General features: G+C 54.5%; 1 protein-coding gene and 1 long non-coding RNA gene across 11 annotated transcripts; one reads left to right on the forward strand and one right to left on the reverse strand.

Annotated features, from left to right (window-relative positions):
• Window positions 1–7741: 7741 nt before the first annotated feature.
• ARHGAP23 (Rho GTPase activating protein 23) lies at window positions 7742–102482 on the forward strand. Of its 8 annotated transcripts, XM_054546506.2 has the most exons (25): window positions 16895–16988; window positions 47667–47828; window positions 50462–50489; window positions 52393–52488; window positions 52665–52743; window positions 52875–52929; window positions 55710–56874; window positions 58690–58845; window positions 59070–59181; window positions 59393–59450; window positions 61332–61475; window positions 67147–67464; window positions 69019–69080; window positions 69336–69466; window positions 71595–71716; window positions 72096–72251; window positions 75633–75711; window positions 79685–79758; window positions 80045–80134; window positions 80991–81116; window positions 87597–87638; window positions 88226–88322; window positions 88744–88766; window positions 90395–90426; window positions 100045–100080. In XM_054546506.2, exons 1-23 carry the CDS (start codon window positions 16926–16928, stop codon window positions 88761–88763), a joined length of 3435 nt encoding a protein of 1144 aa, XP_054402481.1. In that variant the 5' UTR covers window positions 16895–16925; the 3' UTR covers window positions 88764–88766; window positions 90395–90426; window positions 100045–100080. The 8 variants fall into 8 exon arrangements, with proteins under 8 accessions (XP_054402475.1, XP_054402481.1, XP_024090616.1 ...); XM_054546500.2 differs by lacking the exons at window positions 16895–16988; window positions 88744–88766 and adding an exon at window positions 7742–7885 and having other exon boundaries at window positions 100045–102482; XM_024234848.3 differs by lacking the exon at window positions 88744–88766 and having other exon boundaries at window positions 100045–102482.
• LOC112129627 (uncharacterized) lies at window positions 39973–41789 on the reverse strand. Of its 3 annotated transcripts, none has more exons than XR_002911971.3 (3): window positions 41245–41789; window positions 40925–41012; window positions 39973–40338 (listed from the first exon to the last, which is right to left on the reverse strand). It is a non-coding gene; the product is annotated as an uncharacterized LOC112129627 (long non-coding RNA). The 3 variants fall into 3 exon arrangements; XR_002911973.3 differs by having other exon boundaries at window positions 41231–41757; XR_010137986.1 differs by lacking the exon at window positions 40925–41012 and having other exon boundaries at window positions 41245–41773.
• Window positions 102483–110246: the final 7764 nt, after the last annotated feature.

Below are 110246 nucleotides of genomic sequence, written 5' to 3' on the forward strand. Positions count from 1 at the left end.
CTGCTTCCTCTTGGCATCATAGAGGATGACAGAGCTGTCGCTGCTCTTGGATGGAAGATGCTACTGATCTAGGGTCAGCTGGCTTGGTCCAGTGGCCAGAGATTGCACTGAGCCACCTGCTACTCCCTGCTGAGTTATCACTTAACAGAAACCCTGCATTTAAAGAGAGCTCAACCCAGGCCCCCTTCTCACATCCTAGGCTTACATCCCGGGTTTCTCATCTCATCAGGGTCAGGGTGGAGGGTGGGTGTCAAGGCCTGGCTTCCTGGCCCCTGCACTGCTGAGAAACTTGATTTTGTCTCTGGGCCCTTATTCTGCAGATCCACGGATGATGGGAGAACGGGAGAGACTAGCTAGGTTTATACTGGGAGAGAAAAGTAAGAGAGAATGGTAATAGCTGAGCTTGGGGGACATTGAGAAGGTTTGGAAATCGGTAGGAAGGTCTTTGGCAACAGCTGTCCTGTGTGTGAGACCGATAAAGTCAAGATGTTTCCCTATGCAGTGGGTGTCATCTCTCGGTGCCTCTTCTCCCCCACGCCCTGATATTGAAAAACCTGATATATGGGCCCGGTGCAGTAGCCCATGCCTATAATCCCGGCACTTTAAGAGTCAGGAGTATGGGGAAGGCATGGTGGCTCATGCCTGTAATCCCAGCTCTTTGGGAGGCAGAGGCAGGTGGATCACCTGAGGTCAGGAGTTTGAGACCAGCCTGGCCAACATGGTGAAACCCCATCTCTACAAAAATATAAAAATTAGCTGGGCGTGGTGGTGGGCACCTGTAATCCCAGCTAATCAGGAGGCTGAGACAGAAGAATCACTTGAATCTGGGAGGCGGAGGTTGCAGTGAGCCGAGATCGTGCCACTGCACTCCAGCCTGGGTGACAGAGGGAGACTCGGTCTCAAAAAAAAAAAAAAAAAAGAAAACAGAGAGTCAGGAGCATTGCTTGAGCCCAGAAGCTCAAGACCAAACTAGGCAATATGGCAAGACCGCATCTCTTTTTTTTTTTTTTTGAGACGGAGTCTCACTCTGTCATCCAGGCTGGAGTGCAGTGGCGTGATGTCGGCTCACTGCAAGCTCCGCCTCCTGGGTTCATGCCATTCTCCTGCCTCAGCCTCCTGAGTAGCTGGGACTACAGATGCCCGCAACCACGCCCGGCTAATTTTTTGTATTTTTTTAGTACAGACGGGGTTTCACCATGTTAGCCAGGATGGTCTCGATCTCCTGACCTCATGATCCACCCGCCTCGGCCTCCCAAAGTGCTGGGATTACAGGCGTGAGCCACTGCGCCTGGCCAGCAAGACCCCATGTCTAAGAAAAAAAAAAAAATTAGCTGGGCATGGTGACGTGTGCCTGTAGTCCCAACCAATTTAAGAGACTGAGGCAGGAGGATTGATTGAGCCCAGGTGATCAAGGCTGCAGGGAGCTGTGATTGAGCCACTGCACTCCAGCCTGGGTGACAGAGCGAAACTCTGTCTCAAAACAAACAAACAAAAACCTGTCGGGATACGGGACAGATATTTCTTTGACTGGGATCCCATGTGGCTCTGGACATGTTAAATGCCGACTGCATGTGGAGAGTGGGCTCTGTGTCTTGCTCATCTTCCGGGATGACCCTCACCCCCCAGCCAAGCACATGAAGGGATACCTGTGAATGTTTGCCAAAAACCATGGAGCACGTCAGAGGCAGAGCCAGGCCAGGAGGGAGGTGGCAGTGGGGAAAGGTCTTCTGGGCTGGAATCACCTTTGGGCCTGGATTGGGGAGCTCCCATGTTGGAATGGGAGTTTATGTGGGAACTGTTTTCAGCAATGCTGGTGGGGGAGACTGCAGAATGCACTGTGGAGTCTGGAGGAGAGGCTTCGAGGATGGTGCTGTGGTTCTCAGCCAGGGCAGAGGCTTTGTGAGCTTGAATCTCTTAGACAACCTCTTCACATCTCACTCCCAAGACTAAGACACCCTCCTAGAATCTCAAGGGGTTGTGGGGGAGAGGGGTGGTGAGGATAGCAGATGAGACATCTCAGGGGCATCCACAGGCTCTTTGCCTCCTCCCATGCTCCTGCCTGCCTGTTAAGACTTCTGGGGAGGGCCTGGCCCAGGATTTGCTGACCCAAGTTTGAGTCCCAGCTCTACTACCTGCTGGTTGTGTGATCTTGGGCAATTTATGCTTTTTTGGTCTGTTTCCTCCTGAGTTTTATTTCCTAGCTCACGTGTGAGTAAATGAGACATGTGTAAAATGCCTGGTACATCTTGAGCACTCAATAAATACCCACAAAAGCCTGCGCGACATAGCAAGACCCTGTCTCCATAAACAGTAAAAAATTAACTGGGCATGGTGGCGTGCGCCTGTAGTTTCAGCTACTCAGGAGGCTGAGGTGAGAGGATCGCTTGAGCCTGGAAGGTCCAGGCTACAGTGAGTGGTGATGGTGACATTGCACTCCAGCCTGGGCAACAGAGCAAGACTCTGTCTCAAATGTGTGTCATCTCCCTCTCTCTCTCTCTCTGGGCACTGATTATGATCATTATTATTATTATTATTATTATTATTACTATTGAGATGGGGTGTCTGTCTGTCACCCAGGCTGGATTGCAGTGGCAAGATCTCAGCTCACTGCAACCTCTGCCTCCTGGGTTCAAGCAATTCTCCTGCCTCAGTCTCCTGAGTAGCTGGGATTATAGGCATCTGCCACCACGCCTGGCTAATTTTTGTATTTTTAGTAGAGACTAGGTTTCACCATGTTGGCCAGGCTGGTCTCGAACTCCTGACCTCAGGTGATCCACCCGCCTCAGCCTCCCAAAGTGCTGGGATTACAGGCATGAGCCACCGTTCCTGGCCCCATGATCATTATTATTAGCGGGCTTTTTTTTTTTTTTTTGCGGAGAGAGGGAAAGAGTCTCGCCCGTCACCCAGGCTGGAGAGCAACAATGCTATTTGTAGCTCACTACAACCTCAAACTTCTGGGCTCAAGCCATCCTCCCACCTCAGCCTCTCAAAGTGCTGGGATTACAGGCGTGAGCCACTGCGCCCGGCCCTATTAGCAGTATTTTGAAAACTAGGATTGAGATTCTTTTTGCCAAAGGCAGAGGAAGAATGAAAAGCTCCTCTGACCGGAGGCTGCAGAGGGGTGGGCTGTAGGGAAAAAGGAGGGAGCTTCCAGGTGGGGAAGGGCTCGGAGGCTGCTGGTGGCTGTGGGCAGAGCTGAGTGAGTCATTGGGCTTCTCCTGCCACCTAGTGGCTCCTCAGGGCTAAGCCACCCTGCTGTTCCCTCAGGTCCCCTCGGTGGTGGTGGGGTGAGGCCGGACTTAAATATTCCTAAACATGGTGTCTCCAGTCCTCTTCTGTTAACCCATTAAACGCCCTGCCCTTTCAGGGACCCTGGCCCATGAGGCATCCCTCACCTGGCCCTGGTGTGTGGGACACGACCCCCTCCTCCAGGTGGAGGGAGAGCGAGAAGCCTTTGTTCTCCTAGCTCTGGGGCAGAGTTGGGGGGCCGAGGCGGACACCTGGGGACGGTGGATGCCACGTTCATGCACTCTGCCCCCGCTGGCTTGATGGCTGCTGATGGGAGATACTGGGGCCCAGGACCATGTCCGTGTCTGCTGCGGGTTCTAGTTAATTCTATAAATAGACACTATTTTGTGCAGGCTCCGGGTTAGGGCTCTCCTGAACCTTCCCATCTCACCTTCTCGGAGGACTTTGCCCTTTTGTCTCCAGTATGGAGAGGGTGCGGGCAGAGACCGGCCGCCCGAGGCCTGAGAGCCGGATGGGGCCTCGGAGACACCATCGTCTGGGCCTCTCCTCATGCCCCTCCCTCCGAGGAGACTGCCTGGAGTGATGGCCTGGTTGCATCATGCCCGACTCCTGCCTGTTAGGTGGCTGTGACTACTGGGGAGGGGTCTGGCCCTGGGTGAGGGGCTTCAGGAGGAGGCTGAGGGGCCTCATGAAGGGACCACACATTGGCTGTGAATCAAGGTCAGTCGTCCTGCCCTGCTGCCCACTGCCCTCCCCACCCCTGACACCCACTTCTCTCTCGGGGCCCTGCAGCCTCAGCTGCACCAGGCCAGGATTGCATCATTCTTGGCTTTGTTCTCAGAGCAGCAGGTGCAGGAGTGGGGCCCGCCACCCGCCGCCCCCCCCTTCCCTCTCATCTCCTTCCACTCCCTCCTGGGTAATCCCCCTCCTTCCTCCCTTCCTAGGCCCATGGCACCCCGGGAGTTGTCTGCCTTACCCATGGCTCTTAGCTCCGTTTCCACCTTCTCCCTGTTCCCCAGGGAGCCCTGGAGGCTACCGAGGTGGAAGGAAGTAGGCTGGGGGGCAGGGATGAGCACCGGGCTGGAAACTGCCATTCTTCATCTCTAGCCCCCACCTGGCTGAAAGCAGGTGCCACCCGCAAAGGGAACACCTGGTTGTAGCCAGGGTATAGCCTTCTAGAATTTGGGGACAAGGTCAGAAATCGTCACCTGCTGAGCTAAAACTAATAATAATCAACATAAGATGAATTAATTCAGTCCTTTGTAGAAGGCACTTAACTTTTTTTTTTTTTTTTTTTTTTGAGATGGAGTCTCACTCTGTCACCCAGGCTGGACTGCAGTGGCACAATCTCGGCTCACAGCAACCTCCGCCTCCCAGGTTCAAGAATTTCTCCTGCCTTAGCCTCCCTAGTAGCTGGGATTATAGGCATGCACCATCATGCCCAGCTAATTTTTTGTAATTTTGGTGGAGACGGGGTTTCACCTTGTTGGCCAGGCTAGTCTCGAACTCCTGGCCTCAGGTGATCCGCTAGCCTTGGCCTCCCAAAGTGCTGGGATTACAGGCGTGAGCCACCACACCCTGCCGGTGCTTAACTTTTATTGATCACTTCTGTGCCCACCAGTAGACCAAGCATTTTAGACTCACATTCTCATGTCATCTTTCAACAGCTCTGTGAGGTGATGCAGTTAGCATGTTTGGTTTACAGATAAGGGAGCTGCAGGTCAGAGAGGTCAGAACACTTGCCCAAAACTATGTGAATATTAAATGGCAGGTCTGGGAGGTGAATCCTGGTCTGCCTCCCTCTTGAAGCCTCTGGAAGAGATGGTTGGAAAATTCGACGCTGACCCACCCAGAACATTTTTTTTTAAACCCCTAAAAGATTGTTTTTGGCCGAGACACTCATCAAGAGATAAGTATCCTATTTTAACTTTATCAAAGAGATAGAATAAATAATAAATATCCATGGAAGCCTGGGCTACACACTGAGAGCCGTCTCTAAAAAAATAAAAAATTAGCCAGGCATGGTGGCATGCACTTGTAGTCCCTGCTACTCAGGCTGAGGTGGGAGGATCATTTGAGCCTGGGAGGTCGAGGCAGCAGTGAGTGGTGATTGCACCACTGCACTCCAGCCTGGGCTCATATCAAATGAGCCCTGCCCCTCTCCACACTGCTGTACCTCTGAGGCAACATTGTTGCTGAAGGTTCTGGTCCCTCTGGGATGTAGAAGAAGAGAAGCACTAGGGTATCCAGCCTTCCAGGGAGGAGGGAGAATTGGGGGTGCTGCACTTGTGGACCCTGCAGGCTGGCACAGAGACTGTGGGTGGTACTATCCCTTCTCTATTTAGGGGCTCTGCTTGTGAAGCTTACTGCAGTGTTCAGGGTGTGTTGATAAGATAGCATTGGGTTTAGCAATCTAGCCACCATGACTTTGGCTAGTAGGCATTTACTCCTGAGAGCCAGATTAGCATCTCTGAGGACATGCAGTCCCTGATCTTGCAAAGCCCAACACCAGACCCTAGGCCTGGCCAAGCAACAACTGTTTCAGAGGCCCAGCATGGGTGGCTACCGCTGCCACCACCTTCTTGTTTTCACTTCCTCAGCACTGAAAGAGAACCTGAGGGAAACCAACTGGAGAGAATGGAGCCTGGCTTCCACAGCCAGGGCCCCGCTACACCACAGGCCGGGAGAGTGCGGCTCAGGGAGAGGGGCAGGCTTGCTGGCTGACACTCTTCTCTGTCTCCAGTCTCTTTAGCTCAAGACAGGCTCCGTCTGAAGGGACAAAGGGCCCCATTGACCTCATAGCCTTGTGACCCCACCCAAGTCTGTCCCTCCCTCCCCAGGCAGCCAGCGGGGTCCTTGAGTAGCAGACAAGAGCCACAAGGCCACTGGGAGGGCACTGGTGGGGAAGCCAAGAGAGGCGGCAGCCAGCTGGTCAGGGAAAACTGGGAATGCGTGGGCAGTGCCCACCAGATTGCCACCAGGGGAGGCCAGGGATGAGGGCTCCGGGTACTCCTGGCTGTAGTCCCAGGAGCAAAGCAGCAAATACCCTGCAGGGCCACAGCATGGGAGGCTGGGGGAGTCCAACTTCAGCCCCAAAATCGGCTGCCCGGAGCTCAGGGCCTCCCTGGCCCACATTCCTGTCTCCTGCTCCCAACATGCCCCCCACACCCAGCCTATAAAGCCCCCTTTGTCTGAGCCACTGAGGATCTTAACTCTCCCCATCTCAGCTTCCCACCCCCTCTCCCTCATCCTCTGGTGCCTAACAAAAAGGCCAGGGCTCAGTGAGAAGTGGTGAAGCCACCTTCATGCCAGCCTGGGTATTGGCCCGGGGGTGTGGGCAGCCAGTCCGTGTAAACCAATGCCTCCGCCCCACTGCCCACCTCGGGGCAGGTTCATTTCCACCCCTGTCCACTGGGGACTGCGTACCCCTGCCCGGGGCAGCGTGCCCACCTCAGGGCAGTTTAATTTCCACCCCTGTCCACTGGGGACTGCGTACCCCTGCCTGGGGCAGCGTGCCCACCTCAGGGCAGTTTAATTTCCACCCCTGTCCACTGGGGACTGCATACCCCTGCCTGGGGCAGCGTGCCCACCTCTCACATGACCATTTATGTGATGCCCCTCTCAGTTTGCCCTGCCCTGTCAGAGGCAGAACAGAGGGCAGTGGGTGGTCAGGAGCCACCCCTGATGGAGGGTGTCGGAGAGCGAAGGTGTCTTTTTGCCATCTCCTTGGTCTTCACCAGAGTGGGTGGCCCCGCTGCCCACACGTTAGGTTCTCCAGTAGTGTCTGGGGGTTCAGATCCCCCTTCTCTGGGAGTGGATAAACAGATCAACCCTCTCCTCCTGCTTGGCAAGTGCCAGGAACATGGCTTACTGGGTGGGCAACAGGAATCCCGATCTCTTTTTCCCACACCCAGCCAAGGGCCTCAGAACACCTTCGACTATAGGCTGGACGTTGGCGACAGCTCCCTGTTCCCACAGCGTTCTCGAGGTGGGGGTGGCACAGTGTCTCCCTGAGTCCCAGTGCTCTGGGTGTCTCTGGCCTGCTGTCAGTCACCCCCTGCAGCGAGTCGTCAGCTTGAGAGGCAGTTGGTCTGGGATCAACTGGGATCAGCTCTGTTGCCAAGGTGCGGCGAGACCTCTGGCAAGCCCCTCTCTGGCCCCTGTAGCATGAGAGTGGGGTCCTTCCGACTCCGATGAGCCTCAGGAATGAGGAAAGGGGCTTCGCTTGCCGGGGTCTCCTTTCCCCTAGCAGCGCCCCCAGGACGGGCAGAACAGGGGGTGCCGGAGCGGGCGAGCTCGGGATGTGCGAGGGTCGGGTGCGCGTTGTGTGTGTGTTCGAGTGTGTGTGCCCCCACGTGCGTGCGTGCGATTGTGCGGTTGCGTGTGAGCGCGTGTGCTCGCCGGTGCGCGGTGCTGCCACGGGCCGGGCGGGGTGAGGAGGGGAGGGGGCGGGCGGAGGGGCGGGGCCGGCGGGGCGGGGCGGGGAGGGGGCTCGGGCGCTGACACCAGCCGCTCCTTGCGCTTGGCGGTCGCCGGGTGCAGCTGCCCGGACAGGGCGCATGGAGGGGCCGCCTCCCCCTGCGCCCCCCGGGGCCGGCGCGGCGAGGACGGCATAGCAGGGCCCAGCATGGAGCAGGTGAGCGGGCGCCGGGCGTGGGTGCGCGGCCGAGAGCGGAGAGAGAGCTGCGGGCGTTGTGACCCGGCGAGGTGGGCGCGCCGAGCGCCGAGGGCCGCCACCGAGGGAGGGGTTGGGGCATTGGAGCTCCGGGCGGAGCGGGGGCTCTGGGGGAGGGATGGGACTGATGTGACACAGAGCTCACACACACACACACACACACACACGAGTACTCCCCTATCACTGACACCCAGGGAGGCGTGTGCAGAGGGCACCTCTCTCCCCACCCCCTTTCCAGAAAGAGATCACCCACACGGAGAAACCTCCATCCCCTCTTGGTAAGAGTACAGCCCCTGCTCCCTGAACCCAGGCCCAAGAAGGCTACAGGCTCTGCAGAATGAAGGAGTGGGTGGGCTGTGTGCCATATGACTACCGGTTCGTTGACCCCCAGTCCCTCCTGGTGGGACCTCAAGATATGCCAGTCCCCTCCCCCTACACATCAAGGGGTTTCTTCCAGCCCGGCTCCCCTCCTTTCCCAGTCACAGCAGCTGCAGCAGCTGCTGCCACCATTTCATGTCAGTGAAAAGATGGGGTGGGCTAGGAGGCTTTCTCCAAATGCACCCCAAAGGCAGAGCTGCAGCCCCAGCCAGGTTTTGGGAGGGGTATGCCGCCTTCCTTTCACACAGGCTCCATCAGAATACACTGATTGTGGGCTGGGCTCAGTGGGCGGGGATGAAGACCCCCTCTGGTCAGAGTTCTCATTCCCTGCACGGAGCTCAGCAAATCCCAGACAAGCCGGACCAGTCCCCTTCAGTGAGCAAGGGGCTGTATCCTCACTTGCAGCACCCTGATCTAAGAAAGGCCAGCAACCTGATGGGGGGCAGAGCGAGGGGGCTGCTCCAAGGGTTGCCTTGCTCCCTTCCCAACCCCCACTTGGGGTGAGGTCTCAGGTGGGGTCTGGAGAGGCGGGATAGATTTTCTATTTGGGACACACTTTTCAGTGCTCAGCCGCCCTAACTCCCTTCTTTTCCTGGCCCAAGCTCTTTGGGACTATTCTGCCTAAAGCAGTGGCTGGGGGCCCTAGCTCTGAGACCCTCCCCTCCAGGCTGAGCACAGGCCCCCTGTCACTCTGGCAGAGGGCTTGTGGGTGGCCTGTGATGGTGGTGAGGAGAGGCGTGAGGAGGAGTGGAGGGTGAGGAGTCAGGGGGAGGTGGAGTCTGCGGAAGGGGTGACCCTAAGTTCTGGGGGGTTGGAGAGGGGCACTGGGAGGCATAAAGTGCTCTAGGCATCCTCCCTGGGCTGGGTGTGAGTCTGGGGCGGGGCTGTGGCTGGTCCAGTTTCCAGGCCTGTTTGGCATCTTGGGCATTAATTCAAATGGCCAATGGCAGCTCCCCAGAGCACCAGGCCTGGCTGCTATTGTCATTACTGACTGAACACAAAAATAGTGGTAGGGCGGGGAGGGAGGGAAGAGTAGTAAATGCCACTGAATTGCTCACTGTAAAATGGCTAATTTTACGTTACGTGAATTTCACCTGGATTTTTTTTTAAAAGAGGGGCAGGGCTAGGGGCCCCTACTACTTCCTGTCTAGAGAATCCTAAATGCATCTCACCGGACCTGCAGCTCAGCCTGAGTTGTTCCTCCAAGTAGCCCATCTGCCCATCATTGGCCATCATCAGCCTTCCGTAACTGTTCTGGGGATCAGCCGCTTCCCCTTTCCCAGAGGACAGACCACAGCCTGCTCCCCTGTCCCCTCCCCTGGGAGGAGAAACCTCAAGGGGAGTCAGGACTTTGGGCTTCTGCCCTTGGCTCCATTACAGAATCATTGGGAAGCCTTGGACATTCATCCTCTCTGGGCTGCTGTGAAATCTCTGCCAGCTATGCCAAGTGGTGGCTTCTTGGTCCTTTCTAGATGTCCTAGGACACCTCTGCCAAGCACAGCAGCTCAGCCTGTCCCCTGGACTGTGAGGTCCCTCCCCACAGACATGGACTCTGATGATCGGCACACTCTCCGAGGTGCCTAGGCTGATGTGGTTAACGCCCAGCTTTCTGGATGCACCGGAAGCATGGTGTGTATGGAGTGTGTCTGAAATCAGAGCTTCTTTCATTGCACCAGGAGAAGCTCCTATTTTAAGTTTCCCATGTGCTGAGCCCTCTTGTAAAGCAAAGAATCCTTTTATAGTGCGTGAGCCGCTGATGTGTCTGTTTGGTATGTGTGGATTTTGGCATGGAGGGCTTCCTTAAAGGGGAGCATGCCTGGAATCCCTCACGGGGGCTGGAACTGATGGGTGGGGTGCGTGCCAGGACTGAGGGGCTTGCCCCACTGTGGTCAGTCCCGCCCCTCTTTTCTCCTCATCTGACTCCCAACACTCCCACCCAGGGCTGGCTCAGGGCCAGACAGAGGAGAGGGGAGCAGCTGCAGGGGGATTTCCAGAGTTTCGACGGGGAGGTGGGAGTCTCCTCTCTAATCCCTTCCCCTTTGCTTCCTCTCTCTTCCCTTCCTCTATGTTCCCCTTCTTTCCTCTTTGCTCCTCTCCTTCCTCCCTTCCAGAAAGGCAAAATGGAGACAGGGAGGAGGGTGGGTCCCATGTGCAGTGATGTGTAGGGACCAGGTGGGGCTGAGCAGGGGCTGGGAGCCTGGAACAGAAGCAGGAAGAATTGAAAAGCCCTATGTAGAACCGTAGAATTTAGCATCCTGAGCTGGAATGAACTCCCTGGCCTGACCCCTCCCAGAGGGATCATTCGATAGAAAGAGCAACATCAGACTTCGGCTAGAATCCTGAATCCTAGCTGGGAGATCTTGGACAAGCTACTTAGCCTCTCTGGGTCTGTTTCCTCATTTACATAGCGGGGCTAATAATACCCACCTTACAGTGTTGTCATGGGGACTAAATGAAATAATGTTTATAAAGAGCTTGGCACATAGTGGGTGCTCAACATATTTTAATTCCTTTCCTCTCCGTCTTGGTGTTTGCAAGCCCCTGCTGAGTGACGGCATGGTTTTTGTAAGGCATCTTTGAGCCTTGCGCACACTCACTCATACACACGGTCCGTGCCACCGGCCTTCCCTGACAGGGTGTCACACAGTGAAAAGCCTGCTGGGCTGGGTTTCCCAAACATAGTTTCCCTAAAGATGGCCAGTTCAGAGTGGCAGGGGTGGATTTTCTGTCGGCCACCTCCTGCCCTGACATGGGGCCTCGCTGGGTGTGGCTTGCTTACCCTGCTGCCAGCTTACCCTGCTGCCGGCTCAGAGAAGATGCAGCCTCTTGCTCCCGCCGTAGCCAGCTGTCCAGCGGTTTCCTGCGTAGGCCCCAGCTGCTTGGCAGATTAGCAGAGCTCTTTGGCCCCAGCCTGGCCATGGGTCTTCAGCCTCCCTCCCCAAGGGGTGTTCAGGTGGGATTCTTCTCACAGGATTCCTGGGGGACCTGACACCAGGGATGAGTGGGAACTGGCATCATCTTGAGTGGACCATTGCCCCACCCTCCATCATTAAAGATGCTCAGTGAGGTTCACTCTATGGGATGTCTGCGGCTGTGGCCAGCGCCTGCGCCCCACCCTCTCCCTCCTTTCTCTGACGTTTGCTAGTAGAGGGCTTTGAGGTCTAGGACAAACCCTGCCTGCCTCCCAAGACCCCTTCTTCCTCCCCTAGTCACTGGAGGCCCCTTCTTGTTTTGCTCAACATTGTGCTTGCATCACAATCTCAGCACCATCCCAGGCACCCTTTGCTGTGTTTTTGCCCTCCGTGGAATATGGGGACGGTTCCCTCCCTACCACCCAACACAGCAGTTCGCATGTACTAGGTGCTCAATAATTTTTTTTTTTTTTGAGACGATGTTCTGCTCTGTCACCCAGGCTGGAGTGCCACGGCACGATCTCGGCTCACTGCAGCCTCTGCCTCCTGGGTTCAAGCAGTTCTCCTGCTTCAGCCTCCCAAGTAGCTGAGACTACAGGCACGTGCCACCATGCCTGGCTAATTTTTTGTTTTGCTTTTTGTTTTTTTTGAAACAGAGTCTCACTCTATCGCCCAGTCTAGAGTGCAGTGGCATGATCGCAGCTCACTGTAACCTCCATCTCCCCAGATCAAGCGATTCTCCTGCCTCAGCCTCCTGAGTAGCTGGGATTACAGGAACACACCACCACGCCTGGCTAAGTTTTTGTATTTTTGGTAGAGATGGGATTTCACCATGTCGGTCAGGCTGGTCTCGAACTCCTGACCTCAAGTGATCTGCCCTCCTCGGCCTCCCAAAGTGCTGGGATTACAGATGTGAGCCACCGCAACTGGCCAATAAATGTCTTTTGACTTGATTAAATGGGGCCCCTCTCGCTTTGGAGATACAAACTGTGGTGGGGGTGTTGCCTGTGGGGGACAAGTAGAGGACCTGGGGGCTGAAGCTATGAAAGTGCAAGAACCGCTGTCCCCTTTAGTCCTGCCCTGCCGTCCTTCTCCACCAGGGGATGCTCTTTCTCTTTTGGTGGAAGGGCCTGAGCTGGGGCCAGGTGTAGGTGCCCGTGCCCCATAACACACCTTTCATACATTATGCTTTTTCCTTTTCAGCTCACAGAGTTTTTCAGATTCTTTGTCAAATGTGAGCCTCAAATCAGAGGCAGGCCGAGAAGGCCTTATCGTTTTCATTTTACAGAGGGTGAAACTGAGGTTCTGAGAATGTACTTGTTCTCAAAAGTCATACAGCTACTGGGGGCTTGGGGGTGGGGAGGGTGCAGCACGAATTTGAACCCAGGTCTTCAGATTCTTGATTCAGCACTCCTTTGAGGACATCATAAACCCGGGTTCCTCCTCTGGAGCCCCGCCCTCCAGATACTTTTTCCTCCAGTCCGCTCATCATGCCCTCCTTGCGTCCCCTCTGGCTGTCTCTCCTTGGCACCTGCTCCTCAACCCAATAGCCTGCTGAAGTCTTCCCCACCCGAACAGATACCTGCCTTGTCCACACCCACCTGTGCTGCCCGCCTGTCCCTTCCTGTTAATGCTCAGTGGGCAGATTCGACTCCCTCCTCCCTGGGGCCCCTCCTCCCTGCACAGTCCGACCCCCACACCCACTGGCCCCCGAGGCTGTTGTCTCTGCCCCCGCACAGTGCCACCTTCTCTGGCTGCCTGCTTCCTCCCAGTCCTTGTTGCCTCCTCCTTCTCTGCCTACCCCCAAGCCAGGGTTCCTCTCACTCTTCACTCTCCCTGGAGAATCTGAACCACACCCCTGGTCTCAGGGACTACCAGTCTCTAGCTCAAGCCTCTCTTTCAGAAGATGGACCCAGGGTTTAAGCAGCCTGTCACCATTCCACCAGCCTCACAGCCTGCGGGTTAAGTGTGTAGGCCCTGGAGCCCAAATGCCTGGGTTCAAATCCTGTATGGCCTTGGATAAGATACTTGAGTTCTCTGGGCCTCATTTTCCTTATCCGTAGAATGAGGATTGAGATCTATTTCACAGGCCTTTGTGAGGCTTAACTGGGATCTCATATACAAAGGACTTCGTGCCTGGCTTGTCCCCTCTCTCTGTGAACACCCTAGACAACCTGATATTCCAAGCCTGGGCCTTGCCCTGCACTCTTCCATTTCCTTCTTCCTGCTCACCAAGTCCCAGAGCCTCTGTTGTTTGTTGCCCCTGCCCCTTGCTTTGGTACCTTTCTCCCAGAATCCCTTTGCTTGCCGCCCTCCATTCCTGTTCCCCTTATGTGCCACAGTGGCCATGGCACATCGCTGCTTCAGCTCCCTGCCCCAAACCAGGCTAGCACGGAAGCGCCTCTGGGCAGCCCCTCCAGCATCACACCCCCGTCTGTGTTTCCTTCCTCATCCCTCCATGCTTCCTGCCCATAGGCACCCTCCACTTGGCTCCAGCCACGATGCCGATGCTGGAGCCTGCTCTCTCTCCTGCCTCCCTGGTTTGCCCTGAGCATCCCTCTCCCTGGAGTGCCTTTTTCCCTACTCCCACCCTCCCCTGCCCCATCCACGAAGCCCAAGAAGCTCAAGGCACCTCCTGGGGAAGCCTCCTCTGCTTCTCCAGCTGAATGTGCTCCTGTGCTGGGAGTTCTCTATGGAGTCACAATTGGAGAAGACCCAGGCCCCTCAAGGGAAGGATCTAGGCCTCATCTCTGTATTCCCAGGGCCAACCTACCCCACCCCCTCCTCTCCTCCACCCCCTCACATAGTAGACCTTGTGAATGAAGGATGGTGATTGGGCTGGGGAAGGAGTTTGGAAAGAGGGGGAGTATGAGGAGGGTCCTCAACCAGGGAGACTCTCCCTATGTTGGGCTCTATGGCTCCAAACCCCAAAAAAGACGGTATAGGAATACAATGGGTGCTGGGGCGGATGGCAGGATGCATGGAGTGAGACCCAGAGTGTCGAGAGAGGAAGGGGAGCCCGGATGGAGAGGAAGGTGAGGAGGAAGAGCAGCTAGAGAAGATAGATGAGGTGGGCTGGGACAGGGTGGGGGTGCAGGTCAAGGTGCAGGAAGAGGTGGGAAGGGCGGCAGGGTGGGGAGAGAGCCGCACTTTCTGGGAAGTGGGAGCGGGTGGGGGAGGCTGTGCAGCGCATTGTGGAGGGAGGAATTCGCCTGCCGGTCAGTGTGAGCTCATTTCCTCTCACCCCCTCCTGCGGGGTCTGAGGGCATTGGGCTCTGGAAAAAGTGAGCCAGGGGCACCCCACGGCCACCACCCTCCCTCCTCCCCGATGGCCTCAGTTCAGTCTGATTTCAGATGCCAACCCTTCCCCTCACAGAGACAAGCCTTTATCCTGGGAGGAAAGGACCTCCCAGCCAAGGTGGCAATAAGCATTGGACCATTGGAGCTACAGGGCAGAAAGAGGCAGGAACAGGGACCTGGTTGAAAGTTAAGCAAGAAAATCCAAGCAGTAGGCCGGGCGCGGTGGCTCATGCCTGTAATCCCAGCGCTTTGGGAGGCCGAGGAGGGTGGATTACGAGGTCAAGAGATCAAGACCATCCTGGCCAACATGGTGAAACCTCGTCTCTACTAAAAATACAAAAAATTAGCCGGGTGTGGTGGTAGGCGCCTGTAATCCCAGCTACTTGGGAGGCTGAGGCAGAAGAATAGCTTGAATCTGGGAGGCAGAGGTTGCAGTGAGCCAAGATGGCACCATTGCACTCCAGCCTGGGCAAAAAGAGTGAAACTCTGTCTCAAGAAAAAAAAAAAAAAAAAAAAGTCCAGGCAGTATGACAGATTACAGTTGGACAGCAGGAAGGACTTTCCAGAAGTGGAGGCTAATTCTGGCTGCACATGACCTTGATAAAAAGGGATGAGGAAGGGAGAGGAGTCATTTAACTGCTCCTCCATTATTATGAAACAGAATCCCTTTCTCTTGACCGCCAGGGGATTTAAAATACATTAAATGAAGCATATGATCTAAACCCCAGTCAGTATCTCATTCCTCAGGTTCACAGGAGTAGGGATGGCCTAATTGTTGTCTGGGGCATCCCAACCCCTCTAAGGGTAAAGGGGTGGGGGTCTTGGGGTTGCTTGGCTCTCAGGGGTCTCCTTGCCCAAGGAAGGTGGTGACTCCAGCAGGCAGAGCTGGCCTTCCCGCTTTCACTGCCTCCTCTCTCTGAGTCCTATTTTATCCTCCGCCTTCTTTTCTACATAATCTGGGAAAAGGAATATGGAAGCCCCTTAAACTGCAAAAGTCACAGGAAAGAGGTAAGCATAAGCTGGAGGAAGTAAGAAGCAGGAAGAATGGGAGTTAGATAGTAGAAAGAATTTTCTAGCTATTTTCTAATAATGAAGGACAAGGCCAGGTGTGGTGGCTCACGCCTATAATCCCAGCACTTTGGGAGGCTGAGGCAGGCGAATATCACTTGAGGTCAGGAGTTCGAGACCAGCCTGGCCATCCTGGTGAAACCCCCATCTCTACCAAAATACAAAAGTTAGGTGGGCAGTGTTGTGTGGGCCTGTAGTCCCAGCTACTCGGGGAGGCTGAGGCGGGAGGATCACTTGTACCTGGGAACAGAGGTTTCAGTGAGCCTAGATTGTGCCACTGTACTCCAGCACGGGTGACAGAGTGAGACCCTGCCAAAAAAAAAAAAAAAAAAAAAAAAGGAAAAGAAAGACTGAAGGACTGTCCCTCCCTGGACTGTCAGGGGATGGGCTGGAGGGGGTCCTTCTGGGGGACAAGGAAAGAAGCTGGCTCAGGACCAGGGCATCTCTTTAGGCCCAGCTCAGAGTGAAGCCAGGAAGGGTGGCTGTGGGGTGCTGGTGACTGGGAGCCTCTGCTGTCACTGCTGTTCACTGCAGAGCAGGACTGTGGGCTGGCCCCATGACCTGAGCTCCAGGACGGGCTGGGTGGGGGTCCGAATGGCTGGGGCACCTGCCAGCCTCTCTTCTATCCTCGACTCCCCTGCCTCTCTGGGATCCTGGGCTGAGGCTCTGGCTGGGAGGGGCTTACCCTGAGGGGCACCCCGTCTCCCCACCCCCTGCACTAAATCTGCCCTTGTGTCTCAATGTCTAGGGGTCTCTAAAAGGAAGGAAGCCTCTAAGCCTTTTTCTGTCTTCCCCCCTTTCTGATCCTGGGTCTCATCTTTGTTTCTGACTTTCTCTGCCTCTCTCTGCACTGTCTCTATCTTGTCTCTGCCTTTCTCATGCATTCTGGGTCTCTGGATCTCTGTTTCTGACCATCTCTGGCTGGCTGTTTCTCTTTGCTTCCCTCTCCCTCCCTCCCTGTCCCCGTGCTAGTTCTGGGTTCGGTGCCCTTGTCCTCCCTCTTTCCTGGGCCTGGATGGCCCTCTATCTGGGCCGGTCCCTTAGAGGCCAGGCAAGCGTCTCCTGGAGACCGCCTCTCTTCCCCAGGCTGGGCTCTGACATCCAACTCTCAGGCAGCGCTCGCCTCTGCCTCAGCCCGGTTGCAGGTCTGTGGCCCTTGAGCGAGGCCGCCGGGGCACCCCGAAGGGAGCGCGGGGTGGGTGGTGGAAAGGGGGAGGGGCGAGGGGGCGGACCCCGGGGGGGGGCCCCACACCGCGCTCGGCCCCGCCCCCGGCCCCGCCCCTCCCGGGTCCCTGCCTGCGCCCCCAGCCGTGCCCCGGCCGCAGAGCCGCCGCTGCCACCCGATGAATGGAGTCGCCTTCTGCCTGGTCGGGATCCCGCCCCGCCCGGAGCCCCGGCCCCCCCAGGTGAGGGCGCTGGGCCAGGGAAGTGGGCGGGGCCGGTAGCTGCTGGGAAGCCGGCTGCCAGGCCAGGGTCGCTGCGACCCCGCTCGCCCTGCACAGCCTGGGGCGCACGGTGGGCGCGGGCACCGCGGGCACCGCTGCGGGGAGCTTCAGCTGGTGGCAGGCCCGGGAGGGGGCCCGAGCAAGAGCTGTCCGGGGTAGAGGGGTGGGAAGGACGGAGGCAGGCAAGGGGTCGGGACGGGCACGGGGCTGCCAGGGCAGGGGGCACAGACCCAGGTGGCGGTGCCAGGCCCCCAGCGGCTGGGCAGCGGGGGCGGGAGGCCCGCGGCTTTTGTTCGGGTTTTTCAGGCGGGGCGCCTGCCGCCGTTTCCTCTGCCCGAGTTTTCGTTTTCCGTTGGCGAGGCCCCGGCACAGCTGGAGGGAGAGGGGGTGGGGGAGGGGGTTCCCGGAGCGGGACGTCCTCCACCAAGGCGTCCGGACACCCACTTCCCGCGCCACACTCGCCCCCTGCCGGGTCGGACTGCGGGACGGGTTGCCAGGCGCGGTTCCGCCGCCCTTCTGGATCCTGGGGAAGTTGTAGACACAGGCCCAGGACCCCCGGCTCTGCCGGCGAGGCTGCCCTCCCCTCTGCCCTCTCCGACCGGCTGTGGGTGGGTCAGAGCGCGGGGTGCCAGTGGCATTACTCAGCGCTGGGCTGCTCTGCCTGGGTTCTTTCATCTGCCAGCTGCTGAGGCTGGGGAGGGGCCAGCAGGGGCCTCCCGGTCCCATCCCCCCATCAGGGCCATTCCCTTACCTCTGAGCCTGGCTGCCCCCCCTGCAGGAGCACCCCAGCAGGCCTCCCTGCTCCTAAGTTGAAGGGTTGAACACTGTCAGGCCAACAGTTTCCCTGAGCTCGGAAAAGAAATTCCCCGGGGTCCAGGTTGAGGTCAAGGCCTGGGCTGAGGCCTGTTCCTCTTTAGACAGGGCTGAAAGACTTGGGGACCCTCCTCCCCAGCTTTCCCGGCAGTGTCGAAGGTGGGATCTGGTGCTTGCAACTCTTTCCGAGACTGGTGTGTTCCTTGGTTGCTGGATGTGTGTTCAGTTCTCCCTCAATCTGCATCTCTCCCCGACTCCCTTCAGCCAAAGTGTGTTTCCTAATTACGAACTTGAAATTCAGGATGGACGGGGGGTGGGGGTGGAGGTCATTAAGCATGAGTCCCTTGGATTCAATCCCCCACCAACAACACATACTTCATCTCTATCCCCCGCACCCCTCTCTGTCTCCACCCCAACCCTGCGGCCTAGCTGGGGGTGAGTGGCTTTTGATCCCATGTGGTTCTCCCCTCTGCCAGGGCAACAGACCCCATTCCCCAAAGTGGCTCTCACTGCCGTGTGCTCATTGGCATGCGATTTGAATCCGGATTATATAACCAGTCATTTCGCCTCCAAAGGCAGCCCAAAGTCCCCCGGCCCCAGCGGCTTCTTCCACTTGCCCACGGTGTGGTTGGGTCCACCCCAAGGTGGCTGGGAGTTCCAAGATCCTGCATCTGAGGCCCTGACCTCTTCCTGGGAACCATGGGAGCAGTCAATCCTCTGCATTCGATGCTGGATTCAAAGGCCTCAATAATAATAAACAGGAAGAATGGGAGTGGGCAGGGTAGGTGTTGGTGTCCCATTTCACAGAGAGGGTCTGAGTCTACGTAGTGACAGTGCCCAGGCAAGAACCCAGGACACTTGAGGGTAGTCAGGGCACAAGATGAAGCTTGGGGAGGAAAGCTATTAGGAAGGTGTCTGACTACGGGAATAGGTCAGGCTTGTGTGGATCCCAGCCCAAGCAGAGAAGGACTGGGTGGGGGGAAGAGGCCCTGTGCTTGTGTCCCTCTCCTCGGGCTGACCCTGGCTCATGGGGAAGAAGTGCAGCATTCTTGGCATGGATGGGAGTGGGGGTGAGGGAGGGTGTTGGTTCTGAGCAGAGCAGTGCAGGAGTGGGTAGTGGATTGCTTCATCCTACATTGCAGGGATACTCGGACTTCTTGATGTGTAAGGTTAAAAGAGAGACTACAAAGCAGCAGCGTGGAAGAAGTTACAATGTGAGGGACTGCAGTTAGATACTCAGGAGAACTTCTAGGGAGGGGCTTGTGACCCGCAGCGTCCCAGGCTAGCCATGCAGGGAAGTTTCCTCCAGTATAGTGGGTCAGGTGGATTCTTGTGAAGTTGGATTCCGATGTAGAAATCTGGAGATGGTCATTGGAGATATCAAATATTCCAGCAAATATATTCAAATAAGCATTGGTGCCTGGAAACAAAAAATGTGTTTTTAAGGAAGGGGAGTTGCTTTCACAGTCTAGCTCATAGTTAATACACAGACAGCAAAAACTCCTGGCCAGTATTTATAAAAACTATCTCATTTGATCCTCGCAATACCACTAAGAGGTAGATACCATTATTATCCCCATTTTACAGTTGAGGACACTGAGGCACAGACAGCCAATATTGCAGCCCGAATCACACCCCAGGGTAGCAATGTGGCAGTCTGGCTCTAGAGTCTGGCTCTCACCCTCACTATCTGGCTTCTCAGGACCTGCTATGTCCCGCTGTCACTCCCATCCCAAATCTGTGTCCATTTTGTACACAGCCCAAGATCAAGGTCAGCTTCTGGCTGGATTGCAGCTTAGTCGCTTGTCTTTTGTTCTACTTCTTTACTCCTCCAATCTTTCCCACCCTGCCCCATGCTGGCCCATAGCACTGGGCCAGGGCTCGGTTCACTGGTGTTTTCCTTCCAAAGGGGCATGAAGCCCTGCTCTGTTGGCTGCAGGGGTTCAAAGGTGAGATATTGGCTTGGTCAGGGATTTGGACAAAGCCCGGTTTTAATGATCCTACTCTCACCGTCTCGGGAGAGAGACATGAATAGGGCCTGTGGGAGCTGGTGCTGCCTTTCCCCTAGCACCCCCCACCCCCTTCAAACAACCCGCCTTTAGATCCAGGCCCCCCTGTTTCTTGTGAAATTGTGCCAGTTTGTCAGCAGGTCAGTACCAGTCTGCGCCAGGCGGGCGTCTCCTCCCTCACTGCCTCAGTGGGACATCAGGCTGAGATGGCCTTGGGGCTGGACTTTGGGGAGATTTTAAAGCCCTTTTGGGTTGGGGTGTATTTACCACCTGTCAGAGTGGGTGAGGACCAAAGGGGTGATCGTGTCCAACTCTCTTACGCTACAGTGGGGAAACAGACTGGGGAGTGCCCAAGGTCCCTCAGCCTCGGCAGACAAGGACCATCTTCTGACTCCCATCTCCCAGGCCATGCCTTTCCTTCTGTGGTTGGTTCTGTCCTTCGTGGCCCCCCTCAGTGCAGGGTTCATGGACTGGGCTCCAAGAGGGAGAGGGGAGGGCAGGGAGGAGCAGGGATGAGTGGACAATGTATCTTGTTCATCTCTGTGTCCCCAGTGGCCAGCATAGAGCCTGGCACAGAGCAGTTCTCCATAAATGTTTGTGAAGTACAAACCAGGGAACAGCCCCGCCTGTGGCCTCCCAGGGCGCCCCATGCCCAGCTCTACCCCTGACACTGTGATGGTCCATTTCATATCCGTCTACCCCACCAGACAGGGGTTATTTGAGGCCGAGAAAAATGATAATAGCAACTTCTTCCATAGTGCTTCCCACTATATTGGTATATTACCATCACCCCACTTGGCAGATTAAGAAACCGACACAGGCCGGGTGCAGTGGCTCACGCCTGTAATCCCAGCACTTTGGGAGGCCGAGGCGGGCAGATCACCTGAGGTCAGGAGTTCGAGATCAGCCTGGCCAACTTGGAGAAACCCCGTCTCTACTAAAAACACAAAAAATTAGCTGGGCGTGGTGATGTGCGCCTGTACTTCCAGCTACGTGGGAGGCTGAGACAGGAGAATTGCCTGAACTGGGGAGGCAGAGGTTGCAGTGAGCCGAGATCATGCCATTGTACTCCAGCCTGGGTGACAAGAGTGAAACCCCGTCTCAAAAAAAAAAAAAAAAAAAAAAAAAAAAGAGAAGAAAAGAAAAGAAAAAGAAACGGACACAAAGAGATACCATGGCTTCCTAAGGCCATACAGCAAGTAAGTGGCAGAGCTGAAGAGTTGGCCATGTTCTTAACCCCGTTCCAAGGGGCCCCAGAGGTGTCATGTTTGTCTCGGTGTCCACAGGGCCTGCCACACAGCAAGTCCTCAGAGAATGTTTGTAGACCAAATGACTGAATTCACGAATAGATGCTATTACCTTGGCCATAAAGTTAAAAGATTAAAAAAAAAAAAAGAATTAATTCATGACTAATGGGACAGTTGTATGGAAAAACCACAGACTCCTGTAGCCTAACCCTTTGGAAGTGGGGTGCTGGGGCCTTGGGAAGGCGGCTTGGCGGTGTATCACGCCTTGTTTTCTCACAACAGTGCCTGAGCCAAACCTAGAGAGGAAGGGAAGGTCCACTCGCCCACATTGAAGCATGGCAGGGGCCACTGGGGGCTTCCCCAGTGTTCGGCTTCTCTTTGGCTCTCCCTCCGTCTCTTGTTCCCTCAGAGTTCTGAGGGGTCGGTGCTAAGGAAAGAGCATGTGGGAAAAAAACTAAAGGTTGGAATCAAGAGACCTGTTTATTTTGCATCTCTCTGGCCCTGAGATGTTCAGCTCAATGCATCACTTTGTGGTGGAAGATTCTGTCTTTTTGAAGTTAGAGGGTTAGACAGAGCCTGGTGTGGGGCAGGGCCTGTGCCAACTATCAGTTCTCCACCTCTCACAGAAACAGTGTTGGTGCCGGGCACAGAGGCTCACACCTGTAGTCCCAGCACTTTGAGAGGCCAAGGTAGGAGGATCGCTTGGACTCAGGAGTTTGAGACCAGCCTGGGCGACACAAGGAGACCCAATACCTACAGAAAATTTTTAAAAATTAGCTGGGGCCAGGAGCAGTGGCTGACACCTGTAATCCCAGCTTTGGGAGGCCAAGGCGGGTGGATCACCTGAGGTCAGGAGTTTGAGACCAGCCTGGCCAACATGGTGAAACACTGTCTCTACTAAAATTACAAAATTAGCTGGGTGAAGTGGCACACACCTGTAGTCCCAGCTACTTGGGAGCCTGAGGCAGGAGAATCGCTTGAACCTGGGAGAGGGAGATTGCAGTGGACCAAGATCACGCTATTGCATTCTAGCCTGAGTGACAAGAGCAAAATGTAGTCTAAAAAAAAAAAATTAGCTGGGCATATAGTCCCAGCTACTCGGGTGGTGGAAGTGGGAAAATCACTTGAGCTGGGGGGTTCGAGTCTGCAGTGAGCCGTGATTGCACCACTGCACTCCAGCCTGGGCAACATAATGAGACCCTGTCTCAAAAAACAAAACCAAACCAAACAAAAAAGCTCTGCCTGCCTTCAGCCTGCTGAGGTCCAAATTTTAGATGTACTCCTTGTTCACTGTGTGCCCTTGGACAAGTTACTTCATTGTTTTAGCCTTGGTTTTCTTTTATTCTTTTGAGGCAGGGTCTTGTTCTGTTGTTCAGGCTGGAGTGCAGTGGTGTGAGCTTGGTACACTGCAGCCTTGAACTCCTGGGATCAAGTGAGCCTCCCTCCTCAGCCTCCTGAGTAGTTGAGACTATAGGTGCGTGCCACCATGCCCAGCTAATTTTTCCATTTTTGTATTTTTTATAGAGACAGGTTTTTGCCATGTTGCCCAGACTGGTCTCAAATTCCTAGACTCAAGCGATCCTCCCACTTTGGCCTCCCAAAGTGTGGGGATTACAGGTGTGAGCCACCACACCTGGCTGGTTTTCTTATCCCTGAAATAATCCCTCAAAATTATGGAGAGGGCTAAATGAGGTAGTATTGGTAAAGTGGCTGAGATTTAGTAATCTCAATTATTGGTAGCAACTATTATTAAAAAAAATCAGTGGACAGAAATGAGAACAGTGCACTTTTGGCTCAGTAAAAAGTACTGACCTTTATGGTCAGAGTAATCTAAAGAGAAAGTGACCTGCCTCTGGAGGTAATGAGGCCCCCATCACTGGAGGTGCATTGAGGTCCAGGCAAGTACAGGCTGGAGAATGATGTGCACTAGAGAGAATTCAGCAAAGGCTTGGCACAGGAAACTTTAAGGGCCCTGCCTTGGGATCAGCACTATATTATAGGAAATTAGAGGAGCAGGTGAATCCTACTTCCTACTGTAGGGCATTGAGGAGAGCAGGCAGAGATGTCCCCAGCCTCTGGGAACATCAGGGTTGGCTGCTATGGTTTGGACTGTGAGGCTCCCCAGAGGATAGGTATTCCTGAGAGGCTGCCTGGAGGAGACCTGCAAGTGTGGGTATGGTTCTGATAGGTGGGAAAAGGTGGGAGTGTATTCTAGGCCCAGGAAGGGCTTGGTGGCTGAGGGACAGAGAGGAGCCTGGGCCACTGGTCCTGAGGTTGGCCCTAGGGTTGCGTCATCATCCTCGTGCCTCAGTCTCCTGGGCTGCTGGGATTACAGGTGTGCCACTACACCTGGCTAATTTTTTTTATTTTTTTAGAGACAAGGTTTCAGCATGTTGGCTGGCATGTTGGCCAGGCTGGTCTCGAACTCCTGACCTCAGGTGATCCACTTGCCTTGGCCTCCCGAAGTGCTGGGATTACAAGCGTGAGCCACCGTGCCTGGCTGGATTTTGTCATCATCCTGGGTGCCCAAGGGGTTTGGGTGTATGGTGGTGGCAGTGGGGAAACTAGTAATTCCCTGTCCCGCCAACCTCCCAGCTTCTCCCGGAGGAGGAGCCAGGGCTACTCCCGGTGGCAAGGAGCCCGGGCCCGTAAGGAGCGGAACTGGGGAAAGAAAGACTTCTTATGCCCAGTGCATTTGGGGGCGTCCGGGGGTCGGGGAACAGTGGGGCCTTTGTCCCCAACCGCCGGGAATCTGGCCGAGGAGCTGGCCCTGGGTCTGGCTAGGCCCTTGGAAGGCAGGTCCTCTTTGAAGTGACCCTTTCAAAGCTCGGCCTGAATCCCTGGGAGGAGAGACAGCGTGGGGCGGGGCATGGGGATGACTGAGACCCACAGGCTGAGGCCTGAGGGATAGAAACAGACCCGGCCTTGGCCTCTTGGGGTGTGAAGGCTGGCGGGAGATGTGTGGGCTGGAGGAATGTGGTGGGCTGGGGGACCGCGTGGGAGCTATGTGGGAGGACAACCACGCAAGGGGCCTTAGCCCCAAGTGGGGGTCCACCTAGGCAGGGGCCGAATTCATTCTGGCCCGAGAGTGTTTCTGTCTCCAATCTGACTTCTGTCTGGCTCTGTGCTCCTGTATCAACAGCTGCTTCTTCCTTTTCAATTTCCCCAAAAGTGCGAGAGCTTGGAAAGAATCGGGTGTGGATGCCAGACTCAGAGCTCTTGGGAGGAGGGAGAGGTGGGGACCTGGGCAATCCAGAGCTTTTCCTACTCCTGAGAGCCCCCGAAGGCTGGAGGGAGAGGCTGGAGGGGACACCCCCACCTCCCCCATAGAGTCTCCCTTATGCTCAAGGTGGAGGAACTCTGTATTGTTCCTGAAAAGGGACAGAAGGAGGAGGAAAGCTACCCAGAGAGGGGACATCTTCCTTTGCTTCAGTTGGAGGAATATCAGAGGCCACCCTCCTTCCCTGTCTCTCCATTTGCCTCATGGGGAAACTGAGGCCTAGAGAAGGGACAGGCCAAGGGGATAGAGCAGAGAGGAAGGGACCAGCAAGAGTGGAAGGAAGACAGCCCTGTGCAGTTGGGACTGTAGGGGCTATGGTGGCTCACGCCTGTAGTCTCAGCTACTCGGGAGGCTGAGACAGGACGATTGCTCGAGAGGATGGATGCCAGGCGGTAGGAGGAAGGGGCCTCGGGTTGCTGAGTTGTCGTAAGAGGGTTGTAGAGAAGTGCCCAGAGTCCCTTCAGCTCTGACCTGCGGTGATTCCATGAAAAGAGGGAGAGGAAGGAGTGGTTCCTGCTGGTGAGTTCCCAAGGTCCAAGTAGAAAGGGGGACCCCAGGCTTTTGGACTGAGCAATACACAGGGAGCCTTTGGCAGCCCAAGGGAGAACCTTGCCCTGGAATCTGATGCTGTTTCTACTTCTTGCCCTGGAACCCGATCTCTCCTTTGCCTCACGGCAGTCTCTGTACTGGGGAAAATTTTTGTTGTCGTTGTTTTTGAGACAGACTCTCGCTCTGTCACCCAGGCTGGAGTGCAATGGCGCGATCTCGGCTCACTGCAACCTCTCCCGGGTTCAAGCGATTCTCCTGCCTCTGCCTCCCGAGTAGTTGGGATTACAGGCGCCCACTACCATGCCCGGCTAATTTTTTTGTATTTTTAGTAGAGATGGGCGTTCACCATGTTGGTCAGGCTGGTCTCGAACTCCTGACCTCAGGTGATCCGCCCGCCTCAGCCTTCCAAAGTGTTGGGATTACAGGCGTGAGCCACCGTGCCTGGCCTGGAAAGATTCTTTTTTTTTTTTTTTTTGAGACGGAGTCTCGCTGTTTCACCCAGGTTGGAGTGCAGTGGCGCGATCTCGGCTCACTGCAGGCTCCGCCCCCTCGGGGTTCACGCCATTCTCCTGCCTCAGCTTCCTGCGTAGCTGGGACTACAGGCGCCCGCCACCTCGCCCGGCTATTTTTTTTTGTATTTTTAGTAGAGACGGGGTTTCACCGTATTAGCCAGGATGGTCTCCATCTCCTGACCTCATGATCCGCCGCCTCGGCCTCCCAAAGTGCTGGGATTACAGGCGTGAGCCACGGCGCCTGGCCAGGAAGATTCTTATAAATCTCCCTTTCCTCTTCTGGTGGTGTGGCCCTGGGCTCCTCCCCAAGAGAGGCGGAGGAGGGGGCGGAGGCCCCAGGCTGCAATGGAGGCTGTCTGCGCACTGTATCTTGTACTGGCATCGTAGAGCTGAGCTTCATTAGCTCTAATGAAGCCTTGGCACTGTGCCCCTCCCACACAGCACCTAGATGTTTCAAGGAAGGCGAGGGGGACAGCTGAGGTTGGGTCCAGAGCCCAGGAGATGGTTGGGGGGATGTTTGCAAGAGGGGAGGGTAGGAGGCAGAAAATGGGGACCACACAACCAGGCTGGGGTTGCCAGCGTGAGGGAGAAACAGCCCCTCGTCCTTCCCCACTGGAACCTTTTTCTTCTCCAGTGGCCCAGAGGCCTAGGTACCCCCAGTGCTAGGGAAAGCCTTATCTGAGAGACGGGGCATGGTCTGGGGATGCTGAGGATATTCCCAGGCCTGGCTTGCAGAGAGTGCCCCTCCTGCCCTCTCCGTAATTTCAGCCTGGGGCAGGAGAAGGCCCTGACCCCAGCATGGGAGGCCCAGGGCTTGGGAAAGTCCAGCAGTGGGCCGGAGCCGAATCGAACCCACTGTCGGTGGTGATCGCTGGTTGCTCACGCTCTGCATTCCAGGCTCTCTCTTGGGACCTGGATGAATGAGAAACAACCCCACCCTCAAGGGCCTCCTTGTCTGCTTTTCCTACCGCCCCAAAGCGAGACAAAAAGTCTCCACAAAGATTGTAGAACCATGAGTTCTAAGATTTGCATCCAGCCCATCGATCAGTCCAGAACACCCCTCAGGGGCCCCCTGCCAAAAATATTAATGTAAAAATGGCCCAGTCTGACTGGGGTGACGGACCTGCAGCCCACACAAGCCAATGTCTTCACCGTGGTAATCGTTGGAAGTGAGTGTGGTCGCAAAGGCATTAACAGGAGTTTAAAGCTGGAAGCTGGAAGCTGGGTAGAATTGCCATAGGGATTGGTCAAAAACCAGTTGGTGATATGACTAATCTCCTTTCTCTTATCTCCTGTTTCCAAATCTATCATTAACCTGAGGATTCTATAGTGAAATCCTTTTCGATCGATTTTCAAGTGCCGTCATAAGGGGGGTGTATAATTACAGATGCAACAACTGAGACCCGGAGTGGGCAAATAACTTCACTCAGGGTCACCAAGCACCAAATTTCAAGCTGGGCCAGGCATGGTGGATCACACCTGTAATCCCAGAGACTTGGGAAGCTTCAACAGGAGGACTGCTTGACGCCAGGATTTTTTTTTTTTTTTTTTTTTGAGAGAGGGTTTTGCTCTGTCACCCAGCCTGGAGTGCTGTGGCACAATCAGGCACACGCCACCATGCTTGGCTAATTTTTTTGTAGCAATGGGGGTTTCCCTATATTGCCTAGGCTGGTCTTGAACTCCTGAGCTCAAGTGATCCTCCTGCCTTGGTCTCCCAAAGTATTGGGATTACAGGCATGAGCCAAAGATCACTTTGAGACCAACATGGGCAACATAGCAAGACCCTGTCTCTAAAAAATTAGCCAGGTGTGGTGGTGCACACCTGTAGTCCCAGCTACTCGGGAGGCTGAGCTGGGAAGATTGCTTGAACTCAGGAGTTTGAGGCTACAGTGAGCTATGATTGCACCACTGCACTCCAGCCTGGGCAACAGAGCAAGACCCTATCCACCCCTACCCCCCCAAAAAAAATTAAAGCTGGGTCTTTCAGAATCCTAGGCCTGTCGTTGTGGTGACTGCTGTATTCTCTGACAACAAAGAGCCTGGGAGGACACCCCTCACCCAGGGAAGGTAGACCCTCTTTTCCACAGCTGAGCCCTGAAATCCAAGCAAAGGTTGGCATAACGAAGGGGTGGGGAGGGCAGATGTAATGGGTGGTGGGTGCAGAGAGATGTAGATTAAGTTCTGCTTCTCTGTGTCTTCTGTGATTCAGTGTGGAGTCTGGGTTTACTCGTGAGTGGCGTGGGGGACCTCAGGGTTCTGTCAATGAACATGGCTGAGCCCTTGCCTCCTCCAAAGATGCTCCAGCTCTCGGGGGAAGAAGGGTTCACTGTGGGGAGATGAGGCTTGCCAAAGCTTGAAAGATGTTTGCTGGGGCCAGGCACGGTGGCTCACGCCTGTAATCCCAGCACTTTTGGGGGCCAAGGCAGGCAAATCACGAGGTCAAGAGATCGAGACCGTCCTGGCCAACATTGTGAAACCCCATCTCTACTAAAAATACAAAAATTAGCTGGGCGTGGTGGCGTGTGCCTTTAGTCCCAGCTACTCGAGGGGCTGAGGCAGAAGAATCACTTGAACCCGGGAGGTGGAAGTTGCAGTGAGCCAAGATCATGCCACTGCACTCCAGCCTGGTGACAGAGTGAGACTCCGTCTCAAAAAAAAAGATGTTTGCTGGTATAAGAAAAGAATGGAGGAGAAGGGAGAGAAGGGCATGCCAGGCAGAGGGACCCAGCATTAGCACAGGCAAGGAGGCATGAACCAGCCTGGCCTCTTAAGGGATTGATGAATACAAGGCCCAGAGTAGAGGGAGGAGGTCAGGTCGGCAAGGCCAATGAGACCAGATCCCGCCCCTTCCCTCCCCCATCAGGTCGCATCTGTCATGCCATACTGAGGAACTTGCTCCCATAGCTACTTTGGAGCCACACAAGGGTCTCGGGCAGTGGAGGCAGCAGACCAGGTGAAAGAAGATGGGAGCTGAAACTATAGGTACAATTGGAAGGGCAGGATAAGAGTGGAGAATGTTGGCTGGGCGTGGTGGCTCACACCTGTAATGCCAGCACTTTGGGAGGCTGAGGTGGGCGGATCATCTGAGGTCGGGAGTTCGAGACAAGCCTGACCAACATGGAGAAACTCCGTCTCTACTAAAAATACAAAATTAGCCAGGAGTGGTGGCACATGCCTGTAATCCCAGCTACTCAGGAAGGCTGAGGCAGGAGAATCGCTTGAACCTAGGAGGCAGAGGTTGCACTCCAGCCTGGGCAACGAGAGCGAAACTCCATTTCAAAATAAATAAATAGATACATACATACATACATACAAATACAAAAATTAGCTGGGCGTAGTGGCGGGCACCTGTAAATCCCAGCTACTTGGGAGGCTGAGGCAGGAGAATCTCTTGAACCCGGGAGGCGGAGGTTGCAGTGAGCCGAGATCGCACCATAGCACTCCAGCCTGGGTGACAAGAATGAGACTCTGTCTAAAAAAAAAAAAAAGAGTGGGAGTATGTCACCCTCTTCCCCTTTCCAGAAACCTGCTGTACCGTTTCTTTCCCTTGTCTAGAAGGGCCTTCTCTGCCTTTTCCATTTCTCCAACTCCTATTCCTCTTTCAATGCCCAGCTCAAATATGTTCTGCAAAGCCTCCCTCCACCACTCAAATATATGGCGACTTCCTCCTCTGTGCGCTAGACCTTGTGCCCCGTGAGGGTAGGGACTTTGTCTTGTTCACTGCTCTATATCCAGCTTCTAGGCCAGGCCCTGTTGAGTGAACGCTGCTGACTGATGAATTGAGTGTTCCCATAGCACTTGACACTGCATTGCCCACCAATAATAATAACAATGGGAGTATTGGTTATAGCAAGCATGTATTGCAGCCCTCAGGGCCAGACACTGCTTTGCTGAGCACTTTACACACACCGTCTCTTTAATCTGCACAACAATCCCATAGGCGATGGATTATCTCTATTTAATAACTGTGGAAACAGAAGCTTAGGGAGGTTAGTAACTTGTCCAGTGACATACAGCTAGGAAGTGGGCCTGAGTCAGGATTCAAACCAGCTTCCTCTGAATCCTGCTTAGGAACTTTTTTTTTTTTGAGACCAAGTCTTGCTCTGTCACCCAGACTGGCGTGCGGTGGCGCGATCTCGGCTCACTTCAACCTCCACCTTCCAGGTTCAAGCGATTCTCCTGCCCGGCTAATTTTTGTATTTTTAGTAGAGATGGGGTTTCACCGTGTTGACCAGGCTGGTCTAACTCCTGACCTTAGGTGATCAGCCCGCCTCGGCCTCCTAGAGTGCTGGGATTACCGGCTTGAGCTACCGAGCCCAGTCGGAACTTTTTTTTTTAGACAGTTTTGCTCTGTCACCCAGGCTGGAGTGCAATGGCGCGATCTCTGCTCACTGCAACCTCCTCCTCCCGGGTTCAAGCGATTCTCCTGCCTCAGCCTCTCGAGTAGCTGGGACTATAGGCACGGACCACTGCATCTGGCTAATTTTTGTATTTTTGGTAGCGACAAGGTTTCACCATGTTGGCCAAGCTGGTCTCTAACTCCTGGCTTCAAGTGATCCTCCGACCTCGGCCTCCCAAAGTGCTGGGATTACAGGCATGAGGCACTATGCCCAGGCTCTGCTTAGGAACTTTTAAACACTATGCCCTACAGCACCTTTATTTGTTGCATGTCTGTGTCTTTGGTTTTATAAAACCAGGGACTGCTTTTGTTAGTTTTTGAAAATCCTCAGACTACGGGACTGATTTGTTGAGCAACTTCTACATGCCAGGCACTCAACGCTGAGTCCTCTCCAGGACCCAGTTTACAGCTGAGGAGACTGAGGCTTGGAGAGGGAAAGGACTTGACCAAGGTCATGCAGTTGGGACCAGAAACCTGGCCTCTGACTCGTCTTCCCTTGTGTCACTGGCCCCCCTAGCCCAGTGCCAGGCCCTTGGTGGCACCCAGTGAACAGTCTTAGAATGAAAGAAAGAGGAACCAGCTCTGAAGGTGACCGCTTTCTTTGGGGGCACACAAGGGGCCAGACGGGGGCCATAGACTGGGCCTCCAGCCTCTAAGCGCAGTGTGTGTCCCACCGGGATCACTGATGAGGAGAGGGATCTAGAGGCCGGGACTGGGGATGTCGTAATTTCCAGATGCCCAGCTGTCTGTCAGACCTGTGAGCTCCAAGGAGAGGCTCACCTGGTGCTGGGGTGGTCAGGGATGGTGTCCGGGGCAGGCAGAGCCTTACCACGACCTTTAGAGGCCTCCAGAGGCTGCACAGCGTCAGTGGGATTTTGGCCACGGGTGACCAGAAGGAACCTCCAAGCCTGGGAAATGCAGCTGCGGGGGCCGCAGCGCGGGTGGGCAGAGGCCCTGGGTTGTGCTGCAGGCTGGGCACTGCCTTTTGCTGAGTGACCATTCGGCCTATGCTCCCAGCCCCACAGGGATCCACCAATCAGACCTGCCTGCTGCTGTGTATTTGCATCTCATTTGCATGACAACACCCCTTGCTCTGGCCCCAAGTGTGCCTCCCCAGCCCATGCCCCATTACCCACTTCAGGCCCCCTGTGCAGAGCTCCTGTGGGAGGGGCAGAAAGGCCCACCTGGGCTGCCAGCCTGGCGCACTATTCATAGCTCAGGGCTGGCGTACTTCACATACTTGGCGTTTCTCATGTCTGGCTGGCCCAAGGCAGCCGCCCCTCTGTTGTCCTCTCCTCCCTCCTCTCTTCTCTCTTTCCCCCTTCCCCTCCTCCCTTAACCTCTTCCCCCACCTTCTTCCTCTCAACCAGTCTTCCTGAAATCTACGGATGTCCAAGTCCCTCGTCATGGAAGAGCCCACATAAGGAAACTGAGGCCCCAGAGAGGGCGGGGCCTGGAGGGAGAAACCCGTAGTAATGAGGCGTATAATGAGGTGGCTGAGAGTCTGGGCTCTGCCCACAGCTTCAATCCCAAGCTGACATTAGCTGTGGCACCATGGCAGATTCCTTAGCTTGCTAAGTTAGACAAGTGTTTCAGAAAGTCAAGCTGAGACCTGGAGGGTAAGGGTTGAGTCAAGGGAAGAAGGGGAGCGGGAGGGGGCAGGCAGGCACTGTATTATAGTCCAGGGAGAGGGGAACTTGGATGTGGGGAGCAGGCCCTGAGTCTCAGGACAAGGGCTTGGCACGTTGCAGAACCCACGAGGAGGGCTTGTGGCTGGAGTGTGGCCAGCTGGGGTGAGGGCACAGAGATGCAAAGAAGATTGAAGCAGCTCCCCCTTTTTTCCCCACCCCTTTCTCCCCCACTCCTTTTTTTTGAGCCTGGATCTGGCTCTGTCGCCCAGGCTGGAGTAGAGTGGCACAACCATGGCTCACTGCAGCCTTGAACTCTTGGCTCAAGCAATCCTCCCACCTCAGCCTCCCAAGTAGCTGGGACTACAGGCGTGCCCCACGGCGCCTGGCTAATTTTTACTTTTATTTTTGTGGAGATGGAGTCTTACTATGTTGACCAGGCTGGTCTCAAACTCCTGGGCTCAAGGGATCCTCCTGCCTCTGTCTCCCCAAGTTCTGTGATTACAGGCATGAGCCACCACGCCCGGCCCCCCTTTCTTCCTTATTCCAGCACCCCCAACTTCTGGATCTGGTTCCCTCTGAGGAAGGGGTGGGGATATAAAAAGCCCCTGCCTCTGCTAGACCCCTCCTGGGGACAGGGTTCTGGTTACCCCTAACTCTCTGAGGAAAGGCTCATTCATTCTCCAACATTTAGAAACAGTGTGCAGAGCACCCACCCTGGGCCAGGAGCCAGGGATTTGACCACCAGCAAAGCAGACATGGTCCTTGCCTTCCAGGACCTACAGCCCTATGGGGAGATGTTGGTCAAAATAAGCTCATAAATAAGTAGACACTGACAAGAGGATGCACAGGGAACCGACCTGGTCTGGGGCCAGAGGAGGTGTGCCTGGGGAAGTTACATTTTCGCTAAGAGCAACAGGGTGGGTAGGAGTGAATCAGGGCGTGGGTTACATTGCAGAAACAGCATGTGCAAAGGACCTGAGGCTGGAAGGGTGCCTGGTCCTCACAGAAGGTGGAAGGAGGCCAGGGTGGCCAGAGCACAGAGGAAGAGGGTGTGGTGAGTGTGGGGGCCAAGGCGCGTCCCACAGGGCCTGGTGGTCATAATATTAAAATAATCAATCTGGACTGTCAGATGCCAGAGAGGTGACTGCCACTTGGAGCAGGGCAATGGTGTAATGAAGTGAGCAGACTCCGGAGACATCTAGGAAGCAGAGTCTGCTCCGATGGGGGGATGGAGGGCTGGGGCCATAACACCTAATTCTTGGTTCTCAGCAACTTTTTCAGGCTGCTGTCCCTGTCTTTATTTTATAGCTGAAGAAATAAGGAAACTTGAGTGACCTTGAGTGATGATCTTGAGGTCACACAGCCAGAAAAGGGCCAGGGCCAGTACCAATGGCAAGTGTGGCCTTTTCTCTGTGTTAGTCTTCTTGATGCCAGGACAGTGGTCACTTTCTCACCAGCCTCCCTGTCCCCACGCCTCGGTGCCCCTGCAGGTCACCCCAGCATTCCCTGCCTAGCACCCAACCGGGTGGAGAGCCAGGAGTTCCAGGTGGTAGGTGCTGTGTGCCACCTTTATTTCCAGAGGTTGTTCTGCTGTTAAAGGAGTTAGTCCATTTAACAGCAGCGTGCCTGGGGTATAGTAAGCACTCAACAAGTATTCATGACTGTGTGGCTGTTATCCTGTCCCCAAATGTGGGGCCAGGCAAACTGGCAGGGGGAGGCGGGAGGAGGATCTGGAGTGAGGATGATGCTATCTGTCGTCTTCTGACCAGAGAGCTCAGCCCAGGGGGCTCCCTCATGGCAGCGGCCCAGGGGAGGCTGTTTGTCCCTGCAGAGCCACTGTCCCTGCCACCTGTCCAGCTGCCTCTGGGCATCACAGACTGGATTAGGGAGTGGTTCAGTTCATAGGCAGGGCCACATGTGTGAATGGGAAGGTAGGGGTAACTGGGAGGGATGGGCAGGGCTGGGGTGAGGGGGTGGGTGGTTTCAGGGGTGGGGCTGACAGCCTCTCCCTTCGGGGAGCCCCATGTGCCCCCGGGAGACTTTCGGAATCTGCTGAGACCTGCCCTGGGAGGGGACATGGCCTTAGCTTGACTGGGACCCAGCTCTTGCCTGAAGGAAACCAGTGTGTGCACCTGTTACCTCTGCCCAGTCTGTCAGACAACAGGAAGCACTCCCGGGGGGCGGGGGGCAGGCAGAGTCACACCTAGAGCTCTCCCCTAGTCTCCTCTGAAATGCGCTGTCCAGTGTGAGACCGGGGGGATGGATCTGCTGACCTTAGAGAAGAGTCATTGCAGGCATTCCCCTGCCTTTAGGAATGACTGCTCCAGTCTAGTCTGAAAAGGGGCTTTGGCCTCTCTCCTTGAACAAAGGGAGACCCCGAGTTTCCACAGTTGCTCTGTCCTTCTGCAGGGGATTCTTCTCCTCTGTAGGAGATGGGGAGGGGAAGATCCCAGGGCAGGTTGGAGCTGAGGGGCCTGGGGAGCGAGGTTGAGGGAATGAGGACCCTTCTGCTGGCTCTGGGTTGTCAAGGAGACGAGGCATGCCAGCGCTGGGCCAGCAGGGGGCTCTGCTGGCCACGGGACCTGCCTGTCGGGCAGCCGAGATGTGCACCCTTCATTGTGCCGGCTCATTTCCAGGAGTGCCTGAGAGGACGCGGCGGTGTCTCTGTGGGCACACCCTTGTGTGTATGTTATAGGTGGGTGTGAGTGTGTGGCGCGTTGGAACAGGCATGTGTGTGCTTAGTGGGTTTGAGGACCCCCACACTGAGCCAGGTTTCTGCCAAGAAAACTCTTCCAAGGTCCTGCCGGCAGCCTTGGAAGAGTTTGTGCATGACTGGGGATGGCAGCCTCTGTGGATGGCAGGCCCCCATCAATGCCGAGGACCTGATGCGTGCCAGGTTCAGGCTGGGCGATCCCCCCGTGTGAGGACCTCTAGGGCTCCAAAGATGACAGTAGAGACTTTGAGGAGGTGCAGTGGAGAAGGGATGGCAGGGAAAGGTCTTCCAGGCAGGAGGTGCCCAGCTTCTGGGCAACCTCTGTGGGCAGAGCCTTCTCCTGGGCACCAAGGAGAGACCTGTTCATTTGTTTCATCTTTCAACTTTTTTTTTTTTTTTTTTTTGAGACAGAGTTTTGCTCTTGTCATCCAGGCTGGAGTGCAATGGTTCGATCTCGGCTCACTGCAACCTCCACCTCCTGGGTTCAAGCAATCCTCCTGCCTCAGCCTCCAGAGTAGCTGGGATTACAGGCACCTGACACCACACCCAGCTAATTTTTGTATTTTTAGTAGAGTCGGGGTTTCACCATGTTGGCAAGGCTGGTCTCAAACTCCTGACCTCAGGTGATCCAACTGCCTTGGCCTTCCAAAGTGCTGGGATTACAGGCCTGAGCCACCGTGCCTGGCCTTTTATTTTTTGTGTGTGTTTGATTTCTGACTTGGCCTTTTTAAAAAAATTTTAAAATATATAATACGGCCGGGTGCTGTCGCTCACGCCTGTAATCCCAGCACTTTAGGAAGCCGAGGTGGACAGATCACGAGATCAGGAGATCGAGACCATCCTGGCTAACACAGTGAAACCCCGTCTCTACTTAAAAAAAAAAAAAAAAATAGCCGGGCTTGGTGGCGGGAGCCTGTAGTCCCAGCTACTCAGGAGGCTGAGGCAGGAGAATCGCTTGAACTGGGGAGGCAGAGGTTGCAGTGAGCTGAGAGCGTGCCATTGCATTCCACACTCCAGCCTGAGCAACAAGAGCGAAACTCCATCTCAAAAAATATATATATATAAAACAAAATTTATAATTTTAACGGTTTTTAACTGTAAAGTGGCATTAAGTACATCCATATTATTGTGCTATCACCATAAGTGGTGATATTCCACTATCACCATAAGTGGAATAATACAATATTTATTCATTCATTCCTTTTTTTTTTTTTTTTTTTTTTTTTTTAAGACAGGGTCTTGCTTTGTCACCCAGGCTGGAGTGCAGTGGTGTGATCACGGCTCACTGCAGCCTTGACCCCCTTGGCTCAAGGGGTCCTCCCATCTCAGCTTCCTGAGGAGCTGGGATTATAGGTGCGTGCTACCATGCTCTGCTATTTTTTTATTTTTTGTAGAGACAGGGTTTCACCATGTTGTCTAGGCTGGCCCTGAACTCCTGACCTCTCAGCCTCCCAAAGTGCTGGGAATACAGGTGCTGGGATTACAGACGTGAGCCACCAAGCCCAGCCAATATTACTCCTTTCACTTAGCATAATGTCTTCAAGGTTCATCCACATTGTAGCATGTGTCAAATTTCATTTTTTTTTTTTTTTTGAGACAGGGTCTGGCTCCTCTAGGCTGAGGTGTAGTGGCGCGATTTCAGCTCATTGTAACCTCCATCTCCTGTGCTCAAGCCATCCTCCCACCTTAGCCTCCCTAGCAGGTGGGACTACATGTGTGTGCCACCACGCCCAGCTAATTTTTTTTTTTTTTTGGTAGAGATGTTGTTTCACCATGTTGCCCGGGCTGGTCTTGAACTCCTGGGTTCAAGCAACCCTCCCACCTCAGCCTCCCAAAGTGCTGGGATTACAGGTGTGAGCCACCCCGCCTGGCCTTCACTTATTTTAAAAGGCTAAATAATACAATTATTATTATTCATATCATGTATGTAGCATATGTAATACAATAATACAGACAATTTCATTGTATGGATATACCTCATTTTGTTTGTCCATTCATCCGTAGATGGACGCTTGGGTTGCTTGCATTTCTTGGCTGTTGTGAGTGACACTGCTATGAACATGGGTGTACAAACATTTCTTCTTTTGTTTGCCCAGGCTGGAGTGCAACGGCGCAATCTTGGCTCACTGCAACCTTCGCCTCCCTGGTTCAAGCGATTCTCCTGCCTCAGCCTCCTGTCCATGTTTAATTTTTTGAGAAACTGCCATACTGATTTCCATAGCAACTCCACCATTTTATCTATTTATTTTTTATTGCTTTTTTAGAAAGGGAGTCTTGCTCTGTGGCCCAGGCTGAAGAGCAGTAGTGTGATCACAGCTCACTGCAGCCTCCAACTCCTGGGTTCAAGGGATCCTCCCACCTCAGCCTCCCAAGTAGCTGGGACTACAAGTGTGTGCCATCACGTTTGGCCAATTTTGCATTTTTTATAAAGATGGGGTCTCTGTATGTTTCCCAGGCTGGTCTTGCACTCCTGGCCTCCCAAACACTGGGATTACAGGTAAGAGCCACTGTGCCTGGCCACAGCCACACCATTTTACATTCCCACAGCAATCCAATTTCTCCACATCCTCACCATTAAGAAATAATTTTTGAGCTGGGCGTGGTGGCTCATGCCTGTAATCCCAGCACTTCGGGAGGCCGAGGCGGGTGGATCATTTGAGGTCAGGAGTTCAAGATTAGCCTGGCCAACATGGTGAAACCCCGTCTCTACTGAAAATACAAAATTTAGCCGGGCGTGGTGGCACGTGCCTGTAATCCCAGCTACTCAGGAGGCTGAGGCAGAAGAATCACTTGAACACAGGAGGTGGAGGTTGCAGTGAGCCGAGATCTCGCCACTTCACTCCAGCCTGGGCAACAGAGACTCCGTCTAAAAAAAAAAAAAGAAATAATTTTTGAGAGCCTGCTATGCACAAAGCTCTCTAGGAGGGCAAATCCATTCTGAAAACCCAACAGCCATTGTCCTTAGGGAGCTCTCAGTCTAAGGGGGAGACTCAGGCCAGGCCCTTGAGCATACTCCAATCTGAGGGGAAAGACACAGGCCATGCCTTTTGGGAGACCCTAGACTGATGTGGGGCAAAAATCCCTTGTTTTCAAGGAGCACACAGTCTTGATGGAGGAGGCACAGCTTCTTCCCTTTGAGGAGTCCGCAGACAGGCCCAGAGGCCAGAATGGAGACCCCAGAGACAGCCAAGGGGCTGCTGAGGGGGTAAATCAGGGGGTTCAGAGGGGTTGTGGTAAGCCCTGTCCCATGCCAGCCTGCTGTTGCCTGGGCGATGGCCCTGGTGTTTACTTTGTGGCTGGCTAGACGCACCCTTTTCTGTAAGTGCTCATTTCCCACCAAGAGGAAAGAGGCTCCTCTTTAGTCTCCCCTTCCTCTGTTGTCCCTGAGGGGGGAACTGGCCCTCCTCTGGCACTGGAGACCCTGCCAGCCTGGCACCTTTGCCATGCTCCTTGCCTGCTGGGAGAGGCCCCATCCTGGGGTCTCATGTTGCCTACCCCTTCCCTACTCCCAGAGGGCCCACAAGGTAGTGCTCTGGGTTTGCCAAAGTTCAGCCAAGGAAGTGGGAGATCCTACTGAATCCTCCCTGCTTGGGAGGAACTGGGGCACGTCAGGAGCCTGTAGGAACCTGGGGCTGGCAGTGGGAGGTGGGGGTGATGCCGGGAAGGATGAACTTGCCTGGGTCTGTGAGCGTCCACATGTGTCACCGTGTCTTTGTGTATCCGTGGCTGAGTGTCTGCATGTCTGAATGTGAGTGTGACTGTGATGACTATCCAAAAAGCCGTCGAAACAGCCTGCATTTATTAAATCCCTACTATGTGCTCTGAGCCTGTGCTAAGACTTTCTTTAATTTACTTAATCCTCCCAACAACCTCTGAGGTGGAAATTCATGTCATTACCATTTTATTGATGAGGAACCAAGGCTTAAAGAGGTTAAGTAACTCACCCAAAGTCTCACATCTAGAAAGTGGTAGAGATAGGGCTCTGACTCAGCCTCCAGAGGACTTCAGATCCCGTGTGTCAGCCCCTGAGCTGTGCTGCTACTGAAAGAACTTGGGGAGTTTTTTTTTTTTTTTGAGACAGGGTCTTGGTCCGTCACCCAGGCTGGAGTGCAATGGCACGAACACAGTTCACTGCACCCTTGACTTCCTGGGCTCAAGTGATCTTCCCATCTTAGCCTCCTGAATAGCTGGGACCAGAGGTGCATGCCACCATCCCCAATTAATTTTTAAATTTTTTGTAGAGATGGGGTCTTGCCAAGTTGCCCAGCCTCTTTTTTTTTTTTTTTTTTTTTTTTGAGACCGGGTCTCACACTGCAGCCTTGACCTCCCTGGGCTCAGGTGATCCTCCCCACCTCAGCCTCCCGAGTAGTTGAGACCACAGGCATGCACTACCACACCTGGCTAATTTTTATATTTTTTGTAGAGACGGGGTTTTGCCGTGTTGCCCAGGCTGGTCTTGAACTCCTGGGCTCAAGCGATCCTCCTGCCTTAGCCTCCCAGAGTGCTGGGATTATAGGCATGAATCATCATGCCCAGCCAGAATTTGAGGATTTTGTGCATTTGGCATTATCTCAGCCCACCTCCCTGATGGTGGTGGGATGTCTAGAGTGACAGGTGCTTCCTCATCTCCCTTCCCAGGCGTCTGTGGCTCTGGCCTAGTTTGAGGGAGAGGGAGCACAGTCCATCCTAACCCCGGGCAAGAGTGGCCCTAGAGGGGAAGAGCACTGGGTCTGGGGAGACCCTGGGAACCACCCCCTACCCATGGGCCAGACATAGCACCAGTGCGGGGTGCCCAGGTTCCCTGTGATGGGGGTTATGTATACATGGAGGGCGCTGGGGAGACACAGGCTTGCTTGGCCGGCTCATCAACTTGGCCTGCTGGGGCTTGTCAGGCGGGAGTCTCTACCCAAGCAATGCTGGGAACTAGGCATCTGAATGGGGCAAAAGGGTGGAAGAGGCCCGAGGGGGCAGCCGCCCTTGACTGAGGAGACTGGAGCAGGGTTCAGAGGCCCAGGCGTGGGCGGAGCGGGCATGTGTCGGTATCGAATTGCCTGCATGCCTGGGATGCACAGATCTGCGGTGGGATTTGTCCTGTCTGTGCGCGAGGTTGTGGAGTGGTCATGGGTCTGCGTTTGGTGGTTTGCGACTGGTGTACAGGACCAGATGGAGCTTCAAACATGCTGGATGACTCTCTTGGGGTGGGGGCATTGTTTGTCACCTGGCAGTTTGGGGCCCACATTCTGGGAAGAGCGCTGAGCAAGCCGGAGGAAGGAAAAGCAGGCAGAATCGACCCTGAGCCCCTCTCTCACTTCCTGAACCACACGCCCTGCAACACGTCAGTTTCCTTCTTGCTCCTATCTCTGACCCTTGGGACTCCGGACGCTCTCCTCCCCTTCCCCAGTGCCTACTTGCTTCTACTCCTCCAGTCCAGACCATCCTTTCCTGTGAGGATAGCCTGGGAGGTGTCTGGCCCCACCCTCAAAAAACTGTCACCTCCCAGAGAGAAGAGGCCCCGTGCACCTGAGAGCAGGGCTACCTTGGTTTGTGGGGGTCTCCCTTGGTGGGGGTGAAGGCAGCCGGCTTTGGCCAGAGTCTAGAACCTGGGGATCCCTAAAGGTTTCAGGAGCTGGGACAATATTCCTGAAAGACTCTTCAAAGTATCTCAGCTCCTGACCCACAGCAGGTACTCAAGATGTGGTTAAACAAGAGGGTAATGGAAAAAGATCTGGTAAGCGGTTAGAACCCTGGGATCCGGTCCCAGCTTAGTAAAAATGAGTCCTTGAACTAGTCACTTGTTCTCTTTGAACCTCAGTTTCTTTTTTAAATTTTATTCTTATTTATTTAGTTATTTATTTTGGGACAGGGTCTCACTCTGTCTCCCTGGCTGGAGAGCAATGGCGTAATCTCTGCTCATTGCAACCTCTACCTCCCAGGCTCAGGTGATCCTCCCACCTAAGCCTCCTGAGTAGCTGAAACTACAGACACGTGCATGCCACCACACTTGGCTAATTTCTGTATTTTTTGTAGAGATGGGGTTTCGCCATGTTGCTCAGGCTGGTCTCAAACTCCTGGGCTCAAGCGATCTGCCCACCTTGGCCTCCCAGTGCTGAGATTGCAGGTGTAAGCCACCACGCCTGGTCAAGCCTCAGTTTCTGTAACTGAAAAACAGGTATCAAAAAAATCCCTGGTTATCTGATTCTCAGGGTAAGTGTCAAATGAGAACAAGTGAGAGTGCTTTCAAATAGTAAAAGACAATGATCTCTTGGAAGGAGGGAAGACTGGATGCCCTCCCTTTGGGGATGCAGCCTTCAAGCCCCTCCCCAGGGACCCTCAGGAAGATGAGGTTGAATGGATTTTGCAAGCTGGTCAAACTAGAGGGGGATGGGAGGGGCAGCTCAGCAGGGTAATTTCTGATGCAGGGGGAGGAAGCTGGGCAGGGCGTGGGGGGAGGACTCACGCTAGGCAGGAAGGCTTGGAATAGAATCTCAGCTACGCCTGGTATTTCCCAGCCCTGGGCCCCCTCCCCTACCACCCTCTGGGGCCCACCCCACATTCCTTTCCCAGAGGAAATGGGGGAGGGAGCGGAGAGGCTCCCCAGGCCTGGAGGATCATTTATTCAAGCTACATAACCTTTGAGGCCCCACTGTGTGCACTCTCCCCATGAAGTCCCCACAGAGGCAGCTGGGTGTGGAGGTGGTGGGGGTGGGGAAAGAAGGTGTGGTTTGTGTTGGAGGAATCTGTTACCTCCTTGGCTGGGCCTTGCTCCCCTGCCAGGTTAGAGGGCAGGAAATGGACATTGTATATGGTTGATCCTTTCCAAGGTCTCTGCAGTCTGAACACAGAAAACCCATGTTGCGTCTCCACCTCTCTCCTCCCTGCTGCCCCAGAACCCTCAGCGGTTTTGAATTCCACAGAGGTGGATTCTTGATCTGGGCACACAGCAGCACCTGTTGGCCATCAGAGGCTCCATGGGGGATGAGAGGGGAGAGTTACTCCATTTCCTCAGAACCAGGGACTGGACTAGCAGCAAGAGGAATGCAAGTTAGGTACCTGGAAGGACTTACTGGCTGCTTGCTGGGAGGAGAGGCCAGACTTGGAGCTGAAGACATCTGGTTGCCCTCCGCTTGGGGCCCCAGAGTCTGACATGGCTGGGGACATCTTGATGGTGGTTCCAGCTGGTCTAGGAGGGTCTGGCCTTTGGAGAGTATGACGGAGTCACAGGGCAGGGCAGGGCAGGGCAGGAGTGGTCCCGACACCGAATCCTTAGTTTTCTAGCGATGGAAGTGGGGCGGGAGAGGGTGCCGATGGAGATGGCGCGTGCTGCTCTCCCCGGCTGCAGTCCTTTCCCGCTCTCCCGCTAAGCTCTCCTGACTCAGCTCGTGGCAGCCTCACTCTTCCCATCTGGCTTCCGCCAGGGTGGGGGTGGGGGGTCCAGCTCCTGCACGGAGGGGGAGCCCAGCAAACAGCAAACAGGAAACAGGAGAACAAAACCAGCTCCCTGGCTGACACAGGCAGCCGCCCCCACACGCCTCACCCTCACCCTTCCTCTCTCTTCCTTCTCCCTCCCTTGATCCCGACCTCCCTCGTGGTCCGCTCTTCTCCCTTCCCCCTCCCCTCCCACCTCTGTCCCCTAGGCTCCCTTCCCGTCCCTTTGCTTCTCCACCTTCTGACACTTTGTTGTCTGCTCCCTTCCCCTCCCTCTGCCCCCAGGCCCCTCCCCATCTCTGCCCCTCCATCTCCCACCCCCCACCCCCTTTCTGGATTTCCTACCTCCCCATTGGGCCACCCTCCCGCAGGTTCTTGCTGGGGACAGTGGATGGTGGAATGGGAGGGAAGGGGAGCAGCGTCTGCTTGGTGCTCCCTTCTGGTAGCTGCCCCAAAAAGGCCCAACCCTTATGACGCTTCCTCCTGGACTCCTCCTAGATTCGGGAGTGGGGTTGGGCTGGAGCTGCCCCGCTTTCCTGGCTGCTGGCAGGGATTTGGGTGTAGGATAGAAGTTGGGATGAGGGGCCCTGGGGTTGGAGTCCTGGTGCTGCCATAACAAGCTGGGTGCTCTTGGACCTCAGTTTCCTTCTCTACAAATGAGGCCACAGAAATGGCCCCGGGCCACAGCAAGTGGCTGTGGTGATATTGTTGGTGAACAGTCAAGTGGGCTAGAAATGGTGATGGTGATTACACATCCACTAGCCAAGGCCTCTGCTAGCCCCACCCGGATGGGGCCTGGGAAGAGCAAGAGCCAGGAAGGCGAGCAGGGCAGGGGCTAGCACAACATGGCGCTTCCTGTCTGGCTCACATGGCAGGGGGTGGGAGAGGAGGCAGCTTTGAATGATTGTCAGCTTGTGGTGACCCTGTAGGTACAGCTAATGGGTAGGGAGTCCTGGGAAGAAGGGTGGTTCCCACGGGGGTGTTGGGGACTCCACCTGCTCTTAAGGGTGTGTGGCTGTCACTCTGTGCAGGGCAGTGTGTGTAGCACTCTAGGGGCTGTGGCATCCATGCCTGGAGTGCCTGAGCTGTGCAGTGTGTGCGTGGCATCTGTCACGTTGTGAGGGTCCCTGTGGATTATGTGTGGAGTGCGTGGGTGGGTAAATGTGGGTCTGGCGTGCTTGCACATGCATCTCTCTGAGTGTGTGGACCGTATACACTTGGGCGGATGTCTGAGGTGTGTGTATACGATGTGGAAGAGTGTCCTGTGTGTAGGGGGGGATAGTGTGTTTCTGGGGTATGTCCACATAGGGTGAGTGTGTGTCGGCAGGTGGATGTGTGTGATGCGGGTCTGTACAGAGTGGGTAGGGTGTGCAGCAGAGTGAGGGACACCTGGAGCATGTGTGACTGTTTCTCTGGGTGCATGGGGCTGATACGCGCGCGTATGCGTGTGTGTATGTGTGCGCGCGTGCTGGAAGGGTGCAAGGTGTGCGGGCCGGGGGAGAGTGCGTGTCTGGGTCGAGGGCTGCCGTCTGCGTGTGAGGGTGCGAGGGTGTGGTCGTGCGGGGGACTGTGTAGTGCCCTGGCGTGTGGGGTGTGAGTGTGAGATCTGGGCGGCCGCGGACAGGGGCCGCCCCGGAGGGGGAGGCGTCAGCCCTGCGAGACTCGCGGGCGTGTCGGGGCTCGGGCGCCTTCAGCCGGGAGGCGCGGAGCCGCTCCAGCCGTCCTGCCGCCGTCCGCGCGGGCCGTCCGTCCCTTCGGGGCCCCCGGGCCCCGGGCCCGCGGCTCCGGGGGGCGGGCGGGGACCCCCGGGGCCCACCGGCCGCCCGGGTGGTCGAGGACGCCGTCTGCCGGGCGCCTAGCAGCGGCCCCGAGCCCCTGCGCGGCGCGCGCGGCTCCGGAAGCCCGGCCTGGGGCGTACTGGGGCCGAGGCGGTGGCCGGGCCCGGGAGCCCCCGCCGGCCGCGGAGCTGGTGGGCAGCGCCGTGTGGCGCGTGGAACGCGCGGGGGCCGGGGGCTGGCGCTGGGAGCGCGCCGTCGGCGTGGACTGCAGCGCCCCGGAACCGCGCTGCCTCTGGCTGCCCTGTCTCAGCCACAGCGACCGCCGCGCGCCCGGGCCGCGCCGGGCCAGGGTGAGCGCCGCGGGGCCGGGGCCGGGGCAGGCCTTGTCGGGGTCTGAGTGGGACTGGGTCACCAATTCCCTGCGGCCTTTGAGCTGTGTGCGCCCTGCATTCCAGGACTGATGCCCCTGGAGCGGGGAGTGAGTGAGGCGCTTGAGAGACGGGGCTGAGGGTGGCAGGATTTGTGGCTTGGAGCTCTGCCAGGGCTTCTGGGATGACAACCCCCAGTCTGGGTTGAGGCCTCCAGGGGGCTCAGCCCTCTCGGTTTCCAGGCAGTGGAAGGATGGAAGGGACCAGAGCGTTTGAAGAGACGCTGGGGCTTCTAGGAATCCCAGAGGGTGTGGGTAGGCAGGGACCCCGAGTCCGAGGCAGGCAGAGGCACCACTGAATGGAGCAGGGCACACGATCCACCCCACCCCTGGTAGGGGACCCGGACACGGCACACGAGGGTTTCCTAGTGGGCAGAGGAGGCTGAGTGGCAGACGGGCCCCTGCAGGTAGTGAGTGCTCTCAGGGCTGACAGGGCTGGGCTGGGGGACTGCCGTGTTTCTCATGTCCGGGATGGACCAGGCTGGTGTGAGTCACAGTGGGCGCCATGCCCGGCCTGAACACTGTGCTCCCTGCGATGACCTCTTTATGCCCCTGGGGGGAGGAGCAGGGCTCCTGGGTTCTAGTTTCTGGTGCTGCCAACCCACCACGTGTCCACCTCTGCCTAATTTGTGGCCTAAGGCCGTCTGCCCTGCTGTCACCATCAGCTGGTATTTTTGGACGTCTCTTTCTTTCCTGACATGAGGGTGGGAGTGTTTGGAAATAGATCCAGGCCAGGAGAATTTAATCAGCAATGTCCCTGTGTCCCCTGAGCGACTCCCTCTCAGTCCCCTTGTCTCTGTGCCTAAGTCAGAGAGGCAGAGCTGTGTGTGTGTGTGAGCTGTGCACCTTTCTAGTTGTTATCAATGGCTCCGTCTCTGTTTTTTGCACCTATCACCTCCCCCACCTCAAGATGAGAACAAGACTCAGTTCTGTCCCAGGTCACAGGGGAGGAGAGGAGACAGGCATGTATTATAGCATGAAGGACTGAGGTTAAGCAAGGAAGAACTTCCCACAGGGGAGATGCCAGCTCTGGCTCTTGATGGGTGTCCTGGTGTCTCTTCTTCAAGCAGGTGTGTGGTAGCTGACATTCTGAAGAGCCTAGTTGGAAGAGGTGGGAGGAAGGGGACTGGAAGGAAGGAACAGAGGAAAGGGAGAGGTAGAGATAAGGGAGGGAATGCTGGTAGTGCTTGGTGAGGAGGGGACCCGGAGAGGAAGGCATGCCTCCTGCCCTGGATTACATGCAGGCCCTCCCAGGGAGCAGCCCCCCCGAGGCAGCTGGCAGCTCCAGGCAGGATGTGTGCTGGGGGAGGGGCGGGGAGCGTGCGGGGACCTGTCCCAGCCACTTCTCGTCACTGAGGCAGCTGGTGGCTTGAACCTTAATCCAGGACAGCAGCAAAACAATGGGCCCTGCAAACAGCCTCAGCTCTGAGCCTGGGTGGGGGACAGGCAGGGGGCAGCCCACACTGGGGAGGAGCAGGGGCTTCTGGTAGGAGAGGGCAGTTGGTGAGGGGACCCCCAGACCCTTTTCGCTCCCTGATCAGTTCCTTGCCAGGTCAGCAGAGATGGGAAATCCGGGGGATTTCAGACCTCAGCAGAATTCCCAGAGAATTTTCTCCTCTGGGCTCCCCAGGCCCCTGTGGGGGTGCGGGGCACCGTGGGAGAGGCTAGGCTAAAGCTACAAGTGGAAGATGCTGGACTACCCCTGATGTCAAAACCCCTGCTGAGACCTCCTGGACTGGGGGTCTTCCAGCTTTTGCATGGCCCCTGTCTGGCAGGGGGGCACTCATAGCCTCATCTGGGTAGTTTTCCAGACTGTATAGGATTAGAACAGTTTAGAACGGTCTGTCTCCCTTGCCTGGAGCTCCACTCAGCCTCTTGTATATTCCGCCTGGCTCTGTCCCCTGGGGCTGTATGAAGCAGGCCTATTGCCTATTGTCTCTGTCACATTTTTCTTTAATCTTCTGAGATTGGAGGATCTAGCCTCTTCCCCAGACCTGCTCGACAGCAGCCAGGCTGTCCCCCATGCGGAAATCCTTAGCAGAGGGCAGCTGTCTCTCTCCACTGGGTGCGTGGACAGGAGGGTGGATGGTCCATGAATGAACTTCTTGGCATCAGGACATTTGAGTGGCAGATGTTTTTGAGCTTTCTCCAGCTATGAAAAGGGGACAAAAGGAGATGTTGCTAGTGAAGCGGGAGCTCCTCACTCCAGAATTGATGAGCTTCTTCCTCCACACCCAGCCCCTCAGCCTTTCTCCTGTCAGCTGATGCCTCCTGCCTGGTGCCGAGGAGGAGTTGAGGGGAGTAAGGAGTGTTGGTGGTGGGGGCTTCTTGCCCTCTGAGGGGCTTGGACTAGGGGCAACATAGAGGTTAGGCCACATGATGTTATGGATTTAAGAGTCCTCTAGGGGGCCTCTTGGCTTTTCAAGCAGCTTCTCCGTCTCTCCCATCTTCCCCAGTTGGGCTCCGTGAGCACCATCCATCTGACACCCTCCTGTCACCCGCCTTCCCTCTCTGTGTCCCAAAGGGAGCCCTGTCTCAGGCACTGTTTTCTTCTTGCCCCAGAAACAGACCTGTGTGCCCCCTCCAAATTTGTCTTCAGACACCCTCTGCCACATCATCTTGGAGAATCCTGAGAATTTTGGGAGGTCTGACAGGAGGCTTTAGTGTCTCTGAAACCTGCGGCCTTTTTTTTTTTTTTTTTTGAAATGAAGTCTCGCTCTGTCGCCCAGGCTGGCTCTCAGTTCACTGCAACTTCTCCCTCCTGGGTTCAAGCGATTCTCCTGCCTCAGCCTCTTGAGTAGCTGGATTACAGGCGCCAGCCACCATGCCCGGCTAATTTTTGTATTTTTGGTAGAGACAGGGTTTCACCATGTTGGTCATGCTGGTCTCAAACTCGCCTTGGTCTCCCAAAGTGCTGGGATTACAGGTAGAGACAGGGTTTCACCATGTTGGCCAAGGCTGGTCTCCACCCACCTTGGCCTCCCAAAGTGCTGGGATTACAGGTGTGAGCCACCGCACCCAGCCACCCCAAGCCTTTCTGGTGAACCAACCAGGCCTCTGGGCTGGGCTCTGGAGCCTCAGGAAGTCCCTTCAGGTGTCTGATGTCCAGTCCGCTCCCTCTTGGTTCTTGGTCCCCCCGTGTTCCTGCTGCTGTTCTTGAAGGATGCGTGTGTGCCAGTCTGCTGTGCATGTGTGTGTCTGCATGTCTGTGATGCATGCGTCTGTATGTGCATTGTGTGTGCAGGACTTTGATTCTGTACAACTCTGTGCATATCTATGTGTCTACATAAGTGTGCACGTGTGTACTCATTTGTGTGTGTGTGTGTCTGTGTGTCTGCATATTTGCACATGCTTGTCTGTATGTTTGTGGTATGTTCCATCTGCATGAGTGTATGTGGCTGGGGCTGTGTCTGCATAAGTATATGTCTATCTGGGAGGGCACGTATGTGTGCATGTGTGTGTGTGAGACTGTGCATGAGCTAAGACAACGACAGGCACTTCCTGGGCAAGAAGGCTGTATCCAGGGTCCTGCACATAGTAGGTGCTCAGTGAACATTTGCTGAACTCAGCTGAACTGAACTGAATGAACTTGCTTCAGTGAGTTATTTTCCTGAGGGCAAAGACGTTATGAGGGGACTGAGGGGAAAGGAAAGAAGGAAAAAGCTATTGGGCTGATGAAGGTGGGAGAGTAAGGAAGGGATGAGGAGGAGGTCATGGGCAGGGAGGATGCCTGGCAACCCTAGGGCGAAAGACCCCTTCTGGTGCCCGTCCGGTCCTGCGGGCTGCAGGAGGTGGTGCAAACAGCCAGAAGTGTCAGCCACACGGGCGCTCAGCCTGGCCTCCCTGTCTCCCACAGCTGCCACTGGGCCCAAGAGATGGGTGCTCTCCTAGGCGCCCCTTCCCCTGGCAGGGGCCGAGGACGCTGCTGCTGCACAAAAGTCCCCAGGACGGCTTTGGCTTCACTCTGCGCCACTTCATCGTGTACCCACCCGAGTCGGCTGTGCACTGCAGCCTGAAGGTATGCCCGGCTCGCCACTGTCCTGGTCTGGGGAAGCTTTCATGACGGAGGGAGACTCTTTTGTGCCAGTCCCCTTCATGGTCCTTTCACCCTCTCAGAGAAGCAGTCCTTCCTGGAGTCCGGCCTGACTCCCTTCTGCTGTGGCCTGGGGAGGAGGACTGCAGGGAGGCAGTGCCAGCCTTGGCTGGGTTATTTGCACTGTGTGACCGTGGACAGATACTTTAATCACTGTGGCCTGGGTCTTCTCAGGAGACAGGGAGGGTTGGCTGGTGCAGGTCAAGGACCTTGCAGGTGGGCAGCCAGGATGCTCACCTCACACCCCCAGACGCTTGTCTCTGGCAGGTGAACAGTTGTCTGGGATTTCCTGGGACCCCTGATCTACCGGCTGCTTCTGAGCTGGGGTTGCTCCTCCCCTGTCCAGCGTGAGCTCTCAGGGGCCTAGCACACCTGTGGGAGCCCTCCCAGCACACCCCCGGCCCCAGCTGGCCACAGCTCAGTGCGCTGGAAAGAGACCCAGGCTGGGACACAGGAGCCCAGAGTTCCAGTCCTGGGACAACTCCTCACTCATTGTGAATTTGGGGCTGCCTCCCCATCTCTGGGCTCCATTTCTCCTGCTGGAACCTGAGGACATTTATCAACTTGACCCCTCAGAGTCCCTCCTGCCCTAATGTAAACGTTGTGTTCTCTGAGTCCAGGAACGAGGGGTCCTGACCCCAATCCAAGGCTGTGAGCTAGGGGGAGGGGTCCCTGACAGCGAAGCAGAAGTGTGGGAAGGAGACAGAAGGGGCCCCAGGGAGCAACCAAAGCCCCCGACTAGGGCTCTGCTCCCATCACCACTTCTTTTCCAGCAGGGGGAGGCATTGATTTTGGAGTCAATGAACCCCTCTATCCACTTTCCCTAGGACTGGGATCTGCCTGCACAGCTACTGGGGGACTCTCCCTTGGTCCCACCTATCAGAGAACCAAACAGGGGACTTCACTGTCTGTGTTCGTGTGCTCACATGTCTCTCTGTGTGCACCACGTGCTGGCCATGGACGTGCATGTGTGTATCTCTCTCTGTGTGCATATAGTGTCTGCAAATACATGTCATGTATACATGTAGCTGTGCAGCTCTCACATGCATGCCGGAAGCTCTGGGGCTCCTGCATAACTGTTCTTATTGGCTACAGCTGTGCTTAAGAACATAAGTGGGGGCTGACGGTGTGTGGAGGGGGCACAGACCCCTACTTCATGCCCAAGGACACCAGCCCCTTAGTTCTCCGGAACCCCCAGTACTTCCTTCACTCTTTCCCCAGAATGCCCCTCCTTCTGCTCCCCTAGCATCTTCTCTTAGGGGACCCTGCTGAAGCGTGACAGCATAGGGTCTAGGGCTGGAAGACCTAGGGCTGGGCAAGCCAGGGACAAGCTGCCTCTCCTTTCCAGAACCTGCCCAGGGCTGGGAGGGGCCTTTGGCCTGGAGGCGGGAGGAGGCTGTGTTCTCCCGTCCTTCATGCTGCTGCCTGGCAGCCTGCAGGGAGCTCAGCCGTCCAAATGCATCTGTCTGCCTCTGCCACCCTCTCACAGTGCTGTCAGCTTGCATCAGCCAGAGTGCACCCCACATGGGAGGATGGGGGCAGAGTGCTTGCTCCCCAGAAGGGCCCAGCAGCTTTCCTGTGACCCACCCTGTCCTCGTTGGGGTGCCACAGAGGCCTGGGTTCCAGCCCTGGCTCTGCCACTGAGTCTCTGAGTGGCCTTGAACACACCATACCCTGCGAGCTATACAATGGGTACATGTGTGGAGAGGGTTAGAAGAGATGATGCTGAAGGTCCCATCCAGCTCTAAAATGCCACATCCAGCTGACTTAGCCTGTTCCTCTGACCTCCATGCCCTCCTTCCTCGTTGCCCCACAAAGTCTAGTGTCATCACCTACCAGGGTGATCCCAGAGGCCTCCCAGTGGATCCCCTTGACACCCTGCACCCAGGTGTCAGAATCCTCTCCCCTAACTCTCATTTTCACCTCCGCTCTCTCTCACAGAAGAACTTCCATTGGCTCCCTCTTTCTGTCCTATAAGCCTGAGTGCTTTAGCCTGAGTATTGTCACTTGTTGGTGTTGACTTTCTCCTTTAACTCAGCGATTCAGCCCTTCGTGTGCTGTGAGCGCTTATCCCTGATAGCCAGTGTCTGCACACCCCGCCTCCCTTGTCCACAATGCCTTCTCCCCGCCACCCTCAGATGTCTTTGAGTCCCCTCCCCAGGAGGACTCTAATCAATCCTCCCCTTGGCGTTCCCTGGAGCTGATAGCTGTAGTTTGCGCTTGTCATGTGACTGCCCTGGTCTTCTGTGTGATGAGCCTGTGTGATGCCTCCCTCGTTGGGCGGGGAGCTCCCCCACGGAAGGGGTCTTGGGTCACTTGTTGGACTGCAGGTTCCCCGATGGTTAGGGTGTTGAGGCGATGGGAGCACATGTCACTGGGGAACTTGGCCTCAGACTTGGTGCCCCTCGGACACCCCTCCCGCATCCTCCCCTGCTGGGCTACTTGGGAGGAGATAAGGGGTGGCGGGAACCTGAAGGGGCCCTGCCCACTGGAGCTGGGCCACCCCTGGCTGCTGAGGGCTGGACTGACGCCCACACCCACTCCTCTGTTCCCTGCAGGAGGAAGATAATGGAGGCCGTGGAGGAGGTAAGGGAGGACTGGCGGGCGCTGGACCTGCACGGGGACTCCTCTTCCAGCTCCTGTCTCCCTGTCCTCCCATAAGACCGCCTGTCCTTTTCTGTGCCCCCCTCCCTTGACTCCTGTTCCTGCCTTTGCTCCTGTCTGTGCCCCTGGTCTGGCCCCCTCTGGGTGCCTCTTCCTCACTGTCTCTGTCCTCCCCCTTTCTTTTTGCACATTTGTCTCCCTTGGGCGTTTCCTTCACAGAAGTTTGCTGAGCTCGGCGCACTGTGGGCGGCACTCTGGGGCACAGATGGGTGTCTGCCACCTGGCCCCTGCCCTCAAGCTGCTCCCAGCCTAGAACAAGGCGGCAGGGCAGGGCTGCAGGGCCTGGGGGCTGGTGGTGGGAGCGCTGAGCAAAGGCTGTCCTTGGAGGCAGAGACAGTGGAGTCCTGGTGGAAGTCAGGGGGCCCCCCAAGGTATTTCTCTCATACGATGTGAGCCTGACTCCCCTTGCTGTGGCCCTTGCTTCCCAGAGGCTCCTGGCGGACATCCAGGCCCCCAGGGTATTCAAGGCAGAGCGCCTTCTCTGGCAGCCTTCCTGCTCTGCCACTGGGGCTTCTGCTGGGCAGCCATAGTACACTCCTGCATCCCCATCCAGAGGCCGTGGTGAGGGAGGAGCCTGCTGACCTAGAGCAGGCCCATTTCTCTGTTAGCTTAGAGTTAGCAGCACTTACGAGCAGAGGAGCTTTGTTGGGGTGCAATGCGATTTGTGCCCACCCTAGGGGCCTCGGATCTCTGCTTGGAGCCCCTGAGCCTGGGGAAGGGAGGAGGTGGGGGATGTGAGTATTGGGTGTCTTGCTGGGTCTGCGGGAGTGGGCATCCCTGCGAGGAGGGCATCTGACCCTGCCACGTGTCTTCAGAACTGTTATGGCCTTTTGTATGGCACCCTTTCCTCTGTCTCATGACTTGTGTGTGCATGTGTGTGTGAGAATCTGCCTCCCCCACTGGACAGGGAGCTCTGGAAGGACAAGGGCTGTGCTTGTTCATCCTTTTTTTTCTTTTGCGATGGAGTCTTGCTCTATCACCCAGGCTGGAGTGCAGTGATGCGATCTGGGCTCACTGCAACCTCCACCTCCCGGGTTCAAGCAATTCTCCTGCCTCAGCCTCCTGAGTAGCTGGGATTATAGGTGCCCGCCACCGCACCCGGCTCATTTTTGTATTTTTTAGTAGAGACAGGGTTTCACCATGTTGGCCAGGCTGGTCTTGAACTCCTGACCTCACGATCTGTCTGTCTCGGCCTCCCAAAGTGCTGGGATTACAGGCGTGAACCACCGCACCCGGCCTTTTATTTTTTTTGAGACAGAGTCTTACTCTGTCACCCAGGCTGGAGTGCAGTGGCACAATCCCGGCTTACCACAACCTCTGCCTCCCAGGTTCAGGTGTTTCTCCTGCCTCAGCCTCCTGAGTAGCTGGGATTACAGGCGCGCGTGCCACCACCCCCAGCTAATTTTTGTATTTTTAGTAGAGATAGGGATTCACCATATTGGGGAGGCTGGTCTCGAACTCCTGACCTCGAGTGATCCACCCGCCTTGGCCTCCCAAAGTACCGGGATTACAGGCGTGAGCCACCGCGCCTGGCCTGTTCATCCTTTTTAGTGTAGTTTTTAGCACATGAAGAGGACACAGGAGGTGTTTACGGAGTGACTCTTTGTGTGTCCCCATAGGTTTTCTTTCTCCCAGGTCTGTGTCCTCCTGTCGGGTTCTGTGCCTCCATGGGCCTGTCCAGTGTCCCCGTGGATGTTTGGGCCTGGGCATGTTTGTGACCGGGCGAGTGCAATCATTCTCTGAGTGTGTGTCCCCTGTGTGTGTAGCTGTGCATGGGTGTGACCTTCAGCAGCCACCCCCAGCTAACCTGGTTGATGCCCACCAGGACCCTCCCCCCGGCACCGCCTGGAGCCCATGGACACCATCTTTGTCAAGAATGTGAAGGAAGACGGCCCTGCCCATAGGGCGGGGCTTCGCACAGGTGAGCTGGCCCAGTTACCTGGGCTCTACTTTCTACCTTCTGGCTAGGATTTGATTCTCGGATCCAGGTGTTGGGGAAGCTCCTGTCCCCACAGTGTTAGCCATGCCTGGTACAGGGGTTCTCAGGTGGGGCCTTTGATGCCCCTTGGTCACCACTCATGCGCTCCTTGTCCCCAGGAGACCGGCTGGTAAAGGTGAATGGGGAAAGCGTCATTGGGAAGACCTACTCTCAGGTCATAGCTCTGATCCAGAATAGGTGAGTGCCCCTGACCCCTCGTCCCATATTATCTCCCCTCCCCTTTGCCCTGGGGATGCCCTGGAGACCAGGATCCCTTCCTCCCGGACCCTGTTCCTTGGCCCAGCCTGATGTTCTGCCTGTCTCTGTAGTGATGACACTCTGGAGCTGTCTATCATGCCCAAGGACGAGGACATCCTCCAGCTGGTGAGTCCGGCCCCTGTGGCCTGAGAGGAGACCCCTGAGCCCTGGGGCAGCACCGGCTCCCCTGGGAGGCAGAGAAGGAAGTGTTTGGAGGGCACAGGCCGACATTGCCCAATTGGGGATGCCAGGCCCCTCCCTAGGCTGGGGCTGGTTGTTGCTTCATTCGGAGCTGCTCTGTGCTGGGGGAGCGGGAAACATGGCCTTGGCAGGCAGGATTCCTGCCAGGGTATCTGGAAGGAGGGTGGCCCAGCAGGCTCTGCCAGCCTGGCACGTTCTTGTCAGCTCCTAGGAGAGATGCCTGTTCCCCGCGCCCCCTCCCTGCCTGGCCCTGAGTGAGGGTGTCTCTGGTGGGTGTGTCCACACAGGCACCGAGCACACATCGAACACTGCCCAGCACATCCCACCCCACCCACTGTCATGTGTACCACACAGTACCCGAGCAGCACACACAGGTACACAGCCACACAGCACAGCCCCACAGTCCCACCCTCTATATAGCACGAAGCACACCACAACACACACACAGCACCGGGCACGTGCCACAATACAGACAACCACACAAGCACCCACTGCCACAGTTCACCCTCACACAGTGAAGTGCACCACAACACACACCCACAAACATTAAAACACGACACACTCACCAGCCCCTTGGCTCCCTGCAGTACAAACAGCATAGTACCTCGCACACTCGGACCTCCACAACTACACACCCACGCCCCACTATCACAACATGTATGCCCGCAAACACCGCGGCATCCTCCTGCCCATCTCAGCACATGCGCCCACCCGTGTCACAGGACTCCAAATTTATACATTCGACACCTCAGCATACCTAGAAGACAGCATCCAGCCCGCCACACAGAGAGCGTGGCCCAGACACTGCATGAAGCAGGCCCTGCACTCCCAAGCATACCCTTCCACACACACACTCACACACTCACACACTCACACACTGCCTCTTTGTGCCTGGAGCCCCGGCGGTCTGCTCTGCCCAGTGCCCACCTCCCCGGTCTCATGGGTCCCAGCCAGATGGCGGCTTACTTGCCCCTGAGGTCACTGTCCCCGGGGAGGCCCTGGGAGCCGCTGTGCTGGCTTCTGCCTTGGACGCACTCTCGTAATCACTGTAATCACAGTGCTATGCCTGGCATGATGCCCCTCTGGAAACCTCCACCCCTGACCTCGATTGTCCCCTTGCTCTTCCTGGGGAGAGGGAGGAAGGAGGGGGGGCTCTGAGATGGACTGCTCACCCCAAGTCTCAAGGCCTTGCCTGTACAGCTCCCCCAGGCTGAGGCGAGGCCAGCTATGGGGGAGTGACAGGGCGGGACCCTAGGGTGTCCCCCACTCTCTCCAGCTGGCAGGGGCAAGGAGTGGGAAGGGCAGTAGCCTCAAGTTCTGCTGCCCAGGTTGGGGTGGGCTGGCAGCGCCAGATGTCAGCATCTGGGGGCCTCCACTGGCCCCCGCATCTCCACCAGCCGGAGGGTGGGGCCCAGGCATTCCTGTGGTTGGAAGCCAAGGCTGGAGGCCAATCGGGCCTCGGCAGCTGCTGACGCCACCACCGACGCGGCGAGGCCCCTCCACACCCATCCTCTCCTCCCTCCTCCTCCCGCCAGCCAGCCGAGAGAGAGCTGGGTGGGGGTGAGGGGGAGCCGCAGGGAGGGCAGACGCCACGCAGTGGTCAGTGGGGGGGGTTAGCCAGAGCTGGGGGCGGGCGGAGGCGGGCTGGGATGCTGCCGCCGCCGTGATGATGCCGGGAACCTGGGGAGACGGCGGGATGGCAGGAGGGAGAGGTATGTGTGTACCGGCCCCTGTGCCAGCTGGAGGGGGCTGAGTGTGCGGGGGTGTGGTTTAGCTTGTCCTCATCACATGATGTTTGTGCCTGGGACTGGAGGTGTAGTTATTTGTGTGTGTTTCATTGTGTTTTACTGTGTGTGTGTGTGTGTGTGTGTCTGGGTGTGTATCTTCCGGTGTCTCCTCGTAGTGTGGTGTGTGTGTGTGTGTTTGGTTTCACCCTCCCACCCTTTGGTTGTTTGCCTTGAGTTAGGCTCCTGGGCAGCTCAGCAGGGGCCAGGCTGGGCCCAGGCCACAAGGCCGCTGTCCCTGGGAGCTGACTCCTTTTTTGGCTGGGCCTGGGCGCTGGCCCTGTCACTCCTTAGCAATGCAGCGTCAGCCTCAGCTCCCAGTGCCAAATTCCAGGCCCGGGGGTGGCAGAAGGTGGCTCAAGTCCCCTCCTTCAAGCCTGGCAGGAGGTGGGCAAACTCCTTCTCACCCCTGTGGCTCAGGAGCCAGCTTCCCATTCCCGGGGATGGAGGGACAGATGGGCTCTGCCAGCCTCTGCCCCACCCAGACACACCCCTAGCCGGCTTTCTTCTCTCATCTGCCACCTTGACTGGTCTCGGTGGGGTTTCCTGGCTCCACCCGAGGAGCTTTGGGCATTGGTGGACATAAGGGGGGCAGGCAGGCAGTGGAGGCCAGGACTGGGGGAGGACCCCAGGAAACAGATGCTGGAATGTTTGTGGCTAGGGCAGTCCTTGTCATAGTCTTAGCGAAATCCCACTTTTGCTGGAGTTTGCCTGTGTCTCAAAGGCTTCTTGCTTCTTCTTTGTTCTCTCCCTGGACATGCCCTTCCACCCCCACCCACTTATGCCGCCCCCTCTTTCCCCCCACCACTTGGTCCTCTCCCTTCATTCCCCTCCTGGGCTCCTTGACCTCCTCGGGCTGCCATTCCCCTACCCCGTGGGACTTGTCTGACCCTGCTTACCTGTCTCTGTGTCTCCGGCCAGGCCTACTCCCAGGATGCCTACCTGAAAGGGAACGAGCCGTATTCTGGAGAGGCCCGCAGCATCCCAGAGCCACCCCCGATCTGCTACCCCCGCAAGACCTATGCCCCTCCCACCCGGGCCTCCACCAGGGCCACTATGGTGCCTGAGCCCACCTCAGCACTGCCCAGTGACCCCCGGAGTCCTGCTGCCTGGAGTGACCCGGGGCTCCGTGTGCCACCTGCTGCCCGTGCCCACCTGGACAACTCTTCCTTGGGGATGAGCCAGCCCCGCCCCAGCCCTGGTGCCTTCCCCCACCTCTCCTCGGAGCCCCGGACGCCCCGTGCCTTCCCGGAACCTGGCAGCCGGGTGCCCCCCAGCAGACTGGAGTGCCAGCAGGCCTTGTCACACTGGCTGTCAAACCAGGTACCCCGCAGGGCGGGGGAGAGACGGTGCCCAGCCATGGCCCCCCGGGCCCGCAGCGCCTCCCAGGACCGGTTGGAGGAGGTGGCTGCCCCCCGCCCGTGGCCCTGCTCCACCTCCCAGGATGCTTTGAGCCAGCTGGGCCAGGAGGGCTGGCACCGAGCTCGCTCAGATGACTACTTGAGCCGGGCCACTCGTTCTGCCGAGGCACTGGGGCCAGGGGCACTGGTGTCGCCCCGTTTTGAGCGGTGTGGCTGGGCTTCCCAGCGTTCGTCTGCCCGCACCCCCGCCTGCCCAACTCGGGACCTGCCAGGGCCTCAGGCCCCGCCCCCGTCTGGCCTGCAGGGCCTGGATGACCTCGGGTACATCGGCTACCGGAGCTACAGCCCATCATTCCAGCGCCGGACCGGCCTCCTGCACGCGCTCTCCTTCCGGGACTCACCCTTTGGGGGGCTGCCTACCTTCAACCTGGCCCAGTCCCCTGCGTCATTCCCACCAGAGGCCTCCGAGCCACCCAGGGTTGTACGGCCAGAACCCAGCACCCGGGCCCTGGAGCCTCCTGTGGAGGATCGCCGCGATGAGGTGGTCCTGAGGCAGAAGCCCCCGACAGGCCGCAAGGTTCAGCTGACCCCCGCAAGACAGATGAACCTTGGATTTGGTGACGAGTCCCCAGAGCCAGAGGCCAGTGGGCGAGGGGAACGCCTGGGCAGGAAGGTGACCCCTTTGGCCACCACCGAAGACTCTCTGGCTTCCATCCCCTTTATTGGTGAGTGATGGTACATGTGGCTGTCCTGGAGGACTTAGCTGTCGGCTGTCTGTGTCCTGCTGTACCCCATCTGCCTGTCTACCATGGGCAGAACTCGGCTGGGTGCTGGTGGGATCATCTTGTTTCTCTGTCAATTCATTAATCTGTTCATCCATCCATCCATCTATTCTTCTATGTTTCCTTCTGTTCTCTGTCATCTTTTCTTCCATCCTACCTCTCATTCATTTATCCTTTCAGCATCTTTCCATACACTCTTTCTTTTCTCCCTCTTCCCATCCATCCATCCATCCATCCATCATCTGTTCTTCCTTCCTTCTTTCCTTCCTCTCTCCCTCCTTTGTTCATTCATTTGTTCCATCCATTCATCCATCTATCCATCCATCTATTCTTCCTTCTTTCCTTCCTCTCTCCCTCCTTCTTTTGTTCATTTATTTGTTCCATCCTTTCTTCCACCCATTCATCCATCTTTCTTTCCTTTGACTCTTCCTTCCATTCTCCCGTTCTTCCTTCCATCTTCCCTTTGTATCTTTCCCTCTTTGTCCCTTCCATCCACCCTCCATCCCTCCATCGACTCAACAGATATTTGTGTCAGGCCCTGTGCATGGCTCCATGCTCTCCTGGACTGGATGGTCCAGCAGAGGGTGGTGGACATGCAGGGACAATCCATTGGGATGGGCGTGTTGTGGGACAGGGAGCTTGAGGAGAAGGGCTCAGAGAAGAGCTACGGTGAGAATCTTGGAGAAAGGACATTTGGGCTAAGACTTGAAGGATGAGAAGGAGTTTATCAGGGGAAGAATATTCAAGGAGAGGGAATAGAATATGCAAAGACCCTGAAGTGAGAGAGGCAGGACCCCCTTCTGGGCTGTGAGGACCCTTTCAGGCCCAAGGGTCTCATTAGTCACTGGGGTTGGCTTTTGAGAGCAGAGGGAACCCTCTAAGGCTTGCCTTGCCTTCGACTGGATGCAGGAGAGGGAGAGGCAAGAGAGTAGAGCAGCTGGGTGATGCCCAGGTTTCTGGCCGGGCTTGGGGGTGGTGCCTCACCCCCGTGTTGGGAGTGAGATGGGGAGAAAGTTCAGGACTGTTGAATATGAGGTGTCCAGGAGGGAGCAGGATAGACGGGGCTGGGGAGAAGGAGCAAGATGCAGGGTAATGGAGAGGGATGGTGGTAGATGGGAGGTGAGCTCACCTTACCAGACAGTGAGAGGGAGGAGGCCTGGGGCAGGGGGAAGACACAGCCCTGGCTCCCCGAGCCAGCCTTCGGTGGAGCAGAGACACAGCCTCTTCTGTTAGTAAGGAAGGCTCTAGGCTGTGGCCAGGAGAGGCAGTCTCTTCTTCTAGCGCACACTCTGTCTGAGGGGGAGATGTCATCTCTGCCCTTGAGGAGCCCCAGCTGATGGGGGAGCTTTTGCCCTTAGGAAGCTCTCAGTCTGATGGGGAAGGCACTGCCCCTGCCCTCAGGAGGCTCTTGGTGTGAGAGGGGAGACATAATTCATTCTCTCTGAGTGCCCTCAGTCTGATGGGGCAGACACTGTCCCTGCCCTCAGGAGGCTCCCAGTCTGATGGGGAATATTGGCTCTGTCCTCAGGAGCCCGGTCTAAGGAGGGTGGCTCAGCCCCACTCCTGAGGGGAAGGATTCCATGGCCACAGTCTGGACAATGGGCCAGTCACGCTTGACAGTGGGAATGTTGCCAGCAGGACCCTTTGGGATGTGTCTGAGCCTGGAGGCGAGTGGCACGGGGGCTGGCAAGGCTAGGGTGGAGGCAGGCAGGCTCCGCTGTCTGCCGCCTTCACACCTTTCTCCTTCCACGTGCATAGATGAGCCCACCAGCCCCAGCATTGACCTCCAAGCCAAGCACGTCCCTGCCTCTGCTGTGGTCTCCAGTGCCGTGAACTCAGCCCCTGTCCTGGGCACCAGCCCATCTTCCCCGACCTTCACCTTCACCCTCGGACGCCATTACTCGCAGGACTGCAGTGAGTGCTCCCCACACCCCCAGCCCCACCCTCTCCCCCGCTGCCCAGTCCCAGGGGTCTCTGTTGGGCCTGCTGCTTGATGTCTGGCCTCTTCCTCTGGTTTCCGCTTCTCCTGGGGCCCTTTGGGAGAGTCGCCTCCTGCACCTGCCCAGAAGGGAGGGCTCTGGGAAACCCTTGACCTGCTGCCCCGCTGACCCTGAGGCCCGATGCGGGCGGCTTTGCAGGCAGCATCAAGGCTGGCCGCCGTTCCTCCTACCTGCTGGCCATCACCACGGAGCGCTCCAAGTCCTGCGATGATGGACTCAACACCTTCCGCGACGAGGGCCGGGTTCTGCGGTGAGGCTCTGTCTGGACATGGGGTGGGGTGGCCACAGCCACCCTGGCCAGCTGCTCTGGGGCAGGGCTTTTGGCCCTGGGGGTCCTCTATGCATGGGACAGTGTGCCTCCCCTGCTGGAAGGCCTCTGGGCTTGGGGTTTGGTGGGTGACGAGATAGTGAGGTCCTAGCTTTGCTGCCCACATCCCTCACCCTCGACCCTCGCTTTCCAGGCGCCTGCCAAACCGCATACCCAGCCTGCGGATGCTCCGGAGCTTCTTCACCGACGGGGTGAGCTGCAAGTGTGTGTGCATGCGCAGGAGCGAGGGTGTGGGGAGAGAGGGTGTCAGGGAGGTGGGGCCACAGGCTTGGCATGGGGGTTCCTGCTCCAGCTCCTGCCTTCCCCCTCCTGCCTGCACCCCTCACCCTCGTGTCCACCGTGGGACTTGCCCTCTGCTGTGGGCCCCGACATCCCTGAATGATACCACGCAGCCCCCCCAGGGGCCCCCGTCTGGACTGCCTCTTTCCAGACCCATCCCCCACAGCCACATGACTCACTTCTCCACTGTCTTCGCGGCTTTTTAGGTCTTCCCTGAAATTCCAGCCTCCGCTCCTGACATTTCACGCCTCCCTTCGCTACTCTATGTTTTCCTCCTCAGCACGCCTCATGCACAATTGGTGTTTCCTTTCCTCCCTGCCTGGCTCCCCAGCTAGAATAGAAGCTCCCCGAGCTTATATTTGGGGCTTCATTTGTTTCCTTCACTACCCTCAGTCAGTATTTGCATCACGTCATGTCTTCACGGGATGGGGTCGGGGTGGACACTGGAAAGGTGTGGCCGGGACACAGGGTTGAGATTGATGGACAGGTGGAGTTCGCAGCCTCAGGACCTGGGGAGGCAGGATCAGGCCTGTGATAGCCCTGGCTGTTTGTTTGTTTTGAGACAGAGTCTCACTCTATTACCCAGTCTGGAGTGCAGTGGCATGATCTTGGCTCACTGCAACCTCCACCTCCTGGGTTCAAGCTATTCTCCTGCCTCAGCCTCCCGAGCAGCTGGGATTACAGGCATGAGCCACCTCGCCGGGATAATTTTTGTATTTTTAATAGAGACCGGGTTTCACCATGTTGGCCAGACTGGTCTCGAACTCCTGACCTCAGGTGATCCACCCACCTCGGCCTCCCAAAATGCTGAGATTACAGGCGTAAGCCATCACACCTGGACATATTGTTGTTTTTAAAATCATATATATTTTTTTCATGCATGATTTTTCGTTTTTTTTTTTTTTGAGATGGAGTCTCACTCTATTGCCCAGGCTGGAGTGCAGTGGCACGATCTCAGCTCACTGCAACCTCCGCCTCCTGGGTTCAACCGATTCTCGTGCCTCAGCCTCCCGAGTAGCTGGGATTACAGGCATTCGCCACCACACCTGGCTAATTTTTGTGTTTTTAGTAGAGATGGGGTTTCACCATGTTGGCCAGGCTGATCTTGAACCCCTGACCTCAAGTGATCCACCTGTCTCAGCCTCCCAAAGTGCTGGGATTACAGGCATGGCCACCGTGCCCGCCCCACCTTTCCCTGGGTGTTTTTGATTATAGATGGACTGGAAAAGCCATCTTGATGTCAAGCGTTCTGTCTCATTGGTTGGTTGAACACCCCGGTGATGTTGGCACCTAGCTTATTTCTTATCACTTCTGCTTACTTAACTCTCCCTTGACTTGCGCCCTCTGGCTGGAGTCCTGTTGACACTGTCACTTCCTCTGTTTAACTCCTCGTGGACATGACTACCTGCTCCACTCACTCAGCCTTTGTTGATGTTCCCACTTCCCCTGTTTATTTAACTCCTCGTTGACACGATCACTTCCTCCATTTCCTTAATTCTTCTAAGTCTATAAAGTTACAGGAGGCTCCAAATTGGCTCCTCTAGCGTGGTGAGGCGTATGGTCTGCTGACAGGTCATAGCCTTTCCTCCTTTCTGGCTTCTCCTTTATGTATGTCTCATGACCTTAACACAAGTGGTCCAGAGAGGACAAGCAATGCCCATGAGGTCGCACAGCACATTGGGGTGTAGCGCAGACATATATCAGGCCTGTGCGGCCATAAGTGGTCCATGGGGTTCCTGAGATGCTGGCATTGTGGGAGCCACCCTAAATTGTCCTCTCTTGTCTCCCTGCAGTCCTTGGATAGCTGGGGCACCTCTGAAGATGCTGACGCTCCTTCTAAGCGACACTCAACCTCTGACCTCTCAGATGCTACCTTCAGCGATATCAGGAGAGAAGGCTGGTTGTATTATAAGCAGATTCTCACCAAGAAGGGGAAGGTAAGATGGGTGGAGGAATGAGGTGGAAGCTGGCTCCAGCAGAACCCTCCAGCTTCTCCTAGGCCTACCCTGACAGCCTCTGGAGCCAGAGAGAACCAGTGTAGGTTGTTGCATGAAGGATGGAGGTTAGATGCTAGGAAGAACTTCCTGGCAGGGGGATTTAAAGAACTTATGTAAAAGAAGTTAACAAGAGAGGTGGATTTTGCTGTGGGATGGATCTGATCAAGTCGTGCTTGGAATTCTGGCAAAACCATCCCACAGTGGCCCTGGCTTGACAGGCCATCCTGAAGGTGGCCGCTGGGGCTCATGGAAAACAAGGAGCAAGGCCGGGACTTCTGTAGGAGAGCTAAGGCCCAAGAAGAAGGCAGACAAGCCAGCAAAGGGCTTAGTGTTCATCCTAAGGGCAACCAAAAGCTCCCGGGGGCTCTTGCCAAGGGAGTTACAGCTTTAAAATATCCATTTGGCTCCCTGGGAGTGAGTTAGGGAGGGGCCACGCTGGAGGCAAGAAGACCAGTTAGGAGCGACTGTGGAGATCCAGGTGAGAGGCGAAGGGGGCTTTGGGGAGTAGTTGGGGAGGGCCTGGGAGGGAACCAGCAGGACTCTGAAAGGAGAAGGGCAGGGCCTCTGGATCCATGGGGTGCAAATCCTAGCCCCAGGCTGTGCTGTGGGCTGGAGAAGTGGGAGGAGAGACCACTGCCTTCCCTCCCGGCGATCAGGATGAACCCGGGTTTGACTCTTGACTGCATCACCCATTGCTCTGAGAGCCTGGGTGACTCACCTGGCCGTGACTCAGTGTCCTCGTCTGTAAATGGAGCTAACAGTAATCCCTAGCTCATAAGCCTATTGCTAAGGATTAAATGAGATGATCTAAGTAAAGGGTTTACCCAGTGCCCGGCACTTGGAGCTGCTGTACTTCTGCTTACTGTTATTTGTTTTCTTTTTTTGAGACGGAGTCTCGCTCTGTTGCCCAGGCTGGAGTGCAGTGGTGCGATCTCGGCTCACTACAACCTCCACCTCCTGGGTTCAAGCAATTCTCCAGCCTCAGCCTCCTGGGTAGCTGGAACTAAAGGCACTCACCACCAAACCCGGCTAATTTTTTTTTTTTTGTATTTTTTTAGTAGAGACGGAGTTTCACCATGTCTTGAACTCCTGACCTCAAATGATCTGTCTGCCTCAGCCTCCCAAAGTGCTGGGATTACAGGCATGAGCCACCGTGCCCGGCCCGCTTACTGCTATTTGAATTTTCTACCCTGCCTTCTGGGGTGTTAGGGGTCCCTGGAAAGAACATAAGCTTTGAAGCAGACAGACTTTGAATTCCTATCTGGCCACATATCAAGCACATGGCTTTGGGCACCCCACTTACCTTCCCTGAGCCTCACTTTCTGATCTGTACGATGGGAGCAATGTTATCCTACCCCAAGGGCTGCTATGGATTAAGTGAGGGTGAAGTCGAGGCAGGACTGGTGCTCCTCTGTGGAGAATGACTAAGGCCTCCCTGCTCGGGAGCCTCTGTGGAGGTTCTGGGGAGTTAGTGGTGAGGGAACCAGGGCAGCCCTGCCCTCCTGGGGCTCCTGTCGCTTCTGTCGAGCAGCAAGAACGCATGTGGCATCATGGTTCCAAGTGCATAGACTGCCGTGACGCCGGGGCGCAGGGGCGGGTGGGCGTGGGTAGGGAGGTATCCAGAGGCTGAGACACGAAAGGGGTGAGAAGCCACAAAACTGGGAGACAGTGGAGGGGCCTGACAGGGAAGATGTCTCCTTAGAGGGTCTTGGGGAGAGGTGGGGAGAGGTGTGCTAGGAGCCAGGGTGAGAGGTGGAAGATGAGCTGGGGAATTGGGCACCTGCCCAGAGTGTGGGGCCTGGATACCCAGGAAGAGCCTGTCCAGGGTTTTATTGTTTTGTTTTATGTTATGTTATGTTATGTTATATTGTGTTATGTTATCTATTTTTGAGACGGAGTTTCACTCTGTTGCCCAGGCTGGAGTGCAGTGGTGCGATCTTGGCTCACTGCAACCTCCGCCACCCGGGTTCAAGCAATTCTCGAGCCTCAGCCTCCGTTGCCCAGGCTGGAGTGCAGTGGTGCGATCTTGGCTCACTGCAACCTCCACCCGCCGGGTTCAAGCAATTCTCAAGCCTCAGCCTCCTGAGTAGCTAGGACTACAGGCACCTGCTACCATGCCCGGCTAATTTTTGTAGTTTTAGTAGAGACTGGGTTTCACTGTGTTGGCCAGGCTGGTCTCAAACTCCTGACCTCAAGTGATCTGCCTGCCTTGGCCTCCCAAAGTGCTGGGATTACAGGTGTGAGCCACCGTGCCTGGCTCTGTCCAGGTTTTTAAATGTGGGCTGGGGATGCCAGGAGACTGGGGTTATGTCTGTGACAGGAGGAGCCAATCCCATTGCCGTTGTCCAGGCGAGTGAGGCTGGGGGCCCTGACCCAAGGCGGTGGTGTGGGGCCGGGTGGAGAGGACACTTTAGAGAGAGATTCCAGGGGAAGGAGGGCCAGGGCTTGCCAGCTGCTGGGAGGTACAGAAGGAGGAGGAGGCGATAAGGTTCCTGGATTCCTGGCTTGGGCTGAGGGAGGGTGGTGGGTGGTGGGACCCTCCCTGGGCCATGGCACACTGGAGAAGCAGGTTTGGGGTGAGGGAGCCAAGGGGCTCCACTGGGGCTATGTGAGTCTGAGGGCCCTGGGACAGACCCCAGTGGAGATGTCCTGGGGACAGAGGCTCTGAGGGCGTGGCACTAGAGGGAGGCCCACCTGGGGACGGCCTTTGTCTGTCAGCATGGACGAGTTACCTGTGCCTCTGGGCAGCGGCTTGAAGGAAGAAGGCAAGAGACCCAGCTGAGGCTTGAGAGAAGTGGGGGGGCCAGGGAGGCTGACAGAGACCAAAAAGAGCCAGCAAGCCGACAGTAACCCATGGGGTGGGAGCCATGAGGCAGGGAGGGACCAGCCATGTGCACTGTGCGAGGAGAGCCACATGTGGGCCAGCCCTTCCAGTCTAACATGTGAGCCACCTGAAGGGTCCTTGTGAGGGTGGCTGGCTCCCCCTACCCGGGGAGCCTGACCCTCAGCTCCTGGGGGCCCTGAGCCTAGTTCAGGGACAGGAGCTGTCCCCTTCCTGCTCACTGGCCAGTTCTGGAGGACCAGGCCTCCACTCCCTTGCTGGCCAAAACCCGATGTCGCTCGTTCCCTTGGTGCCGTGGCCTGACGTTAGAGGAGAGTCTTCAAGTCAGCCTCAGGCCCTTGGTCCACCCAGGCCGTGGGCACCCTCTCCGTGCTCCCTCCCAGCCCCAGCCTCTTTCAGAGACACGGACTGTCAGGCAGAGGAGGGAAAGGGACAGTGACTTGTCCCCGCAGCCTCAGCCCCAGCATGGGAGCTGCATGCAGCCTTGGTGACCAACTCCCTCACTCATTTATCAGCCAGAGACACTGAGGCCTGGGAGTGTGGTTGACTTGTCCTAGGTCATGCCGCTGGTTTAGCCTCAGAGAGGTGCCCTTGTCACCACCTCACTGCCACATTAAAATTCTCCCTGGAGGACTCTGCTGTCTCCTACTCTGAATGTCCCTGTCCCTGTCCAGCAGTTCTGTGATGAGCAGGGCTCACAACTCAGGATCCACACGATGGGAGGCCAGATGTGGGCTGTGCCCATCTGCCAGCCACGGGGTCTCTTTGTCTGGTTTGTTCGGAGAGCTGAGGCCTGTGCTGGATATGGAGCCACCAGCCAGCAGAGAGGAGCTCTTGGTCTGATGGGAGATGGAGCACCTGTCCTCAGGGTGCTCCAAGGATCATTAATTCATTTATTCAGGAAATGCTGATGAGCCCTTGCATGCAGCTGTAGGCCCTGGGATATGGAAATGAGAGGATGGAAAAGCTCCCTGTCCCCAGGACAGCCTGAGGCTGCAGTAAGTTCTTGGAAAGGATCAAGCTGATCAGAAGCGGGAGCTGCATTGAGGGAAAAATATGGCCAGAGAAGGCCTCGCTGAGGAGGTGACGTTGGTGATGCTGGAGCTCAGATCTGAAGGGGAAGAAGGAAGCAGCCACATACAGAAGTGAGGGAGGGGGGCGCTTAGGCAGAAGGAACAGCAAGTGGAGAGGCCCTGAGAAAGGAAAGGCTTGGCTTGCTCACCTGCAAGGGCCCCCTGGCTTGACATAGTGAGAAAGGTGTGAAGATGAATTTGGAGAAAGGCAGGGACAGACCACAGGAGACCTTAGATTTGATTCTGAGGGCGATGGGATCTCTTGAGAGGATGCTGAGCAGGGGAGAGATGTGATCTCCTTTTCATTCTAACATGATCGCTGCAGCTGCTGCTGGAGAATGGTTGCAGGAGTGAGAGTAGAGACTGGGAAGGTCTGTGCGTCCTCCAAGCAAGAGGCATTGATGGCATGGACCGGGTGGTGGCAGGGAAGACAGAGACAGGGGATGTTTTGGAGGCAGAACAGTTGTGACTTCCTGATGGATGGGATGTCAAGGGTGAGGAAAAGGGAGGAGTCAAGGGCAGCTCCCAGGTTTCTGGGCAACTGGATGGATTGACTGGACTGGAAAAGATGGGGTAGAGGGTGGAGAAGAGGTTTGATGGTAAGAAATCACATGGCCTGGCAAGTACTGTGCAAAGTGCCCATGGGACCTGCAAATGAAGACACTGAGCAGGGTGGGGGTCCCGGACTGTGGCTGGGGGAGACGCTGGGCTCGGGAATAGCCATCAGCAGATGGACCTGGTTTAAAGGCACAGCACAGGTGACATCCTTGAGGGAGGTGTGCAGGGACAGGAGAGGAGAGGAGAGTCAGGACAAAGTTCTGGAGCTCCGCCTCCTTTAGGGCGGGGTCTGTTACCCTCAGCTCTGCTGACATTTTGGGCCAGATAACTCCTTGTTGGGGGAGGCTGTCCTGTGCATTATGCAATGTTTAGCAGCATCCCTCAGATGCCATAGCACACCCTCCAGCTCCCTCCACACAAATGTCCCGTGGGGATGAGTCTTCTGGCTGTTTAACTACAGGTGCAGAGGGTGGGGGAGGGGAAATAGAAAAGACTAGGAAGGAGCCAGTGGGATTAGGAAGAAAGCCGGGAACGTGGGGTCTCAGGTGCTGAGATAGGGTCTGGAGAGGGAAGGAGGGGCTGGCTGTGTCAGATGCCGCTGAGGGGTTAAGGCAAGTTGGGGAGAAGCAGCCACTGGCTTTGGCCACATGGCGGTTCTGGGTGTCCCTGAGAGGAGCTTCTGGGCAAGTGGAGTCTTGGGTGGGCGGCAGGAAAGTGGGGAGAACAACCCTCTAAGGGTGCGGACGGCTTCTGAGCACGTTTGCTGGGATGAGGGGCAGCCTGGGGAGGGGCGTGGGCTGGGAATGGCTTCCTGAGGATTTCATGTACGGAGGGCCATGCTGGGTGTCTGAGCATTGCCACCACCCGGTGGGTTGATGCTGGTGTTTAGAGGGGAAGACGGTTGGGGTCTGCTGGGGGGCTTTAGGGTGATGGGTAGGAGTGTCTAGGCAGGCGAGGGGCTGAGAAAGCATTGGTGGGCTGTGGGCAGGAGGCTGCCCAGGTCTAGCCGGGTGGAGCAGGGGGCTCCTGGTAGGCAGCGTGGGGTCCATCCCCGGGCTGTCCTCTGCTACTCTGAGAGCAGTAGGCAGGACTGGCCTCTCACCACTCCTGTCTCCCCCAACCCCGTGTCTCCCTGCAGAAAGCGGGCAGCGGCCTGCGCCAGTGGAAGCGGGTGTACGCCGCGCTGCGGGCGCGCTCGCTCTCGCTGAGCAAGGAGCGGCGGGAGCCCGGGCCGGCGGCGGCGGGGGCTGCGGCGGCCGGCGCAGGTGAGGACGAGGCGGCGCCCGTCTGCATCGGCTCCTGCCTCGTGGACATCTCCTACAGCGAGACCAAGAGGAGGCACGTGTTCCGGCTGACCACCGCTGACTTCTGTGAATATCTCTTTCAGGCTGAGGACCGGGATGACATGCTGGGCTGGATCAGAGCGATCCGGGAGAACAGCAGGGCCGAGGGCGAGGTGAGGGCCCGGCCAGCCCGGTGGCCACAGAGGGTGGGCGGGGTGGCCTCTCACTGGCTGTGGACCTGGGATGCCCGCTCTGAGCCTCACTTCCCTCTGCTAGAAAGGGGGGCTGACAGGAGTGTACCTCGTGATTGTGTCTCCCTAGGTTTCGGGGTGAGGAGGGTGCACGGGCAGGGCTGACGGGAGGACCTGGTGTCCTCGGGTACGGGGACCGGCAGTCACCATCCTGACCCTAATGATGACAGGGATTATTGTGACTGTGTTAGGATCTCCTTGAGCAGGCTCTGGCGTGGAGTGGTCAGCTCCAGGCCAGTCTCAGCTTTTCTCAGGAGGCGAGGAAGGCAGGGGCCTCCTATGGAGTGTGTTAGGGCATGAGTGTCCCCGCACCAGAACTGCACTGGGCTGGCCTGTCTGCAGGGGGATGAGCACATTGACCTTGTGAGGAGGCCGAGAGGCTTGGCCTTTGGCCACAGGTGGGCAGGGGTGGAACGAAGGGCCTCGGCAGGGATTTTGGGAGAATTTTTTTTTTTTTTTTTTTTTTTTTTTGAGACGGAGTCTCGCTCTGTTGCCCAGGCTGGAGTGCAGTGGCGCGATCTCGGCTCACTGCAACCTCCACCTCCCAGGTTCAAGTGATTCTCCTGCCTCAGCCTCCCAAGTAGCTGGGACTATAGGCGCATGTCACCATGCCCGGCTAATTTTTTTTTAGTAGAGACAGGGTTTCACTGTGTTAGCCAGGATGGTCTTGATCTCCTGACCTCGTGATCCTCCTGCCTCAGCCTCCCAAAGTGCTGGGATTACAGGTGTGAGCCACTGCGCCCAGCCGAAGAATTTTTTTTTAATGGCGCCCCTTGTGGTCAGCCATAGCTACACTCCAGGGGCCTGGGTAGGGATTCCTCCCTGTTTACTTCTTTGGCCAGGAACCTGCACAGAAGTGCCTTGAGACACCCACACAAAGTCATGTGGGCGTCCCGGGTCTGGGGTCTCTGCCAAGAGGGCAGTGGGCCTGGGCCTGCTCTGGCTGTGGGAGGGGGTGCTAGTGCATGGCCTCTTGCTGAGGACACATCCTCTCGCTGACCAGGCTCTGCTCTCCCGGGAACAGCTTTCCCCACTGCGGGGAGGAAGGCACCTAGAATTTGGGCCTCCTCCTCTGGGGGCCTGGCTTGGCTGTCCCCAACAAGGCGTAGTCAGGGGGATCCCAAGTCACCATCACTATGGCAGTAGCAGTCCCTCCTGGGGCACCTCCTCCATGCCTGCTCAGCATCTGCCAGGACGGTGGCGAGTGCTGCATGATTCTGCACCCGGCCCCGAGCCTTCCCTGTTAGCCCCCCATGTTTATTACCGAGGAGACTGAGGCTCAGAGAGGCTAAGAAGCTTCCCCAAGGCCTCAGCTGGTGAGAGGGTGCTGGGGAGTCCAGGCCTGGTCTTTCTCACTCCAGGGTCTGGGCTGTCCACCTGGCAGGCGGACAAGAGGGGAAGCAGGGCTAGGGATGAGCCCTGGGGTGGGCTGGCTGTGGGCACTGACACGATCCGCTCTCTCCTCTCCTGCTTCAGGACCCCGGCTGTGCCAACCAAGCTCTGATCAGCAAGAAGCTTAATGATTATCGCAAAGTGAGGTGAGGCCCAGCCCTCGTGGAGCAGTCTCCTCTGTGGGGGTGGTAGGGGACTGAAGGCAAAGGATGTCTTCCTGGCCCACCTCCAGGGCTGCCCTCTGCTGGGGGAAGGGGTATCCAGGGTCTCCAGGCTGCAGTTAGGCATGGAGGCATTGCCTCAGGGTGGAGGGGAGGTCCCAAGGGGCGGGAGGCCAGGGTGGGTGGCCTGCTTGGCCACCCCAAATGAAGACCTCTCCTCTCCCCCTTTTTCCTACACAGCCATAGCTCTGGGCCCAAAGCTGATTCCTCCCCCAAAGGCTCTCGCGGCCTGGGGGGCCTCAAGTCTGAGTTCCTCAAGCAGAGTGCGGCACGTGGCCTCAGGACTCAGGACCTGCCCGCAGGGAGCCGGGGTAGGAAGGCGGCCACTGAGACAGGGTGGTGTGTGGGGGCAGGGGGCATGGGGAGGGGAGGGCATGTGTGTGTATGTTGGGCTGTGTCTGCTCGTGTGTGCCTGAGTGTGTGCCAGGGTTACTGGTATGTCTGTCTGCGTGTGCATGCCTGTGAGGGTCTGGGGGGTCTTGAGGTGGAAGGGCCTGGAGCCTGATTCCCCTCCCTGACATCCCTGCTGGGTGGTCCTCTAATCTTTGCTGGTGTCTCTGCAGGGATGAGAGGCCCACCCTTTCCAAGAGCAACCTTTCCCATTTCACTCACCTTTGGCTGTTAGAAAGTTCTTACCTGGCTGGGCAAGGTGGCTCACACCTGTAATCCCAGCACTTTGGGAGGCCAAGGCAGGCAGATCACCTGAGGTCAGGAGTTCAAGACCAGCCTGACCAACATGGCGAAACCCCGACTCTACTAAAAATACAAAAGACCGGGCGCGGTGGCTAACGCCTGTAAACCCAGCACTTTGGGAGGCCGAGGCGGGTGGATCATGAGGTCAGGAGATCAAGACCATCCTGGCTAATACGGTGAAACCCTGTCTCTATTAAAAAATACAAAAAATTAGCCAGGTATGGTGGCAGGCACCTGTAGTCCCAGCTACTCAGGAGGCTGAGGCAGAAGAATGGCGTGAACCTAGGAGGCGGAGCTTGCATTGAGCCAAGATCGCGCCACTGCACTCTACCCTGGGTGACAGAGCGAGACTCCATCCATCTCAAAAAAATAAATAAATAAAAATAAAAGTACCCGGACGTGGTGGCGTGCGCCTGTAATCCCAGCTACTTGGGAGGCTGAGACATGAGAATCACTTGAGCCTGGGAGATGAAGGTTGCAGTGAGCCGAGATCACACCACTGTACTCCAGCCTGGATGACAGAGCGAGACCCTGTCTCAAAAAAAAAAAGGAAGTTGTTCCCTTGGGCCAGCAGGCACGGTGGCTGACACCTATAATCCCAGCATCATTTTGGGAGGCTGAGGCTGGAGGATTGCTTGAGGCCAGGAGTTTGAGACCAGCCTGGGTAACATAGCAAGGTCCTATCCCTACAAAATATTTTTTTATATATTATTTATTTATTTAGAGACAGAGTCTCATTCTGTCACTCAGGCTGGAGTGCAGTGGCGTGATCTCAGCTCATTGCAACCTCCATCTCTTGGGTTCAAGCAATTCTTGTGCCTCAGCCCCCCTAGTAACTGGGATTACAGGCATGCGCCACCACACCCGGCTAATTTTTTTTTTTTTTTTGAGACAGAGTCTCGCTCTGTTTCCCAGGCTGGAGTGCAGTGGTGTGATCTCGGCTCACTGCAAGCTCCGCCTCCTGGGTTCACGCCATTCTTCTGCCTCAGCTTCCCGAGTAGCTGGGACTACAGGCGCCCGCCACCACGCCTGGCTAATTTTTTTGTATTTTTAGCAGAGACGGGGTTTCACCATGTTAGCCAGGATGGTCTCGATCTCCTGACCTCGTGATCCGCCCGCCTTGGCCTCCCATAGTGCTGGGATTACAGGCATGAGCCACCGTGCCCGGCCCACGCCCGGCTAATTTTTGTATGTTTAGTAGAGACGGGGTTTTGCCATGTTGGCCAGCTGGTCTTGAACTCCTGGCCTCATGTGGTTCTGCCGGCCTCAGCTTCCCAAATTGCTGGGATTACAAGCATAAGCCACTGTGCCTGGCAAAAAAATTTTTTTTAATTAGCCAAGGTGTGGTGGTATGAGCTTATAGTCCCAGCCACTCAGGAGGCTGGGGAGGGAAGATTGCTTGAGCCCAGGAATTTGAGGCTGCATTGAGCTATGATCATACCACTGCACTACAGCCTGAGCGACAGAGACCCTGTCTGTAAAGAAACAAAGTTCTATGGCTTCCGCCTTGTAGTTTTGGCCCACGAGGCCACACGGAAGTCCTTGCATTGCTCTGGGGCTCTCCTTTGGGGTAAGCTTCCTCCCCTTCAGGCCTTCTCTCTTGCCACACAATGTCCCATCAGCCCTGGGCATCTGGTTTCTTCTCTGATGGAATCCCCATACGTCCAAATGTGTGAATGTAGCAGTGAATGTGTGTGACCCTCCTGGATACCCCAGCTCACTCTGGCTCTGTCTCCACCACTTCAGATGACAGTGCTGCAGCCCCCAAAACCCCCTGGGGCATCAACATCATCAAGAAAAATAAGAAGGCCGCCCCAAGGGCATTTGGGGTCAGGCTGGAGGAGTGCCAGCCAGCCACGGAGAACCAGGTGGGTCTCTGCCACACACCAGAGCAGGCCCGGCAGGGGGAGACCGAGGCACAGAGAGTCAGAGCAGCAAGGGACATGGAACTAGCTCTCCACCTCATTGTACAAACACAGCTGGGAAAACAGCCCACAGAGGGGAAGGCCCCCGCCTGCCCCAGGCCTCCCAGGGAGGGAGCAGCAGGGCCGAGGCTGAGCCCGGCTCCTTCTCAGACCATGGCGAGTCTTTGGTGTCATTTTTAGCTCCCAGACTGGAGGCAGCAAGGGCCTTTTGTTCCCCCCAAGGGTTCCTGGCAGCAGCTCTGGGCCTTGCATTGTCCCCATCTTGGCCTCCCCAGCTCCTCTGGCCCCTGTTCCCCCTAACACCCCTCCCCTGTGTCCCCAGCGTGTCCCCTTAATCGTGGCTGCATGCTGTCGCATTGTGGAGGCACGAGGGCTGGAGTCCACAGGCATTTACCGAGTGCCCGGCAACAATGCAGTGGTGTCCAGCCTACAGGAGCAGCTCAACCGCGGGCCTGGTGACATCAACCTGCAGGATGAGGTGGGTGAAGCTGGGGGGTCTGTGGAAGGGGGGCCGAGATGGTGTGTGGGTGGTGCTTCGCTTGGAGAGTTCTGTGATCTATTGTGTTGCATGCATTGTGCCCTATGACATGCCCGGCATTGGTCCAGAACACCAACATGGGCAAGATGGGACCTGCCCCCGCTGGCCAGCCCGGGGATAGGCATCACCCCAGGCTGAAGCTGACCAAGTAAATGCAGTCATGGCCTGGGGAGCTCTGAGGCAGAGGCTCACAGACGGCAGTTTTGTCCGAGTGTTTAGGATGAGCAGAGTTCACCAAAGGCCGGTGAAAGCCAGATGAGGGCATTCCAGGCAGCTGAATGGCCTGCGCAATGGTGTAGACGCGGAAAGTGTGCCAGGAGTCAACCAGCTTTCTCTGAAGAGGGCAGAGAGTAAATATTTTCTGCTGTAGTTTTTTCTCTGTTGCGTTTCCCCCCTTCTCTTCCTCCTCCTTCTCTTCCTAATCCTTTAACAACATAAAAACCATACTTAGCTCAAGGGCCATCCAAAAGGAGGCTGTGGCTAGATATTGCCTACAGACCATGGTTTACAAACCGCCGGCTTAGAAAAAGGGGAATATATGATGTTTTCTAGAATGGCCAGCAATTTGGGTGGCTGCAACATGGAAAGAGAAGTGGCTGATCAGGCGAGATGAGACCAGCCTGTGAAGGGATCTGCAATCATACTTAAGTGTTTCCAGCAGGGCCGGCGATTCTCAAATGGTGTTTCCCAGAGTCCTAGGGTTCCCCAGAGGGGCCTTGGGAGGCCAGGGGCAGGTCAGGACCCCCTGTCCTTGCTAGAGCAACCCTGCATTGCCCTGTCTGTTGTACTGGGTTTTCATGTACAATTTTATTTGCCCAAAGGGGCTCTGATAAAAAAGATATTTTGGAAAACCATGAACGTGGGCAGTGATGTCCCATGAATCACACACGTGAAGGCTCATGGAATATACAAGTCTTCCTGTCCTTGGAGAATGAGGAGCTGAGACAAGTGTGTGTGAAATTGTGGACAAGAGAAAAAGATGATCTCTCATCAGGGACCACACTGTGATGAGGAAGGACAGGGTGCTCAGGCTGGAGCAGGTTGTGGCTGGAGGGTTTGAGTATTGGAGGAATGAATAGGAGGGGGCAGGTGGACAGGAAGCCTTTTGGGGTGTGAGATGATGGCATTTTCCAAAACCCCAGCAAGGGCCGGGGAGGGTTTGAGGGTTAGGACAGAGAGTGGATCTACCTCCTAGGCTTGGAGGTGGGGAGGGTGAGGCCCCAGGGGGACAGAGAGGGCATTTGATGGCTTCACTGAAGTCTTCAACCTTGATCTGATGGACAGTAGGGAGCTTTTGATGGTTCTTAAGCTGGGGAGGCATCGTGAGAACAAAGTTCAAGAAAGAGTAATGCTCCTGCTCATGTCCGTTGGATACGAATGGGGAGGGCAGGGGTCTGGGGAGAAGTCACTGATCTATGGAAGCGCTAAGTGTCAGGAGGACTTGGTGGTCCCTGGGGAAGGGGGAGGATGGGAGCAATCCTAAGAGTTGGCTGCGTGAGAGGGAGGAAGGAGGGGCGAGGAAGAGCCGCATGTTTGAGCTGGGGCTGGTGGTATCTTCCCCTGGCAGAAACCAGGGAGTAGGGAAGCGTGAGGAGAGGCGGAAGGGAGGGGCCGTCTCAGGGAGTGGCTCCATTGGATTTGGGGTGTGGAAAGTCCCTTGCATGGGGTGAGGGCGTAAACAGGCGCTAGATTGAGTGTGGACTAGAGAGTGGCATGGGTCCTGCTGTATGGGGCATGGGATGACCAAGGGTGAGCAGCAGAACAGCAGGGGCCACGCTCTGAGTGGGACAGAAGGAGAGGGCCGCCGGTGAGGCTGGGGTGAGGGCAGACACTTCACTCTGGAGGAGCCAGGAAGCACTGGCCAGGGCATGGGGTTTGGCAGCTGGGAGATGAGAGGAGCCCACACCTGAGGGCCAGGAGGTAACAGAGTCGGGTGGGCAGAAGCTGCACTGGATGTGTGTGAGATGAGGGGGCCATGCTGGCAGGCAGCTGGTCCAAGCCGGGGCCAGCTGGGGGCATACGAGGTGTATTGGGTGTGTTGTTTTGTCTTGGATATCATTGTGTCATTTGTTGTGGGTCGTGCTGCGAGTAAGTGTAGTGGGGAACGAATCTAACCCCTGGTGAGCCTGCGGGGAGTGTATTGTTTATGGGATTGTCTGGCATTAAGCTGTGTATCCATTGTAATGAGTGTGTGTACTGCTGTGCTGTGTCTCTTTGTTGGGGGTATTAGGTCGCTTTCTGGGCCTGAGTTATTCTGAGCCATTCCCAGCGAGGCAGCTGTGCCCGACTTGGTTGCAATGTGGGGTCATGGTGCCCCCTGGAGGACAGAAGGGACAACGACCCGGCCATTAGTTCTTGTACTCAACAACAATTTATTCTAGATAGAGTAGGGTTTCTCAACCTCAGTGGACATTTTGGGAAGAACAATTATTTGTTGTGTGGGGTTGCCCTGTGCATTGGAGGGAATTTGGCATCATCCCTGGCCTCGATCCACTAGATGCAAGTGGCACCTCCCAGTTGGAAAAATCAAAATGGCTCCAGACATTGTCAAATGTCCTCTGGGAGTGGAGTGGAGTTTGGGGGACCAAATTGCCTCCTTCTGTTAGAAATACTGATTTAGGGCCATCAGGTTAACTGTCCTAGCTAGGTGATAGGAGCACAGTGGGAAATGAGACAGACGGGATCCTGGCTCCTCCTGGAGCTTAACAGTCCTGCAGGGAGACAGGCATGAACATGGAAACAAAAACAGAAAATAATGACAAATTGGGTTAAGTGCCATGAAGGAAACAAAGTCAGGGCTGGGGTGCAGGTGACAGGGCAGTGGTGAAGGTGGCTGCTTTAGCTATGAGGGTCAGAGAAGGCCTCTCTGAAGAGCGACTTTTAGGCGGGGATGAGGAGCCAGTTGTGTGGAGGCGGGGAGGTAAGTTCTGGTTGAGGGAACCAGCACATGCCGAGGACCTGAGACAGGAAGGAGCCAGCACAAATGACTGCTGTGTCACGGGTGCTTAAACTGTGCCCAGTGGAGGCAGCAGCTGCCACTCACTGTGTCCCCACAGTGCCTGAGACTTTCTGTGGATGGGGAGGTGTTGGAGCCCATGCGCTGGCAGGAGCAGGGAGGGGCTGGGGCCAAGTGTGAGTGTGGGCACAGGACCTCTCTGGGGACTCAGTTCTGCTGCCACCATCCTGATGAGTAGAGAGCTTGGTCTAAGTGGGTCCCAGGGAGGGCCTGGTGGGCTTGATTGGGCTCTGGGGTGAATGATCATGGAGGCATGGGCATTGGGCTAGGCCTGCCTGTGGCCTGACATCTGACCCCTCCCCCAGCGCTGGCAAGACCTCAATGTGATCAGCAGCCTGCTCAAGTCCTTCTTCCGAAAGCTGCCGGAGCCTCTTTTCACTGATGGTGAGTAGGAGGTGGAAGTGGGGGCGGGGAGGGGACACCAGTCTGTGCTGCACCCTGACCACTACTTTTGTATTTGGTTTGTTGGTTTTACTCTTTTTTTTTTTTTTTTTTTGGAGACAGTCTTGCTCTGTCGCCCAGGCTGGAGTGCAGTGGCGCAATCATGGTTCATTGCAGCCTCAAGCTACTGGGCTCAAGCGATCCTCCCACCTCAGCCTCCTGAGTAGCTGAGACAACAGGTGAACACCACCACACCGAGCTAATTTAAAAGTTTTTTTTTAGAGATGGGGGGAGTTTCTCACTATGTTGCTCAGACTGGTGTTGCACTCCTGGGCTCAAGCAATCTTCCTGCCTGCCCCAGCCCCCCAAAATGCTGGGATTACAGGCATGAGCCACCATGCTGGCTTTTTTTTTTTTTTTTTTTTTAAACACAAAAGCTTGTAAAAAAAAAAACATAGATTGTACAGATGTGAATAAAGAAAACAGCACAGGACCCTGTGAATCTCCTGCTCCCTTTCACGGGAGGTTGTGTCTAACACTTTCTGAGCATTAGTGTGTGCCAAGCACAACTCCCTACAGCAACTCCATGAGGAAGGTGCTATTGTCTTCCCTCTACAGATGAGGAAACCGAGGCTCAGAGAGGTTTAATGCCTTGCCCAAGGTCACACAGGTTGTAAATAGCAGAGCCAGGATTCCACCCCAGGCGTCAGGCTCCGACGGGCTTTGGCCGTTTGCTGAACTGCTTATTCACAATCTGTTGTGTTTCTCTCCTGGCCCTCTCATATGAATGGCAGAGATACACACATGCCTGCGTGGGGTTTGGAGTTGGGTGGGTTCGGGGGTATGCTAGCAGATGTTTAACATCTGTCTCTGGGGGAAAAAAGCCCTAATGCCTAGTGTTTTCCAGCTTCCATGGTGTAAATACTCCTACCATGGTTTATTTCGAGCCACCAACGTGATGTCACCAACATGGAATTGGGAAGAGAGGCACACAGTCACTCTCAGGAGCTGGTGTGAGCGGGCTCCAGCACACCGCTGGTTGAGCTGTTTTTAACAAAAGCAGAGTTGTAATTCTGAGATTCATTCGTGTCAGTGCAGAGAGCTCTACCTCATTCTTCTTTTAAATCAGCCACATAGAATTTCATGGTTTGAATAGACTATAATTTCTTTAAGTACTCCTCTATTGATGGATATTTAGGTTGTCTTCAAATGTTTGCTATTACACAACCTGTTGCAATGGCTTTCCTTGAATAAGCCTTTGCACGCCTGGATCTGTGCTCTCTAAGGAGATTCTTAGATGTAGAATTGCTGGGTCAAAGTCCTGGTGAACCTTTCTGAGACCAGTGTCAATTGCACTCTGAGAAAGAGGCCCTGGTTTAGACTCCTACTAACAATGTAGGAGTCTGTCTCTCCACATCCCCATCAGCATTGGATATTATAACTATTATTGTTATTTGAAGGCCAGGCACAGTGGCTTATGCCTGTGATCCCAGCACTTTGGAAGGTCGAGGCGGGTAGATCACTGAGGTCAGGAGTTCAAGACCAGCCTGACTGTGGTGAAACCCCGTCTCTACTAAAAATACAAAAATTAGCTGGGTGTGGTGGCGGGTGCCTGTAGTCCCAGCTACTAGGGAGGCTGAGACGGGGGAGAATTGCTTGAACCCGGGAGGCAGAGGTTGCAGTGAGCCGAGATCACACCACTGCACTTCAGCCTGGGTGACAGAGCAAGACTCCATCTCCAAATAAATAAATAAATAATACAATAAAATAAAAATAAAAATAAAAATACTATTATTTGACACAGGATCTCGCTCTGTTGCCCAGACTGGAATGCAGTGGCGCACTCATGGCTCACTGCAGCCTCAACCTCTTGGGCTCAAGTGATCCTCCCATCTCAGGCTCCTGAGTAGCTGGGACTACAGGTTTGTGCCACCACACTCAGCTAATTTAAAAAAATTTTTTTTTGGTAGTGGCAGGGTCTCACTATGTTGCTCAGGCTGGTCTTCAACTCCTGGTCTAAAGTGATCATCCCGCCTTGGCCTTTCAAAGTGCTGGGATTATAGGCTTCAGCCACCTCACCCAGACAGCATTAAATATTATTAATATTTTACACTTTTGCTAATCAGATAAGGGAAATGGTATCTCATTCTTGTTTTTATTTTCATTGCCCTCATTACTAGGGAGATTAAATCATTTTTCATTAGCATATTGGCTGTTTCTATTTTCTCTGTAATTGCTTGATCAGACCATGTGCCCATTTTTCTGTTGGGTTGTTTACCTTTTTCTCATGTTGATTTGTGGGAGAAAAGCTCTTTGTGTTTTACATATATTAACCCTTTGTTAGTTTTTGCAAATATTTGCTTTGGCTTGCCATTTGCCTTTTCACTTTGCAGTATAGAAACTGAAAACAAATTTTTTGTTGTTGTTGTTTTGTTTTGTTTTTTGAGACAGAGTTTCACTCTTGTCGCCCAGGCTGGAGTGCAATGGTGCGATCTCGGTTCACTGCAACCTCCGCCTCCTGGGTTCAAGCGATTCTCCTGCCTCAGTCCCCTGAACAGCTGGGATTACAGGTGCCCACCATCATGCCCAGCTAATTTTTGTATTTTTGGTAGAGACGGGGTTTCACCATGTTGGCCAGGCTAGTCTCGAACTCCTGACCTCAGGTGATCCACCCTCCTTTGCCTCCCAAAGTGCTGGGATTACAAGGCGTGAGCCGCCGCGCCCTGCCTAACAATTTTTAATTTTATTTTTATTTAATTTTATTTATTTTTTTGAGTCTCACTCTGTCACCCAGGCTGGAGTGCAGTGGTGCAATCTCGGCTCACTGCAACCTCCGCCTCCCAGGTTCAAGCCATTCTCCTGTCTCAGCCTCCCAAGTAGCTGGGATTACAGGCGCCTGCCACCACGCCCAGTTAATTTTTGTATTTTTAGTAAAGGTGAGGTTTTGCCACGTTGGCCAGGCTGGTCTTGAACTCCTGACCTCAAGTGATCAGCTGATGCGCCTCAGCCTTCCAAAGTGCTGGGATTACAGACGTGAGCCACCGTGCCTGGCTGAAAACGATTGTTTAAAATGTGACCAAAGCTGTTCATCTTTTCTTCATGGATTCTGCATCTCATGTTTAGGATGGCCTTAAGATTATAAAAACATTTTCTTATTTTTTCCCCAGTGCTTTTATAATTTTCAGAATTGGCTCTGCCGTGCGATTGCATTTGTGTATTGTGAGCTAGAAATGATCCCGCCCCCCGCCGATGGCAGCCATTTGTCCCGGGGACATCTGTTGAGGCCCCCATCCTTTCCCTCGATTGGAAGTGCTGCCTTTATCATATAGTAAATATCCACATGGACCGCTTCCCCTCTTTCTAGCCTTAACATTGCTCTGCCTTTTCTGCCGTGCCAGCCGTCTTCAGCTGTGCCATCCATTTGGGATGTTTCAGTCTCTGGTAGGGCAGATCCTCCTGCGTTACTCTTTCTTTAAAAACTATTCCTGGCTGTCTTTGTGCATTAGCTCATGCAGATGAATTTCAGAATAGGCTTATCATGTTCCATTTTTTAAAGGTCCCCGTGGACTTGTTCTGAAGGGGGTTGGGGGAATCCTTGGTGGAGGCTGTCTGAAGCCCCTCCTCCTCTCCAGGTGCCCTTCTCTTCTGACCTGCTGAACCTTGGTGTCCATGTCCTGGAGACAGGGGCAGGGACCCCTTTTCTGGGATCAGCATGCAGCTCAAATCATATTGCCTCCCAAATGAACACAGCTGGGCTACCCCAGGTCAGGTGCACACCCGAGTGTAGCTGTGGTGAGTGCAGCTGTGGTGAGTGCAGCTGTGGTGGGTGTGTTCACATACACAAGAGGCTGTCGCCCATGCTGGAGCCCCCGAACTGGAGGAGTTCAAAACACAGCCCTCCCAGCAGGGCCCTCGGCCCGGAGAACAGAGGAAGGCGCTGCCCCCACCTCTCTAAAGAGTCTCCGCTGTGTTCTAGACAAATACAACGACTTCATTGAGGCCAACCGCATTGAGGATGCGCGGGAGCGGATGAGGACGCTGCGGAAGCTGGTAAGGAGAGAGAGGTGCTGCCAGGCACGAGGTGGGGCGGCTGCCTGAGCACCTCTGTCCCAGGAGGCAGGGAGTCCGGTGCTGCCCACGACCCCTGTGGCCTTGGAGAAGCCCTGCTCCACTCAGGGCCTCAGTTTCCCCATCCATACAAGAGAACGGGGGGTTAGAGGGTAGGTTCCAGACTCCCTGAGGCATGGTAGTGGGAGACCTGTGGGGCGTGGTGGTGATGGGGAACAGGGGCAGGCCCTTACAGCCTGTCCCCATGCCCCTCCTCTCTCCTGCTCAGATCCGGGATCTCCCAGGACACTACTATGAAACGCTCAAATTCCTTGTGGGCCATCTCAAGACCATCGCTGACCACTCTGAGAAAAACAAGGTGGGTAGGAGTCCCGCATGGAGTCTGGGGGAGGCAAGCACAGGACTTACTGTGTGGGGGTCCTCAGCACGCGCTGAGCTCCTGCAGGTCCAATAAGTCAGACCCCTCTAGGCACGCCCTCCTCCTGTGACTGCTCCATCCCCATCCCGCTCCTACATGCTGGCCAGTGCTTTCCCCCAGAGAGCCATCTCCTGAGTTTCTGAGGGCTTTCCAGAGGCAGGAAACCCCAGCCCCCCGTATCCAATGCATTGTCATCCTCTGACTTAGCTCAAGTCCCTCGCATTGCATTTTCCTCATCAAACCCTTTATGCCTTCTGGTTCTGCAGTGGGGAAAATGAGGGGAGTGATAGGATTTTTTGTGTTTTTTTGTTTGTTTGTTTTTTTGAGACGAAGTCTCACTCTGCCGCTCAGGCTGGAGTGCTGTGGCACGATCTCCACTCACTGCAACCTTCGCCTCCCGGGTTCAAGCGATTCTCCTGCCTCAGCCTCCCGAGTAGCTGGGATTACAGGCACCTGGAAGTGATCGGATTTTTTTTCCCAGGCCTAAAATAACTCCTGGGACCTCCAATATGTTTTCTACTGCAGGGTCTCCCACTGCTGGTGCTGACCACTCAGGGCTGCCCTGTATGGGTGTGCAGGTTGGGCACTGCTCATGGCTGCTGGGCCTGGGGATGAAAAGGGCTGAAATTTGGCCTGTGCTCTACTCATCAAGCATCTCCATGCCCATACAAGGGGGTGTCCACCCTCTAAGCTGGGGACTGGTGAGGATGTAGTTGGGGACAGAGGCCTCAGGGGCTAGAGTGAGGGAGGACTGAGTTCAGGATGTTGACAGTGACCTGCTTTCCCTGCTGCCCAGATGGAACCCCGGAACCTGGCCCTGGTCTTTGGGCCAACACTGGTGAGGACGTCTGAGGACAACATGACAGACATGGTGACCCACATGCCTGATCGCTACAAGATCGTGGAGACACTGATCCAGCACGTAAGCCCCTGTTCCGGGGGGTGCCCAGCAGCCCCTGGGGCCCAGGCCATGTTCCTCTGAGCCCCTCGCTTTTGCTCAGCCTGGCGGGGTGTGCCCCAGGAAGGGCTCGGCAGCTTTAGAGCATGCTGCTAGGGTGGTATATACTCCTCCAAAGCCATGGGCTGCATTTGAAGGCAAGGCAGGAATGGATCCTGGAATCCCTGCTGCCCTGGGATGTTGTGTCCCCAGCAGGAGAGTCAAGAGGCCCCCGAGCGTCCAAGATGCCTGGGAAAGGCAGAAGAGGAGGAAGGCAGGGAAGGTGCTACTGGTGGAGGGCAGAAGGGGAAGCTTCAGAAGGTGGCCCCTGGAGAGGTGTCCTGGCAGACACGAGCAGACGGGGGCCAAGGTCTGGCCTGACATCAGGAGGCCCCGGCTCTAGTGACTTTCCCTGCTGGCCCCACTGAGGTTTCAGGGAGGTAGTGGTGATGTCCATGGTAACAAGGAGTGGATGGGATAGGGCACAGGGCCTTGGCCTGAGGCAGGAGCCTGCACCGGTGCTTGGCGTGTACTGGGCTGGCCACCTCCCTTCTCATGGCTTCCTGGATGCCAACAGCCCTGGTCCCGTAGGTTCTTGTTACTGTGCATGGGCAGAGGAGAACCCAGAGTGGCCAGCAGAGGGCGCAGGAGGCCTTGGTCTTCCAGAGCCCAACCCTAAGGCAGCACTGCCGCCTTCTGGGGCGCACACGGATGTCATTATGAATCATAGATTTTCCATTTCCAATTCTTGTTACAGCCCACAAAGGATGAGAACAGAGCCCCTCCTGCCAGGGGAAATAAGACTGACAGCTGGTGAGAGGAAGGGAAGCCTCAGTCCGAAGCCCCCTAGACACTTTAGGGAAGGAAAGCTGGGCCCTATCACCCCCATTTTACAGAGGAAGAAACAGGCTCAGAGAGGCAAAGCAACTTGCTCATGGTCACACAGCTAATAAGTGGCAGCCCAAGATTTCAAGCCAGATCTGACTGACCAAAGCCTGTGCTTTCCTCCCGCTATCAACCCAAAGGCCAGACTCCTAGGTCCCTCCTTGAGCTGGCTTGGGACGGAGGTAGGGGGCCAGGGGAAGGAGGCAAGGTGGTGGGCAGCTGAGCCATGTTAACAGCCTTGCTTGCCCATCTCCCTCCTTCACTGCATGCTCAGGGCTCCGAGCCACAGGAGGGAGGATCATAGCCTGCTGCATCCGGACACTGGGAACGCCACTCCAGAGCTGTCTGGGAGGCCAGGGCTGCCCTGCAGCGTCGGGGATCCTGATGAGGCCTTGGGAAAGCTTAGCTCTCCAGGGCACTAGGGGGCCCCGGAACCTCCCGTGAGGGTGTGTTTTGGGGGCAGCAGCAGGGAAGAGTGGGTGTCTGGCCCTGTGCTCCTGGAGAAGTCCCTGGAAGCCCAAGGCCTGAGGTCAGCCAGCTGAGGCATCAGGAACTGCAGCCTTCAGGGAGGAAGGAGGCCAAAGCCCCAAGGGGGAGTCCCTGCTCTGGGCATGGTGGAGAAGGTGGAGTTTGTCTCATTTAGCACTGACACTAGTGCCTGGCACACAGTGGATACTCAGTGTTTGTGGTGTATAAATGAATGAGTAAATTGCTAATTGAGGTTACGTCAGGCTGGGCTTTTCTTTCTCTTTCTTTCTCTCTCTCTCTTTCTGTTTTTTTTTTTTTTTTTTTTTTTTGATAGAGTCTCAGTTTGTTGCCCACGCTGGAGTGCAGTGGGCAAATATGGCCCACTTCCAGGCTCAGACGATCCTGCCATCTCAGCCTCCTGAGTAGCTGGGACTAGAGATGCCACCACCACACCACCTGGATAATTTTTGTATTCTTTTGTAGAGATGAGGTCTTACTATGTTGCCAGGGCTAGTCTTGAACTCCTGGACTCAAGCGATCCTCCCATCTCAGCCTTCCAAAGTGCTGGGATTACAGGTGTGAGCCATCACGCCCAGCCAGGCTGGGCTTTTCTACTCAGAGATTCATTCCCGAGAGCTAACTGAGCTGGTGTCCTTCCCTTCTCTGCCTCCTTGGCATGTGAACGTAACCAGCCCTGGATGATTGTCGAGGGAATGAGCCACCCACTCTGCAAACCCTGAAAGCCTGCCCACCCAAGCCTGCCGGCTCTGTCTAGCCGGAGGCTCCATGGCCAGGGCAGTGCTGCTGTCACTTGGGGCACCCAGACAGTCTTCAGGTCGGAAAGAGGGTGGCAACTGAGGGGTAAAGAGGAACAGCGACTTGCCCAGGGCCACGCAGCAAGATAATGGCAGCGCAGAGAGGAGAGCAAACCCGGGTGTCTGATCTCGCAGCGGGCAAGTTGCCAGGAGCCCCTACCTGTGTTTACGAAGTCAAATGGAACCCAAACAAAGATCACCTCAGGGCATTTGCTCAGGGACTCACTCAGCAAAGGCAGCGATACCTAATGTTTCTCAGCCTCAGCACTAGTGACCGCTGGAATCCAGATAAGTCTTTACTGTGGGAGGCTGTTCTGTGTGTTATAGGACATTTAGCAGCCTCGCTGGCTGCTACCTGCTGGATGCTGGGAATATCACTCTAGTTGTCACAATCGAAAATGTCTCCAGACATTGCCAAGTGCCCCCTGGGGTGAGGGGATTGATGGCAGTGGCTCTGGGGCCAGCCTGCTCCTATGTGCTGTGTGGCCTTGGACAAGTTCCTTACCTGCTGTGCCTCAGTCTCCACATCTGTAAAGTAGAGATGACAATACTGTTTACCTCACATCATTGTGAATGTCTGCTAAAGCATTCGCGGCGGTGCCTGGTAGGTCCTAAGTGTTGTGTGAGAATTGACTGTCATCCTCTTCGTCGTGGTCATTATTCCACGCCAGAGACAGATCCCTGTGCTGGGAACACGGAGGTGAATGGGAGCCTGCTCAGAAGGAATATTGCCAGCGGGTGTGGTGGTGCGTGTCTGTGGTCTCAACTACTTGGGGGGCTGAGGTGGGAGGCTGCAGTGAGCCGAGATGGCGACCCTGCACTCCAGCCTGGGTGACAGAGTGAGACCCTGCCACAAAAAAAAAAAAAAAAATCCATAAAATGATGCTTCTCATTCATTTATTCATTTAATAATGTTTATCAAAGTAAGAGCTGCGTCTCTTTGTGCTCTGGGCTATGCCCAAGGAAGCCCCACAGAAGGACCCACTCCGGCCCTGGGTGCAGGGCTGGGGTCGTAGTCATGGGGTTCTTGAACTGTCTTAGAGGACCATGATGAGAACTTAGCCAGGCAGAGCAGGGAGAAAGGGCATCCCAGGCAGAAAGAACAGCACGTGCAGAAACAGGGTGGCAGGAACTAGTGTGGATTCCTCTTGAGAGCCGTGGCCACCCGGGTGCTTCCTGTAGACGCCGTGGCTTGCAGAGTACTTCTGGGCACCTTCAAACCCGAGTTAATGGCTGGCTTCTTTGGGCCGATCCTCAGGCTCCCCCTGGTCAGCCTGTCTCTGGAAGCCGCACTTTTGAATAACGGTAGCTGACGTCTATTATACATTAACAATGTACTGCACTCGACGTTTTCCATACAGTATTTCATCTCAATCCTCCTCAGACCTAGAAGGAGGTACTCACATCATGCCTGTTTTAGAGATAAGTAAATAGACTTACAGAGGGAAACTAACTTGGCTAGGGTGAACGTGAACCAAGATGACTGACTCCAGAGCTTCCATTTTTGTTTTTCTTTTCTTTTTCTTTTTTTTTTTTTTTGAGACAGAATCTCACTCTGTTGCCCAGGCTGGAGTGCAACAGCACGGTCTCCACTCACTGCAGCCTCCGGCTCCTGGGCTCAAGTGATTCTCCCACCTCAGCACCCCCAAGTAGCTGGGATTATGGGCGCACACCACCATGCCGGGCTAATTTTTGTATTTTTAGTAGAGCTGGGGTTTCCCCCTGTTGGCCAGGCTGGTCTTGAACTCCTGACCTCAGCTGATGCACCTGCCTCAGCCGCCCAAAGTGCTGGGACTACAGGTGTGAGCCACTGTGCCCGGCCAGAGCTTGCATTTCTCTTATCTTCCTTTGCTCTCTTCTCTTCTATCTCTTTCTTGTTTCCCTTCTGGCCTTCCTGTGCTGTTTAAATTAATCACATGTCAGATCATGAGCAATAATAACTGAGGCTCATGGCGCATGCTCAGGCAAGTCCCCTTGTGCTGTGTGGCCTTGGACAAGTTCCTTACCTGCTGTGCCTCAGTCTCCACATCTGTAAAGTAGAGATGACAATACTGTTTACCTCACATCGTTGTGAATGTCTGCTAAAGCATTCGTGGCAGTGCCTGGCAGGTCCTAAGTGTTGTGTGAGAATTGACTGTCATCCTCTTCGTCGTGGTCATTCCTCTACGTAGGGATATAGGTATCCCTAGGATACCTAGGGGAATCCTCTTCATTCCCCTAGGTGCCCACTCTTAATAGGCTAATATGTGTCCTTCCAGGACACCTTCCACTTATTGTAAATGCATGGCTATCCTTAAATGTATATAATATTCTTTGTGTGTTTTAAGTCTATGTAATGAGATTGTAAATTGCCTATTCCTGTTCTTTCATAGGTGTTGAGGGGGGTAAAGGGTAATTGTCTTAATTTTTATTCATTTATTTTTTTTGAGATGGAGTTTCACTCTTGTTGCCCAGGCTGGAGTATAGTGGTGCGACCTCAGCTCACTGCAACCTCTGCCTCCCAGGTTCAAGCGATTCCCCCACCTCACCCTCCCGAGTAGCTGGGATTACAGGTGCGCACAACCATGCCCAGCTAATTTTTGTATTTTTAGTAGAGATGGGGTTTCACCATGTTGGCCAGGTTGGTCTCAAACTCCTGACCTCAGGTGATCCGCCCGCCTCAGCCTCCCAAAGTGCTGGGATTACAGGTGTGAGTCACTGCACCCGGCCTGTCACTGTCAATTTCTAATGCCTATCAGTTTCTGTGTCTTTCTTCCACCACATCTAAAAGCCAAAAGTGGTGGGGTGCAGTGGCTCATGCTTATAATCCCAAAATCAACAACAAAATTTTTTTTTAATCAGATGTGCAAGGTGGCACATGCCTGTAGTCCCAGCTATTCAGGAGGCTGAGGTGGGGGAATCTCTTGAGCCCGGGAGTTCAAGGGTACAGTGAGCTAGGATCATGCCACAGCATTCCAACCTGGATAACAGCGAGAGACCCTATCTCAAAAATAAATAAATAAATAAATACAATAAAAGCCAAAAGTGCCTTAGTTATTTCTTGGAGCTTGCCAAAGTTCATCTCTTTACTTGCTCAAGTATTCAGTTAAGAGAGTCTTTGTGTAGTAAACTTTCTGATGTCTCAGGATAGCTTTATTTCAAGGCCGGGTGTGGTGGCTCCAGAGAGCAGGAGGTTCACTTAGGGGGTGATTAAAACAATCTGTGGTGTGCCTGTTAACCCCAGCACTTTGGGAGGTGGAGGTGGGCGGATCACTTGAGGTCAGAAGTTGAGACAAGTCTGGCCCACATGACAAAACCCCATCTCTACTAAAAATACAAAAATTATCCAGGCATGATGGCGTGCACCTGTAATCCCAGGTACTCAGGAGGCTGAAGCCAGAGAATCACTTGAACACAGGAGGCAGAGGTTGCAGTGAGCCAAGGTTGCACCACTGCACTCCAGCCTGGGTGACAGAGTGAGATTCTGTTGGAAAAAAAAGAATAGCTTTATTTTACACTCAGATTTAAATGAGAGGTTAGCAGGATATAAAATTCTAGGTTCCTTCAGCACATCAAAACTTACTTTCTTGTCTTCATGTGTCTTGCTGCTGAAAGTTCCAAGTACCTGTGATACGTGTTCATTTATAAGCAATCTGGATTTTTTTTTTCAGAAAACTTAGAATTTTATCTTCAAGATTCTCAAATTTTACAAAATATATTAAAGTGTGGGGGTCTTTAGTTTCTCTCTTATTTGGCCTTTATGAGAAAGCTCTCACCTCCTGCCCCTCAGGAAACCTCCAACACCTTTCTCCTGTCATTTTCCTTTTCTGGGCTGGGTACGTGACACCTTTGTTGTCAGTGTGGCACCCATGGGTGGCAGGTGGCATGGGGCACGCTCGGCTGTCACAGTCATGGACCTGGCCAACACTAATGGCACTGGTGCCTCGCTGCCCCCCAGCTCGCTGTGGGGAGTATACCATAGGGGTGTGCCCAGGACAGTGTTTAGAGAAAAGCAAGTAAAAGCGAAGCTCTCCCTAAGCCTATCTCCTGTCTGAGGTGGCTGCTCCCACTCCCTGCCGTGTTTCCTCCCACACTGGGGTCCCACCTTTTCTCTCCCCCAGGGTTTTTCATAGTCTGTGGGGTCAGGTTTTAGGGTCCGTCAAGCTCCCTCTGAGCCCTCTTTCACAGCCCCGCCAGCCTGGGGTTTGTTGAGAGAGAGGCGCCCCTTGCCGCCTGAGTGGGTCCTCTGGAATGAGCAGGTAGAAGAGACTCTTCTTTCCCATGCTGATTTCATCCCTTCCTTTTGTCTTCTCTGCAGTCAGACTGGTTCTTCAGTGACGAAGAGGACAAGGGAGAGAGAGTAAGTGATGCCGCGGGCTGGGCTGGCATGGGGGCTGGTCTGGGGTGAGCCCCAGTCCTTGGGGGTGGGGCGGGCAGCGGGACTTAAGCCGGGGAAGGTGTCTGTCCTTGAGGCTTCCTTCAAGTCTGATGGAGGAAACACAGACCCTCTCCTCAGGAGCCCCTAGTCTGATAGAGATGCACAAAGCTTGCCTTCAGGAGTCCCCAGTCTGACTGGGGGAGATATCGGCCTTGCTCAAAGGGAACCCAATTCAGGAGTAAAGGCAGCTCCTGCCCTCCAGGCTACTGAGAAGGACTTAGGTTGGAGGAGTTCCAGTCTGGTGCGGGAGACACAGCTCCTGCCCCCAGCTGAAGAGGCCGCTCTGGACTTCGCGGTTCCGAGGTGTTGAGGAAGGCACAAAACTGTCTAATAGGGGACATGTAGGAATCATCCTCGAGAGCACCCAGCTGATGAGGGAGATGGTCCCTGCCCCAGTGAGCCCGGTCTGATGGAGGAGACACGGGCTCTGTCATCAGGGCACCCCCCTCTGGGGGGTCGGCAGCCCAGTGTCCGAGGGCATGCCAGCTGACCCCTCCTCCTGTTCGCAGACCCCTGTGGGCGACAAGGAGCCTCAGGCAGTGCCCAACATTGAGTACCTCCTGCCCAACATTGGCAGGACAGTGCCCCCTGGCGACCCGGGGTCAGGTGAGCGCAGGGGCCTGGGAGTGGGGAGGCGGGAGGGTGGACACTGCATTCCTGAGGGTCCCAGATGCCTGGCCAGATGCCCAGCTTCCCTGTGCCACCCCAGCGGGGCCCTCCCCTGCCAGCCACCATGGAGATGGGGCTGTTGGGGGCCTTCTCCCTCCCTGGGGAAGTCCAGCTTGCCCCGTGCCCACCTCCTGTCTGCGCAGCTGCCCCGCCCCGGGCAGGGCCGGAGCTTTGTTCCCCCTCTCTCACTGGTTTCTTTCCTCAGCCTTTAATGTCTCGTGGGCTGGCTGTGTCCTTCTGGGCATGTTCCTCTTTTTAATTTTTCTTCCTTTTCTCCTTGCACCCCCGCCTCTCCCTCCTCCTCTCCCCGTGCTCTCCTCCCACCCCCTTCTTTTCTCCTCCCCCTCCCCTCCTCCAGCGGACCTGTTGGAGATTTAAAGGGTACAGTGCGGTGTCGCGGCCTCGGTCACTAACAGTGGCGGGTGATTATAAGAAGGCTGGGTGGGCACAGAGGCAGGCAGAATGTCCCGGACTGTGAGGACCCCACGCTGACATGCCAGTTACCCCTGCTTGTTATCCACTTACCCCAGCAGTTCATGCCCTTCCCATCCTAAAGCCCCTTCTCAGGAGGAAGGAGGCACTCACTGAGCCCAGGGCCCTCCCCGTTGCCTGGACACCTGGGCATCGAATTGCTGCCCTCCTGCAGTGCCACAGACCCTGCGGCCTCTCTTTGCCAAGTCTCACCACTGCTAGTCATCCAGGCTGGGAACCAACACTCTCTGGAGACCAGCGATGCCACGCCCAGAAGCTTCTCTTTATCTCTAACTCCTGCCTCAGTCACCCCAATGGGCCGCCTCTTCCTGCTTAAGAAACCGGGGCCCTAAGTCCTGTTTACAGGGCCTGTGGCCCTCTCATGGCAGAGGACAGATGATTTACATGCTCAGAGACAGATGAGGGCCACTCCCTTTGTGGCTGCAGCCACTCCCCCCCGCCATGGTTGTCCCTCCCTTTAGTTTTAGCATTTCTGTTCCTCTCTGACAGAGGCACACAGGAGCTCCCTAGTCACCAGAGGCAGGCTCAGGAGGGGCCAGAAGACATGGGGGTGGGACGGCAGAGAGGGACCCCGTGTCTCTTCTAATCACCCGCCGCCCCCCGCGCCCCGTGTGTCATGTGTGGTTGCCCATCTTGCTTTTCTCACCTTGTGCAGGGGGAGGGGTCTGGAGAGGGGGGCGTCTAACTTGCCTGCCAGAGAGTGTGGATTAACCGCACCTGCCCACTACCCTGTGGGACCCCAGGAGGCCCTTGGACCAACCTGCTCCCTCTCTAGCCTTGGAGAGGACCCGCCAGGACGTGTTTCTGGTTCCTTCTCCACCCCAGTGATATTAAGGGAGTGTGACCCAAGTCCCATAGAAATCATGCTTTTAGTCTCCTTCATAACTGGGTGATAACTGGGGACCCTGCCCATGAGGCAGGGTGACCCCAGGTCTGGAGGTGGAACCTATCAAGGCTCTAATCACCAGCCCACTCCACCTCTTGCATCCCACCCACTTCATTTCTGCCCTTTTATCCATTATTCATTTGGTCCCTCTTCTTTGTTGTGTGCGCGGGAGTGGATGTAGGGCACCCACCTCTCTGTGCACTGTGTGGTCTCCATTTCTCCAGAGCATCTGTGATTTGCTGTGTTTCACTGTGGTGGTTTCCATGGACTGCACCTGATATTTGGCATTTTCTCTCCAGTGCTTCAGAGTAACAGGGACGGGTGGGGAAGGGGAGAGGAACCAGGCTCAAAGACAATGCCCCCTTGCGCTTAGCCATCGGTAAATGAGGGGCCAGTGGCTGGCAGCCTGATGTCACTTCCAGGAAGTGGCAATTAACATCATTTTCTGCTCCATCCCTCTCCCATAGATGGACATCAGAGGTCCATCATACTCCTAGGGCCTGGGGAGATCTCATGTTTCAGAATTCCCTGGTTTCTGAAGCCTTTGAGGAGAGGGAATTGTGTGCATAAGACTCAGCTTTCTTTTTCCCTGATGTAACTTTCATTTTTTTTTTCTGTCTTTCACCAACAGATTCTACCACCTGTAGTTCAGCCAAGTCCAAGGTATGTATGAAGGCAATTCTGAAGGCTTGATCCCTGTACAAGCCAGCCCACTTTGGTTTTTGTTCAAGGGAATTGAGGGAATGGCAATTGGACCATGGAGAAAGTTGATGGTCCCTGGGAGGGAAGGTGGGAGGTACTGAGTACCCAAGGTAAGCTGAGAAGTTGCTTACCTTGGCAGTGTTTGGTGAGGCATCTGCTGTAGTAGAAGGACCTGGCCTGGGAGTTACATGGCTAGGAGGCATTGTCGCTCAGTGGTTAGAAGCACAGACTCTGGAGTCAGACAGTCCTGGGTTTGAGTTCTGGCTCCACCATTTAGTAGTTTGGGACATTGGGCAAGTTACTTAACCACTTTCTGATCCTTAGCTTCCTCATCTATAAAATGGGGATATCAGTAAATCTGTGGGGTGCTATAATAAATAAAACAGATATCCTTTAAGGTCTTTGGAGAGCCTAAAGCAAGCAGAAGGAAATAAAGAGAGGAGCAGAAATCCATGAAATTGAAAACAGTTGAAAAAAAGCAATGAAACCAAAAGCTGGTTCTCTGAAAAAACATCAATGAAATTGATAAACCTTTAGCCAGACTAACAGAATAAAGAGAAAGATGGCACAGATTATCAGTATCAGGGATGAAAGAGGGACATCACTACAGATCCCTAAGTTATTTTTTATTTTTTACTTATTTTTTTTTTTTTGAGATGGAGTCTTGCTCTGTCACCCAGGCTGGAGTGCAGTGGCACCATCTCGGCTCACTGTAAGCTCCGCCTCCCGGGTTCATGCCATTCTCTTGCCTCAGCCTCCCGAGTAGCTGGGACTACAGGCGCCCACCATCACGTCCGGCTAATTTTTTGTATTTTTAGTGGAGACGGGGTTTCACCAGGTTAGCCAGGATGGTCTTGATCTCCTGACCTCGTGATCTGCCCCCCTTGGCCTCCCAAAGTGCTGGGATTACAGGCGTCAGTCACCGCGCCTGGCTACAGACCCCTAAGTTATTGAATTTATGGGCATAAAGTTGCCCCTAAATTCAATAACTTAGATAAAATAGACCAATTATTTGAAAGATTCAGAGTGCCAAAACTCACTTAAGAAAAAATAGATAACCTGAATAGTCCTATACCTCCTAAGGAAATTGAATATGTAATTTAAAACCCCTTAACAATGAAAACTTCAGGACCGGATGTTTTCACTGTTAAAGTCTACCAAATATTTAAGGAATTTTTAAAATTTTTAAACAATTTACTTTAATAATTTTAAAATATTCTAAATAGAAAACAGTATAATTTTAAATATTGATATATTTAAATAGTTATTTAAATATTTGGATTATTTAAATGTTATTTAAATAGTTATTTAAGAAATAATACCAGCCGGGCACAGTGGCTCACGCCTGTAATCCCAGCACTTTGGGAGGCCGAGGCGGGCGGATCACAAGGTCAGGAGATCAAGACCATCCTGGCTAACATGGTGAAACCCCGTCTCTACTAAAAATACAAAAAATTAGCCGGGTGTGGTGGTGGGCGCCTGTAATCCCAGCTACTCAGGAGGCTGAGGCAGGAGAATGGCGTGAACCTGGGAGGCAGAGCTTGCAGTGAGCCGAGATCGCGCCACTGCACTCCAGCCTGGGCGACAGAGCAAGACTCCGTCTCAAAAAAAAAAAAAAAAGAAAAAAAGAAATAATACCAATTCTCCACTATCTCTTTTGGAAGATAAAAGAGGGTGGCTGGGCACCATGGCTCACATCTGTAATCCTAGCACTTTGGGAGGCTGAGGTCGGATCTTGAGATCAAGAGTTAAAGACCAGCCTGGCCAACATGGTGAAACCCCATCTGTACTAAAAATACAAAAAAAATAGCTGGGTGTGGTGGCATGCGCCTGTAATCCCAGCTACTCAGGAGGCTGAGGCAGGATAATTGCTTGAACCTGGGAAGAGGAGGTTGCAGTGAGCCGAGGTCGTGCCACTGCACTCCAGCCTGGGAGATAGAGCGAGACTCCATCTCAAAAAAAAAAGAAAGGAAAATAGAAGAGGAAGAAACACTTTCCAACTCATTTATGAGGCCAGCATTACCCTGATACCAAAACCTAACAATGCTTTTGAAAAAGATAAGGCTAATTCATTTGATAATACCAGAAATACTTGTTGAACGTCTACTCTATATCAGTACTGTGCTGGGTACTGAAAATATAAATAATGAGCCAAACAGATAGGTTCCTGCCCTCACGAAGCTTATCTTCTAATGAGAGCAGACACTAAGCTAATGAAGAAATAGACTATCTGTCTGGCAGGTTTGGAGGCACAGTGGAGGCAGAAACCAGATGGAATGAGCTAATAAAGTGAGAGAGGGAAAAGCGCATACATAGACCACTCTTGTGAGAAGTCCGATTGTGAGGAGATATTTACAGAACAAAAATGGGAAAATATGTGGCTTGAGGAAAACTTTCATTGAAAGATGAAAACAGCCAGGCATGGTGGCTCACGCCTGTAATCCCAACACATTTGGAGGCCGAGGCAGGAGGATCCCTTGAGCCCATGAGTCTGAGACCAGCCTGAGACCTCAACTCTACAAAAAATGCAAAAATTAACCAGGCATGGTGGGGCATGCCTGTAGTCCCAGCTACTTGAGAGGCTGAGGCCGGAGGATCATTTGAGCCTGGGAGGTTGAGGCTGCAGTGATGAGCCATGATCATGCCACTGCACTCCAGCCTGGGCAACAGAGCAAGACCCTGTCTCAAAAACAAACAAACAAACAAAAAAAGACAAAAGCACGTATTTACTTGCCAATGGGAATGATCCAGGTGAGAGAGAGAGAGAGAGGAAGAGCTGGACCCAGGGCCCATGAAGCAGCAGTAGCCTGTGCTCCTAGCAGATGCATCCCCAGGTGTAGTAGGAAGAGAGAGAGGTGGCAGGGGGCACACTAGCAGGCAGTGTTGGCAGCAGGTCATTGGGGTCGCTCCCAGCTGATGGCTCTTTCCTCAGCGAGGTGGAAGGTGAGGACCTCTGCTGGGCGTGAAGGTGGCAGGGAAAGTCTGAGCAGAGTGAAGGAAGTCTGAAATTGGTCCCATGAACCAAGGCAGGTTTCCTGAAGGGGCCGAGGAGCATCATGGGCAGGCCGAGGCCTCCGAAGGCTGCGGCCCCTTCTCTAGAGCCAGCACTTTGCCCAGCAGCCCTGCCCCGCCCCTTTGGGCCTGGCTTCTCCACACTCCCCGGAGAGCCCCTTCTGAGTCCCTTCTGGCCAGAAGATGTCCTCATTTGCTTCCTGTGACCCCACCGTGTCTCCAGTGGACTCAACACTGACCTCCCCAGAGCTCACAGGCCACTGCCTCCCTGAAGCCTCCTGGCTTGAAATTCCTTCCTCCTGAGACGCTAGCAGTTACCACTTCCCAGTCTGGGCCTGCCTGACTCCTGCATTAGCCTGGGAACTCCTGCAGGAGGCCTTCTCAATCATAGGGCCTTGAACAATAGAACGTTCTTTTCAGAGAGTACGTCTTTACTGTAAACTGACTCAGAGACTTCACTGCGACCCAGTGAGTTCATCACAATCACTAGTATGAGATGAAAGAGGAGGGAATGCACATTTACTGAGCACCTACTAGGTGCCAGCCAGTATGCAGATAACTTTTCACAAACATCGGTTTCATTTCATTTTTACGGAAGACCCTTGAGTTTTGTACCATCCCCATTTTACAGATGGGGGAACCAAGGCTCAGAGAACTTAAGTAACTAGAAGTTTGGGGATATTCTTGGGCCTCAGGCAGGGGAGCTGGTTAGGTGGCCTCCTTCCTTGGTGGTGCTCTGGTGTCTGAGTTCTGATCCTCAGTTCTCAGGCTCTGAGTGTTTCTTGATTTTCTGGCACAGGGACTGGCTCTGTCCTGAGCCTGAGCTGAAACCAGCCGGCCAAGCCTCTAAGAAACGGAGGCATGGACGAGGCTGCCGGTCTATTAAGTACAGCGATAGGAATAACCGTTGCAGGGACAGGGACGTTGAGTTGTGTGTGCCGCAGTGGTCTCAGTCTCATCTACTGGGGAGACCAGGAATCGGAGTCAGGGAAGCAGGAGGCACCAGGCATCTGAGAGCCTGCGGCCTCCTGTCCCGGCTGTAGGGAAGGGGCTGCCTCGGGCACCAGGGCCTGGCCTCCCGCCAGGCTGTGAGCTCTGAGGGTGGGCACAAATCCTGCAAGAGCCGGACACTCACGACTGCCAGCCTCTGTCTCTCTTGCCTGACTCTAAAACCCAGGTTCGTGATGGTCAAACTGTGTTCCCTGGAGCCACCATGGGGTCGTGACCACCAACAGGTGTATGAGAGGACCAAGCGTGCAGGGATCCAAGCTCCCACAGCCTCCATCTGAGCCACTCTTGGTTCTGTCTCACGTTGCTGGGTTTCTAGGGAGGATTCGATTTGGACAGAGTGCTCCGAAGCTCATCAAAAACCATTGTTCTAGATGTGACAGCCCTGTCTCTAGACTTCCTCCAGGCTGTGTCCAGGACACCCAGACGGCTCGGTGCCCCAAGTTACAGCCACATTCTGATCCTGCCTTCCTGTGTGGATGGTTTAGGCTGTCCCGGATAGGAGTGTGGGCAGGCACACGTGGCAGTTTCTCAGCTCCACAGCGGGTGGAGTGGAGCTGTTCATTACTCAGAAGGCTCCCTTATCATCTTTTTTTTTTTTTTTTTTTTTTTTTTTGAGACAGGTCTCGCTCTGTCACCCAGGCTGGAGTGCAGTGGCCTGAACACAGCTCACTGCAGCCTCTAACTCCTGTGCTCAAGTGATCCTCCTGCTTCAACCTCCTGAGTTAGCTGGGACTACAGGCACACACCACCACTCCTGCCTAATGTTTTTGTATTTTTTGTAGAAATGGGGTCTTGCTTCTTTGCACAGGCTGTTCTTGAATTCCTGGCTTCAATGGATCTTGCTGCCTCGGCCTCCCAAAGTGCTGAGATTACAGGCATGAGCCACTGCACCCCACTCTCCTTATCATCTTAATTCCAAGTTCTTGAGGAAGGGGACCACTTTTGTCTTCTCTGGTGGTCCCTCGCTTACTGCTTAGCTTTCTTTACGGCCTGCAGTAATCCCCGAGCACCCCCAATGGTACAGGGAGAAGTCTAGCTCCTGACCAGGCTCTGATTTCCCCGGCCCTGCCTTATTCAAGTCCCTCAAATTCCTTGACCCCAACCCTTGCCCCATAAGAAACCTCCCCATGACCCTGACCCTGACGGAGAACTGGCCGTGGAAATTTTTGCATTGACAACAGATATTGGAATGCAGGGATTCCCTATCTACTTCAGGCCCCTTCAAGAATCAGAGGAGGCCAAGCATGGTGGCTCATGCCTGTAATCCCAGCACTTTGGGAGGCCAGGGTGGGGAGATCACTTGAGGCCAGGAATTTGAGACCAGCCTGGCCAATATGGCGAAACCCCGTCTCTACTAAAAATACAAAATTAGCTGGGGGTGGTGGTGCACGCCTATAATCCCAGCTACTCGGGAGGCTGAGGCAGGAGAATCGCTTGAACTGGGGAGGCGGAGGTTGCAGTGAGCCAAGATTGCACCATTGCATTCCCAGCCTTGGCAATAGAGCCAGACTCCGTCTCCAGAAAAAAAAGAAAAGAAAAAAGAGGAAAGTTGTGCACTCTTACTCCAGAAAGACACCTATCTACACAAATCCTGTGGCAGGTTCAAGGAGTTTATGGATCCCCAAAGCCTACCCAGGGACTCCAGTTAACAGCGCCTTCTCCAGAGTATTCCGGCTGGTAATTAGCTTGTTTGGCAGAAGGTGTCAGTCCAGCCATCATCAATAATGTCTTTAGTCATCGCTGATTCCTAAGTTTAAAGTATTTAACAATATGAATAGTTACAATTTATTGAGCATTTGCTGTGTTACTGTGCTCAGAATTACTAATCCTCACAAATGCCTTGTGAGTTAGAGTTGTCCTTATTTTGCAGTTCAGGAAACAGAGGCCAGAGGAGCTTCTCTAACTTGCCCCAGGTCTCACAACCAGCAAGTCGCCTGCTCCAGAGCCTCCCCTCTGAGACAGAACCCGTTAGGAGATGAGGCCTGCCCTGGGTGATCCTGCCCGGCTGTGAGATTAGAGCTTGAGAGCAGGATGGGTATAAAGTCATCTCAGGCTGCTGTAACAAAATGCCATAGCTAGGTGCCTCAGACAACAGAAATTGATTTTCTCACAGTTCTACAGGTTAGAAGTCCAAGATCAAGGTGCCAGTGTGGCTCATTTCTGGTGAGGGTTCCCTGCCTGTCTTGTAGATGGTAGATGGCCACCTTCTCACACTGTGTCCTTACAAGGCAAGGCAGAAAGAAAAGAGAGCGCAAGCGAGCAAGAGAGCCCAAGCCCTCTGGTGTCCCTTCTAATAAGGGTACTAATCCCATCAAAAGGTCCCACCTTCACCTAAACCTAATTATCTCTCAAAGGCTCCACCTCCAAACTGGGGGTTAGGGCTTCCACATGTGAGTTTGGGAGCTACGCAATTTAATCCATAGCAGTGAGTGAAACCAGCTGTTGACTGGCTGGTGGAACTGGGCTCGTTTCTGTCCGGGTCTCTGAGTACTGCACTGGCCAGGTTTGTAAGCCCACTCCACAGCCATGTGCCTGACACCTGGCAGGTGCTCACTGTGTGTCAGATGAATACACTGGACAAAAGAAAAAAAAGGTTGGGGGCGCGGTGGCTGATGCCCCTAATCCCAGCACTTTGGAAGGCCAAGGTGGGAGGATCACTTGAGGCCAGGAGTTCAAGACCAGCCTGGCCAACATGGTGAAACCCCATCTCTACTAAAAATACAAAAATTAGCCAGGTGTGGTGGTACATGCCTGTAATCCCAGCTACTCAGGAGGCTGAGTCATGAGAATTGCTTGAACCCGGGAGGCAGAGGTTGCAGTGAACCGAGATTGCGCCACCTACACTCCAGCCTGGGTGACAGAGGGAGATTCTGTCTCAAAATAATAATAATAATAATAATAATAATAATAATGCTCTAGCCTGGTGCAAGGGTCCCCTATAAGCTCTGCATGGAACCCCTCCCTGCAGCTGGACACCTCTGGTGACAGGGACCTCCATCATAAGATTGCTGTGACAGGGAGAAAGTTCATTATAGTGACCTACATCCAGGTCCTTGTCACTTCCGTCCATTGCTCTTGCTGGCCCCCTGCTTCCTGCAGTATATCCTGGATTAACTCCCTGATCTCTCTGTGAATCTGCTGACCTCTGCATTCCTTGGAAGAGAAATCAATCTGACCTCCTTGCTTCTGGAACCAGCTGGGATGAGAGGGTAGTTTGATCAGGTGATCCTAGCGGCCTCTTAAGTCTCTCAGAGAGCACCGGCCAGGAAAGAAAGCAGTATTGGCCACCATATGCCCCAGGCTGATCCTAGCAGTACGACCACATTGCACAACTACAGGGGGCGCCTTCTGGTGTTGTGCATTGTGGGCAACCATGGCCCAGGAGCCACATGCCTGTGACTCCTGAGTCCCTGACATGCTCTGGTTTTCTCAGAACTAATTAATGTGAGAGAGGGGACAGTGGCTGCAGTGGCCACAAGAGGCATCTGGGTCTCCATTCATTATTACGCCATGGCTGAAACAAGAGGTGGTCTGTGAGGAGGGGTTGAAGGGCAGCGTGACCTTGTCAGGTCATTCCAGCCCAAGACAGGAACCAGTCCCAGCATCTGCTTCTACAAGGCTTCCTGTGTTAAGGGGACTTCATTCACCAATTGTTTGTTCATTTCATGTTTATTGAGCACCTGTTATGTGCCATGCAGAAAGAACCAAGTCACAGCCTTTGCTCTCAAGGAGCTCAGAGTTCGATGAGGCTGATGTGAGAAGAGCTAGGAGCATAGTGAGATGACAGGAACATAGAGAAGTGATCTCCCATCTCAGGCAAAGGGAGGGCTGGGAGGTTGCTGTATAGAGGAAGCCATGTTCGAGCTGGGCCTTGAAGGGTGAGTAGGAGCTCATCCAGCAAATAGGGCAGGGGGACATTAAGGGCTGGCAGCAATGTAACAGTGTAGGTCACATCAAAGGAAAGGTTGGTAGGGCTGTATTTCCACAGTGAGGGCTGTGTTGGGGTTGGGGTCAGGGCAGAGCAGGGCAGTAGGCTGGGAAAGTTGGGGCTGGGTTGTGAAGAACCCCATGTGCTGAACTGGGGAACTTGTGCTTTATCCTAGTGGGTGCTGGGGTATGCAAGCTTCTGAGCAAAGCTGGGTGAGGATCAGATTCCTGCTTCAGAATGGTGGCTCTGGAGGAGGGACCCGGGCTGGGGCAAGGGTGGAGGCAGGAAACCCTATTAGGAGGGGGAGGAGGAGGAGGAGGAGGAGGAGGAGGAGGAGGAGTTGGCTTTGGGAGCCATTTCAGAAGAATCCAGGACTTGGCTGTAGGTGGAGGGGAGAGGGAGGAGTCACAAGACCGCCCTAAGGTGAGCAATGTGAATGGAGGCAGTTTGGGGCAGGGGTAGGTAGGATGCGATGGTTCCGGTTAGGTGAGTTTTAAGAGCCTACAGACACCCAGGCAGAAATGGATTCTCAATGGGAAGAAGAGTCCCGGAGCTCAAGTGAGTGTGGTGTTGGACAGGGAGGCCTGGATAGCAGTGCTGCTTGGGAATGGTATTTTCTAGGGAACACGAACAGAGAAGGCAAAGGGGCCAAAAACAGTCCTGGGAACACTGAGTCTTAGTGGGGAAGGGCGGGGTGGGGGGGTGGGGTGGCAAGAAGAGCCTCCCAAGAGGCAGAGGAGAGGCCAGAAGGGTGGATGAAAACCAGCTTCCAGAAGGCCATGGCCGGCAGCATGGGCCCTCCTGGGAAAGTGTGAAAGGCCAAGGCCCCAAAACCACAGAGTGTAGCAGTGAGGGCTGGTTCAGGTGAGAACAGCGGCATGAAGTTGCCCAACTTGGGGTTGGAAATCACAGTTTGGGAGTGGCTCCAATCCAAACCATGACACCATACGGGATCTTTCAGCCACTTGCAGGGGCGGAGCTGGCGGCGGGATTGACCTGGGGTTGGGGATTGGCGGGGTGGGGAGCTGGTGGGGTCCGGCGGAAAGGGGAGGACGTGAACTTGGGCGGGTTGCCCTGGAGAGGCCTGTAGATGCTGGGCAGGTGGGAAGGCAGGTTTCCAGGTGGCGGCGGGTGGAGAGGAGGTGGGGGACTTGTGGTCAGAGAGCGCCCCTGCCAGGGATCTGGGGATCAGCATGCAGGAAGCTCTGGGGATGACACCCCAGGGGCGTGTGTGAAACGGATTCAGGCTGCCAAGCGTTATTCACTGTGGAGAGACTCATCACCAGAGCCGTGTCTAAAGGATTTAGCCAGGGCTGGATACGGAAAACAGAATGGAAGGGGGCTTTGGGAGATCAGCCCACCTCACAAGAAAGAGCTGAGAGCCTGGATTTGGGCCAGGGGGGCTGCTGAGCCAGCTGCAGGATGGGGCGCGGGGCGCGTGGGTAGTCTCTGAACGGAGGGCGGCACGGGGCTGAAGGAGGAGCGTTTTATGATGCGGCCGTGGGTGCTGGCCTTGGCTGGGGCTTGTGGCGACTGGGTGCCGTGGCGTGGGGGCGGACCGGGGAGAGCGGGGTTGGCAGGGGGCCGAGTCCGGGCGCCCCCCGCATCCTGACCTGTCTCCCACACAGGGTTCGTGGGCCCCCAAGAAGGAGCCTTACGCCCGGGAGATGCTGGCGATCTCCTTTATCTCGGCCGTCAACCGCAAGCGCAAGAAGCGGCGGGAGGCGCGAGGGCTGGGCAGCAGCACCGACGACGACTCGGAGCAGGAGGCGCACAAGCCTGGGGCGGGGGCCACAGCGCCGGGGACTCAGGAGCGGCCGCAGGGGCCGCTGCCTGGCGCCGTCGCCCCCGAGGCCTCCGGACGCCTCAGTCCCCCGGCAGCGCCGGAGGAGCGGCCGGCCGCGGACACGCGCTCCATTGTGTCGGGCTACTCCACCCTGTCCACCATGGACCGCAGCGTGTGCTCGGGCGCTAGCGGTCGGCGGGCAGGCGCGGGGGACGAGGCGGACGACGAGCGTAGCGAGCTGAGCCACGTGGAGACGGACACGGAGGGCGCGGCGGGCGCGGGGCCTGGGGGGCGCCTGACGCGCCGGCCGTCCTTCAGCTCGCACCATCTCATGCCCTGCGACACCCTGGCGCGCCGCCGCCTGGCCCGGGGCCGCCCAGACGGCGAAGGCGCGGGCCGGGGCGGTCCCCGCGCCCCGGAGCCGTCCGGCTCGGCGTCGTCCAGCAGCCAGGAGTCGCTGCGTCCCCCGGCGGCGGCGCTGGCCTCGCGGCCCTCGCGCGTGGAGGCGCTGCGGCTGCGGCTCCGCGGAACGGCGGACGACATGTTCGCCGTGCGCCTGCGGCGGCCGCTGTCGCCTGAGACCCGGCGGCGCCGGAGCAGCTGGCGCCGCCACACCGTGGTGGTGCAGAGCCCGCTGACTGACCTCAACTTCAACGAGTGGAAGGAGCTGGGCGGAGGGGGCCCCCCGGAGCCTGCGGGCGCGCGGGCGCACAGTGACAACAAGGACTCCGGACTCAGCAGCCTGGAGTCCACCAAGGCGCGGGCCCCGTTGTCCGCTGCCTCGCAGCCGCCCGCCCCCGGGGACCTGGGGTCCCTGCAGAGCCAGCCCCCGCGCCGTTCGGCCGCCTCCCGCCTGCATCAGTGTCTGTGATCCCCACCTCCCGCGCCGCTCGGGTGCCACCCCTCCCTAGAGCCCCTTGGGAACCAGGAGGCTTCCCAGCCTGCACCTCCTCTTCTGTGGCCCCTGGGTGCATGGTGGGGGTGGAGGGCGCAGCAGGCCGTGTCTCTAGTTGGTGTGCTGGAACTGGCAGGGCAGAGGAGAAGGCTGGGGCCGGACTAAGTGAATGGAAGGGGGTTCCAGAGGTAATGAGCGGAAGAGGAGGGGGCGTGGGCTGCTGGGGGTCTGTGTCCCTGCACACCTGCGCCCGATAGGTCCTTCTGAGCCTTTCTGTGGCTGCACTTGGGGACCCTTGTGGCCCCATGGGGTGTGGCTAGGGAACCCCTAAGTTTCAGACTAAAGGAAAGATCCTGGGTGATGCTGGCTTTTTGCTTCTTTCTTCTGCCCTCCCACCTCAGCTTGTAAGTGGGGATGTGTGTATGTCTGCGGAGAGCGGGTGTAGGGTGCGTATGTCCATGGGGGGAGGAGCTTATGTGTGCAGTCGTTGTCCCAAGGTGTTTCCAGTAGCGACTTCTGTCCCCCTACCCCCACCCCGGTCCCCACTTTGCCCCCCAGAGCTCCCTGCCTTTGGTGCACACAGGATCCTGCCCTCCCCCCTTGCCAGAGCCGGAGAAGGGGGTTGGGGCCACTCCAAGGAGGCAGGACTGAAACCCTCACCAGGGTTACTCCCCAACATCCTTTTGCCTGAGTCACCCTCTAAGCGCTTTAACCACGGGCAGCTGCCTGTTCCCCAGACAGTTTTGGGGGGGTCCAGGGTCCCCCTTGCTGGTACCTCCCTCACCCCTCTTTTTGTTCTTCCATCCGTGCCTGTTCCTTCCACAGCCCAGGCACACAGAAGCCCACCTTCTTCCCCTTAGGAGGGGGGATAGTCAACACCCCTGGTGTCTCTCTGCCACTCACACACTGATTTATGGGGTCTGAGCTGGGCTGTTCCTGCAGGATGGACAGGACCCAGCGCCCTCTTCTCCCCACAGGCTGTAAATAGACTTCCAATCACCAGGCCAGCCCCCACACACCCTCACTCATTCCAGGGAAGCCCAGGTAGGTGGTGAACCCGCTGCCACGTCTATCAGTCCTCTTGTTTTATGCAAAGATTTACTGTAAAGTAGATTTCTTTCCCTCCCTCCCCCATCCTTTTATTGTAAATATTGTCTCTAAATGTGTAACATATTATAAAGAATTTATAAGGATTTTTAAAGATGTTTTGCTCATTTACAAAAGTGTTGTAACAGTGTTGGACAAAGCCTTCTACCCCATGTCCGCATGGCTCCTTTCACTGTGTCCTTGACACACCTCTCTGGCAACAACTAAAATTTCCTGCTTCTGAAAAGTCCTGTCTTAAAAGTACAGTCTATATCTTGGAAATAAATGGCCTTCCTCAAGGCATGAGTCAGCTGTCTCACTTGTTTTGGAGGGAAAGGGCCAGAGTGGGGCTGGGAGACAGGCGAGGTACCTGGCCCAGGGAAGGAGGGCAATGGGGACTGGACCAAGGGGTGGCAGGGCGGAGGCAAACTTCTTCCTGGTCCAGCCGGGGTGACAGAGTGAGATTTTGGCTCAATAAATAAATAAATAAATGAATAAATAAATAAATAAATAAATAAATAAGAGGAATGAAATATCTCTAGATTTATTTTTATTTTTATTATTTTATTTATTTATTGTTGAGACAGGGTCTTGCTCCATTGCCCAGGCTGGAGTGAAGTGGTGTGATCACAGCTCACTGCAGACTCGATCTCCTGGGCACAAGTGAGCCTCCTGCCTCAATCTCCGGTGTAGCTGGGACCACAGGCATGTGCCACCACACTTGGCTTTTTTTTTTTTTTTTTTTTTTCAGTAGAGACGAGATCTCATTATGTTGTCCAGGCTGGTCTTGAACTCCTGGGTTCAAGCGATCCTCCTGCCTTGGGCTCCCAAAATGCTGGGATTACAGGCGTGAATCACTGTGACGGGCCTATTTATTTATTTGAGACAGGGTCTCACTCTGTCACCCAGGCTGGAGTGCAGTGGCGATCGAAGTTCACTGCAGCCCAGACCTTCTGGGCTCCAGCGATTCTCCCACCCCAGCCTCCCAAGTAGCTGGAAATGCAGGTGCGAGCCACCATACCCAGCTAATTTTTTAATTTTTGTAGAGACAGGGTCTCCCTATGTTGCCCAGGCTGGTCTCAAACTCTTGGGCAACCCTCCTGCCTCAGGCTCCCAAAGTGCTAGGATTACAGGTGTGAGCTGCCATACCCCCACTGATATCTCTAGATTTTAAAAAACAGATAATTTATCACTAGCAGACATGCCATATAAGAAATAGTAAAGGCAGCCTTCAGATTGAAACGGAAGTACACTAGATGGTAACTTGAGTCCACGCGAATGAATAAAGAACACTGTAAGGATAACCACATAGGCATTATGAAAGACAGTATAGGCCGGGCTCGGTGGCTCAAGCCTGTAATCCCAGCACTTTGGGAGGCCAAGGCAGGTGGACATTTGAGGTCAGGAGTTCGAGACTAGCCTGACCAACATGGTGAAACCCTGTCTCTACTAAAAATACAAAATTAGCTGGGTGTGGTGGTGGGCACCTGTAATCCCAGCTACTTGGGAGGCTGAGGCAGGAGAATCACTTGAACCTGGGAGGTGGAGGTTGAAGTGAGCTGAGACAGTGCCACTGCACTCTAGCCTGGGTGACAGAGCGAGACTCTGTCTCAAAAAAAAAAAAAAAAAGAAAGAAAGAATAAACATTTTTGTAGTAATTATTTTCCTTTTTGTCTTTAACCCTGTCTTTAAAAGATAACTACATAAAGCAATAATTACAAAACTGTGTTGACATATAAAGGTGTAATTTGTATGACAATAATGGCATGAAGGACTGGAGAGGAATGGAGCTATATTAGAGCAAAGTTTTTAAACACAATTAAAATTAGGTTACTATTAAGGTGAACTAGATTGTTCTAAGTTAACATGCTAATTGTAATCACTAGGGCAATCACTAAAAATAACTCAAAAAATTGTAAATGAAACAAAACAAAAACGGAATTAAATAGATGATATATTAGAAAATATTGGCCAGCCATTGTGGCTTATGCCTGTAATCCTAGGACTTTGGGAAGTCGAGGCAGGAGGATTGCTTGAGACCAGCCTGGGCAATCTAGCGAGACCCATCTTTATAAAAAATTTTTAAAAGTTAGCCACGCATGGTGGCACATGCCTGTAGTCCCAGCTACTTGGGAGGCTGATGTGGGATGATCGATTGAGCCTGGGAGGTGAAACCCTGTATTAAAAAAAAGAAAGAGGCCAGGCGCGGTGGCTCAAGCTTGTAATCCCAGCACTTTGGGATGCCGAGGCAGGTGGATCACGAGGTCAGGAGATCGAGACCATCCTGGCTAACATGGTGAAACCCCATCTCTACTGAAAATACAAAAAAATTAGCTGGGCATGGTGGTGGGCGCCTGTAGTCCCAGCTACCCAGGAGGCTGAGGCAGGAGAATGGCGTGAACCCGGGAGGCGGAGCTTGCAGTGAGCCGAAATTGTGCCACTGCATTCCAGCCTGGGCGTCAGAGGAAGACTCCATCTCAAAAAAATAAAAATAAAAATAAAAAAAAGAAAGAAAATATTTATTTTACACTCAAGAAGGCAGAATCAGGCTGGGGGCAGTGGCTCACACCTGTAATCTCAGCACTTTGGGAGGCTGAAGTCAGAGGATCGCCAGAGGTCAGGAGTTTGAGACCAGCCTGGCCAACATGGCGAAACCCCGTCTCTACCAAAAATACAAAAATTAGCCGGGTATGGTGGTGTGTGCCTGTAATCCCAACTACTTGGGAGGCTGAGGCAGGAGAATCGCTGGAACCCAGGAGGCAGAGGTTGCAGTGAGCCAAGATGGCGCCACTGCACTACAGCCTGGGCAACAGAGTGAAACTGTGTCTCAAAAAAAAAAAAAAGAAAGAAAGAAAGAGAGAAAGAGAAAGAAAGAAAAGAAAGAAAGAAAGAAAGAAGGCAGAATCAAGGAATAGAGGAACAAAAAAGGCAAGACATATGAAAACGATTAGCAAAATGGCAGACATAAATCCTAGCTTATTAGTGATACATTGAATGTAAATTAATTTAACACCCCAATCAAAAGGCAGAAATTGGCAGCATGGATTATTATTTTTTTCAAGACTGGGTCTTGCTCAATTGCCCAGGCTGGAGTGCAGTGGTGTGATCCTAGATCACTGCAGCCTTGACATCCTGGGCTCAAGCAATCCTCCCACCTCAGCCTCCCAAATAGCTGGGACTATGGGGCCACGTCACCACGTTTGGCTAATTTTAAAAACAAAATTTTTGTAGAGACGAGGTCATGCTATCTTAACCAGGTTGGTTTCAACCTCCTGGGCTCAAGTGATGCTCCCACCTTGGCCTCCCAAAGGGCTGGGATTACAGGTGTGAGCCATCGGGCCCGGCCCAGAATGGATAAAATAAAATAAAATGATCTAACTGTGAGAGATTTACTTTAGAGTCAAAGACACAAGAGTTGAAAGTAGAAGGATGGAAAAAGAAACCATGTGAGGAGTTATTAAAAGAGAGCTAGCTTGTGTGTGTCTCACACAAGCATGAGACAAACTAGACTTTAAGACAAAAATTCTTACTGAAGGCTGGGCGAGGTGGCTCACGCCTGTAATCCCAGCACTTTGGGAGGCTAAGATGTGTGGATCACCTGACGTCAGGAGTTCAAGACTAGCCTGACCAACATGGTGAAACCCCATCTCTACTAAAACTACAAAAATTAGCCGGGTGTGGTGGCGTGCACTGTAGTCCCAGCTACTCAGGAGGCTGAGACAGGCGCTCCTAATTGCTTGAACCTGGGAGGCGGAGGTTGCAGTGAGCCAAGATAGCTCCACTGCACTCTAGCCTAGGCGACAGAACAAGACTCCGTCTCAAAAAAAAAAAAATTGTTACTAAAGATACGATATCTTTTATAATGATAAAAGATCCAGTTTATGAGGAAGATAAAATGATCGTAAACATATATACTCCTAACAACAGAGCCCAAAATACATGAAGCAAAAACTAATAAAACTTAAGGGAACTGAACTGAATTAGACCATTCAATATAGTAGTTGGAGACTTCAATATCCCACTTTCTTTTTTTTTTTTTTTTTTTTTTTTGAGGCAGAGTCTCACTCTATTGCCCAGGCTGGAGTGCAGTGGCGCGGTCTTCACTCACTGCAAGCTCCGCCTCCCGGGTTCACGCCATTCTCCTGCCTCAGCCTCCAGAGTAGCTGGGACTACAGGTACCCGCCACCATGCCCGGCTAATTTTTTGTATTTTTAGTAGAGACGAGGTTTCACTGTGTTAGCCAGGACCGTCTCGATCTCCTGACCTCGTGATCCGCCCACCTCGGCCTCCCAAAGTGCTGGGATTACAGGCGTGAGCCACCACGCCTGGCCCCCACTTTCAATAATGGATGAAACAACGAGGCAGATCAACAAGGAAGTAGAAGCCTTGACCAACACTGTAAACCAAGACCTGAAAGACATCCAAACACTCCACACAGCAGCAGAACACACATTGTTCTCAGCTACGCGTGACGCACTCTTCAGGATAGACTTATACTAGGCCTTAAACCAAGCCTCAGTAAATGGAAAAGGATTGAAATTATATAAAGTCTGTTCCCCAACTGCAATGGAATTATAGAAAATGACAACCGAGGAAATTAACAAATATGTAGATTTTTTTTTTTTTTTTTTTTGAGGCGGGTCTTGCTCTGTCCTCTAGGCTGGAGTGCAGTGGCACGATCTCGGCTCACTGCAGCCTCCGCCTCGTGGGTTCAAGTGATTCTCCTGCCTCAGCCTCTCAAGTAGATGGGACTACAGGAGTGTATCACCACGCCCGGCTAATTTTTGTATTTTTAATAGAGACGGGGTTTCACCATGTTGGCCAGGCTGGTCTCGAACTCCTGACCTCCAGTGATCTGCCTGCCTTGGCCTCCTAAAGTGCTGGGATTACAGGCGTGAGGTACCACACCCGGCTAGAAATATGTAGAAATTTAAAAACACTCCTAAATAATCAATGAGTGAAAGATAAAATCACAGGGAAATTAGAAAATATCTTGAGATGAATGGAAACTAACACACAACATAACATAACTTATAGGATGCAGCTAAAGCAGTGCTTAGAGAGACATTTGTAACTATGTCAATATTAGAAAAGAAAAAAGATTTCAAATTAATAACCTAAACTTCCACCTTAAGAAACTAGAAAAAGAAGAGCAAACTCAACCAAAAGAAAGCCAAAGGAAGGAAATAATAAAGGTATGAGTAAAAATAAATGAAATAGAAAATAGAAAAAATAGAGAAAGTCAGTAAAACCAAAAGTTTTTTCTTGGAAAAGATCAACAAATTGACAACTGTTTAGCTAGACTGACCAAGAAAAAAAAAAAAAAAAGACTCAGATTAATACCTCAGGCATGAAAAGGGAGCTATCAATACTTACAAAAAGGAAAGGGGGGCCGGGTGCGGTGGCTCTCGCCTGTAATTCCAGCACTGTGGGAGGCCGAGGCGGGTGGATCATTTGAGGTCAGGAGTTCAAGACCAGCCTGGCCAACATGTGAAACCTGTCTCTACTAAAAATACAAAAATTAGCCAGGCGTGGTGGCGGGCACCTGTAATCCCACCTACTCAGGAGGCTGAGGCAGGAGAATCACTTGAACTTGGGAGGCAGAGGTTGCAGTGAGCCGGGATCGTGTAACTGCACTCCACCTAGAAGACAGAGCAAGAGTCCATCTCCACACACACACACACAAAAGTAAAGGGATAATAAGGGAACACTGTGAACAACTGCACACCAGCAATTTAGATAAATAGAAGACATGAAAAAATTCCTAGAAAGACATAAATTACCAAAACTGACTAAGAAGAACTCATAAATAATCTGAACAGACTTACAACATGGAAAAAGATTTAATTGGTCATTTAAAAACTTTCAACAAAGAAAATTCCAGACCCAGATGGCTTCACTAGTGATTTCTATCAAATATTTAAAGAAAAATTAATACAAATCCCTCACAAACTCTTTCAAAAAAAGAAGAGGAAGGAACCGTGAGGCCAGTATTACCCTGATACCAAAGCTAGAAAAAGATATAACAAGAAAACTACAGACCAACATCCCTTGTGACTATAGAAACAAAAGTCCTCCACAAGCTACCAGCAAACCGGTTGGGTGTGATGACTCACACCTGTAATCCCAGCACTTTGGGAGGCCAAGGCAGGCAGATCACTTGTGGCCAGGAGTTGGAGACCAGCCTGGCCAACATAGCAAAACCCTATCTCTACTATTAATAAAAATACAAAAATTAGCTGGGTGTGGTGGCACACACCTGTAATCCCAGCTACTCTGGTGGCTAAGGCACAAGAATTGCCTGAACCCAGGAGGCGGAGGTTGCAGTGAGCTGAGATCACGCCACTGCACTCCAGCATGGAAGAGAGAGCAAGACTCTGTCTCAAAACAGCAACAACAAAAAGATACCAGCAAAACAAATCAAGAAACGTATACAAAGGATTATACACCATGACCAAATGGGATTTATCCCAGGAATACAAGGTTGGTTTAATATTTGAAAATCAATCGATGAAACACACAAAATTGAGAGAATAAAGAATAAAAATTACATGATCATCTCAATAGATGCTGAAGAAGCAAGACAAAATTCAATACTCTTTTATGATTATAAAATTCAATAAACTAGGAATAGAAGGAAACTTCCTCAACCTGATAAACATACCTATGAAAAATCTGTAGCTAGGCCAGGCAGGGTGGCTCATGCCTATAATCCTGGCACTCTGGGAGGTTGAAGTGGGTGGTTTGCTTGAGCCCAGGAGTTTAAGACCAGCATGGGCAACATGGTGAAAGCCCGTCTCTACAAAAAAATACAAAAACTAACCAGGCGTGGTGGTTCACACCTGTAGTCCCAGCTACTTGGGAGGCTGAAGTAGGAGGATTGCTTGAGCACAGGAGATCGAGGCTGCAGTGAGCCATGATTGAGCTACTGCACTCCAGCCAGGGTGACAGAGAGAGAGACTGTCAAAAAAAAAAAAAAAACTACAGCTAATATCGTATTTCATGCTATTAAATTAATAGACTGAGAGCTTTCCCTCTAAGATCAGGAAACAGACAAAATGTTCACTCTTACCACTTCTAGTCAACATTCTACTGGGAGTTTTAGCCCAGGCAATTAGGCAAGAAAAAGAAATAAAAGCCATCCACAAACAGAGATGTAAAACTGTCTCTATTTGCAGATGACATGAGATTGTATGTAGAAAATTCTAAGGAATCCACTAAATAGGAAACTCCAAGGGGCCTCAAATAGTGAAAACAAAATTTAAAACAAAGTAGCAGTACTTACATTTCCTAATATCAAAACTTACTACAAAGCTGCAGTAATCTAAACAGTGTGGTACAGGCATAAGGCTAGATATATAGACCTATGGAAAATAATTAAGAATCCAGAAATACACCCAAACATTTATGGTCAACTGATATATATATTTTTTACATCCATGATACACACTGGATGTCAATTTGATGTTTGACAATGTTACCAAGACCATTCAATGGGGCAAATGATAATCTTTTCTAAAAAAATAGTGCTGGAGGTCAGGTGTGGTGGCTCACGCCTGTAATCCCAGCACGCTGGGAGGCCGAAGCAGGCGGATCACAAGATCAGGAGATCAAGTCCATCCTGGCTAACATGGTGAAACCCTGTCTCTACTAAAAATTAGCCGGGCATGGTGGCGGGTGCCTGTAGTCCCAGCTACTTGGGAGGCTGAGGCAGGAGAATGGCGTGAACCCGAGAGACGGAGGTTAGTGAGCCGAGATTGCACCACTGCACTCCAGCCTGGGCGAAAGAGCAAGACTCCATCTCAAAAAAAAAAAAAAAAAATGGTGCTGGGACAACTGGATAACCACATGCACAGGAATGAAATTGGACCACTATCTCACTCTGTCTACAAAAATTAACTCAAAATAGATCATAGACTTTAAAATAAAATCTAAAACTCTTAGAAAAAAACATAAGGTAAATCTTCATGGCCTTGAATATGACAATGGATTCTTAGATTTGGCACCAAAACCATGAACAATGGAAGAAAAAACAGAAAAATTTAAAACTTCTGTACGTCACG

This window comes from Pongo abelii, chromosome 19 (assembly GCF_028885655.2).
Source record: "Pongo abelii isolate AG06213 chromosome 19, NHGRI_mPonAbe1-v2.0_pri, whole genome shotgun sequence".
In the NCBI taxonomy this organism is placed as follows: Eukaryota; Metazoa; Chordata; class Mammalia; order Primates; family Hominidae; genus Pongo; species Pongo abelii.

Bases quoted from the DNA above. Each gene is read 5' to 3' on its own strand.
- ARHGAP23 (XM_024234848.3), top strand. From the start codon at position 16,926: ATGAATGGAGTCGCCTTCTGCCTGGTCGGGATCCCGCCCCGCCCGGAG. The intron at 47,829-50,461 runs GTATGCCCGGCT...TGTTCCCTGCAG, and splicing joins CTGTGCACTGCAGCCTGAAG to GAGGAAGATAATGGAGGCCG. The intron at 69,081-69,335 runs GTGAGGCCCAGC...TTTCCTACACAG, and splicing joins AATGATTATCGCAAAGTGAG to CCATAGCTCTGGGCCCAAAG.